Source organism: Acipenser ruthenus, chromosome 25 (genome assembly GCF_902713425.1).
Source record: "Acipenser ruthenus chromosome 25, fAciRut3.2 maternal haplotype, whole genome shotgun sequence".
Classification (NCBI taxonomy): domain Eukaryota; kingdom Metazoa; phylum Chordata; class Actinopteri; order Acipenseriformes; family Acipenseridae; genus Acipenser; species Acipenser ruthenus.
In genome coordinates, this window is record NC_081213.1 from 2,052,569 (window position 1) to 2,174,464 (window position 121,896).

The 121,896-nt window shown below is 41.4% G+C and overlaps 12 protein-coding genes across 14 annotated transcripts; 7 read left to right on the plus strand and 5 right to left on the minus strand.

Moving 5' to 3' along the window:
• Positions 1–12,462: 12,462 nt before the first annotated feature.
• LOC117964616 (hippocalcin-like protein 4) lies at positions 12,463–25,027 on the plus strand. The gene is made up of 4 exons (XM_034908701.2): positions 12,463–12,672; positions 22,957–23,130; positions 23,455–23,670; positions 24,466–25,027. The coding sequence occupies exons 2-4, from the start codon at positions 22,969–22,971 to the stop codon at positions 24,661–24,663; spliced, it is 576 nt and encodes a 191-aa protein (XP_034764592.1). The 5' UTR covers positions 12,463–12,672; positions 22,957–22,968; the 3' UTR covers positions 24,664–25,027.
• Positions 25,028–27,200: 2,173 nt separating this feature from the next.
• On the plus strand, positions 27,201–37,324 carry LOC117414032 (cytosolic 5'-nucleotidase 1A-like). The gene is made up of 7 exons (XM_034906288.2): positions 27,201–27,629; positions 28,861–28,991; positions 32,308–32,475; positions 33,146–33,275; positions 34,303–34,425; positions 35,176–35,360; positions 35,549–37,324. Exons 2-7 carry the CDS (start codon positions 28,866–28,868, stop codon positions 35,912–35,914), a joined length of 1,098 nt encoding a protein of 365 aa, XP_034762179.2. The 5' UTR covers positions 27,201–27,629; positions 28,861–28,865; the 3' UTR covers positions 35,915–37,324.
• Positions 37,325–38,068: 744 nt separating this feature from the next.
• Positions 38,069–40,281, minus strand: LOC117413877 (interferon alpha-inducible protein 27-like protein 2). Its single transcript, XM_058999405.1, has 5 exons — positions 40,186–40,281; positions 39,796–39,815; positions 38,818–38,847; positions 38,465–38,626; positions 38,069–38,359 (listed from the first exon to the last, which is right to left on the minus strand). The coding sequence occupies exons 2-5, from the start codon at positions 39,800–39,802 to the stop codon at positions 38,277–38,279; spliced, it is 282 nt and encodes a 93-aa protein (XP_058855388.1). The 5' UTR covers positions 39,803–39,815; positions 40,186–40,281; the 3' UTR covers positions 38,069–38,276.
• Positions 40,282–47,122: 6,841 nt separating this feature from the next.
• Positions 47,123–49,363, minus strand: LOC131701480 (interferon alpha-inducible protein 27-like protein 2). The gene is made up of 5 exons (XM_058999406.1): positions 49,275–49,363; positions 48,846–48,865; positions 47,868–47,897; positions 47,515–47,676; positions 47,123–47,409 (listed from the first exon to the last, which is right to left on the minus strand). Exons 2-5 carry the CDS (start codon positions 48,850–48,852, stop codon positions 47,327–47,329), a joined length of 282 nt encoding a protein of 93 aa, XP_058855389.1. The 5' UTR covers positions 48,853–48,865; positions 49,275–49,363; the 3' UTR covers positions 47,123–47,326.
• Positions 49,364–56,348: 6,985 nt separating this feature from the next.
• On the minus strand, positions 56,349–58,950 carry LOC117413878 (interferon alpha-inducible protein 27-like protein 2). Its single transcript, XM_058999407.1, has 5 exons — positions 58,823–58,950; positions 58,587–58,606; positions 56,981–57,010; positions 56,632–56,793; positions 56,349–56,526 (listed from the first exon to the last, which is right to left on the minus strand). Exons 2-5 carry the CDS (start codon positions 58,591–58,593, stop codon positions 56,444–56,446), a joined length of 282 nt encoding a protein of 93 aa, XP_058855390.1. The 5' UTR covers positions 58,594–58,606; positions 58,823–58,950; the 3' UTR covers positions 56,349–56,443.
• A 1,148-nt stretch (positions 58,951–60,098) lies between these two features.
• On the minus strand, positions 60,099–61,691 carry LOC117413683 (interferon alpha-inducible protein 27-like protein 2A). The gene is made up of 4 exons (XM_059000162.1): positions 61,346–61,691; positions 61,133–61,156; positions 60,707–60,868; positions 60,099–60,284 (listed from the first exon to the last, which is right to left on the minus strand). Exons 1-4 carry the CDS (start codon positions 61,359–61,361, stop codon positions 60,184–60,186), a joined length of 303 nt encoding a protein of 100 aa, XP_058856145.1. The 5' UTR covers positions 61,362–61,691; the 3' UTR covers positions 60,099–60,183.
• A 1,178-nt stretch (positions 61,692–62,869) lies between these two features.
• Positions 62,870–67,650, plus strand: LOC117964127 (ribonucleoside-diphosphate reductase subunit M2-like). Its single transcript, XM_034906647.2, has 10 exons — positions 62,870–63,225; positions 63,309–63,383; positions 63,514–63,546; positions 64,023–64,157; positions 64,702–64,818; positions 65,222–65,355; positions 65,724–65,818; positions 65,938–66,071; positions 66,442–66,660; positions 67,097–67,650. Exons 1-10 carry the CDS (start codon positions 63,145–63,147, stop codon positions 67,247–67,249), a joined length of 1,176 nt encoding a protein of 391 aa, XP_034762538.1. The 5' UTR covers positions 62,870–63,144; the 3' UTR covers positions 67,250–67,650.
• Positions 67,651–78,461: 10,811 nt separating this feature from the next.
• On the plus strand, positions 78,462–91,219 carry LOC131701571 (hippocalcin-like protein 1). Of its 2 annotated transcripts, XM_059000282.1 has the most exons (6): positions 78,462–78,790; positions 86,465–86,676; positions 87,164–87,445; positions 88,764–88,869; positions 89,866–90,007; positions 90,135–91,219. In XM_059000282.1, the coding sequence occupies exons 2-5, from the start codon at positions 86,581–86,583 to the stop codon at positions 89,961–89,963; spliced, it is 582 nt and encodes a 193-aa protein (XP_058856265.1). In that variant the 5' UTR covers positions 78,462–78,790; positions 86,465–86,580; the 3' UTR covers positions 89,964–90,007; positions 90,135–91,219. The 2 variants fall into 2 exon arrangements, with proteins under 2 accessions (XP_058856265.1, XP_058856264.1); XM_059000281.1 differs by having other exon boundaries at positions 78,590–78,790; positions 89,866–91,219.
• Positions 91,220–93,750: 2,531 nt separating this feature from the next.
• On the minus strand, positions 93,751–100,427 carry LOC117414008 (keratinocyte-associated protein 3-like). Its single transcript, XM_034023580.3, has 6 exons — positions 100,237–100,427; positions 97,474–97,658; positions 96,908–96,967; positions 95,365–95,556; positions 95,091–95,231; positions 93,751–94,908 (listed from the first exon to the last, which is right to left on the minus strand). Exons 1-6 carry the CDS (start codon positions 100,247–100,249, stop codon positions 94,828–94,830), a joined length of 672 nt encoding a protein of 223 aa, XP_033879471.2. The 5' UTR covers positions 100,250–100,427; the 3' UTR covers positions 93,751–94,827.
• Positions 100,428–101,046: 619 nt separating this feature from the next.
• Positions 101,047–105,159, plus strand: LOC117413653 (zona pellucida sperm-binding protein 3-like). Its single transcript, XM_058999621.1, has 9 exons — positions 101,047–101,680; positions 102,079–102,194; positions 102,429–102,532; positions 102,803–102,977; positions 103,401–103,515; positions 103,924–104,018; positions 104,243–104,322; positions 104,521–104,667; positions 105,075–105,159. Exons 1-9 carry the CDS (start codon positions 101,129–101,131, stop codon positions 105,089–105,091), a joined length of 1,401 nt encoding a protein of 466 aa, XP_058855604.1. The 5' UTR covers positions 101,047–101,128; the 3' UTR covers positions 105,092–105,159.
• A 1,810-nt stretch (positions 105,160–106,969) lies between these two features.
• Positions 106,970–116,764, plus strand: LOC131701560 (uncharacterized). 2 transcript variants are annotated; one of them, XM_059000238.1, is made up of 9 exons: positions 106,970–107,581; positions 108,088–108,203; positions 108,408–108,508; positions 113,175–113,349; positions 113,656–113,773; positions 114,535–114,623; positions 114,703–114,788; positions 115,238–116,303; positions 116,671–116,764. In XM_059000238.1, exons 1-8 carry the CDS (start codon positions 107,021–107,023, stop codon positions 116,266–116,268), a joined length of 2,277 nt encoding a protein of 758 aa, XP_058856221.1. In that variant the 5' UTR covers positions 106,970–107,020; the 3' UTR covers positions 116,269–116,303; positions 116,671–116,764. The 2 variants fall into 2 exon arrangements, with proteins under 2 accessions (XP_058856221.1, XP_058856222.1); XM_059000239.1 differs by having other exon boundaries at positions 116,675–116,764.
• A 1,331-nt stretch (positions 116,765–118,095) lies between these two features.
• Positions 118,096–121,195, plus strand: LOC117413952 (CD276 antigen-like). Its single transcript, XM_034023442.3, has 5 exons — positions 118,096–118,230; positions 118,839–118,940; positions 119,240–119,587; positions 119,850–120,131; positions 120,457–121,195. The coding sequence occupies exons 2-5, from the start codon at positions 118,871–118,873 to the stop codon at positions 120,627–120,629; spliced, it is 873 nt and encodes a 290-aa protein (XP_033879333.1). The 5' UTR covers positions 118,096–118,230; positions 118,839–118,870; the 3' UTR covers positions 120,630–121,195.
• The last annotated feature ends 701 nt before the right edge of the window (positions 121,196–121,896 follow it).

The window sequence follows — 121,896 nt, forward strand, 5'->3', positions numbered from 1 at the left end:
GAACCCCTCCATCTGTGCGCTGGCAGGCCCGTGCTCTGTGGATCACTGCCCTGGGCTGTAACACAGGAACTCTGCAATGGAGGGAATTAACAGCAGCTGCTGCTCCTCATAGACACACCATGCAAAGATTCAAAAGAAAGAAAGAAAAAACTTCAAACAAGCCATAATCTGGGATTCGTTTTTAAACTGGAGGTTCTTACAAAGAGCACAAAAGTCTCTTGTTTAGGTACAAAGAGAAGTCCTCTAACGATATCTCAGACTCCCTAGACAGCAACGTGCTGTAAGAAAGAAGCCGGGCTACGGTACATGCACAGCAGTCTTTGAACGGCAGGGGGCGCTCTGGCTCCTCTTTCCCAGGCAGGCTCACTCTCTGCTGGGCAATATGCTCTCTGCACACACCTTTCCTTTCGCATCTGGTCCAGTAAGTACACACAATTCCTGTGCACTGAAATAGCATGTGAAAAGCACTTTTGAAATGCTTTTCCGGTGTATTTCTTTATTTTGTTGGGATTTATTGAGCAAAAGTGGCAATTCAATTTATGCGCTGATCTGCCCACCTAGGAAATGGTTTAGCACCCAGTGCTCAAGGCTCTGAAGTGTGAGTGTAGCGCCCCCTCTAGTGGCCAGATTGGCTCACTGCTGTTTTGAAGTTTTATTTAGGGAGCGTCGCTGTAAAAAGCGCAGTCGAATTTAATCTCGTCCTGCGATACCATGATACAATGAGGGATTGACTTTCTGTGTCTCTGGGTTGTCAAGCAGTATACACCTTCACGTTTCAACCAATGCATTGGCCACAAACAGTTAAAATGGTAAACGTACTTCGCCTTTCCTTTCAGTACTTGACAGCACCATCAATTGCCATGACAACAAGGATAAGCTGCCTGTATGGCGTACACGTGCATTTAACCGGTAGATGGCAGGCTCCAAGTGTGTTAGTCTTGGAGCAGGAAAATGACTTGTTATTTTTCACTGTCTCCACAGGGCATGTGGGATAACAGGAACAAACAGCCCATTTCTCTCTCTGAGCAAAAACAGTATTGTAATTGCGCTGTTGTTATTGCAAAGGCATTGCAGTGTCTTACTCCCCGACACTGGTTGCGAATGGTATTTTGAATTTCATGGTACAGGTGTAAACGAATATTGTTTCTCCTGAATATTTGTTCCCACCAGCGAACATTTCTTCCCCCTTTACATGCATGCTTGTTATTAAACCTCTGTAAATTATGCAGGTATAATGCTAGTGAATGTGTTTGCAGGCTGTTGTTGTGTATTATTGTATGTGAGACTGTACCTGTTAGAGGGGACTAGGGTTAAGAAAAGTGGTTTTAAAATTAGGGTTTTAGTTTAAAATGCATGGATATATTCTATGCAAAGAAAATTTACTTTGTAACCAGCAAAAATGAGAGGGTATAAAAATGCGGAAGGGGAACCTATATTCCTGAATATTGGTTCCTAGAGGGACAAATATTCGTTCCTGGGGGAGCAGATATTTGGGGGGAATGTATATTCATTCAATGATACGGAATGCTGTGTTTCAGCATGCTAGACCGGACAGCCTGATGGCCACGGAAGCCCATTTGAATTTCAGATGAGCACAGTGAATGCAGGTCTCATGGCGTTGCCGTGGTAACCTGCGGCCACCGAAACTGAGAGATATTGGCAAAGGGTCTCCAGGCTTGATCGTGGAAACAAACCTTTAATTATGGATGCGTGGTCTCTTCAAACAAATAAATTAAAAAAACATTTCTCTCTGTCTGTTCTCACTGTCTCTGTGGCATTGTTTAAAAGGGCTGTTTATTAATAGCCTCCAGGATTACTCTAGCCCGTTGACCTAGTGCTCTGGGGTCTGCTTATCAGCACTGGACGCCTGGTCAAACTCGTCCTGTCGATTCACAGACACACACATGTGTATTCAGAGAGGTCGCAATTACAAATGTAGGTCGTAATTCTTATAATATTACCAGGGATGAAAGTAAAGTTTTACTTAAAAAAAATAAATAAAAAGAGGTCCCAAATTTGCTGTGGTTCACAGTCGCTGGAGTTTTCTTGTTTGAGTTTTTAGAAAGGAAATGTGAGGCTCAGATGGGTTCACCACAGTATTTTTGCAGTAAGATATAGAATTTAATCATGGTTGTAAATCCTTTCGAAAATTGGTGCTAAACTGTTTTTAAGAGAGCTTGCTGGTGCTAAATTATCAAACCCCATCCTAATAGTTTTGGCCAGTGTTTTCATCAGTGTAAGAGGAGAGTGTTTTCATTATTATTCAACTATGCCAGGGGTGGCCAGCCATGGTGCTGGAGAGCTTCAGGGTCTTCTGGTCTCAATTGCTAAATCGAACCAATGATTTTCTAACTAACTTTTATTTTCCAGGTCTTTAGCCATTGAGGATTTAAAGATACCCAGAAAAACCTGCAGGATTGTGGCTCTCCAGGACACCCATGAACTATGCATTACTACGCTTTTCTGTGCTTCTTCTGTGGTATACTACAGCAAGCTTTTAGAAACCGGGGTACTTTGTCACACTTCCTTCCATTGGTGGCTGTGGATGCTTTCATTTCTTTGAGGCTGGCTACTGACAGTCTCTCGCTTGGTGAGTTGCAGGTTGGCTAAAGTATCTATCATCCCTCATCGAGGACAGGCACCTGCTGCGGTCACATGATCAGAGATTTCCAGGAACGCAGCTGGTCACAGCCAGCGTGATGTAATTGGTCCAATCACCACGGCCGATTGCAGTAAATTGATTGTCTGCTTCATTCTAATAATAGGACAGCCCCCCCCCCCCCCCCCCCCCCCACTTGCACAGCTCTGTTTTGGATTTCAGTATCTATTAAATAGAACTAGTCTAAAAGAAAAAGAAAAAAATATCACTACGGCAACTGTAGAGAGGCGAGCAAAGTATAAGAGAGAGAACAAAACATTCCTTTACAGTGTTTTTAAGTCCTTTCAGAGGTAATGGTTAATGGGTTTTAAGAGAGGTGATTTCTTTTTAAGTGCAGTGAACTCAAGGTCATGTTTCAGAATTTGTAATGCTTAGCACCTGGTGCCCTACACTTGTATCACTCCGGTAAATAATTATGCAGACTATACTAAGAGCTCTAAATAGGTGCGCAGACAGACAGACAGGCAGGCAGGCCTCTGACACAGAGAGAGGTGATTAAACATTCATAGAGTTCATCACGGGCAGCGCTGGATCCTGTGGAGGAGCACAGCTTCACACAGAGAGATTAGGAGGAGATGGCTGGAGGAAGGGAGGAGGGAGGAGGTAGGGGGGCCTCTGCACACTCTAAGCACACCTGGCAAGAAAAAAAGGATAAAAAACAGAGTCACACAGACGCACAGTCAGTACACTTCATAATGAAAAAGCAGAGTGAAAGAATGTTTGAGGCATGTTCAAAGCATGTCCAAACAATCTTCAGATCCTGTTTAAAGAAGGTTCCATGCATGTACAAATTCTGTTCAAAACTTGTCGTAAGTACGTATGATAACTCGGAGGAAAATATGCCCAAGTGTGTGAAATGATGAACGTTGTTAAGATTGTAAATTTATAACGGTTAACATGCACTATATTTTAGTGGCTGTGTGGTGTGTGTGTGTGTGTGTGTGTGTGTGTGTGTGTGTGTGTGTGTGCGTGTGCGTGTGCGTGTGCGTGTGCGTGTGCGTGTGCGTGTGCGCGTGCGCGTGCGCGTGCGCGTGCGCGTGCGCGTGCGCGTGTGCGTGTGTGTGTGTGTGTGGTGTGTGTGTGTGTGTGTGTGTGTGTGTGTGTGTGTGTGTGTGTGTGTGTGTGTGTGTGTTTGTGGCATTTAGTCAAATTTGTTTTTTCAAACCGATCTAGTGAAAATGGCCTAGTTTCTCAGCCCAGTCTATTTCAACAATGAAAGGGCAACGCGTTGTCAGTAAAGCACCTGCCCTGGTTCTGCACACAACACCTGAGCTCCCTCTAAAATACAGAGACCCCAGCGCTGTGCACCACTGCAGGCCTCCTGACCACACACTGTAACTGCAGTGCTCAGTACAGCCACTCGAGACAGCTCCTGCAGGGTCTGTGTGTGTCTCAGTGTGTCTCTGTGCCTCTGTGTGTGTGTGTCTTTGTGTGTCCCTGTGTGCACGTCTGCGTGTAAGAAAATGGATTTCAAAGCATTGACTGACACTCGATGTAGTTCAAAATAAACAAATAATTAGGTGTCTCATAAGGACACTGTAATACTGTCACACAGTAGTTACAGTTCAATTGCAATTTGCAATTTGGATACTGAAAATTGCTAGCAGGAAAAATGCAGAAGAATTGCAGAAGTATTTACATATCTACTTCTTTGCAGTTAATCAACAACACAAGTGAATACAAAGCCTCCCAGTGTTGTGTGCCTTGTGTGCACATGCTAAGCAGACATACATTTTTATACTAGTATGTGTTCTTCTGCAGAATTAATTTGCATAGCATATGATGCCAACAGGATGTTATTACTGTGGCAAGGATTCTAAAACGCATGGAGCAGGTTAATGATGTTTGAATGGATAGCCAGCGGTACAATTTTACAGCAAAATCAAAGATGAAATGTGTTTGTTTGTTTTTTCTTGACCAGTTTAAAAACTGCACTAAAACACCAGCTCTCAAGGTCTGCAAATGAAACAGTATTTTTTATTTATGCTTCTTGCTCCATGGAAAACATTTGTTCTGTCGTTGTTTCTTATCTCTATAAATAAGAGATGTGAACGTGAATGACTGGACTTTTTCTCACTGTGCAGTCTATAGCTTTGTAGAAGCATAGTGAATTGGTGTGGTCACCTCGGCCCAATGCTTTCTCAAGTGGCATAGCTAGACAGGCATCTCTGAAGCCACTGGTCCAAACTTTACTCTTACTCAGAGAGTGAGACGGTCGTGTGATGCAAACAGCTGGGTGAACAAAAATAATAAGAAAAGCTCAACTCTGGTGGCAAGTCTCCGTTGGATTGACAGACAGTGGTGTGACTAGCGAGACTAGAAACTGCCCCTGCCATTCTGTGTTCTATAAAAATCCTAGCCACCTGCTGGACACTAAACACATTGCACCTGCATTCTATGTAAAGAATAAAAAGTTAGTGCAAACAGACGTCAATAGATCTAAAATAGAACACGACTGAGGGACACTGCACCATTACAAAAAAAAAACTACAAATAAATAAAGACAGAAAGAAGCCAACAAGCAGAGCCATGTGTGTCGCATCTCAATTCGTTTGATCAGCAGCATGCTTTCATCTCCAGCCTGTGTGCCTTTGATGTGTCAGTCCCTGCCCCCAGCCCTCAGAGTAAAGGGTTAAACCATTTCCTCAGCTTCTCAGACAGCCAGCTGCTCGCTGCTTCTCTCCGTGATCAGCAGACCTTCTGTACAGTTGCTGGTGGAGATCCCAAACTGAAGAAATATGTGCAGTGTGGCACCGTGGCTGTGCAAGGTGTGATTGTGGATTGTGTTTGTTTTGTGTGTTAAATACGGCAGGGCTGGGGTTAGAATCCCAGCCCTGCTGAAAAACGTGTGGAATGTGGCCAGGTGCTAACTGATCAATTGATGATCAATCGCAACCTGGGCACATGCTGTGAAAGGGGAGCTGGGAGACAGCGCCAAGGCTGGTTACTTTAGGGACAGGACTGGGAGAAGCAGGTTGTGCTTCCTGCAGATGCACTGGTAGCATTGTGTCTTTGTTTTGTATTTAGCTTATTTTGGTTGTGTAAATCTTTTGTTTGTTTTGTAAAATATTAAAAGTGCATGAAAAGCGAAAAGTGTTTTTGGTTCTTCCCACAAATAATTTATCATTTTTTGTTGTGGCATCATCGCTACAAGCTGGATATTGAAATATGAGACATTAAAAAAAAAAAATACAATGCCATTCACATTTCTATAGCGCCGTTCATCACAAGTATCCCAAAGCGCTTCACAGAAAAGAAAATGCAATTAATGCAAAATGTAATAAAACAGAAATTTAAAAAAGAGATTAAACAAATGTTGGTTTAATTGTACAATTAGAAAAACTAAGATAAAAGGCTAGTTTGTTAAAATAGAACAATTAAAAGAGCAAAAATGTAATACAATTGGAAGAAAAAAAAACAATAAAAAGAGTAATGAGAATTTAGATACGAGGTCAAAATGGAAGACGATATGGTGGAAAAACCATGACTGCTCATAGGGTACTGTATCGTTATTCCACAAATTGGAAGGCTAGCAGAATTACCCAGCAGCCCCGCAATGCTTTGTGATGCGGCCCACAGGCCTGTATTGGGGTCTCTGTTGTTAAGGCTGCTCTGAGAAGCTTTCCTGTGCTGCCTGCGGGTCCAATCTGGTCGCCATGGAAACTAGGTCTGGTATAAGCCATCAAGGAAGTCAGCCTGGATGATTCTAGATGACAGGTAGAAGGGGGGGGGGGGGGGGCAGACGGGGAGAGATGTGCTGCCACACACTCACACAGAGGAGAGAGAAGGAAGGGGAGGGAGGGAGAATAAAGAGATAAATAAGAAAGAAAGAACAATTGAGGGGAGAGAGTGAGTGAGGGATGGGTGGATGGAAGAAATGGGCTGTAACACACACACACACACAAAGGAGAAGAGAGAAGGAGGGGGGACGGAGGGAGAAGAAAAGAGAGATGAATAAGGGAGAAAGGGAGTAAAATGCGAAGGGGAGAGAAAGGGAGGGGTGGAGTAATAGAGGGAAATGAAAAGGCATCCGTTGGACAGCCCCAATATAAAGTGCCAATAGATGCCAGTCTAACAGTACAGACCTATCTAAGTGTATGGCTTGCTCAGCTCTGATGAGGTCCAAGTTCAGGGTGGCAGATAGCTAAAGACATTAGACTGACGTGCCCATCCTCTAGTCTATCTGTCTCATTCACTCAGTGCAGCCCAGAGCAGCACTCCATAATGGGGCTTGATTTTATTTAGACGACTGGCTATTAATCTCCAAGCCGGTGCAGGGAGGTTGTGCTGTAGAGCATGTCTGCCAGGACTGCAAACAAGACAAAGAGGAAGAGCAGAGCTGAGCTGTGTGTGTGTGTGTGTGTGTGTGTGTGCATGTGTGCGTGTGTGCGTGCGTGCGTGTGTTTGTGTGTGTGTGCGTTTGTGTGTGTTTTTGTGTTTGTGTTTGTGTGTGTTTGTGTGTGCGTGTGCGTGTGTGTCTGGGGTTATTGATTCTTCTTCATTCTCCTGCTTTCTTTTCATTCCAGGCAATTTCCATCAGGGTACAGAAAATGGCAGTCCGTCTCAATGATCCCCTACAAAATGGGTGCCTGTTTTTGTGCAACGACCTCCAGACAGATAAAGCAGTGGCAGTTGAGTGAATGCATAGGACAGGAGTACATTTACTGCTGCACGTGTTATAAGGGGCATTTCTCGCTGAATTCAGTTGAGATTTTAAAAGCTGATTGTAAGATCCCTGTTTGATTCTTGGTTTCGTTGTTTTTCGATTTGTTAAGCGCACCTTGGGTGGAATCCTGAAAGGTGTATATACGGGCAACGCTGCTGTTGTGATGATGATGATGACGATGATGTCTCCTGTTGACTACCCTTGCACTGTGTCAGGTCTGTGAGCCTGTGACTAGAATCTCATTAGCGATCCCTCTTACTACCTGCTGCACAAGCCCCCTTAATCAGGGATTTATTAGCAGGAGAGAGCCCCCCCCCCCCCTCCAACAGCAGACAGAGTCTTTAGAAATGAGGCGGCACTTCTGTCTAGGTGGCACATGCCAACTTGAACTTGAATTAATGTCGTTCTCAGAGTGCTGGTAGTGGCACAGAGGTTCAGACTTGGCATTCACCTGGTCATTGTGGTTCCAGTCCAGTCCATGTGCACTAGCCTTTCACCTGAGAGTTTCAAACCCAGCTTAAATAAGTTTGATGGCCTCACTGCACACCCTACAGCACGGCTGGGCCAAATGGCTTTAAGCCTGAACATCTCCCTCACACCGAAAGAGAAACGCTGGTCCCTACAGTCCAGTCCAGGGCAGATTCGATGCTCCGTCACAACAGTATTATATGCTCACAGCTTTCCTGTTCAGTTTATATATTTATCTCCAGCGGAAGCTTCAGAGTTGGAGAGATTGAGTCCAACAGTCTCAACTGAAACTGATTTCGATCTGCCAATCCCAATGGCAAATGGAAATGGTATCTTAACAGAAAACCAGTGGTGGTTTACCAGTCCAGGGCAGGGCTTAACAACCATTTCAGTTAGCCGTAATGTTTGAGATGTCCAGCAGGTGGTGCTGGTGTATATACCCCTGTTGAATTCTGCATGTAAGAAACAGGCTGGCTCTGCCAATCTCGAGTCACAGCTGGCTTCTCGGATTGACAATCAATTTCCAGGCTGCTGTTCTCCCAAGCCGGGGAGCAGGTGGGTGGTAGGGAAGTGAGCGAGGCAGAATGTTTTTTTACAAAACCTATTTACTCCAAATGGTTTCCATCTCTTTTAGAGTCTCCGAATCATCAGCAAACAGAAACACATTTACAAAGGCGAGCACTTAATCAGTGAGCATCAATACCAGTGGGGCAAGACGCACGGCACGCACAGCACAGCACAGCGCAGCGCCAATCACACAGGGCTGCTCTTTTGGTGGGCGCTGGATAAAAATCTATTCAGCGCTTCAAAGGAAGGTGAGAGGGAATAAAAAGTCATTTCCAGTCCACTCTTTGACAGGGGCAAATTATAACAAACCAATGTTTCAGTATGTTTAACATACCTTTGTCAAGGTAAGGTGTGTTTGAAAACAAACAGTGGAGGTACTTTTGATGCCATGGTAACTACACTCACTTCTATTTAAATCTATTAATGTGTTTGTGATGTAATTTACTACATACTGTGTATGTGTGTGTGTGTGTGTGTGTGTGTGTGTGTGTGTAGATATATAGATAGATAGATAAATAGATAGATAGATTGCTAGATATATACAAATATCTGTGTTTTGATAGATCCCTTGAACTTCCCTAACATTTATGCAAGCTGCTATTATCCTGGTGATGTTGGATGATGAGACTATGAAATAATTAACTTAGCCATGGAATATGACAAGAAGAAAAAAGAATAAACTGAACCAAAAGGCCATCTGTCTGCTGCAGTGACAAATTCTCCGGAGCGACTCTGTATGCCACTGTATTGATTATCCTTGATGGAGGTTTCTGAAACACATTCACATTTCCAATACTGGTCCTCGCACAGACCGGCGGGCCAATTATTAACGCTCAGAATTAGCCGCTAGGATAGATTCTGATCTCCAGACAACTAATTAATTTGTTTTCCTTACTCTGAGTGAGTCAGAGAGAGAGAGAGAGAGAGAGAGAGAGAGAGAGAGGGAGATAAATGATGTTTTTAAATTGTTGTTTTTTTAATGAATGGAATCTTCTTACTATTGATAATACAATCCTTGCCTGCCCACAAAATGAACAGGATCTTGTTTAAAGTCTTATAAGAACATTGACCTAATAATATACATGCAAATAAAGCCACTGCATCTCAATTGCCTGGATTACTCAGGATTGTGCCGTATTGTCACATCTAATCCAGGTGGTTTGTCATCTCTGCTACTGTGATCTGCGTTGTTTTTTTTTTTAATGTGAAAAGGTGGTAAACATTCCCTTCTTTCAGAACAAGCATGTGGATGAACTGTGCTTTCCTTCTAAAAGTTTATCACTGTATTCTTACAGTTGTCCCATGCTTTTCCCAAGGTTATACTGTGTGTTTATCATAGTTAACCCTCATTTGCCATGTTTATTAAGATGCTTTACCATGCCTCGCTATTCTTTACAATGCAGACCTATGCTTTACTATGCTTTCACTATGCTCTATTGCACATTTTTACTAGGGTAAACTTTTATAAGGGTCTGCCTATGCACAGAGACATCGAATGTTTTTTGTGGAAAGGACATGTTGTAAAGTCTCAATATCACGATCAAAGAGACAGCAGTTCCTAGGTGGCACTGTGAGTATCCAACACTCCCTGGTGGTGAGCAGGAACAGAGGTCAGCTTGGACTGCTGTGATTGCTTCCAATAAGAAGCTTGTTAGAAGGCACTAGCCCAACGTTTGTCTGTGTATGGTTTTGCCATGGGATTCTGATTGAGCATTTTGAAGCTCTGGGCGACAGAAGGTGTTTGCATTTTCTAGTTACGTCTGAGAATGTATTGCTGTTTGTTTTTCACTGCCGGGCAAAGGTCTGTTTGCAGGTATGGGGCCCGGTGTTTGCTCACTGTACAGGTATCTGGGTGTTTCTCTGTGGATTGCTCTGCACTGCAGTGAGCAAACAGGAGGGATGTGACTTGCGTGCAACAGGACAGGTTCAGAGCTATGCAGGACAGGCTAACTTACGTTGAGTGAATCTCTGTAATAAAGTTCTGTATAGTTAACATTTCAGCACTAAGAGGTTAGTCAACTTATACCCTGCCAGGATAAATCACTGCTGGATTAGAGCATTTTACAGCACTGGAGATTGTCTGACAATAAGATTCCTGTGTACTGTAAAATACAGGGTATAGGTATCAAATGATTAACTACAGAAAGACTACCCTAGCGGAACTGCTTTATTGTCTTATCCTGAAAATGTAAATGATTGAACATGAAGGTAGAGTCTGCAGTTTTAAATGGAGTGATCCTCCTACCTCTAGATTCAAAGGTTCGAAGTCTAAACAGAGTTTAACAACTGATTACAAGGTCACAGATTCATGTTAAAATACACACGGAAAGCAGAATCAGACTCTCGAATTTTCTTTTTTTTTTAAATATTAAAATCACTTTAGTTTTTGAAAATAAAACCCTTTGAATGCAAAACGATTTACTGCCCACCCTTATGAAATGCAATTGAAAAGCCGTATCAGGACAGAATTATTGCAGTGCTATTGCCCACATTGCAAATGAAGATCAGTTTGCAAGGGTAAAACTTTAACCATGCAAACTCCACTCCCCACAAGCCCAGACCGTGCTAGGAGACCGTGCTGGGGGACTTGAAAGCCTGTGGAACTCATTGCTTGTCTTGTTGGTGCAAAGACACACGTCTCATAAACACATTTACTTGCAAATTGTAGGGTACCAATCCAACCGTGCAGCAAGTCACAACAATGTGCTGTTACTAGACAGAGGGTGTTATAGGCAGTGGAAAGCTGTAGCCCACGCAATCTTAGGAATTTGCATACATTTGATACAGCAGAAAAAGAAGCAAATGCAAATTACACTAGCAACACAATGACAGTATGCACATGCTTTTAACCATGTCTGAATGGAAGCTTCCAAATGCCAGCAGGCATTACTTAGAGCTCACAAAATAATTCCACTAAATCCTATCTAATATCACCTAATTGCAATTCATCAGACATCTCTATGAAACGTTCATGCATTACAAATGAGATCAAGTTTGATGTCATTATAGCTCTCTTATCTGTTTATTACCCGCTAACACAGAATAACGGCGTTTATAATGGGTTAGTAAACTAGCTGTTAACAGTCAGCACACCCCAAACATCTTTATTCATGTGTTCAAATGAAAAAGGCTGTTTCTGTCTGTTCCATCATTTTCGCATTGACTTGGAGAACATACCCAAAAAGAAATCCAGTTAATATTGTTGCATACCGGGGTCATTTAGAATCGAAGTGGTCATCTTGAACAGGTAAAGTATACGCCTGCTGACTCTGTGTAAGATGGATCAATGCGCACACGACTGACCTGGGAGAATTTTTAACAATATATTATTATATATTATTGTGACGTCAGCGCTGGTGCAGTTAGAGTTAATGAAATCGGAATAATTTTGTATAAGTTCATATTTTGTGTAGGATTTCTGTTTTAGTATAAGATATACATTGTATATTCTTGTGCTGTGCTGTTATTGATTTCTATGTGATTTATAATTGAATACTGTAGGGAGTTTTAATCTCTGTGCTCATTGTATTATTACATTGCGTTATATACTACACTAGATGTAGAATACAGTATACACGTGGGGTGCACTGTTAAGATTATTATTATTATTATTATTATTATTATTATTATTATTATTATTATTTAAACTATGTGAAAGTTTCGCGGTCATCATCGTTTTTTAGTTTTTTTTTTTAGTTTTTTTTTAGTGTTGTCTTCATTCATTCTTAATTAATTGCTTTTCAAGGGAATAGAGTCCTGATCCAGAAAAAAATATAAATAGGAAATAATTAGCAGAACAAGTATCCAAAAGGAAACATTTTGGAAACATTTCACTCAATGTCCGCCCCGTCCAAATGCTACTGCCGTCCAATAACAACAACACGGGCCGTTGTAAACAGCTATGTTCTGGGCAGCCTTTGATTAGACCGCCTTCTGTAACAGAATTATTAGCAGGGGAGACCAACCAGTAGAAAGACACAAACCCGGAGAACTTATTTGCATAACCGTTCATTGCCTGACTATATCCAATCGCTGTTCGCGGGGGCGGTTCCCATGTAAATGAGCTGGCAAAGGAGAGGCAGTGAGCGCTCCATTCACATTGCAGAGCATAGGAGCGCACAGAGGTGACAGGCACGATAGTGATAATTGCAATTGGGAATACGTTTAACAAAGCGAGTCGCTTCAAAGTGCTTATTATATCCGCTATTCAGCAGCAAACTAGTGCTGTATTACTCAGCTACGAGTTGCTGTGTAAAAGGCTTGCCAAATCTAATTTGGAACTAAAAGTTTGACACAGATTGTGAATTCGTAGGTGAGTTGATTTTAATCTTCATTATTATTATTATTATTATTATTATTATTATTATTATTATTATTATTATTATTATTACTGTTGTTATTAAACAGTGCGTATTAATGAAAACGGATAGCGTGCGTAATGGTAGCTAAATAAAAAGGCTGTTTTACATTTTTTTGTAGTGCATTGTTACATAAATTATAATTGTGTGTAATTATTATTATTATTATTATTATTATTATTATTATTATTATTATACGCGGTGCTTTGTGTAAAATACGTCTATATCTTTATCAGTCTGTTCTGTCTAATAACTGTCAGTGTGGATACGAATTTGCATTTTATCCATCAGTCTGTCACTCTGTCTTGTCTGTGCAAAGGTAGGACATGTCTTTTCAACACACACATATGCTGTAGTGTGCTTGCGTGTGTGTGTGTGTGTGTGTGTGTGTGTGTGTGTACTATTTAGGCATAGCATTATACATGCATGTATGCATTTAGGTATGCATGTGTGTGTATGCATGTATGTATGTATGTATGTATGTATGTGGGTATTTGCCTTGAATTGATATAAAGATAGACAGATGTACAGTGGTCATTATGAAAACGTTTTTGGGGAAAAAAACAAAAACTACAAAAAGCTCCCAATATGATCATGTTTGCAAACCTTCATTTTGATTTTGATCGCAAAAATCTACTGAATCAATAAAGCAGTGTTTTTTGTGTTGGACAAACAGCAAAAGCGATGCAATTTTTAATTACAATATGCAATAGGATATTTCGTTCAGTGAAGCAGAAGTCACGTTAAGCGTCTCTCTCTATACTAAACACTGCAGTACTACAGTTTGTTGAACTGGGATCCAAAGAGCTGATCGTCCTGGTTGCCACACTGGAGGACTAATCAAGTGTGCAACAGGCAGTAATACATGGGGGGGGGGGGGGGGGGGGGGGCATTCCTTACCCCACCATCCTGTATGCATTCATAAACATTAGTGATGGGAATCAGGAATAAATGCAACATCTGTAATGAGGCATATTAAATGACATCTCGTTGAATCCATATACCCATAAGATTCAACGCCTGAAGATCCTGAGATTCCAGAAGCTTGCAACAACGATCCTTCATTTAAAAGGCTACAGTGTCACAGTGCAAGCAGGAAGGAACTGGAAAGACTAGAGGCTGTGTTTGTTTACAGTGAGATGCAGGCAACAAGGCAGGCAGAGCTGGAGAAGGGTGCTGGAATGAGGGGAGGCAAACGCAGCAACCGGCCTGATTTACATATGGAACTGATACAAGCTTAGCTGAAGGAGCTTCTCCATTAGCACTGCTGGTATAGCTCTAGCTGTGGCCCTTGATGTCTGCAAATTCATGTCTTGAGTAGTGCGGAGTGAACTACACACTAGCTACACCCTGTGGCTTCGCAATGTTACTGCACCTTCCTGGATCTGCGTGTTATACTATAAAGAGTGACGCATCAATATGACGGCTCGTAATGTTGGAATTGGCAGAAGGTAATTACACTTGGAGCAAACATGTGGCTACTGATCTGGTCCTAGCATATGAAACGCAACATCTAGACAGCAAGGTAGCTCCCAGTCATTGCATTTTCAGCAGGGTTTATGTTGTAGCTATAACAGCAGTAATACCCTCCCTATTGGTGATTATTGATTGTTTTGGACCGGGGGGGTGGAGGGGGGCGGGGTGGGGGGGGGGGGGGAGAGAGAGGCCATCTGTACACAGGATAAGATGTAATGGGATTTTGAGAAATGCTTCACTGTGATTGGTTGATTTCTGGTATGATTTTATAATACAAACCTAAATGAATGAATTAATAACCAGTCCCCTATATGAAGCCAAAATAGAGGCTGCCTCATGAACATGCATGGAGAGCATTCATGGTTATTCCATGAAGGAGCATGTCTGCAGCCGTCCTCATCTGTGAAATAAACAGCTCAGTGAATTCTGCTTAGCAGCGCAGCATCATTGGAAACATACAGATTCGCCACTGTTGTTCGATTTGAACGAATGCAAGATAGAGTCCAATAAAATTTAAAAAATCACTCCATTTCATATCATCTAACGCTACGTCCTTCAACGCTTGCTGCTTATGTAAGGATAGGACTTGTATCAGAGACCGGGTTAGTGCAGACAGCCTTTAAACAAAGGCGTGTTGTACTAGGAGTACAGCAAACACATAACAGAGACAATGCAACATGAAGCAGCCTTAGAGTGCATCTGGAATACACTGAAGAGATACATAAGAGAGCATACATTGTCAGCAAATCTCAACAGAGCAATCAGCAGTGCTATGCAGTAGCCTTTTGTTCCTCAGTCATTGCTGAGTTTCAGTGCTAAATGTCTTTTCCTCTTCTGGAAGGCGTGTGAGATTATGAGTCATGGTTCTGAAGGTGTCTGCATCGGGGAGCAGCAATGCCTGGGTCGTGATGTTCACAGGCTTGGTTTTCAGTTTGCTGGGTGTACGTAAAGGAATCTGAAACTGTATGACCCTGAATAAGATCCACTCAGCGCGTTTCTCCGTGTTTAAAAGGCTGCTGTATCGTTGAGAAGAAATGCCGGCAAAGCTTCTAAGTTTAATTCGTAACAAGGCAACTACATAGCAATGGCATTTAGGATGCATTCTGTACATACTGAGCCACAAAGCTAACATGAATTCATTATGACTCGTGTTCATTAGCAGATACAGGGGCAATAAGAGTGTGTGGCAGTGAAGTGGCCGTGTCGCATTAGCAGTGCAGCATGGACCTCCTAGGCTGGTATGAGGGGGTCTTGTTTGAAAAGTGAATCGACTGAAATATGCAAGCATTGATGGGCCTTCTATCCTTAGTTTCCTTACATCATTTTATTCCTCTTTCTGTATTACAGTCTGGTAGCTGCTCTTTGTCTTATAGACTGCCTCGTGATGTGGTTCCTAATAAAGTGGCCCGCCATGCTGTCTGTTCTGGTGTGGGGTCAGAGAGAGATGAAACAGTCCAGGGAATCATTGCTGGCTGTATTACAGCCATTGGGGAATACAAGACTGGTGTAAGAGGAGTTAACTAGAGCAATTAATAAGCCATGTGGAGTAATTATTGCCTAATTCATTAAACATCTCTGTATCCATATTAAACCCCTTACTATAAATAATGTATGTGCTGCACCAGCCATGCCCCACTGCAAGCACAGAGCTATCGGCCTGCCACAAAATCAACATCGGCCTGCTACAGAATCCCACTGTTAGATTAGAATGGGATTTGGACACGTTGTCAGTTTGGAACGCTAACTTTATTAAGATAGGCAGCTCACACAAATCATAACACAAGCAGTATTTATGTAGTTTTGGCTAAAAAAACTGCTGTGTCCTATTTTGAGGACAGTTAAGTTAGACGTGCACATAATCAGAGCAGTGAAATGTCATGCCGGTTATGAAGCTCAACACATAGAAAATGGAGCTTTATCATCACTGTGGGGACGAGAACACCAAGACGTTTATCATTTTTAGGCTTCCGTTTCTTATTTAATATTGAGGCATCATAAATGTATCTGAAGGGCTATATTTGCAGAATGAACAGCGACATTTAGACTTAACTTTTGCAGTTAACAGAATCAGAGGAAGATATCATAACAATGTAGTTAAAGAGAAAATTAAAATAACAGGTAGATGCTGCCAGTTAAAAATGCTCCACAAAATTACAAAGTAACCTGACTTCAAATGAGGCCAATGGCTAAATCGTTTTTCAATTCTGTTTATGCAGGATGTTTACAAATTTTGTTTTCTTCTGATGTATCTGTCCTGGGATTTAAACATCCATCCAGAGACACAAATAACAAATCCTGCACGAGACTCTCAGTGCTATTTTTTTCCAAATCATCATTAGCACATTTTTTTTTCTGAATGGAAAAAAAAAAGCAATTAAAAAATGTAATAAGAAACAACTTAATACTTAATTCAGGCACCTGGATCAAATGTCTTTATTGGGCTTCAGAGAAAATTGTGCTAATGAAATGACAAATTTGAGAAAATGTGTAGTATATTTAACTGGATCGTATTAAATGACTCAGCTTTTGATTCGTTTGCAGCTCATCTCAAGGTCTGCAGAGGAACATAGCAAGCTGATATGAGAAGCTTCACCTTGTAGCTCTCTCTCTCTCTCTCTCTCTCTCTCTCTCGCTGTCCTCCGAGCAGAATGAATGCATTGCTATAGAAACCGTTCTCGCTCCGGCACAGAGAGCTTCATTTACAATGTTGTAGCAAGGAGGGGCCCCTGCCTGTTCCTGCTCATGATGGGACTCAAAGGAGCGAGGGATTTGCAGCAGGAGACTGGAGTCAGGAAGATAAGGGCTCAGTCTGGCATTCCTGGATTCAGAGTGTCTTCTTATTAGTCCTGTATAACAATACACCATCACCTTTGCAAAGCGCACTTCACATGGTGGACTGCAGTACACTGCTCTCAAACACATATGAGCGCAGTATTAAATACTGTACGAGGTTCAGTGTAGCTTTTGTCACTGATCGTCAATTGTGTTTCTGTTGCTGGTGCAAGCTGTAGTCTGCTTCTCTAATTCTCTAGGTGTTTGATGGTATCCCGCAGTTTTTTTTCAAACTTTCTCTAAGGGCAGAGTGTTCTGTCTTTGGGGATTGCGCAGCTGTGAACCAGTTTTTGCTAAAACCAAGTTAATTGGGCTGCTGTGCACGCTGATGCATTGTTGAGATCAATTATTTAACAGTGGGACTTTACCCTCTAATGAGTGTTCAAAGTTTAGAAACGGTCTGTCTATGGAACCTACAGTATGAGTCACATTCAATATGATTCATCCTCTTCACTCGAAGGTAACGGGGGTCTGAATGGCTGAATCACAGCTTCACCTGTTTACAGAAATGCAATCCATGTTGTTACCCAGCAGGAAAACACGCTCCGTAGCCAGTCCATCTGTCGCCGTGGCAACGGCTTGCATTGGAAGGCTGGATAAAGAGCTTTGTGGGTGGAAATGTGTTTCATCACAAAAAGGGGTCCGCAGCGAGCACTGCAGAGGTTATGTGATGCTGCACGGGTCTGTGTGATAAAAACCGAATATTGTGTTTAAACAGACTTCTCTTCGATTCTTCTAGGGTTTCGTTTTAGTTAGCACATAGTAAAGCACCACCAGGTGAACTAATATTAATAAATATATATAAAAAAAATAATGCCGTCAACAGACCGATAAAATGTTTAGATTTAATAGGATGGCCTTACTACTGAAGGTAGAAAAAAATCTGTCAAAGATTTTAATTATCGTCTGTGCAAGCTGATTTTGAAATCACGTTGCATCCGTTTTTTTTTTTTTCGGAGCATCTATAAAAAGCACTGTACCAGCAGAAACATTCTGTGCTCATTTTGTATTCCTACCTAGCAGACCAGGCACAGTCTTTCTTGATCCTAAAAATACCCACAGCTGCACACCTTCTCAAATGTGCTCCCAGCAGACACTCTTGCTTTTCCCTTGTCTGATCCCTACAAGCCCTGAGTGATGCTCTGCTTTGCTCAACCATGCACTGCCTCCTCCATCGCAATCTCTGCCTCGGCTTCCACGTCCTTGAAGGAGTGCCAGTCGAGGTTTTAAAATCCTTACCTCTTATTAGCACTGGCAATATTAACGCTGCCCTCTGCCCTTGGCTTCAGTTTGCTGTGTCACATGACCCGAGTTTGGAATATGCAAGTTATTTCAAAGCTGTGCATGCAATGTTATTGCTGTTTCCTGCTAACCAATCACTCACAGTGGTCTACTGCAATCAGACACTGAGCGAGATTCTCCAAGCGTTTTACTCCAACATCGTCATTAACGCGTTTTTCTTTTTATCTGAAAGGAAGAAACACCCGTTCAAAATCTTAAACGAATAAGAGAATAACTGCCGACCAATCACAAGACCCTAAATTCAAAGAGTTATTTATTTCTGGTTTAGTAACTTTACGAAGTGCGTTATTTTTTCGCTTTCTGATAAAATTGTGCTGGTAACGATTTGGATTAAATAGACAGTAGCTTTGAGGTACTAACATGATGATCTGTGTGGTTGTTTTTTAATTATTGCAGATCCTGAATTGAGATTAACATTAGGATTTTCAGAACAGTCAAAAGAGGAGCATTGAGAATGCCAGCAAAACTAATAAGAGGCTGGATTAGAAAGCGCTGCTTGCATGTTCTGTAATCCTCAGTACCTCCTATGATTAACTCCTTTGGTACCTTTTCCATTTTATAATGATCATGTCTACGCTGATCTTGTGAAAGGAAGGCCGCATGGTTTCTATGCACTCGACTAAATTCGTTAACACTCTCTTTTTTTGTGACATTGATTGGACCCTATTCACGGAGCTGTTCAATTGCAAGTGCACATTGTAATTGCACATTACATAATTATATTAGATGAATGCTTTAATCAGATTACAGTGCAGGTTGAAATGAAGTTGAGCTGCATGAAAACTGCAGTGCTTAAAAACTGCAGTGTTTAAAATCAACATCGGATCATGCCCAAATGTACTCGGAGAGTATGATATACGCTTGAAAAAGATTGGTGCAAATTTAACCCTTTCATGGATATATAAAAACCTCTTCTGGTCTTTATATGAGGACATACGGAAGACGCAAATGCATGATGACATCATATGAGGATGCCATTTGTCCCCCCATATAAAGCAATGGAAAAAAAATTGAAAGAATTTTCAATGACGAATATATTTACTATTTGTCCAAAACTAGTTTGTTTTCAGCTCATTTGAATGTTTCCTGCATGAAAGGGTTAAGGAATCTTGAGGAAGCTGGCCCTGCTCTTGGGTATTTGATGGATTGCTCCTCCTTGGAGAGGAGTGTTTGTGTTGATATCGGCGGACAGAGCTGTGCAGAGCTCTGCGCTCTTCTTGCTAGTCGATGCTGTTTTGCATCAGTCTGCCTTGACAAGCTGGGTGTCAAAGAGGTGACAACACAATGGATTCGAATCAAACCCCTACCTCTCCTCAGCGTTCACAAGATTTCGCTACTCTAACAGCTGCAAAATGAAATGTCGGAGGCTTTCAGTCTTAACTGGGACCCTGGGACAATAAAGATGAGCAGTGATTGTCGTCTCCCTCCCTCCCTCCCTCCTGTCTCTCTGTCGCTTGCTCTCCCTCCCTCTCTCGCTCCATGCAGCGGAACTAATCTTCTGTGATATGGCTGCAGGGATTGGCAGCCCGCAGTCTTCTCAATGTTATTGCTGCACTGAAGGAACATTCCTTGAACCTCCTGGCCTGTGTTCTTTTATTTCTGGAGAGCAGGTGGCTGCAGAGGTACTGTAACTCGTGCACAGGACTTGCTCCTTCATTACTTTTCACTGGTCCTTAAGCACTGTCTATGTTTCAAGAAATGATGGTAAAACTACAAGGTTACCATTCACATTTGCCATGCATAACTGGAACAGAGGCTGTTCAAGTCCCATACTCACATTGTGCAGCTTCACACTTCCTCGAGCCAGGGAAAGAAATAGGCGTGTCCTCCTGTGATCATACATACTTCAACTGCATAATGATCAGCAGAGTAGCGAAATCTTGTGAACGCTGAGGAGAGGTAGGGGTTTGATTCGAATCCATTGTGTTGTCGTTGTTTGTGGTTTGCTAAAGTAATACAGGTATATTTACATTAGTGGTAAACTGCTATTAATATGGTATGGCAGTGCTATTTTAGGCTATTTATTTTAAATCAGTTGAAGATCTCTTTCATTGGAAATGCTTGATTTACAAATGCCGCAGTTTCACTGAAAGTAGGATGTTATAAAATTAGAACATTTGGAAATTAAAGCCTGATGAAACTGAATAGGTTCTACACGGAGGAAAGGGCAGTCATTTAGTCTTTTATAATTGAAGAAAATGTATTAATAATGAAAAGTTCAACTCTCCAATGATCAGGGGAGCAGTGTAAATGGCGCCGCAGCGAAAACAGGGCAGGAAAATTGATTTAAAAAGAAAAACCTGGAGGACCTCACCCTCGGCACCTTTCATTTAGCTTCAACAAGGGATGATAAACGGAGACGTGTTCGAGAGAACGGCAAGAAATGAAACGCAGCCTTGAGTTAACAGCCACGTCCCTCGTTGCTAAGCAGTTTATCTCACAAGGTTACATTTTCCTGTTTCGAATCCAGGAAAGAGCGAAAAAGAAAACAAGCACTGTGGCTGACCTCAATTAGGGAACAGATCCATTTGTGTTGCTAGGCACCACGGACCCAGCTGAACCACTTCCCCTTTTCCTAACAAATCTGTGATACTCAAAGGAAGGGGAGATCACTGGGAGCCACTGGATTGGATTTATTCTGCAATGATTGGCAGTCCACAGGCATACCAACTGCATCCTGACAGACAGACTGACAGACAGGCAGAGAGCAGCAACAACACACTAGGTTGACAGTCTGTGTGTCCTTAGTGTTTTTTTTCTCAGTTATAGATGAATGGAATAGAGGAAGTCCACAGACTGGTGCATTTTGCAACTTGGATTAGGCAGAAGGCGAACATATATATTGCACATTTAATGTAGATATTCACGCTGTGTCGCTTCTTGAAAGCGTGTCAAGGTTAAAAGACATGTCAAGTTGTTGGTTGGCAGATCTAAACCCTACTGTGTGCCAGTGTACTGGAATGGGTTTTTATTGTTGTTTTATTTCCATTGGGGAATGGTGATACAGTTTGACAGTTTGTGGAGTCTTGTGCCGGCGCTGGGAGAGTGCAGCCCGGGTAGTAAAGCTGCTGGAAGGTGAATCAGAAGTCTTGCCTCGTTACACATTTCACAGGAGGCTGTAGGGACTGTGAACTTCACTGCAGGCTTTCTTTAAAGGGGCAGAAGGGCAGGCAGGCAGGTCATCTTCAATACCGAGGGACACTCAACCCTCCCAGCATCCCTGGGAAAGGGGTTCCCTAAAAGCAATGTGGAAGAACAGGGGGAGACGGGGGGTATCCCTCTCTGGCTGCTTGCAAACCTATTTCCTATTGCATATCTTCACCACCTTATTTTAAGGATATGATTAATTGTGTCTTGGTGAGCAGCAGCTGTCTCATTGTGCCTTTTAACAAACTAGCACCAGTTCATCATGAATGATCATTTTATTTTATTACACATCATATTATTATTATTATTATTATTATTATTATTATTATTATTATTATTATTATTATTACCCTCTTTTCAGTATTTTATTTGCTTTTTTCCATCTCCCACTATGGTGTGCACAGCGCTATAACATGCCCTCATGCACTTACGCATTCCTCAAATAACGACTGTCCATTTACACCTCTCTTTCACAGGGAGGGGCTAAATACCCCATCCACTGTGTAAAAACACTTGTCACACCGATGAAGACTGCAGACGCAGCGCCTGTCTATATGTAGTTATAGATGAACCGGATTGGTAACTTCTGATACAAACATATGTGTTCTCCATCCCTAAATGATACCGTGTGGATCTCTCATGATGTTCCTGTTAAGAGGAATGAGCTGGCTATTGCATGTATTAGACAGTGGCCTTGTGCAGGTATGAACAGGTCGATTACAGTAAGGCAGTGCCTGTCACACAGGGAAGGATAAAGGAAATAGGGTTTTGTGAATGGATGCTTGAGCTTTGTATTTCACCAGCCCAACCAGCATGCAAACCCCTTCAATAGATTTCTTGTTCTCTTCAATACAATGGCAGAGGCACCTTGAACAGCCTTGTCTTAAGCATGCCACTAATGATTTAATTCAGCTTTCAGCGGTTGGGGGACAGCTAGTGTGTGCAGTGGCAGTGTCTGTACCTGCGGAGACTAAAGGCTTGGTGTCCTTCCCCCTTGTGTTCCCGACTATAATTCAGCAGCTCCGCAGGGCAACGTGCAGTCCTGTGATCCGCCACGGTGCCTTCCCTAAAGAAAACTATTAATAAACCACACTGCAGAGGAGACAGCAGCGGGAAGGGAACAGGGAGTGGCGGCTTGTTTTATTTTCAGATTGCTGAACAAGCGCAGGCAGCTCTTCTTAGTTCACATCACCAAACCAACACACTGTTCAGCACAGTCTCCGGTTGAGCCAGGGCTGAATAGCAGGTAGGGGTGGTCAGGTCAGGATTTGGGTACACTGGCTTTTAGAGCTGTGGGGGGAGGCGCTTAACGTATGGTGTGTATCTGACCGCCACTGTTCATGGAAAATGAAATAATAAAGTTCATACATTTCACTCTTAGTAATGTAAGCTTAACAATGCCAATTACATTGGCTGTGTTGTGCAGAAATGGCTGTGGTTAACTTTTGCTTTTCCCTTTTCGCCTGTGTGTCTGTGTGCAGTTGTGTTGCGCGATGGGGAAACACAACAGCAAGCTGGCTCCGGAGGTTCTGGACGACCTGTCGAAGAGTACAGAGTTCAACGAGAGCGAGCTGAAGCAGTGGTACAAGGGCTTTCTGAAGGACTGTCCCACCGGCATCCTCAACCTGGAGGAGTTCCAGCAGCTCTACGTCAAGGTCAGAGCCCAGGGGCGAGAGCATAGCGCACAGAACACAGATCACGAGCACAGAACACAGAACACAGAGCACAGAACACAGAGCACAGAGCACAGAGCACAGAACACAGAGCACAGAACACAGAGCACAGAACAGAGCACAGAACACAGAGCATAGAGCACAGAATACAGAGCACATAACACAGAACACCACAGAACACAGAACAAAATCGCTACTACTGTGAAGTGAGGTCCAGGGTGTGATGGGATATGCTTCTCAATATAAGGTCTGATACCGAGCGTTACCCGCTGTACAGAGTGTCTGTGGTTCTTGTTTCCTCTCCAGTTCTTCCCGTACGGAGATGCCTCCAAGTTCGCACAGCATGCCTTCCGGACGTTCGATAAGAACGGGGACGGGACCATCGACTTCCGGGAGTTCATCTGTGCCCTGTCCATAACATCCCGGGGCAGCTTTGAGCAGAAACTCAACTGGGCCTTCAACATGTACGACCTGGACGGAGACGGCAAGATCACACGCATGGAGATGCTGGAGATCATTGAGGTGAGAGGAGATCATTGAGGTGAGAGGAGATTATTGAGCTGAGAGGAGATCATTGAAGCTGAGAGGAGATCATTGAGGTGAGAGGAGATCATTGAGGTGAGAGGAGATCATTGAAGCTGAGAGGAGATCATTGAGGTGAGAGGAGATCATTGAGGTGAGAAGAGATCATTGAGCTGAGAGGAGATCATTGAGCTGAGAGGAGATCATTGAGGTGAGAAGAGATCAGTGAGCTGAGAGGAGATCATTGAGCTGAGAGGAGATCATTGAGCTGAGAGTAGATCATTGAGCTGAGAGGAAATCATTGAGGTGAGGAGATCATTGAGGTGAGAAGAGGTCATTGAGGTGAGAGATCATTGAGCTGAGAGGAGATCATTGAGCTGAGAGGAGATCATTGAGCTGAGAAGAGATCATTGAGCTGAGAGGAGATCATTGAGCTGAGAGGAGATCATTGAGCTGAGGAGATCATTGAGGTGAGAGGAGATCATTGAGGTGAGAAGAGATCATTGAGGTGAAAGATGATTGAGGTGAGAGGAGATCATTGAGGTGAGAGGAGATCTCTTTAATTATCTCCATGTCATGCCATGAAACCAAAGAATTAGGAAAAAAGAAAGTAAAAACAACAATTGAAAATGGTACACATGTGTTCTTTTGACTCAGAGGAGTTTGATACCTTGACACGCGACACATCAGGTCCATGTCTAGGACAGTATTTCCTCTCTATTCTGTCTCTGGTAAGTCTGGATGACGAGTTGCCAGCTGTAGCTGTCTGAAGGCAGTCCCTCTGTTTCTCTGCAGGCGATCTATAAGATGGTGGGCACGGTGATCATGATGCGCATGAATGAGGACGGGCTGACCCCGCAGCAGCGCGTCGACAAGATCTTCAGCAAGATGGACAGGGATCACAACGACGAGATCACGCTCGAGGAGTTCAAGGAGGCAGCCAAGAGCGACCCCTCCATCGTGCTGCTGCTGCAGTGCGACATGCAGAAATAGATGAGGGAGAGGGAAGAGAGGGAGAAGGGAGAGGGGGAGAGGGACTCCCACAGCATCTGGAGCTACCAGGGGTGTGCTGGGACCAGCTTATCTGTTTATGTTACTCGCCAGCTTCGGTACCGTAATGTTTTTACGGCTCCCCTCAGAGTTGTTTAGTTCACTTTTTAGTTCAGTTGGGATAGAGCCGTCCTCTCGCCCATGTTGGTCCACAGGTATTAGTGCCCCCACCCAATCTTCTCTGTGCTGAGCAGAGCGTCCTTTTTTAGAGGAAATATTGAATTTGGGTGCCACCTGTTTTTCCCTCTAACTGGAAAGGGATTAGCTGTCTAGCAAAGGATGAAAGAAAGAAAGAAAGAAAGAAAGATATGGTTCAACGTGTGGAACGGAGCTGCTCAGTAGCGTTGTACCCTCTGCTGGGACTTGTCCAATATATTTGAAATTAAAAGTTCTAATGCACAGTGATTAGGGAAGCAGTAAAAAAAGGTACTGAAGTTAATAAAGGGTGAAATCCAAGGGACTTTGCCTTTAATATCTTTTTAATGCAAAAAAATACAAAGAAATGGGGATTCCTACTCTTTGACCACTGTGTGTCAGTAACGTTCAATTTGAAGTGCCAATGAAGAGACTTTTTCCCGGGACAAATTGATTGTATATAAGGAAGTTTAGATCTGTCCATTTTAAAATTCCCTGCATGCCATAAATTAACTAACAGGCATTCGGGCTGTTGAAGCCTAAACTACTTTTAAACCTGAGATTTAAAATAACTGGTAGAAACACTCATTCAAAATCCCAAGCAGATTTCACAGATTTCACAAAATGTCATGTTAATTTTGTCTGCACATCCCTGCTCTTAGCCAGCTCCTCCTCTCCCAGCTCTTATTAAACTGAATCTCAAAGGCAGACCGAACAAAGCTTTTTAATCCTAGGGCAATTCCGATCAAAGTGCTCTAACCAGACGCACTGGAGTTCCTTTAGATCTGTGACTCTGGAAACAAGTTAAAGACTTCATACTTCTTACATGAGAAACAACCCAGGCAGAACTGCAGTAAATGAGCATTGCATTGCAGTTACAGGCTGCAGTTTAAAGCAACTGGCCACTATACATTTTTTTATATAAATAATGTGCTGTTTTTAAATATTTACAAAGGGGAAAAAATTCTTCTGCTGTATTTCGTTCTAGCATCCCCCTAGTGGTGACATGCCTACACTGCAGGTCCCCTGTATCTATACCTGAGCCCTGTGCTGACGTCACCAGCACCTGCACTGTGCTGTCTCCATGCAACCTATAGAAACCCCAAGTGACAGCCGAGCCTGCACTGAGAGTCACACCAGACTGAGAAAATGGCATGTTTAATGTATTTATTTATGTATCTATATATTTATGTATTTTTATATATTTTAAACAGAAACTATATTGATCAACAGTAATCATTGAGTATATAGTGAATATAGATAAAACACGCAGTGTGATCTTTCATGGTTTATAGAAGCAGTTTTGTCAATGCACTAGCAGTCAGTGGATGAGATGAAAAAAACAAACAGCTGTGGGTCTTTACCACCTAGTAAAAGCACTGTACTGTACTATTCATCCCAAACTTTTTTGCAGTCGGAAGTTTCTCAAATGTTGAATTAGGGTGCAGTAGAAATGAAACCTTATAAAAGTTTCTATTAGTAAAAGGAAAGTGTAATAAAGCATATTGATACCACGGCATAGTTGTAAAGTCCAGAGAGGTATGGCAAAGCATATTAGAAATGGTAACAAGGTATAAGCATGGTGGAAACAGCCGTTACTGTGCACTTAGTTACACCACGAAAACATTTTGTACAATAACTTTCTTAAGCAATACGTTTCCTTTTGGTAGTGCTGGATTGTGAATGACTATGGGGGACAATGCGTTGTTCTGCTGACAAGGGGAAGCTGGCGAGCAGCAAGTGAAGTGCAGTCCGACCGCTCTGCCCTGCAGCTGCGCCGCTGCTGCCTATTTCACTGGAATGCAATCCACTTTTACTGCAGTGAAGCCGCTGCAGTTCTTCATGTGTTCTGTCAATGTACATTTCTATACAGTATTTAACAGGGTGAATTACCAGGGAACCAGAGGGTGGGGCGGGGCGGGGCGGGGCGGGGAGGGGGGGGGGGGACCGGGCTCTTAACACTCCAGCTCCACACTCACCCCCCCACGAGAGAAAGCCTTGTGGTTCCATGTCTGTGCAATATTCAGTTCTGCATTGTATACCTGTGCTGTAGACGTACACTTTATTTTTATCGTTATTATTATTATTGAGTATCGTTTTTTCAATATTGTATGGCTCTTAATACTAAGAGATGTGTAATTATTTTTAATACATAGAGAATTAAATATATGGATGTCAAAAGCTGTATCTGAGTGTTTTTTTGTTTTATTTGTTGGAATATATATATATATATATATATATATATATATATATATATATATATATATATATATATGTGTGTGTGTGTGTTTAAAACACAAGCTTTCAATTGGTGGATAATGTAAACGAAGTGGACAGTCAACAATCTGTCGCTTTCTATGAATACCACTATAGAGGGCCGTGTTGCCTGTATTTGCACCTGGGTTTCAAACAATGAAGTCCAACTGCAGCCTTCCCAGCGCTGACAGGGAGATTCAGTGATGGTGCAATAACACTAGATTTTATGTGCGCAGTGCTTTAAGATACCACAAGAGGCCTCCCTTGCCATACAAATAAAATAATGCAACTTGGTATCTTGTGCAGCTTTGGGAGCCGCTGCTAAGCAACCAGCACTGCAGGATCACTCACAAACACTTTGAACTTGTTCAATGGCAATCCTATTAGCAGCACAGCTGGAGAGGGGAGCAGGAAAGAGGGGCTTGAGGAGAGGGACTCTTGAACAGTAATAAAAACATTCGGCTGATGTGGATGGCTTCCGCATTGGGAACTGTCAAAGATGTAAAAAGTGCTCGCAGGTAAGCTGTGTGATTAGCCTGACAAAAAAATGGAATTAACTTCTAATCCTCGCTCTCTAAAAAAAAAAAAAAAAAAGCTTTGCTAATAGGGGACTATACTGCAGTAAAGTTAAATGGGGAAATGCATTGAGATTTCATTGAAATGAGTCATCTGATGTCTTCAGAAACTGCATTGTGCAATATTGATCTGCTGCTAGAAAGGAATACTAATGAATTCCAAAGTGTCACACAGTACACCGGATGTAAAGGTGCACTCATCAAATCAACATGTCAAGTGCCAAACAAGCACGTGAAAGACAGCAGGCATTTCTGACCCCGTTACAGATCACAGCAGATGGTAAGAAAGACACTCATCTGTTGGCAAAGAGAGGAAAGTGACACTGAAGCCTGTGCTGACATCAGACCACTTTCACAGGGATCCCAATGCTGTTCTCTGTATCTAGAACAGTGCACTAATAATTATGTATTTATTTATTTTCATGGGAAACGACAGCAGAGCTGTAACCTGACAAGGGTAAACAGACTCCACATGGTCTTGCTCAAGATCACTGATAGTGCTTTCAAATGTCAGGGGTGGCAGATGCATTACAGATGCGTTGATCACGTGAGGGGTCAGATCGTTTTCACAGTAGTGTGCTACAGAGGGGACAGCGCATGTCAGATATGTGTGGAGCAGCCTGAGCTCTCTACAAGGGGTTAAAAAGGGGGCGGGGTCACAGCGCAGCAGGCTGTCAACAGAGAGACCCAGAGGATTGCAAGAGCTCCGTTTAAAGAGATTAGAATTGCATAGTGAGGGTGAGAGAGGGAGGGAGTAATAAAGGGGGAGAGGAGAGAGCGAGAGAGAGGGGGAGAGGAGAAAGAGAGAGGGAGGGGGAGTGAGAGAGAAGGGAGAGAGGGGGAGAAGAGAGAGCGAGAGAGAGGGGGAGAGGAGAAAAAGAGAGGGAGGGGGAGTGAGAGAGAGGGGAGAGAGTGGGGGGAGAGGAGAGAGTGAGGGAGAGAAGGAGAGGGAGAGGGAGAGGGAGCAACACACCACAACAAGCACTCAGGGTTGCCAGAGATAGACACTCACTCCTGATGATCATATGTATTTAGTTTGAAATCCACCTCTCTCCCCTGGTACTCCATCCTGTGTTGTCCATCTGACTGTCTTTCAATCTCAAGGATTTTATCCCTCAGTAGCTCTCGAGACCTGCATAGCGGTTAATTGAGGAATTTGTTCACTTGGGTGCAGCAACGATGAGTCAAAACTCCCCTCCTGCCCATGGCAGGCCAGGGACGGACGCGGCCAACGGAGAGGACCAGTCCACCTGGGATGCTAAGGGTTTCTACAACAAGCTGGCCCCCACCAAGAAACCTAAAACGGTAGGGCCTGTTGAATTATTCACTGCTTTCCCCTTGGGAGGTCTTTTCAAGGAAACCGCAGCATGTGTGAGTGAGGTTTCTCTGCTGCTGCCACTGCAGAATGTACTGCAATGCAATGACTATATGCATGAGGGATTTGGAAACTGACATAGACTAATTTTCCTTGAGAAATTCATGCTTTAATGTTTTTTTATGTACCAGTCATGTTACCAGACCTTTTTGCCAAGAAGGTTCTTTGGGGTCTGGTATTAACAGCAGAGGGGTTCCGGATATTACACTGATCACCTGACTATGACAGTGTGGTCAGCATTAATACAGGGTTAAACTGAACTGTATATATATATATATATATATATATATATATATATATATATATATATATATATATATATATATATATATAACAGGAACGCAGTCAGACAGTCAGGAAAGGAAAGCAGATTATATTCAGTAGCCATTTGGTGTCTCTGTGCCAGCTGTCCAAAAGTGATTCACTGTGACATTTTAAAATGTATTAGACGCATGCATCGTGCTATTAATAATAATAATAATAATAATAATAATAATAATAATACTTGCTATCTTACAGTACAGGCTGCAGTTCTCTGCTGTCAAACGGCATTAAACAGCTACTCAAGGCTTAGAACCCTTTTAAGTATTGAGGATCAAATGGATTTGAACCAGTCAGTACAAAAACACTTTCGATTACCACAAACTGGTTACCCCAAGACCTCGGTCCTATTGGCTCTGGTTATATGAGCCATGCATCAACACATTACAGAATCATTTAGTATTCTGATACACATTTGTTCCAAGGAGAAAAGGCAGTCTATAAATAGACCCTGCAGCCCTCCCCCTAGACTCTGTGCATACCCTGCTCTGTCAGTGTGCAGACGTGATACCCTGTGCCATGTTTGCGGTTTCCCTTGCTGTTCCCATGCTGGTTCTACGCAACTGTCATGCTGCAGACGATCTTCAGCAGCACTGCTGCAGTGCCACTACAGTGAAGCAGAGCTCTGCTGTTAACGGGAGAGATTTTGTATTGGCTGCTTAAGGGATTGGCAGCTACTGTCCTTCCTGGCTGGGTGTTTTGTTTCAGCCTTGTTCTTAATTGTGGTCCAATGAAACCTCCATCCTGGCCCTAAAGCAGCTGATTACTTTGTTAAACCTGTGAAGCCTGGTTGAAATAATGACCCAGCCAGGAAGGTCAATAATTGCCAAGCCCTTAAGCAGTCAATACAAAATCTCAATGTGTCAGTGTTCTAGTCGACTACTAGTATACAAAAAAAAACTTAAAAACTGCAAAATCTCAACAATCGTCATATTTTTTGTTAAGATGTTCTAGAGGGCAGCAGTGTGGAGTAGTGGTTAGGGCTCTGGACTCTTGACCGGAGGGTTGTGGGTTCAATCCCCGGTGGAAGACACTGCTGCTGTACCCTTGAGCAAGGTACTTTACCCAGATTGCTCCAGTAAAAACCCAGCTGTATAAATGGGTAATTGTATGTAAAAAATAATGTGTAAAAAATAATGTAATTGAATGTAAAAAATAATGTGATATCTTGTAACAATTGTAAGTCGCCCTGGATAAGGGCGTCTGTTAAGAAATAAATAATAATAATAATAATCAGTGGTGCACAACTCAGGTCATGGGGGGCCGGTGCCCCTCCCGGTTTTTGTTCTAACCATATCCTAAATGAGTTAATTGGACCAATTAAGATTCTAATAAGGTCCAATAAAGTGCTTTAGGGTGCAGTTGGAATAAAAACCTGCAGGGACAGCGGCCCTCCAGGACCGAGTTGTGCACCATTGTTCTAGAACCTGTCCTGGCAAGTTTGCACAAGAACAAAGTATTTTGATCTCCTGGAGAGTGACTCTAAACTATGCACGTGACACACAACACCAGAAAAGACTGCAATGCTCATTTTCATCCTGATTCTCGGAACTGGGGAGGGAGGGACTCAAACACTCATTGTATAACCCGTTATTTGGCCACACCTGTTGTATTCACAGTGAGAGATTCTCTGACCCGCTCACGAGGCTTGTGAGAATTCCCTTGAAACACGTCACATTTTTACTGTGGCTCTTCGGTAAAGATATTCATCAGCTGGAAATATTGAGTGTGCAATTGTTTCACTCCAGTGCCAGTAAGCTTGCCAAATAATCTGCAGTAGCAACACAGGGGTGGCCCCACAATAGCAATGCAATGGTTCTGAACAAACGAGGTGATGGTAGCACAAGGGCAGCTACAATGATTAAACGCTCTAGAAATCCTACAGTCATCCAGTAGGTAACATTGATAATACCACTATTATAGTACTGACAACCAATTCATATTGTACGTCTATTGCAGTAATATTGTCTTGATTTTTCTAACTTGTGCTCAATTTATGGGACTGGCATTGCAGTGTTGCTGTATAATCTGCATGAAAGTGGAAGTATAAGATTAAAAACCAGGATCTTTTTAGTGTCCCGGGAAGGCATATTGAAATCCCGGGACACCTTCCTCAAAACTGGGGCGATCCAGGGGAAATGGAGGCAGGTGGCAGCCCTGGTGTGCGTACGTGTCTCTGTGTTTGTTTATTTTGATCCCATCTCCTCAGCAGAGTTGCTGTGCTGGCAGGAGCTGCCAGTGTCTGGTTTCAGCACAGCTTATAAAATACCAGCACACAAATACAGAGGGACAAGGAAGCAGGGAGGCTACAGGACATGAACTAGAAACAGGAAGTTTGCTTTGATGCAATCCAGAACTTTGAAAACTTTGACCTTGAATCTGAAAACCTACAAAAATGTAGATGACCTGCTCAATGACTCACCCAAAAAAAGAATGCGGTTTCAACACATGTCGACCGTGCATTATTCTGACAGTGTGGGTGAGAGACTGAGTGCCAGATATTATTATGCACTCTGGAGCACTGAGTGCTCAGCCAGTTCACCGTGATTCCACATGCCGTAAATTCCCCTTTAGAAGTGCACTGGCTAAAATTAGTCCAAAGTTCGTTGAGGTGTCGAGTCAAATTTGTCTCATAAAGAATGCCTGCCCTTTTCCTGAAGAGAACCGGCTTGCAGCATACAGTACATCCTGTGTACAGATGTAATCCATTTCATAGAACATATGACAGAACTCAACAGCAATCCTCTTTGTATTTTCAGTACAGTCTTCGATTTCTAATAAGGTGTGTGTAGGGTGTGTCTCTTATTATAAGACACGGCTTCTTCGCACGTTTTGAACAGCCGTTTTCACCACGGTCCTCTCTTGTGTTTCAATCAGAGGCGCCCTGTGCTGTGTTCATGTTTCTGCGCTCGCTCTCTCTTTCAGCCGAACCCGCAGAATGCCATCACGATCGCTGTGTCGTCGCGGGCTCTCTTCCGGATGGAGGAGGAGCAGAAGATCTACGAGGAGCACGGGGTGGAGGAGTACGTCAAGTACCAGCTGGAGCATGAGGACGAGCCCTTCGAACCTGGGGCCGCCTTCCCCTTCGTCAAGGTCAGGACGCCCGCCGAGCCCATTCTCCCAGCCCTTTTCCAGTACATCCCCGGCACTCCAGCACAGAGCTGTCTAACCTCTTATTACCACACTGATTACCAGGGGCTTCCCATAGATCCGCCACAGCTACACCCCTCCTCGGGGTTCTTCTCAGTTAAGGTTGCTATGCATTGACACCAGTTTTGCTTCCTAAGACTACCTAAGTCTTTTCAAACCCGTTAAGAAAAACTTAAATGAGAAAAAGCAAGAGAGCCATATTGTGGCACACACTGAGCCACTCTGTAAGCAGATCAATGACAGAGCGCAGTGGTGTGTGTGTGTGCAGGACAATCCAGATTGCAATGCATTGGAAAATCTTATAAACCAGCTCACCCATTCCCGGATCACTCAGGGGTTTAAAGAGATCTGATTTTTAAAGTGTCTTGATTCAGCTCAGCCCGTGCAAGGAGTCCAGATCATGCACACAGAGCAGATGTGCTCTTATGAACTCTTATATACAGAGAGATAGTCTGAAGGCTGGGAAGCTGTGCTTATATACTGACAGTCACACACAATAATGATGTACGCAGGGGAAATCTGTTAACTCCCCCACCTCTCCCCCTCTCCCCCCTCTCGCTCTCCCCCTCTCCCCTCCCCTCTCTCTCCTCTCTCCCTGCCCCTGTGTCTTCAGGCTCTGGAGGCAGTGAATGCTCGTCTGAGGGAGCTCTACCCTGAAAGCGAGGAGCTCTTTGACGTCGTGCTGATGACGAACCACCACGCCCAGGTCGGAGTGAGGCTCATTAACACCATCAACCACTACAGTGAGTTACCGGCAGGCTGGTACAACACAAGCAGCACAGCCTGGAGCAGGGGCATTTCAAAACCATCAAACGAAATAATGCATTATTAACATTCTGGCATCAAGAGTTATAACACAGTCAAGTAAGACAGATGGGGTTTTTTTTGGTAGATTTAAATTTTTTATCAGGAGAACGCCAATCGAGTTACACCCATGTAAGTCATCTCTTGGCTCAAGCTGTGTGTAACAAGCTGCAGCTGAGCTCCCCTGACTTCAGAAGTAGTTACTTGAGCAATAAACCGACAGGACAATGGAAGAAACTCAAGCCAGTTTAGAGGGACAGAGATGAGTCAGATCAACAATAAATACATTCCAGGATTGATTCGACTGTAGTTCAGCAAATGAAGGGAGCACTGCGCTTACCTGGCTGCGATGGATTCCAAGCAGGGATAATGACAGTATTAGAGACATTTGGAGGAGGATCACTTTGGCAACACTTACAAGAAACATGCTTATTCAATTATCATGTGGTACAGGGCTTAGAAAAGGCATTAGCTACTTTGCAGCGTGAATCAGTTACCACTGAAGTTGCGAGGTCAAGGCTCAGCAATGGCTCACGCTCTGAAGCGCAGTTATACAGTCCCATTGGGAGGACCTCAACTTCCTACATCCTCGTCACTATACCACAATAAAGAAAAAAAAACTGCATGGACTAAAACACATTCCACTTTTCATTATGGTCCTGATTCTAATCTGATTGTGATTTTACTAATAGTACTAGTTATTACTGATAATATAGTTGACTGACTGCAGTGCCCTTGTCTCCTAGCCCTGTGCTGTGTGTCTCCCCCAGTCCTAGCCCTGTGCTGTGTGTCTCCCCCAGTCCTAGCCCTGTGCTGTGTGTTGTCTGCTTCCCCTGACTGCAGTGCCCTTGTCTCCTAGCCCTGTGCTGTGTGTTGTCTGCTTCCCCTGACTGCAGTGCCCTTGTCTCCTAGCCTTGTGCTGTGTGTTGTCTGCTCCCCCTGACTGCAGTGCTCTTGTCTCCACAGACCTGTTCATCGAGCGCTTCTGCATGACAGGGGGGAGGAGCCTCATCGGTTACCTGAAGGCGTATCATACCAACCTCTACCTGTCCTCTGACTCGGGGAAGGTGGGCGAGGCCCTGGGAGAGGGTAAGACAACGTCTCCATCGCTTCACTGAGCTGGAGCCCGCTGCGTACCACGCCGTCACTGCACCTGCTAACGATTGCGTGAAGGCATACAAAGAGATACAAAGGAATAGCCTAAAGCTATGGCCAAATGTTTTGCATCACCTAGAATTATTTTAGAATTGAGACATAATTTAAAAAGATATTTTATTTAACATCATGTTCTAGAGTTATTATACAGCAGATGTTTCTAAATATTGACACGTAAAATGTCCCCTTCTTGTGCTGCGCAGAGCGATCTTTAGCAGAAATATTTTCGATCTTTGATGCAGCTGCTGTCTGTAAAGGAATCATGCAGCTCTATGCAGTGTGTGTTCAATCATTTACCGGAAGCAAACTAAACCGGCTGCCAGGTTCCTAAATGCATTGGAACAGGTAGTGCGTCAATAAGGCAAACGTTTGCTGTATTTATTTTTAAGTGATACAAAAATATTTATATTTACACTATTCTTTCAGAAATGGGAATTTTCACAGGGAACTAGATATTACACGGTAATGGGTTTCACCGTGAAAAAAACACAGCCTTTGTCATAACGAATCGATTCATTTCTCAAATGAAGTTCTGACTATAAAATATTATAGAAACAACATAGGATAGTGCAGCAAAGCGTCCCTGGAAATCCCTCCCGATGACCCTTTACTGCTCTGCTGCCACCTGGTCAAAGTTGTGCTTGTCTTATCTCTCTCTCTCTCTACTCTGCCTGCCTCCCCCAGGCATCGCTGCAGCCACCATCTTCAGCCCTGACAAGGTGGTGGAGGTGTCGGACACTCAGCTGCGTGTGGCGTTCGATGGAGACGCAGTCCTCTTCTCGGACGAGTCGGAGCAGATCGTCAAAGCGCACGGCCTGGACAGGTTCTTCGAGCACGAGAAGGAGCATGTGAACAGCCCTCTGGCACACGTAGGTCACGCCTGGTATAAGAAGCACAGGGGAGGCGCCGTTCTGTTAAATGGCTCGCCGATGGGAGTCTTCTCTTGTGCATTAACCCAAAATGATTCGCTCAGCACAACAATTGACAGCAAAAACGCAGAGCGATTTCACAGTGGTCCTTCTCTCTCTCTCTCTCTCTCTCTCTCTCTCTCTCTCAGGGTCCTCTGAAGGGGTTCCTCGAGGCGCTGGGGAAGCTGCAGAAGAAGTTCTACGCCAAGGGGCAGCGGCTGGAGTGCCCGATTCGCACCTACCTGGTGACGGCCCGCAGTGCCGCCAGCTCGGGAGCCCGGGCCCTAAAGACCCTGCGGAGCTGGGGCCTGGAGACTGACGAGGCACTCTTCCTGGCGGGGGCCCCCAAGGGCCCGCTCCTAGAGAAGATCCGCCCGCACATCTTCTTCGACGACCAGATGTTCCACGTGGAAGGAGCCACGGAGATGGGCACCGTCTCTGCCCACGTGCCCTACGGAGTGGCACAGAGGTACAAGAAGTCTGCCACCAAAAAGGAGCCAGCTGGAGGCAAGTGAGGAAGCCACAGTAAAGGAGGAAAGGAGGTCTAAGAAGAGGCTGTGGCTCTGTGGATCCGGCTTCATCGATACAGCAACAGACAGCCAGAGCAGGGAAGAGCAAGGGTAGCAGAAGCACCACCTGGACTGGAGACTTTGTAATGTTATTTTCATAAAAAAGAGGTATATTTTAAAAAGGTACCTTTTTACAGATAATGCACTACACAACTAAACCAAATACAGTGTGTGTTTGGGTATTTATTATTATTATTATTATTATTATTATTATTATTATTATTATTATTATTATTATTAGTTCTTTCACTGAAGGGGCAACTCACCCACCTTTGCAATGGTGCTCCAGTTATTAAAATCATTTAAAAAGCATAGAGAGAGAGAATACTGTACAGCGCTGCTTTCTCAAGCAGTTCAGTCCATTTGCTTCAAATAATTATGATCCCAAAACGAAAGCTAACCCCTATTCTAAAGAAGGTCATGGGGTTCAGACTTTTTCTATGAATTGCTTTTCATCCGACAGGGATTCTCAATTCACACATGCTGCAAAAGAAACTAGGTAATCGCATAATTGGTGCGTTCACTGGGTAACGTGTTCATTTCCCAACTACTCGTTCTGAAACACACCGATTCTTTCAGGGGAGGGGCATCAACCGAACCGATTCACAAAACCGTTTTAAGAATGTCCCCCCCCCCCCGCCCCGTCCCGCTTATTAATGTAAGATGTGAACTGTGAGGTGTATGTAGCTTTTAAACTTACCCAGCAGCTTAGTGCTGTCCGTCTATCAGTCACAGCTATGTCCGAAACACACTGAATAACCCAGTTTCTAACCATTTTAACCTTTTACTTCCAAACATTTATGTTGCACCTTCTGATTGCCTATTCCTTAAAGGGAAGAGTTTGTAGCTGAAAATGACATATATGTTTGCAATAATTGAGCTATGTTGCCCACAATACACACACACTGGTAATGCACTGTATCAGGGTGTGCTTCACTATCAGGGTCACGGTGCAACGTTCTACATGTGCTCTATTATACTAAAGTCCGTGTAGTTCCATTTCTAGCCACAGGGTGTCACTAGAGCTTCATTTCAGAAACATTGCTCTGTTACAAATGCATTACTGTTTTGTAAACAGACTCAAAATATATCCGTTGTTTTTTGCTTGTTTGTTTGTTTGTTTGATTTACCAGCGCCACGTTCTTGAAATACACATCTGTATGTAGAAAGCACTGCTGTATTTTACGATGACGATTTTACAGCTCAATATTTTTGAAATGTTTACAATGAGAGTTATTATTTTATGAGCGCGTCTTGTCTGCACTTGTTATCTAGGTTGCAATGATCTGTACTGTGAGTATATGTATAAGCTGTTGGGGAATAGTGTTTGGGTATAAATTCAAAATCTGCACTTTATATTGTGTCTGTCTGAGTGTTCATGTGTCTTTCGTTGATATTTTGCCATGTATGTATAATCTAACATAGTAAAATATAAGGATAACACTTTATATTGTGTGTCTAATTACTGTGTATCTACATACTGCAATAGAATCTCAGAGTTTGGAACACCCTAACTTAGAACGGAGCGGTCAACTGAACACTCCACTTTCACACGGGAATATGCAATCATTCAGACATGGTTGCAATGCAATCAGCGAGGCGCTCCTATAAGCAACACATTTACCCAGACAAAGGGGAGGCACATTTCAAAGCAAGTGCGGGTAATTTTAATAGGAATATTTCAGTTTTAAACAAAGCATTTTTTTCCAAGCCGAAGGAGGTTGAATGAATGAGCAAGCTGTAGGAATGCATTTTGCTTTTTTAAAAAAAAAAAAAAAAAAAACAACGAGCACAACGTTAACCCACGTTTTCCTGGACGTTTTCATCTGTGTTTTTGCTAGTTACAATTTCAATGGTGACTTATGAGCATCCTTGTATTACTCTTCCGATTGTGGGTGTAGATGACAGATGTACACGTTTATTAAAACCATTAAAAACCTCCATTCCCAAGGGGTTGATAAATCTGAGGTTCTACTGTAGCTTCCTAGAGTGCTTACACAGCATTACAATGTTACTATGCATAGTTACAATGTACTTAACGCGTACATCTTTTTGCAATATGTAATTGCATGCTAGAATGAATTAATCACAGGTTCAAAATTGTCATTAATAATTTTCCTTTATTGACATACACTAAAAAGATAAAACTGACAAACATTTTGACTTTTGCTGCCTGAACAATATGCTGAAAAATAGACCAAAGACAGGCAAGGCAGGGTTTTTACTGTCGCTTTTATTTGGGATCAAGAAGGCATTGCAAGCTCTAGTATGGATTAACAGTTTTTAAATCACGAGCCTCGCTCTCCCTTTAGAACAGCGCAAACAGGGTCCCAGCGGCTGCTCCAATCGTGCCAGCCACCCCTGTGCCGGCCGCTCCCAAACCAGCAGCCCCTGGGAAGAGAAGAGACAACAGCGTGAGCGGTGTGGGGAAGGATCCAAAGTCAATTCCTTGAATTGAAATGTTAATAAAAGAGATTCTGCATAGGTTTATATTACCGATCGACTGCAATACTGCAACTGTACTGCCAGCGCCTACTGCCCCGCCACCTGCAACAGCGGCCGAGGACATGAGAGAGGCGGCCAAAGACCCCGCTGCAATGCCGGCTGCCGTAAAACCCAAGGCTCCCACGACCAAGGGGGCTGCAGCGATACCGGTGGCTGTGGGACCGAAGCAGAGAAAGAAGAGCTCAGGTTCCTGCTAATCGAGACCTGCGAACCCTTTTTAAACTGAAATTCCGTGTTTATCAAAACACACCTGGTTACGTTGTAGAGGAAGCCATATCGGCATCAGACATTGTGGAAACAAAAGTGAACCTAAATATAAGTAAGCTTGTCCTGCATAGACTCACCTGCACTGACTGCGCCTAGAATTAGAACTTCTGAAAAAGACAGAAAACGGGATTATTATTATTAATTATTTATTAGCAGACGCCCTTATCCAGGGCGACTTACAATCGTAAGCAAATACATTTCAAATGTTACAATAAGTGCAAGAAATACAATAACTTTTGTTCAAGCAAAGTACAAGTGTGACAAACCACGATTCAATAATACAGCAGATAATAGTGATAGTGACATCAGGATATGATTAAATAGTGATAGTTACATCAGGATATGATTAAATACAAAGTACTACAGGGATAACAGTCACTATACACCCAGCGTCCAAGGGCGCTGCTGCTCCCTTTCACGAGTGTTTAACACGTTCAGTGTGTAGGCTGTATGCAATGCAATACATTCTAAATCTGTATGCTACCATTCTGAAAGTGCTGAATCTTTAGAAAGTGTAACATGGCAGGTATAGCGTTCCATTTCGAGGACAGACAAGATAGACGTGCCAAGAAATTGTGTCGTTTTTAGGTTTCAGTTTCGTATTTTATATTGATGCGTCACACAAGCATCTGAAGGGCTTAACTTTTGCGGTTAACGAAGTAAGTTATCATAACAATATCATTAAAAAGAAAATGAAAATAACGGGTAGAGGATGCCAGTTAAAAATGCTCCAGAAATTATAGCCTGACCTCAAATGAGGACAATGGCACTTAATGGGTTAACAGATTAAGGAGTGGCTTTTTAAAGAACAATAAAAATATTAGCAATAAACTAATAAAACAGTTTTGAAATGTGTTCAAGAACTTGCCCCTTGATTTAATCAACCAATTGGGCTTTAAACACAGTCCTTAACAAACATACCCTGTCAATAGGGCGATAGGTTTCTTTTAGATAGTACCGTTAGATTGACAACTGGTTTCCAGCCAGATTTTCAAAAATAAAGCAACCTATCCGAATTTTCGATAGATTAATTTATAAACAAAAGTATAACTTACTTGCCATGTCTTTTTTTGTCCTGTAATAAAACAGAAAAAGAAAAATACAATTTAAAAACATCTTAAAATATGCATCGATAAATATAGTGTGTTCGCCTTTGAATAATCTTTGAGACGCGCTTGACCCTTCCCAAACAATTCTTATCATGGAAAAGCAAGGAGTATAATAATAATAATAATAATAATAATAATAATAATAATAATAATAATACCACTTCCATAACTATTAAATACTCATTTAGAAATTTAGAAATATAAAAAGAAACTTCATAACTTGTGAATAGAACCCATACGATTGAACCCGTTATGTCTTCATAATTATCATTTCCCGTGAATCGTTTGTTGCTAAATAATCCGTATGTGTGATTTCTAATTCTGCAATGTACATACCTGTGTAGTTGCTAGTGCACATTCTCATGGATTGAACGTGGCACCACGAATTTATATAGGGCTGGGTTTACGCCCCTCGTTCCCATGACAGCGTGAAATAATGGTAAAAACAAACGTACCCCCACCCAAAAAAAAAGGGTGTGTTAAATCTCGTTTCTGCAGAAATGCTTAGGTCACGCATGTCGGTGTACTATAAAATTTCAGTTTAGAGCAGTGTGCAAATGCGTTAGAACACCTCAAGATTTGTCATTTATTACTATTATTTGTTTATTTAGCAGATGCCTTTATCCAAGGCGACTTACAGAGACTAGGGTGTGTGAACTCTGCATCAGCTGCAGAGTCACTTACAACTACGTCTCATCCAAAAGACGGACCACAAGGAGGTTAAGTGACTTGCTCAGGGTCACACAATGAGTCAGTGGCTGAGGCTGGATTTGAACCGGGGACCTCCTGGTTACAAGCCCGTTTCTTTAACCACTGGACCACACATGACCACACAGTCATTTATTGTACTTTGCACACAGATTTATGATTTTACTCATCTTACATGAAACATTAAAAACTAAAAAAACAGCGATGTTTGAAAGTGTCTTTAAGCTAATATTTAGTCTGGCCACCTTGGCATCAATTACAGCTTGGCATCTCTTTGGCACTGTGCCTGTGTACTTTCTCAACATCTCTGGTGCAGTTTGATTCCATTTTTCTTGACGCTCTAACCAGAGACTTTCTTTTGTACAGTTGGTATACCCACATAAGAAAGGGTTCTTAAATGGTTCTTTCGATGTTGACAAGGTTCTTTAAAGAACATTTTGTGTGTGAAGAACCTTATACCTTATCAGATGGTTCTTTAGCAGGCTAAAATGCAGAAAACGGTTCTCGATCATTTTGCAAAAAGAATCCTCCCACAACCAACTTGCATGTTCTTCTAATGGGGGTCGTTTTTTTAATTATTATTTTTTTAACAACAATTCAGTTTCTTTTTTTTTAATTGTGTTATTTTTTCATGATTTATTTTTCAATCTCTTTTTTTCACGTTTATTTACATTGTAGCTGTGCTGTGTGTACTTTGCACTGTAAAACCAAAGAATGTGTAACGCGTTTATAAGCTAAATTGCGTGTGTTTATTGATGCAGAGGTGATCTATCCCTAAACAACATATGTGAAAACAGAACATCTCAACAGTTCAACTTTAAGTATAAATTGATTGAAACCACCCATTTTAGAGGTGAAAGACACACACACACATTATTATTATTAGTTTATTTAGCAGACGCCTTTATCCAAGGCGATTTACAGAGAGTGAACTATGAACATTTACAGGTGTGTGAACTATGCATCAACTGCAGAGTCACTTACAATTATGTCTCACCCGAAAGACAGATCACAAAGAAGGTTAAGTGACTTGCTCAGGGTCACACAATGAGTCAGTGGCTGAGGTGGGATTTGAACCGGGGACCTCCTGGTTACAAGCCCTTTTCTTTAACCACCCACACCCACAGAGAGAGAGATATTAAACTGTTAAATAAAACAAAGTAAACAAAATTGTCATACAAACTCGGATCTCTTAAATAATATTTAACTAAATACCAACTAAACACTGGCGTCGACGAGCGCCGTTTGGACAGCGGCTGGTCAGTGCTTGTCTCGCGCTCAGGCTCTGCTCGGCTCGCGCTCAGCTGTTTGAAGTTGCCAACGGTTATCTTATCTTTCCTGAGGTAAAGCATCTCTGGTCTGTCTGAGGTAAGCCATTCATCTTCTTAAGATAATGTTCAATACATTTTATTATATTTAATATAATTTTATATGTAAAAATAGGGTATAAAAAGACTCATTTAAGATGCTATTTATTTATTTATTTATTTGGGCAGAGTTTAGCTTGCTTTGGTTGTTACCCGCACAAGAAATACAATAGGCCTTTAGGGTAAGTTATTTACGCAGCTTGTTTCCTTTGTTGAAAGAGATTTGTCCCATTTTCATACGTGTTGTGTTACTGCGTGAAAAATAAAAACCTAGAGTTAATGCTATAACATAATGCGCTCCCCCCCTCACCCCCATCCCCGTTTTCATTTTATTATTCAATTCAAATGTAAGTTTATCTTTTTTAATTACATGGTTACACACCAATTCAAGTTTAATGTTCAAATGTATCATATTGAAAAAAGACGCGAACCAAGCTATAGGGTTATAAGGACTGTTTTCATAGTTTCAGTCATCACCGCTCTCTGTGTGGCTTCAGCCCGCAGCCCTGACAGCCTCAACTAAGGCATTATGGGCGTGGCCTATTTCCTGTCAGACTGCATTGTAACATTTCATTTATTATTATTATTTATTTCTTAGCAGACGCCCTTATCCAGGGCGACTTACAATTGTTACAAGATATCACATTATTTTTTACATACAATTACCCATTTATACAGTTGGGTTTTTACTGGAGCAATCTAGGAAAGTACCTTGCTCAAGGGTACAGCAGCAGTGTCCCCTACCAGGGATTGAACCCACGACCCTCCGGTCAAGAGTCCAGAGCCCTAACCACTACTCCACACTGCTGCCCATAATCAATTGCTGGTTTATACTGAGCAATGGATTTTCACTGTTGTTATGAACTTAACATCAACAGCGAGATTGTAGTTCACTGTATCGTTTGCCCAGCGTGAACATTATTACTATAAGAATAATATGATTTCTATGATTTGTGAGATCTCCTCTGGAAAATCTAAAAAACCCACAGGAAAATCTAATTGAAAAAAAAACCCTCCAAATGAAATGCAAACATGTGAGAGAGTGACAGAAACAGAAACTGTATTTATCACAGATAATTTTAAAATAATTGTCATGTAAAAACAATTGATTCATTGGTAGTTTTAAAAGCTTTAAAATAATAGGCATTACTAGTAATAAGCTATTTTTTCTAAAACTTTTTTTATTTTTTATCATTATGTCCTGAACTGTGGTGATCATTGCATTTTTTTGTAGGAGGCTGTGTGGTCCAGTGGTTAAAGAAAAGGGCTTGTAATCAAGAGGTCTCCGGGGCAAATCCCACCTCAGCCACTGACTCATTGTGTGACCCTGAGCAAGTCACTTAACCTCCTTGTGCTTCGTCTTTCAGGTGAGACGTAATTGTAAGTGACTCAGCAGCTGATGCATAGTTCACACACCCTAGTCTCTGTAAGTCACTTTGGATAAAGGCGTCTGCTAAATAAACAAATAAATAATATGTTTACAGGAGTCATCTAGGAGTTTTCTCCAGGTACTCCGGTTTCCTCCCACAGTCCAAAGACCTGCTGTTTAAATTACCCTCTGTGTGTGGTACCCTGCAATGGACTGGCGTCCCGTCCAGGGTGTAGTCCTGCCTTGCATTGCCCTGTGTCTGCCGGGTTAGGCTCTGGCTCACCGTGACCCTCTAGAGGAATAAGCTGTTATGATAATGGATGGGAGTCATCTAAACAGTTTCATTATTTTATTGTTGTGATTTTTTTACTTTATTTTATTCACAGGCCAAAGCATAAATATGAATGTTCCACTGCCTCCATTAAACAAGTATGTAAAAAGACATCTGAAGGAAAATAAATGTCATGGTATGGTCAAAAATGATTGAGGAAAGTGCATGCTACTACATGGGCCTATTTCCACACATTGGCTCTTCTCTTCACAGTGTTTTAATGTATTTCACAGTCTGTCTTCTGCAAATCCTTAAGTGCTCGCATTTAAGATGGAGTGAGAAAAGAAAGTCTTCTGGAGGTGAAACAGCACTAAAAAAACAAAGGAGTTTCACTGTTGCAATGGATCACTGCTCAAATACAATAGTGATAAACAGTAATGACTATGAGAAAAATGTGTCTGAGCTATCCAAGGAATGGGCTAAACCACAGCCCAATGAAAATCATATAAAAATGCTTTTAAAAGAGACACATGAAGGACGTTGAATGTGGTTGTCCACAGTCCCCGTGTTGACATGAAAACAGTCATGGACAAGTTTCCTTGTTTTGAACAGGGAAAGTATGTAAGTATTGCACACAAATAAGAAAACCTATTGCAGCAATGGGTGGTAAAAAGCAGTGTGATAAACTGACATAGAAACAATAGCTTGAGTTATCCATATTCATTTTGTGCATACTTCTTTCAGGTGATATATGCCTTCATTTTAAGAACTGGAAAGAAGGAACTGAATGAATTCTCAAAAAAAAACATACAGCTGCTTACTGCTGTGAAGGAGTTGATGAGGGAAGACTCCATTAATATGCAGGTAATCAATAATTTAACCTTTGGCAACTTATTTATTTGTCGCCTTGGATAAAGGTGTCTGCAGTAATAATATATAACCGTGATCAGCCTTGGAGGCTTTGTTTTTAAAGAGTTTAAATATTTTGTATCCTGTTTATATTATGCAATTGCTGACTAAGAAGAAGTTGTTATAAGGCATTGATGCAGACAAGATGGTGGTGACAAATCTTGGCAAGATGGCTTTCCAATTAATAGCACTAGCCCCGAAGACTCAATTAAAGCAGATGTGTGTAAACAAAATAAACAGCTGCTTGAATGACCTAGAGAAGAAAGGTAACAGACTTTGGTTTGAGTTTTGATTCAGTTCTGGAAAACATTGAGGTTGACATTACATTGTTTTCTTTGGATTTTAATATTGATAGCTATCAAAATAATTATTCAGGTATAGATATACTGTGTATATATACACACACACATACAGGTATTTCTTAAACTAGCTGACACCTGGATCTTTTTGGAATGCGATTTCTCTGGATACTGGTACTGATGTCAAGTAACAATCTATCGGTTATGGGTTTTTTTTCTAGGTTTGGAGTTGACTGCAGCAATATTACTTCTACCATCCCTGTTAAAAGAAGATCTGTCAACTTTATTTGTGACAGATCAGGTACATTTTGATTGATTGGTTGTTTCCATCTTTTACTGCTTGTAGGCTGAATGTAAGAGAATGTAAAAGAAACATTGCAACTAACAGATATATTTACATTTTGTATACATTTTGCATGTACTATATATTACTACTTGATCAAAACAAAAGTTTGTAAATGTTTCAGAATATTTTTTCTGATATTATGTAAACATAAGTGGCCTTTCCTTCCACCCCATGCGCATTTGTAATAGCTCTTATGTATATTCAGCCAGTGCAATTATCCTATCAGAAACATTTTGAATAACCTCCAAGTCCATAATGGTTTTTTGTTGTTGTTTTGTACTGTATTTTTTTTTTATTTGGACATGTATGGTTTTCTGAATTAAAAAAATATATATTTCAGGGCCCAGCCCTCCCAACCCCTGTGATTTGTTTTACATGACTGTACAGTGGGAACTCCTATGTCATACGAGAGAGTGACCGTCGTAATGGATGGCCAGTCCATGCTAACTGATTATTTGAATCTGGATGCGTCTCTTGCTTTGGGGGCTGTCTGTTTTTTCCTTATATTATATATTTGGTATTGAATATCCAAAGCAGACGAGGAAGACAATGAGCTTTTTGGAGGCATTTGTCTTCAAACTTAATACTTCAGACAGTGCCAATTTGTCTTAAAATACTATATAATGCTGTTTGTTTTTACTGGAGTTTACTGGAGGAAATGTGAAGGAAGTCTCTAACCCTTTCATTTTAATTAATTTACTTAATTTCAATTTAATTATGTACATATTTTATGATTGTATTTAATAAATTGAGCTGCTTTTCTCCAATTAGAGAAAAAAAAAGTTTTGCTGCATTTTTTTTTATTTTAATTCACCTTACACAGAAGTAGTTAGTAATCTGTGTGTTCTATTTATTACTGCTTTAACTAATAATGAAGATATTTCTATAGCTTACTTACAGAGGAGAATTGTAAAAGGGAATGGTCTATCTACATAGTTAAATGTTACAGTAACAAAAATACACTACATTAATCTTTAATTTCACACAATGATTTTGTAGTAGGAGCAATATAATAAAAATCAAGATGGGAGGGTCTGTATTGCCGACAAAATATGCATGGGTAAGGAAATGGTTTGAAAGAATCTTTTGGGTGGGGGGGTGAACCTAAAAAGGGTCTTTAAAGAACCATTTAAAAAAGACGATTTTACAGCTCAATATTTTTGAAATGTTTACAATAAGAGTTATTATTTTATGAGCGCGTCTTGTCTGCACTTGTTATCTTAGGTTCCAATGATCTGTACTGTGAGTATATGTGTGAGCTGTTGGGGGAATAGTCTGCACTTTATATTGTGTCTATCTGAGTGTTCATGTGTCTTTGGTTGTTATTTTGCCATGTACGTATAGTCTAACATAGTAAAATATAAGGGTAACACTTTATATTGTGTGTCTAATTACTGTGTATCTACATACTGCAATAGAATCTCAGAGTTTGGAACACCCTAACTTAGAACGGAGCGGTCAACTGAACACTCCACTTTCACATGGAAATATGCAATCATTCAGACATGGTTGCAATGCAACCAGCGAGGCGCTCCTATAAGCAACACATTTACCCAGACAAAGGGGAGGCACATTTCAAAGCAAGTGCGGGTAATTTTAATAGGAATATTTCAGTTTTAAACAAAGCATTTTTTTCCAAGCCGAAGGAGGTTGAATGACTGCATTTTGTTTAAAAAACAAAACAAAACAACGAGCACAACGTTAACCCACGTTTTCCTGGACGTTTTCATCTGTGTTTTTGCTAGTTACAATTTCAATGGTAACTTATGAGCATCCTTGTATTACTCTTCCGATTGTGGGTGTAGATGACAGATGTACACGTTTATTAAAACCATTAAAAACCTCCATTCCCAAGGGGTTGATAAATCTGAGGTTCTACAGTAGTTTCCTAGAGTGCTTACACAGCATTACAATGTTACTATGCATAGTTACAATGTACTTAACGCGTACATCTTTTTGCAATATGTAATTGCATGCTAGAATGAATTAATCACAGGTTCAAAATTGTCATTAATAATTTTCCTTTATTGACATACACTAAAAAGATAAAACTGACAAACATTTTGACTTTTGCTGCCTGAACAATATGCTGAAAAATAGACCAAAGACAGGCAAGGCAGGGTTTTGTCGCTTTTATTTGGGATCAAGAAGGCATTGCAAGCTCTAGTATGGATTAACAGTTTTTAAATCACGAGCCTCGCTCTCCCTTTAGAACAGCGCAAACAGGGTCCCAGCGGCGGCTCCAATCGTGCCAGCCACCCCTGTGCCGGCCGCTCCCAAACCAGCAGCCCCTGGGAAGAGAAGAGACAACAGCGTGAGCGGTGTGGGGAAGGATCCAAAGTCAATTCCTTGAATTGAAATGTTAATAAAAGAGATTCTTCATAGGTTTATATTACCGATCGACTGCAATACTGCAACTGTACTGCCAGCGGTTATTGCCCCGCCACCTGCAACAGCGGCCGAGGACATGAGAGAGGCGGCCACAGACCCCGCTGCAATGCCGCCTGCCGTAAAACCCAAGGCTCCCACGAGCAAGGGGGCTGCAGCGATCCCGGTGGCTGTGGGACCAAAGCAGAGAAAGAAGAGCTCAGATTCCTGCTAATCGAGACCTGCGAACCCTTTTTAAAGTGAAATTCCGTGTTTATCAAAACACACCTGGTTACGTTGTAGAGGAAGCCATATCGGCATCAGACATTGTGGAAACAAAAGTGAACCTAAATATAAGTCAGCTTGTCCTGCATAGACTCACCTGCACTGACTGCGCCTAGAATTAGAACTTCTGAAAAAGACAGAAAACGGGATTATTATTATTAATTATTTATTAGCAGACGCCCTTATCCAGGGCGACTTACAATCGTAAGCAAATACATTTCAAATGTTACAATAAGTGCAAGAAATACAATAACTTTTGTTCAAGCAAAGTACAAGTGTGACAAACCACGATTCAATAATACAGCAGATAATAGTGATAGTGACATCAGGATATGATTAAATAGTGATAGTTACATCAGGATATGATTAAATACAAAGTACTACAGGGATAACAGTCACTATACACCCAGCGTCCAAGGGCGCTGCTGCTCCCTTTCACGAGTGTTTAACACGTTCAGTGTGTAGGCTATATGCAATGCAATACATTCTAAATCTGTATGCTACCATTCTGAAAGTGCTGAATCTTTAGAAAGTGTAACATGGCAGGTATAGCGTTCCATTTCGAGGACAGACAAGATAGACGTGCCAAGAAATTGTGTCGTTTTTAGGTTTCAGTTTCGTATTTTATATTGATGCGTCACACAAGCATCTGAAGGGCTTAACTTTTGCGGTTAACGAAGTAAGTTATCATAACAATATCATTAAAAAGAAAATGAAAATAACGGGTAGAGGATGCCAGTTAAAAATGCTCCAGAAATTATAGCCTGACCTCAAATGAGGACAATGGCACTTAATGGGTTAACAGATTAAGGAGTGGCTTTTTAAAGAACAATAAAAGTATTAGCAATAAACTAATAAAACAGTTTTGAAATGTGTTCAAGAACTTGCCCCTTGATTTAATCAACCAACTGGGCTTTAAACACAGTCCTTAACAAACATACCCTGTCAATAGGGCGATAGGTTTCTTTTAGATAGTACCGTTAGATTGACAACTGGTTTCCAGCCAGATTTTCAAAAATAAAGCAACCTATCCGAATTTTCGATAGATTAATTTATAAACAAAAGTATAACTTACTTGCCATGTCTTTTTTTGTCCTGTAATAAAACAGAAAAAGAAAAATACAATTTAAAAACATCTTAAAATATGCATCGATAAATATAGTGTGCTCGCCTTTGAATAATCTTTGAGACGCGCTTGACCCTTCCCAAACAATTCTTATCATGGAAAAGCAAGGAGTATAATAATAATAATAATAATAATAATAAAAATAATAATAATAATAATAATAATAATAATAATAATAATAATAATAATAATAATAATACCACTTCCATAACTATTAAATACTCATTTAGAAATTTAGAAATATAAAAAGAAACTTCATAACTTGTGAATAGAACCCATACGATTGAACCCGTTATGTCTTCATAATTATCATTTCCCGTGAATCGTTTGTTGCTAAATAATCCGTATGTGTGATTTCTAATTCTGCAATGTACATACCTGTGTAGTTGCTAGTGCACATTCTCATGGATTGAACGTGGCACCACGAATTTATATAGGGCTGGGTTTACGCCCCTCGTTCCCATGACAGCGTGAAATAATGGTAAAAACAAACGTACCCCCACCCAAAAAAAAAGGGTGTGTTAAATCTCGTTTCTGCAGAAATGCTTAGGTCACGCATGTCGGTGTACTATAAAATTTCAGTTTAGAGCAGTGTGCAAATGCGTTAGAACACCTCAAGATTTGTCATTTATTACTATTATTTGTTTATTTAGCAGATGCCTTTATCCAAGGCGACTTACAGAGACTAGGGTGTGTGAACTCTGCATCAGCTGCAGAGTCACTTACAACTACGTCTCATCCAAAAGACGGACCACAAGGAGGTTAAGTGACTTGCTCAGGGTCACACAATGAGTCAGTGGCTGAGGCTGGATTTGAACCGGGGACCTCCTGGTTACAAGCCCGTTTCTTTAACCACTGGACCACACATGACCACACAGTCATTTATTGTACTTTGCACACAGATTTATGATTTTACTCATCTTACATGAAACATTAAAAACTAAAAAAACAGCGATGTTTGAAAGTGTCTTTAAGCTAATATTTAGTCTGGCCACCTTGGCATCAATTACAGCTTGGCATCTCTTTGGCACTGTGCCTGTGTACTTTCTCAACATCTCTGGTGCAGTTTGATTCCATTTTTCTTGACGCTCTAACCAGAGACTTTCTTTTGTACAGTTGGTATACCCACATAAGAAAGGGTTCTTAAATGGTTCTTTCGATGTTGTCAAGGTTCTTTAAAGAACATTTTGTGTGTGAAGAACCTTATACCTTATCAGATGGTTCTTTAGCAGGCTAAAATGCAGAAAACGGTTCTCGATCATTTTGCAAAAAGAATCCTCCCACAACCAACTTGCATGTTCTTCTAATGGGGGTCGTTTTTTTAATTATTATTTTTTTAACAACAATTCAGTTTCTTTTTTTTTAATTGTGTTATTTTTTCATGATTTATTTTTCAATCTCTTTTTTTCACGTTTATTTACATTGTAGCTGTGCTGTGTGTACTTTGCACTGTAAAACCAAAGAATGTGTAACGCGTTTATAAGCTAAATTGCGTGTGTTTATTGATGCAGAGGTGATCTATCCCTAAACAACATATGTGAAAACAGAACATCTCAACAGTTCAACTTTAAGTATAAATTGATTAAAACCACCCATTTTAGAGGTGAAAGACACACACACACATTATTATTATTAGTTTATTTAGCAGACGCCTTTATCCAAGGCGATTTACAGAGAGTGAACTATGAACATTTACAGGTGTGTGAACTATGCATCAACTGCAGAGTCACTTACAATTATGTCTCACCCGAAAGACAGATCACAAAGAAGGTTAAGTGACTTGCTCAGGGTCACACAATGAGTCAGTGGCTGAGGTGGGATTTGAACCGGGGACCTCCTGGTTACAAGCCCTTTTCTTTAACCACCCACACCCACAGAGAGAGAGATATTAAACTGTTAAATAAAACAAAGTAAACAAAATTGTCATACAAACTCGGATCTCTTAAATAATATTTAACTAAATACCAACTAAACACTGGCGTCGACGAGCGCCGTTTGGACAGCGGCTGGTCAGGGCTTGTCTCGCGCTCAGGCTCTGCTCGGCTCGCGCTCAGCTGTTTGAAGTTGCCAACGGTTATCTTATCTTTCCTGAGGTAAAGCATCTCTGGTCTGTCTGAGGTAAGCCATTCATCTTCTTAAGATAATGTTCAATACATTTTATTATATTTAATATAATTTTATATGTAAAAATAGGGTATAAAAAGACTCATTTAAGATGCTATTTATTTATTTATTTATTTATTTATTTATTTATTTGGGCATAGTTGAGTTTGTTTTGGTTGTTACCCGCACAAGAAATACAATAGGCCTTTAGGGTAAGTTATTTGCGCAGCTTGTTTCCTTTGTTGAAAGAGATTTGTCCCATTTTCATACGTGTTGTGTTACTGCGTGAAAAATAAAAACCTAGAGTTAATGCTATAACATAATGCGCTCCCCCCCTCACCCCCACCCCCGTTTTCATTTTATTATTCAATTCAAATGTAAGTTATTTATCTTTTTTAATTACATGGTTACACACCAATTCAAGTTTAATGTTCAAATGTATCATATTGAAAAAAAAAAGACAAGAACCAAGCTATAGGGTTATAAGGACTGTTTTCATAGTTTCAGTCATCACCGCTCTCTGTGTGGCTTCAGCCCGCAGCCCTGACAGCCTCAACTAAGGCATTATGGGCGTGGCCTATTTCCTGTCAGACTGCATTGTAACATTTCATTTATTATTTTTATTTATTTCTTAGCAGACGCCCTTATCCAGGGCGACTTACAATTGTTACAAGATATCACATTATTTTTTACATACAATTACCCATTTATACAGTTGGGTTTTTACTGGAGCAATCTAGGAAAGTACCTTGCTCAAGGGTACAGCAGCAGTGTCCCCTACCAGGGATTGAACCCACGACCCTCCGGTCAAGAGTCCAGAGCCCTAACCACTACTCCACACTGCTGCCCATAATCAATTGCTGGTTTATACTGAGCAATGGATTTTCACTGTTGTTATGAACTTAACATCAACAGCGAGATTGTAGTTCACTGTATCGTTTGCCCAGCGTGAACATTATTACTATAAGAATAATATGATTTCTATGATTTGTGAGATCTCCTCTGGAAAATCTAAAAAACCCACAGGAAAATCTAATTGAAAAAAAAACCCTCCAAATGAAATGCAAACATGTGAGAGAGTGACAGAAACAGAAACTGTATTTATCACAGATAATTTTAAAATAATTGTCATGTAAAAACAATTGATTCATTGGTAGTTTTAAAAGCTTTAAAATAATAGGCATTACTAGTAATAAGCTATTTTTTCTAAAACTTTTTTTATTTTTTATCATTATGTCCTGAACTGTGGTGATCATTGCATTTTTTTGTAGGAGGCTGTGTGGTCCAGTGGTTAAAGAAAAGGGCTTGTAATCAAGAGGTCTCCGGGTCAAATCCCACCTCAGCCACTGACTCATTGTGTGACCCTGAGCAAATCACTTAACCTCCTTGTGCTTCGTCTTTCAGGTGAGACGTAATTGTAAGTGACTCAGCAGCTGATGCATAGTTCACACACCCTAGTCTCTGTAAGTCACTTTGGATAAAGGCGTCTGCTAAATAAACAAATAAATAATATGTTTACAGGAGTCATCTAGGAGTTTTCTCCAGGTACTCCGGTTTCCTCCCACAGTCCAAAGACCTGCTGTTTAAATTACCCTCTGTGTGTGGTGCCCTGCAATGGACTGGCGTCCCGTCCAGGGTGTAGTCCTGCCTTGCATTGCCCTGTGTCTGCCGGGTTAGGCTCTGGCTCACCGTGACCCTCTAGAGGAATAAGCTGTTATGATAATGGATGGGAGTCATCTAAACAGTTTCATTATTTTATTGTTGTGATTTTTTTACTTTATTTTATTCACAGGCCAAAGCATAAATATGAATGTTCCACTGCCTCCATTAAACGAGTATGTAAAAAGACATCTGAAGGAAAATAAATGTCATGGTATGGTCAAAAATGATTGAGGAAAGTGCATGCTACTACATGGGCCTATTTCCACACATTGGCTCTTCTCTTCACAGTGTTTTAATGTATTTCACAGTCTGTCTTCTGCAAATCCTTAAGTGCTCGCATTTAAGATGGAGTGAGAAAAGAAAGTCTTCTGGAGGTGAAACAGCACTAAAAAAACAAAGGAGTTTCACTGTTGCAATGGATCACTGCTCAAATACAATAGTGATAAACAGTAATGACTATGAGAAAAATGTGTCTGAGCTATCCAAGGAATGGGCAAAACCACAGCCCAATGAAAATCATATAAAAATGCTTTTAAAAGAGACACATGAAGGACGTTGAATGTGGTTGTCCACAGTCCCCGTGTTGACATGAAAACAGTCATGGACAAGTTTCCTTGTTTTGAACAGGGAAAGTATGTAAGTATTGCACACAAATAAGAAAACCTATTGCAGCAATGGGTGGTAAAAAGCAGTGTGATAAACTGACATAGAAACAATAGCTTGAGTTATCCATATTCATTTTGTGCATACTTCTTTCAGGTGATATATGCCTTCATTTTAAGAACTGGAAAGAAGGAACTGAATGAATTCTCAAAAAAAAACATACAGCTGCTTACTGCTGTGAAGGAGTTGATGAGGGAAGACTCCATTAATATGCAGGTAATCAATAATTTAACCTTTGGCAACTTATTTATTTGTCGCCTTGGATAAAGGTGTCTGCAGTAATAATATATAACCGTGATCAGCCTTGGAGGCTTTGTTTTTAAAGAGTTTAAATATTTTGTATCCTGTTTATATTATGCAATTGCTGACTAAGAAGAAGTTGTTATAAGGCATTGATGCAGACAAGATGGTGGTGACAAATCTTGGCAAGATGGCTTTCCAATTAATAGCACTAGCCCCGAAGACTCAATTAAAGCAGATGTGTGTAAACAAAATAAACAGCTGCTTGAATGACCTAGAGAAGAAAGGTAACAGACTTTGGTTTGAGTTTTGATTCAGTTCTGGAAAACATTGAGGTTGACATTACATTGTTTTCTTTGGATTTTAATATTGATAGCTATCAAAATAATTATTCAGGTATAGATATACTGTGTATATATACACACACACATACAGGTATTTCTTAAACTAGCTGACACCTGGATCTTTTTGGAATGCGATTTCTCTGGATACTGGTACTGATGTCAAGTAACAATCTATCGGTTATGGGTTTTTTTTTCTAGGTTTGGAGTTGACTGCAGCAATATTACTTCTACCATCCCTGTTAAAAGAAGATTTGTCAACTTTATTTGTGACAGATCAGGTACATTTTGATTGATTGGTTGTTTCCATCTTTTACTGCTTGTAGGCTGAATGTAAGAGAATGTAAAAGAAACATTGCAACTAACAGATATATTTACATTTTGTATACATTTTGCATGTACTATATATTACTACTTGATCAAAACAAAAGTTTGTAAATGTTTCAGAATATTTTTTCTGATATTATGTAAACATAAGTGGCCTTTCCTTCCACCCCATGCGCATTTGTAATAGCTCTTATGTATATTCAGCCAGTGCAATTATCCTATCAGAAACATTTTGAATAACCTCCAAGTCCATAATGGTTTTTTGTTGTTGTTTTGTACTGTATTTTTTTTTTATTTGGACATGTATGGTTTTCTGAATTTAAAAAATATATATTTCAGGGCCCAGCCCTCCCAACCCCTGTGATTTGTTTTACATGACTGTACAGTGGGAACTCCTATGTCATACGAGAGAGTGACCGTCGTAATGGATGGCCAGTCCATGCTAACTGATTATTTGAATCTGGATGCGTCTCTTGCTTTGGGGGCTGTCTGTTTTTTCCTTATATTATATATTTGGTATTGAATATCCAAAGCAGACGAGGAAGACAATGAGCTTTTTGGAGGCATTTGTCTTCAAACTTAATACTTCAGACAGTGCCAATTTGTCTTAAAATACTATATAATGCTGTTTGTTTTTACTGGAGTTTACTGGAGGAAATGTGAAGGAAGTCTCTAACCCTTTCATTTTAATTAATTTACTTAATTTCAATTTAATTATGTACATATTTTATGATTGTATTTAATAAATTGAGCTGCTTTTCTCCAATTAGAGAAAAAAAAAGTTTTGCTGCATTTTTTTTTATTTTAATTCACCTTACACAGAAGTAGTTAGTAATCTGTGTGTTCTATTTATTACTGCTTTAACTAATAATGAAGATATTTCTATAGCTTACTTACAGAGGAGAATTGTAAAAGGGAATGGTCTATCTACATAGTTAAATGTTACAGTAACAAAAATACACTACATTAATCTTTAATTTCACACAATGATTTTGTAGTAGGAGCAATATAATAAAAATCAAGATGGGAGGGTCTGTATTGCCGACAAAATATGCATGGGTAAGGAAATGGTTTGAAAGAATCTTTTGGGTGGGGGGGTGAACCTAAAAAGGGTCTTTAAAGAACCATTTAAAAAAGACGATTTTACAGCTCAATATTTTTGAAATGTTTACAATAAGAGTTATTATTTTATGAGCGCGTCTTGTCTGCACTTGTTATCTTAGGTTCCAATGATCTGTACTGTGAGTATATGTGTGAGCTGTTGGGGGAATAGTCTGCACTTTATATTATGTCTATCTGAGTGTTCATGTGTCTTTGGTTGTTATTTTGCCATGTACGTATAGTCTAACATAGTAAAATATAAGGGTAACACTTTATATTGTGTGTCTAATTACTGTGTATCTACATACTGCAATAGAATCTCAGAGTTTGGAACACCCTAACTTAGAACGGAGCGGTCAACTGAACACTCCACTTTCACATGGAAATATGCAATCATTCAGACATGGTTGCAATGCAACCAGCGAGGCGCTCCTATAAGCAACACATTTACCCAGACAAAGGGGAGGCACATTTCAAAGCAAGTGCGGGTAATTTTAATAGGAATATTTCAGTTTTAAACAAAGCATTTTTTTCCAAGCCGAAGGAGGTTGAATGACTGCATTTTGTTTAAAAAACAAAACAAAACAACGAGCACAACGTTAACCCACGTTTTCCTGGACGTTTTCATCTGTGTTTTTGCTAGTTACAATTTCAATGGTAACTTATGAGCATCCTTGTATTACTCTTCCGATTGTGGGTGTAGATGACAGATGTACACGTTTATTAAAACCATTAAAAACCTCCATTCCCAAGGGGTTGATAAATCTGAGGTTCTACAGTAGTTTCCTAGAGTGCTTACACAGCATTACAATGTTACTATGCATAGTTACAATGTACTTAACGCGTACATCTTTTTGCAATATGTAATTGCATGCTAGAATGAATTAATCACAGGTTCAAAATTGTCATTAATAATTTTCCTTTATTGACATACACTAAAAAGATAAAACTGACAAACATTTTGACTTTTGCTGCCAGAACAATATGCTGAAAAATAGACCAAAGACAGGCAGGGCAGGGTTTTTACTGTCGCTTTTATTTGGGATCAAGAAGGCATTGCAAGCTCTAGTATGGATTAACAGTTTTTAAATCACGAGCCTCGCTCTCCCTTTAGAACAGCGCAAACAGGGTCCCAGCGGCGGCTCCAATCGTGCCAGCCACCCCTGTGCCGGCCGCTCCCAAACCAGCAGCCCCTGGGAAGAGAAGAGACAACAGCGTGAGTGGTGTGGGGAAGGATCCAAAGTCAATTCCTTGAATTGAAATGTTAATAAAAGAGATTCTTCATAGGTTTATATTACCGATCGACTGCAATACTGCAACTGTACTGCCAGCGCCCACTGCCCCTCCACTTGTAACAGCGGTCCAGGACATGAGAGAGGCGGCCAAAGACCCCGCTGCAATGCCGCCTGCCGTAAAACCCAAGGCTCCCACGACCAAGGGGGCTGCAGCGATACCGGTGGCTGTGGGACCAAAGCAGGGAAAGAAGAGCTCAGGTTCCTGCTAATCGAGACCTGCGAACCCTTTTTAAAGTGAAATTCCGTGTTTATCAAAACCTGGTTACGTTGTAGAGGAAGCCATATCGGAATCAGACATTGTGGAAACAAAAGTGAACCTAAATATAAGTCAGCTTGTCCTGCATAGACTCACCTGCACCGACTGTTCCTAGAATTAGAACTTCTGAAAAAGACAGAAAAAGGGATTATTATTATTATTATTTATTTATTAGCAGACGCCCTTATCCAGGGTGACTTACAATCGTAAGCAAATACATTTCAAGTGTTACAATAAGTGCAAGAAATACAATAACTTTTGTTCAAGCAAAGTACAAGTGTGACAAACCACAATTCAATTATTTTTTTATTTTTTTATTTTTTTATTTTTTTTAATTTAGTCGTCGCCAATTATTTTTACCCCGGTTTTCACCCCAATTTAGCATGCCCAATTATTATAGGGCAGCAGCGTGGAGTAGTGGTTAGGGCTCTGGACTCTTGACCGGAGGGTTGTGGGTTCAATCCCTGGTGGGTGACACTGCTGCTGTACCCTTGAGCAAGGTACTTTACCTAGATTGCTCCAGTAAAAACCCACCTGTATAAATGGGTAATTGTATGTAAAAATAATGTGATATCTTGTAACAATTGTAAGTCGCCCTGGATAAGGGCGTCTGCTAAGAAATAAATAATAATAATAATAATAATATCTGTATCCCCGGCTCACCGCTCGCACCCTCCCCCCCCCTCCTCCTCCCCCTCCCCTCCTCCTCCCCCTCCCCCCCGCCGACTCAGGAAACGGAGGCTGAAACACGCGTCCTCCGAAACGTGCTCCTTCCAAGCCGTCATTTTTCGCACTGCAGATCCACAGCAATGCTACCAGACCTATAGTGCCGGAGGACAACACAGATCTGGCGGCTCCGCTGCAGAGCCACAGGCGCCCTATCGGCCACAGGGGTCGCTGATGCAAACCACAATTCAATAATACAGCAGATAATAGTGATAGTGACATCAGGATATGATTAAATAGTGATAGTTACATCAGGATATGATTAAATACAAAGTACTACAGGGATAACAGTCACTATACACCCAGCGTCCAAGGGCGCTGCTGCTCCCTTTCACGAGTGTTTAACACGTTCAGTGTGTAGGCTGTATGCAATGCAATACATTCTAAATCTGTATGCTACCATTCTGAAAGTGCTGAATCTTTAGAAAGTGTAACATGGCAGGTATAGCGTTCCATTTCGAGGACAGACAAGATAGACGTGCCAAGAAATTGTGTCGTTTTTAGGTTTCAGTTTCGTATTTTATATTGATGCGTCACACAAGCATCTGAAGGGCTTAACTTTTGCGGTTAACGAAGTAAGTTATCATAACAATATAATTAAAAAGAAAATGAAAATAACGGGTAGAGGATGCCAGTTAAAAATGCTCCAGAAATTATAGCCTGACCTCAAATGAGGACAATGGCACTTAATGGGTTAACAGATTAAGGAGTGGCTTTTTAAAGAACAATAAAAGTATTAGCAATAAACTAATAAAACAGTTTTGAAATGTGTTCAAGAACTTGCCCCTTGATTTAATCAACCAATTGGGCTTTAAACACCTGAACAAGCATACCCTGTCAATAGGGCGATAGGTTTCTTTTAGATAGTACCGTTAGATTGACAACTGGTTTCCAGCCAGATTTTCAAAAATAAAGCAACCTATCCGAATTAAAATCATTTTCGATAGATTAATTTATAAACAAAAGTATAACTTACTTGCCATGTCTTTTTTTGTCCTGTAATAAAACAGAAAAAGAAAAATACAATTTAATAATAATAATAATAATAATAATAATAATAATAATAATAATAATACCACTTCCATAACTATTAAATACTCATTTAGAAATTTAGAAATATAAAAAAACCCGTTATGTCTTCATAATTATGTTGCTAAATAATCCCTATGTGTGATTTCTAATCCGGCACGTCTATTTCTGCAATGTACATACCTGTGTAGTTGCTAGTGCACATTCTCATGGATTGAACGTGGCACCACGAATTTATATAGGGCTGGGTTTACGCCCTTCGTTCCCATGACAGTGTGAAATAATGGTAAAAACAAACGTCAATCATTAAATAATTCAGTGCCACGGAAAAAGTACCCCCACCCAAAAAAAAGGGTGTGTTAAATCTCGTTTCTGCAGAAATGCTTAGGTCACGGATGTCGGTGTGCTATAAAATTTCAGTTTAGAGCAGTGTGCAAATGCGTTAGAACACCTCAAGATTTGTCATTTATTACTATTATTTGTTTATTTAGCAGATGCCTTTATCCAAGGCGACTTACAGAGACTAGGGTGTGTGAACTATGCATCAGCTGCAGAGTCACTTACAACTACGTCTCATCCAAAAGACGGACCACAAGGAGGTTAAGTGACTTGCTCAGGGTCACACAATGAGTCAGTGGCTGAGGCTGGATTTGAACCGGGGACCTCCTGGTTACAAGCCCGTTAATGAAAAGGGTTTTTTTTCTAGGTTTGGAGTTGACTGCAGCAATATTACTTCTACCATCCCTTTTTTTTCTTTAAAGAACCATTTAAAAAGGTTATTTGAAGAACCTTTTCAAAATGGTTCTTTGAAGAACCAAAAAAGGTTCCCCTATGACATCGGTGCAAAGAACCTTTAATGGTTCTAGATAGAACCTTTTTTTCTAAGTGTATACTGTTATGACCCATACAAAGATGTGGGTGTTTATTGACTGTTGAACCCCAACCAGAACCCCTTGACACTAAACTAACTGGCATCCATAAATGGATAAGGTGTAGGTTTATAAACTAACCCAATAGTTAAATAAAACTATTAGGTTCTAATAGCTTTCAGTAAAATAAAAATAACTATTGGGATGGTTAAATAGGCTTAATAAAACACAAAACGTTTTTACAAGGCGTCTCTGTCCACGTTATAACACAAAAGGCATTGTTACAGACTTCTAATCGAAATATTTAACATGTTTTTTTCATTTGCTCTTTCGCATATCAGCTGCTGACACAAAGAAAACACCTGCGATATTGTATTATATGCAGGCAAGTGAGGAGGCCACAAACAACAGTAATCCACAGCAGTACCACACAGCCATGGCATTATACGTGTGCTCCAGTCCCAGATTATGATTCCTGATGCAGGGAGATCCCTTGGAGATACTGGAAACAGACGGTTTCAGAGGTAAACTAAAGTAAAGGAAGAAGCCCCTTTGATTATTGTGCAACTAAGAGGACGGAAACCCAGAGATGCAAGGCAAAGACTTTTATTGGCTTTTACAGTAACCAGGAGTTAGAACAGCCCACGGCTGATTGTTAGTTTTCTCTGTTCTCTTCTATTTTCCAAACTTGCTGGCGATTGCGGATCCGATATACCCCACAGCCCCTCCAACCCCCGCAGTAACAGCAGTCCCTGCAGTTGACAGGCCCGCAGCACCTGGGCCGAAGGAAGTGGAAAGAGAAAAAAAACATGTGCTAAAGGATACCATGGTGTTTCTATACAGACTCACACTCGCCCTGCACCCAGTCCTTCAGCTGAGCATACTATTTCAATGACTGGGGGTGTCTTGTTAAATAAATTAGTTTATATATATTATATATATATATATATATATATATATATATATATATATATATATATATATATATATATATAGTTTGCTTACTATACCAGAATCTAAATCACGAATGTAGATTAGGAATAGCAGAGGACCTAATACTGATCCCTGTGGTACACCACTGGTTACCTCGCTCCATTTTGAGGTTTCTCCTCTAATCAGTACTTTCTGTTTTCTACATGTTAACCACTCCCTAATCCATGTGCATGCGTTTCCTTGAATCCGTACTGTTCACACATACCAACAGACTGAAGCACAGCCACCAGACTTCCTGCAGCGACCCCGCCACCGCTGGCTGCAGCTGCTGATGACATCATTCCTGCTGCAGTGGACCCTGCTATGATCCCGCCGGCAGTAAAGCCCATTGCCCCCAAGGCAGCAGGAGCAAGCACCACTGTGGAAACTGAAACAGAGCAAGAGGCAGGATCTGAGGGGCTGCATTCCGCACTGCACCGCATGTGCAATATGTTACCTACAACAAGAGGGCTGTTTGCTCTGCCGAGTTACTTGTGGGGGTATGTGCAGCCAAAAGAATATTTCTCATGATCTCTATTACAATTAAAATAAAAACATGACTCCACAGCAGGAAACTCTATCAAGACACAGTAGATAGAAAAGTATTTGAAGGAGATTGAGTTCAGTTAGCATGGACACAAGGTATACTCACCAGCTCCGCCTGCAATGGCGAGTACTGGAATACAATAAGAAAAAAAAACTGAGATTATGCACACGCACTGACACATTATCAGATGTCTCACTGTATTCATATTAGGAAGTGAAAGATCTCTGTACTTTATTTCTCAGCTCCCTAGCACACAGTGCCAAGAGATTAGTAACGCTGTAGTAATAATAATAATAATAATAATAATAATAATAATACCTGTACCGATTACCATATTTGTTGTACTGTCTTCTGTCTAGTACTCAGAATGAGAATAAGAAAGTGAACAAAGTCCAAAGCGTTATGTATTCGCAGTTTCACAGTACATTGTAGTTCAAAGTTATGTTTGAACTGCGCATGTGTGGATGTGCAAACTGAGGAGTGAAATGAAATGGGTTCTGATCACTCTTCTTGAAGCAACTTGATCATGAAAACAGAGAAGCGGACCGGGGGGCGGGGTCTGAGGCTGATAACTGCGCAGACGCGGAAGACTATTCTGCGCACTGAGACGAGGGAACCTACAGTTTTTATGTATGCATTGAGCACAAACGTTTGTTATGCTTTTTAACTTTTGATATAGGCGACCAGGAACAAAAAAACAAACAAAAAAAAACAAAACGAATATATGCTAAAAACGACGAAGGAAAATTGTAAGTCGCCCTGGATATAAGATATGTATATATAGGTATAACCTATATTAATAATACAGAAACAATTGCCTCATACTTTATTTAAAGCTGGTTAAAAAAATGTTTTTAAAAGCAGGATTCAACGTTAAACCAAAAACACAGACTAATTCTGAACAACAGCCTACACTTTTTAAAGAGAAATAGCATAAGCATTCCCCAAAAGAAAACAGTACTGTTGGTCGCCCGATCACATCGTGCTATGCAATATTGTAATTTGTAATAATATATCATGCAATCAGGTGTTGGAATGCATCTGGGGTATTTGGTTGCTTTCCTGCAACAATATAATGTATAACTATAAATTCGTTTAATGTAAAACAAAGAAACCGCGGCCAGAGTGCAACGTAAACCAAGGACATGTAAACAATAGCGCAATTGTTCGTGTTTTGCCGTTAGTAAAAATGCATTACTGCATCATTAATTAATACAGTCCTAGATTATCACAGCTACATACATACAACGTATAAAAACTACCGGTAAGTTACTTCCTTAAAACAGTACAATAATGAATTTAACCAAATAACCTCATTTATACTTCCGCTTTTTGATATTTTCATAAATATATTATAAAATAAACAGGAATCTGCATTTTTTTTAAAAGACTAGAAACGTACTGTTTTTTTTTAAATAATTAATAATAATACTAATTTCGGTCTCCCGCCTGATTTTTAAAATAATTAAAATGCAGTTTAAATCTCCTCCCACGTGTTCCAGACGCACTGTGTAAATAATTTAAGGTGACCCCGCAAACAACCCGTGTTTCTTGGGGTGTCTCCTTCTGATCGTGGTGAAATTGATGTTACATAAAGAGCACGATGGCTATAGGATTGCGATGTTCATGGAAAGCCTTTTTTTGTAAATTGTATCCTGTCCCAACCAAAAAAATAAAAAATAACAGATAAAAGATTTACATTTAAGATATTTGGTATAGTTCTACCTTAAAATGATGTAAGCCTCTCCTTGAATGGGGTCTTGTGTCAAAGCGCGGTGCCCTGTCATTGGCCGAAGAAAATCCGCGCGCTCTGCTTGAAAACTTTATAAAAGGCATCATTCCAGCAGCCAGTGTCAGTAGCGGCTTTGTAATTGTAGTGGCAGTTTCCTCTCTTGCTTTTTATTTTTTGCTTATTTTCCATTTATTTAGCGCCTTTTTTTATTCTTTTTATCAATAGAAGCTTAAGATTGTATTTTTCTGTTTACGATAGTCTACATTTCTTTCATAAGAAGTTTATTTTTGCCTAAGAGTTAAACGATACAGCTCCTTCATTTTTTTAAAACAACTATAGTTAAATATTTTAGTTTCTTTTAGTGTTTCTTAAAAAAAAAAAAAAAATGCTGTCTGCAACAACTAGAACTCCACTGGCCTCCAAGAATGAACAAAACGCACAAAACATGCTCTACGATGAAAATACTGTGAGTATATTGACTTTTTCATGTTGTAATTGCGTACTGTGTTTTTAATTGTATATTTATTGTATTGTGTTGTTTTTTTTCAGCCACCGTCACTTAGCGCAACAAGGGCGCTGGCTTCTAAAACCGCAAGAAAAATCCTGGCAGACGTTGACGAAATGGTAAGAGTAGTGTATTCAATTTTATATCGAAGTGTATTCGTTTACATTTAAGACCAATGTCTGTTAATGTTACATATTGTAAGTTAAGTCCTTTTGTGTTACATATTTTTTACTATCGCTTTTATTCCAGAAACCAAAATCCAGTTCTCAAGTTTCACAGGAGGTAAGTCACCGGTACACTTTCTCTTTTTAAAACAACTTTTTTTCCTTGTATCTTAAACCGAGTTGTGCATGTTATCGATCTTTTATTCAGATGTTTAAGCAGCAGCCGGCTAACAATTATTTCTTTTGTTGTGAATTTTTGGCGGGATGGGGGCGCTCATGAGCTACACAATTCTCTTCATGTGAAAGGAAGTACAATCGGTGTTCAGAACTTTGCATTCAACTATTATCTCTTCTACAGAATTAAAATTCTAATGCAAACTTAACATTAACTTGCTGTTGCCTAATTTAAACCTCCTGCAACTCGCTGAAGTACAGCAGCAGTTCTGTTCAAAACTTCAATTTAGGAGGGGGTAGAACAATATTCTAATCGTCTCGTATTAAAGTACGATGTGTGGCTGTATTTGAAGATGTGGACCAATCTACATCAGACTTTGATTGACGTATTGCGTTTTTTTTTTTGCTTTCTTGTTCCAGAAGCGGTGGGAGGCAGTGCAGGACGAGCCTCTGCTCAGGGAGAACCCGCGGCGCTTCGTTATCTTCCCTATTCAGTACCAGGACATCTGGCAGATGTACAAGAAAGCCGAGGCTTCCTTCTGGACAGCTGAAGAGGTGACTTGTTTATATACCGTGGTGCAGAGGGATTGCATTTGTGCCTGCCGCATTACATGTAGCAATTGTAATGTGGTGACAAACTGAAACCTTTCTTATTTGCACAGTGATTCTCCACCATCTAAAACTGGTGTGTGGACTGGAAAGCAATGCAAACTTAAGAATATTATTTAAGTCTGTAAATGCAACATGTAAGGTATTGGGTACAGTTATGGTGCCTGTTACTAAACAGCGTGGTTTTAGGAGTGTTGGTGCTATCATAGGATCATGTAAAGGCCTGTAAATAAGGTGACTTTATTTTTAGTACAGGCACCATTCTGTTTTACCAGGAATATGTTGATCCATTACTAGCCTTCAATGCAGTTCAGCTGTGGTGAATGAGACACCTGAGGGATGAAGCCACATAGTAATCAATCTGCTGAAATCAGTTTGCCATGCATATTGAGTGCATGTTTTGTGTGCCAAGCCTTAAGGGCGAATTCTTGCAAGTACAGTCCTTGCTTTCCTCTTCTGTATTCCTCACCTGCTCTCTCGCACTCCCCAGGTAGACCTGTCCAAGGATATGCAGCACTGGGAGGGCCTGAAAAAGGAGGAGAGATACTTCATCTCTCACGTCTTGGCGTTTTTTGCTGCCAGCGACGGCATAGTCAATGAGAACTTGGTATGTGCAGCTCCATCTCGTTCCTGTGGTTTTACATTGTAGGATTGCAGCTTGACAGTTTTCCCAGTTGATTGGGGCTCTGTGCATTAGTTATGAGGTTTCTGCATTTCATTTAGGATTTCTTCCTTTTCACTTGCATACCATAAGACATTGGGGAACCCTTGTATCCAAAATTCTCAGCTTTTATAGGGAGTCATCCAAGGAAGGTAACCATTGTTGGCTCTAGTGATATTTTACAACTTTCTCCTTGGGATCTCCTAATCAATTATTTTGTGTAGTCCTACGTTTTAGGAGGGTTGAACTTGTTTGACTGGGTTACAAGGAGGAGGTAGCTTTGAGTTTTAGGGAACATTGAGCTGTATGTTTTGCTCATACCAGCCCTCTGATTTTGTGCTGTGTTCAGGTGGAGCGCTTCAGCCAGGAGGTACAGGTTACAGAAGCACGCTGTTTCTACGGCTTCCAGATCGCCATGGAGAACATCCACTCGGAGATGTACAGCCTGCTCATTGACACCTACATCAAGGACTCCAGCGAGAGGTACGGCTGGAGCCCTGCTCTGCACACTCCCACATGCACACCCTCTCAACTACTCTGCAAACCTATCTGGGGGCGGGGGGACACGGGACACTTGTGGTGTTCAAATTAATATTCACTTGTGCTTTTTAATGGTACATTACAATAGATGAGTTATGTGTAGAATCTCTTTGCACGTGAACAAATAGACACTTGCTACCGACAGCACTCTGGTTTCTACTTGGCTTAAAATAACAGTGGGTGATGTGCTGTCTCCTACCTAGCCTCTTCAAAGGCCCTCCAGATTTGTATTGGAGCAAACTCTTTGCTGGTGGAGATTGTGCGAATTCCCAGGGGCATGTTGTAAAATAGCTTGTCAATCTTTTGTGCAGGGAGTTTCTCTTCAACGCTGTTGAGACGCTACCCTGTGTGCGCAAGAAGGCGGACTGGGCAATGCGCTGGATTGCAGACAAGGACGCTACTTTCGGTGAGTGGAATCCAAGTTTGTGTTAATGACTGATTCATGCCTAAAGGCCTGCACCTGGTGAAGGGGACTGGGCTTGTTTGATCCAGTTTGCTTGCGTCTCAATGACTGTCTTGTTGCAGGAGAGCGGATCGTGGCTTTCGCAGCGGTGGAGGGGATATTCTTCTCCGGGTCCTTCGCTGCAATCTTCTGGTTGAAGAAGCGGGGGCTGATGCCAGGCCTGACCTTCTCCAATGAGCTCATCAGCAGAGATGAGGTGAGCTGAGACTTCCACGCGCAGTATGTTTTGAACTGCTGCTGAAATCTAACCCCTTGCTGACCATTTCCTCTGAAATCTATCTCTCTCTCTATCTCTGCCGACTATTTGTATGTGCATATTCTACTTTATTGCATGCTTAAGACCTTGACGTGTAGATTTATGCATTTTGGGTTTGTGCAGCTTTCATCACCAGTGTATAAACTGACTTCGGTTACCATGTTCTGCAGCTATGGGGTCAAAGTATGGAAAAATTTGTCCAGCTACAGGCAATTCCCTGTACTGAATTCATTCATCTGTTCCCAGTCTTTGTTTGGTGTGGGGATTTATTTTATTACACCCCCCCACTCATTCCTCTTCTCTTATCCAGGGTCTGCACTGTGATTTCGCCTGTCTGATGTTCAAACACCTGGTGCACAAGCCCTCCGAGGCCAAAGTAAAGGGGGTGATTCTGGACGCTGTTAGAATTGAGCAGGAGTTTCTCACGGAGGCCCTCCCTGTCAACCTCATCGGGATGAACTGTGAGCTCATGAAGAGATACATAGAGTTTGTAGCAGACCGTCTGCTCCTGGAGCTTGGTTTCAGCAAGGTCAGTACCCCGGCTTACTTCTCTGGTTGTATCTTGACCGTAATTGAATTCTTAATTATCATAGCAAGAGCAAGGTCTGAGTGTACTATACAACTACTGTAGTCCCTCTGCTGCACCATGCATTGTTGGGTTGATGTCACTTACACAACATTGCAGACCATGGGCACAGTTATGATTACCGCTGCTGTAAGGGGGGGGGGGTTGCATTATGTGTTTGTCTGGTTTCACAAGTCGTGGACTTGCCGTGGTGCCAACCAGAGTCTGTGAAACCAGTTTAAGATCATGCACCTTCTGTTTTTACATTTCGTTTTATCCATGCTCCTGGAGTCCCTTCTCAGACTATATGTGCATTAATGCATAGTGTGTAAAGGTTTTGGCCCTGCTTCCTTCCATCTGCTGTGACTCTAAAGCCAGGTGTTGTGCTCCTCCCACACAGGTGTTCTGTGTGGAGAACCCTTTTGACTTCATGGAGAACATCTCTCTGGAGGGGAAGACTAACTTCTTCGAGAAGAGAGTTGGGGAGTACCAGAAGATGGGGGTCATGTCCAGGGCTATGGACAACACGTTCACCCTGGAAGCAGACTTTTAACTACTTACTCCTACATTCTTTCGCCTTTCCCTTTTTTTATTTTTTTTGTCTACTTTTTTAGATTTCTTAAGATCACACACAATGTAGGAATTAACGTAAGGCAGCTGTTTTTAGGCTGTCTTACTAAAAGGAAAATTAAATCCTAAGCCTGCATTGTATTTCTGCAACATTTACCAACCTTTCTTCTCGAAATGCAAAGCTTGCATCACTAACAGCAGAATTGAAATGTATGTGTCTGGTTTACTGCCCCATCTGGAGGGGAATTTGTTTTCTCATTTTACCTCAAATTTTGTTTACATGTGTCTGGTTTTGTTATAAATTGTAAATATTTTTTTTAGCTAAATAGATTATAAAATGTATTTATATAACTTTTTTTAAATTAAATTTGCCGTTTTCTTGTATTTTTAGCAGTGTTATTTCTACCATAACATCACACTTCTGAAACACAATGCCTATCTAGAAAGGTTAACTGCAACGCCTGAAGTTGAATACCTACTATTGTGTGTGGCCCAAATTGTCACCACAGTATGGTTTCTTTCTTGTTTCATTAATTTTCCTCTGTCTCCAGTATTAATTTGCTGGTTCCTATTGAGGTTCAGCGCCCCTCTAAAAGTTTAAGTGTTTCTGCTGCAGGGCTCCAGGACAGGTAGGCACATGGCATCCTGCTGCTTGTCTTGATGTCATTGCAATGACCTTGTGTGAGGAAAGGTGCCCTCAAGTGGTTTGGCACTGCCACCATGCAAGCCTGCTGCTCTAAAATTAGCCTCTGCTGCCCTCCAGCGCTTCTAAATGAGAGCAGTGACACATTGCTTCAGCGATATGCAATTATATATATATATATATATATATATATATATATATATATATATATATATATATATATATATATATATATATATATATATATATATATATATATATATATATATATATATATAAATTATAAAAACATTGATTTTGTATTTGTTAATATTTCTTGGCTTTTGCTTTCTATTAAGTCTTCCCCACCCCTGTGAGTCTTACAGGATTGTGTCATGATTAGTTAATGAATACCTAATATCCACTAGGGATTAGTTTATATTTGGTCGGAAGTGACTAATGCTGGAAGGTCTATTATGCTATGAGAACAGTAACTGACACAGTGAATGCAGTTGGTGAGTAAGAAGTTGTATCGACACAGCAGTTGGCAGTAATCTTGGACTACTAAGATATCATTAGATACTTTGTGCTAATCAGGGTCTTAAGAAACCAACCATGGTATTCACATGTGTCCTGTTTCCAGTTGAACAGCCAGTGGGTGTATTCTGCAGTGTGGCATTATAGCAGGTGGCTATAGCTATCATGTGTGTTTGATTGCACTGCACACATTGTATCTGCCTAATACAGAGTTTTGTTACCTGATACAGGGTTAATGACAATTTTATAAATCAAATATTAAAGGTTCTGGGGGAAAAGCTGTTTCTCATCTTAAATGGCTCCAACTAAAGCCAAGGGAAGGCTCACACTGAGAAAGTATATTGGAGAAGAAAATAATTGTTTCAATGACCAACCATTTTTGGGTAAATTAGGGTTTGTCAATATCAGTGCACTTAAGGACACCATACATAAATGCATTTATATATTTTTTTGTATAACTTGGTTTTTATATAGAAATACAACTGAACATAATTCAAATTTAATACAATAATGATAAATTCACTGCAGCTTTTTGCTCCAGTTTCAGATCAATAGTAGTTGGTGCCTCATTTAAAAGATGTTTGGCTTTTTTTTAATTTTTTTATTTATTTATTTTTATTTTTTAAATTGCATTAATGTTATGCTAGTTGCTTTGCCACGGTGGAATGGGGGAAGCAAAAATTGATACATTAGACCTGTCTGCGGTTTTGAATTGTTACAGAAAACAAGGCCTGTCTCCGCAGGTCCAGAGGATTTCACTGCAGTGCAAGCTGAGGGACCTAATTGAGATAAAACTGCCCTAAATCAGGCTAATTTCCATATATATTGCTCTTGGGAGACATTTAAAATGGCAAGCTGGCGCATACAGTCATTAGCAGGGCTGATGGCAGCACAGCCTGCTGTGGGCTCGAGTAACATTTTTAAGTTATCAGCCGCCGGTGAGCTAGATAGAGAATGTCGATCACCTCTCCCATATCAGATTCATCACTGGTGACATTTCATCTTATCAAAGCCAAAATGACAAACTTGACATTAAACATGTCTGATCAAACTCGCACCAACAGAGCTGGGTGTGTGTGTGTGTATATATAATAATTATATATATATATAATATATGATTTCCATTACATGAGAGTAGATGTTAAAACTTCATGCTGATTTGAACTTTGCACTCGCCAAGATAAGCACCAACTAAGACGTAGCTTCACAGTAAACTAATGTGATCCATATATGTTTCCATCCATTTGTGCTTCCTTTCATATGATGACGTAGATATCCTTCTGTCTGGTGTTGATGGCTGAAGTGTAATGCTGGCTCCAGGGATCAGCTTATTGCCTCCCTAGCGCATCAGCACACACAACAGCTGCGATGCTGGCTCCGGGGATCAACCATAGTGCGGTCTCCCCAGCGCATCAGCATTAATTCTATATATATATATATATATTAATTAATTTAATATAATACAATAAAAGTACTGAACAATATTTATTTGCAGCCCTTGAGGCTAGTCGTACTCTCTTCCTGATAAAATGAAGCAACGACAGGAGATGTGACATTCAGCGGATGTTGTTTTTGTCCTCGTAAAGGTTCATTAGTCAGATTCAATAAGCATGCACCCCTGTGCTTTGAGGACATTGAGAAAGTAGCTGAAAATAAGAATGTTTGTTTTTTTATTGTTTAATATTCTTTATGGGTGAGCAACCTTGGTTCATGGAGAGCCACAGGGTCTTCTGGGTTTCGTTCTGTATTCTCAATTACTTAAATTTTGTTATTTTCTTAATTGCACAACTGTAAGAACAATTCCAGGTCTTTGCCATTGATGACTTAAAGATACCCAGAAAACGTGCAGAGTTGTGGTTTTGTTATTTTTCCCCATTTAAAAGCTGGTATATAAGTACAAACGAGCCATAATTGGAATTTAATCCTGGGTTAATATAGTCATAAATGTAAATATTAAAGAATAATAGACTGCTGCAGTGAATTACAAGAGAACCATTCAACCTAAAAGTTGTGGTTTATGAAATTTGCCAGAACCCCAGAGATGAAATTGCAGGTGTTTTAATGTCATTTTGTTTCACAAAGAACTTTATGGTGTGACTGAACCACCAAACAGAATTATCTTGTAATTTTATTCCCCAACGAGAGTTATCGACGTCACCCCTCCTTTTGAAAAATGGCCTGAGCCAGCGGTAGAATGCACGTCAATTGATTGTTTTCCAAATTAATTTATTAAAAGATTAAGGGTTAACGCTGTAGAAAGGTTCAAATAAAATTGACTTTTTGTTGTCGTTTTAAGCAATAGTTCTCTCCATTCAGGGCTGAAATCTAACTCGGATTGTCCAGAGCCTCAGCAAGACTATCTCCATGGCAACCGGGCAGACACGAGTCTCCTGGGGGTGAAAATAATCTTTGCTCATTTTATTTATCAGATTGAAAACACCTTGACGTGGTTCCCATGACAACCAGATTCCGATAGGCCCCCAGGTGCACAATGCTGGAGATTTAATGGAATTTCTTGGAGAAATTCAGAGCAACACTAGTACTTGATCTTTAATTGTTTACTTTCTCCTGCACGGCTTAATTAGTTTGATTGTGCTTTAGATAAACCAGTATGAGATGTGGGGTGAGGGTTAGGAACAGACCTGTAAAACAAAAATCAATCAATTCAATCGATCGTCATTAGTAAATGGTGGATTTATAATCCACTTGCGCGTACAACAATACTGCCACTCCTTAACTAAATTGAGCATTACCCACTTAGAACCACGATTCACCCTCTCTGTAGGTCTGTTACACAGGGAATTGAAAACATTGAGAAATATTTCAGTGCAAAATGTACATCTTGCAACAAAATACAGTAAAACCTGCACCATGAACGGGGAAAGGAACACAAAATAAGCAGCAAGGCTTTGGTGCTCCTATAGTGCTTATAGGACAAACACCTGCTTCAGCTTTAGGGGGTGTTTCACCTGTGTTTACCTGTTAAAAACCTAAAACCGGAAAGCCTGTTTATAAGACATGAGGCAGTCGCGTGAAAAAGTGATTCAAGTCCGAGAGCCTCTGGTCTGCCTCCTGATTGAAAAATCGCAGCCTTCTCCCTTGAAATGAAAACCTGGTTTGCATTTCCATTGAAATCCTCCTCAACTAGGATTCATGCTTTGGAGGTGGGTGATTAGGCAGCGATTTATGAATGGAAAATGCATGTCCCAGCAATTGATTTTGAGTCAGACCTCTGTCACTCACCGACAGTCTAAAGATTAAATTAAACAGCCAGATTCAACCTTTCTCTTACAGGAGAGAAGCTCGAAAACGATCCTATTGGGATACCATTATAATTACTCTACGGAAATCCTAGCAGAACCATTAGCAGACCAGCGGCACTGCCAGCAATGGCAATACAATGGATTTGCAGCCCATATTGTACTGCCTGGTCCTGATGTAGTACCACTGCATTGTATTCCCAGTGTTAATACCAGTTTCTCTCTTTCTCACACACACACACAGAATCTGATTTTATGAATCAGATTCTGTTTACCCAGCTGGCAATCTTCCCCTCGCTATGGTAACAGCGTGATTGCCACGGAAGTTCCTGCAGAGCAAATTCCGTTCATTCATAAACACTGAACATCAGGCAGCAGATAGGCGTGTGTGTGTGTGCGTGCATGAGGATGCCACCCAGTGTGAGCATTTCAAAGGTGCAACTAGAATAAGATTTTTCATTAAAGTTTATTTTCACTTTATGATACAGACGATTGAAAAACAGGAGGAAATCTCATCAAAACAAGGCTGTGGAACTGGCATGTGTCCCCATCCCCCAGGACTATGCTGATACTGATTGCATGCAATGGAAAAGATTCTCAAAACCTGGTTGTTGTGCGTGTGTGTGACTCTCTCTGGGTCTGGTTCACTCAATCTGAGCTTTCACCTCTCAGTCCTAAAGACTCGGAGTGATACACATGGGGATCTGACAGTAATGGAACAGTTACAAGCAGCAAATTAGCCACAGCAGCCTCGTTATTCCTGCATATCCGAGGAGCATGCAGGATCTCGGTGCCGAGCGAGCTAGATGGAAAAGGTTAACCCTTTGCTGAACCGTGGTGAGGGACAACAATACCCAGTACACTGCACTATTGAATCCGGGGCTAAACTGCAGGGTTGTATACTGTACATGAGCTACTAACCATAGTCAAGCTTCCCTTATGAAAAGCTCCCCATTGTAAAAGAACAGCAAAGTGTAATGCATCATAGTGAAAGCATGGTAAAGCACAGGTAAGCGCTATGCACCTGAAAACTGCAAAATTACCATGCAAATTTACCATGTAGTAAATATTGGCAAACTACAATGTAGGCTCACAAATCCCCAGTTCTCTATACGATATTACAGCTACTGGGTGTCAGATCAGACCTGCAGTACCGATCTCTATAATATATCTCCCAGTCCCCGTAGTCATCTCTACTGTACTAAAGTTGTCTTTTCTGTACTTCTCCAATCCCCAGTTCTGTATACTGTGATGTATTAAGAAACCCAGAAAGTAAATCCTTGTGATCAATCACACTGATAATAATCGCGTTTTAAAACGTTACCGTACCTCCTGATTGATTTGTGTAAAAGGCAATTGTTTAAGAAATGGGATTGTGTTTTTCTGAGGATTTGCAAAGACGTCATTGCTGCTCATCTGTGTTCAGAATGACGTGGAGCTGGTTGGTATCCTAGTAACATCGCCTGCTTGGAAGTTTGCTGCTCTTGATTGCAATCACAGCGTTCGAACAGAACTATTTAAAGACGACTTAAGACTTAAGACAATCGTAAATCACACATTCTCTTTAGAAGATTTAAAAGCAAATTTATAGCATCAACCCCTTATTTTCCTGCTACCTTTGTTCCCATTTAAATTGTAGCTAAAATCTCTTCTTACCTACTGTAAGCTTCACCATTGCCTTTCCAATGGGGCCTGTGCATAGCACCACCCGGTGGCCAACCACTGTACCTGCGCTTGTTGTTTTTATTAAAGGGAATTTCGATGTTAAAGAATTTCAAGAATAAAAATAAGAAGTGTATCTCCAATGAAGACAAGGGGAGGCTAATTAGTGTTAATTAGCTTAATTAAGAACGTGTGCTTGTGAATTTAGTGTGTGTGTGTGTGTGTGATAAAAGGTGGCCGTGGAAGATGTCTGAAGTCTCTGTCATGCTTCTTAATCTCTTTGCAGATAATATTGGCACAGTGGAGGGGTGCTTTATTGCCATCAGGGTAAAAGTGCAGAATTGTCGAGTGGACTTGATCTGCAGTGATGCTTAAGTAAACTCGCATTCATTTGGTCTTCCAGAGTAATCAAGGGGCCCAGAGTATACCAGGAGAACATGCCCCACACCAGGGCGATGCCAAACGGCAAACGAATGCATTTCAGCGTGACCAGAGTGGTGTTGTAGAGGACAAAGGCTGTGGTTTTCGCCCCTCAGCTTCGCATACACATCAGGAAGGGCACACAGGGCTGAGTGGCATTTTAATAAAGAGAGTGGCGTCTCAGCACATTCGAGAGATTAAAGAGCTGTTTGCTGTTTTAAAGCTCCAAATGAAAAAGAAATGCGTGCCCATCTGCCACTGCCCATATGTGTAGAGAGAGGGAAATGAATTTTTCAGCTGTGTCTGTGAGCAAACAAGGGAGTCACAGAGGGAAAGGTGGAAAGGAGCATTTATTAAAAAGAGAGAGAGAGAGAGGAAAAGATTTTGGGTTAGAATCTCAAATCGCACGATTTTGTTCACAGGGGAACAAAGTAAATTTACCCACACCAGAAATAGACATTTAATTTAGAGGCTTGTAAGTGCACTGATGTCTCTGTTCTTTTAAGAAGTGCAAATTGTGTTACTGCCTTTCAGAAAAAAAATCAATCAATCTATCTATCTATCTATCTATCTATCTATCTATCTATCTATCTATCTAAATTTCCCCCTGATGCCAATTGCTAATTGCAGGAATGGTCTTTGCAGGAATGGTCACAGTGATTTGAGTCGGGATGATCCTGGAGCCTGCTGGGCTGTTAACTGTCAGGCAATCTCAGCTCATTCAGTAAGAAAACAGCAGTGGCACCAGAACCCAGCAGAAGCTATCACTTTCCATAACTGTGTGCAGCCGGGTGTTTTACTGAGTAAAGCCCACTGCACACCACAGATCCATTTCTATATCCAGATTTAACATGGAATATCGCATTGGATTTCCACCCGCTCGAGTGAGGTGCATAGCAGCTATAATGAAACAGTATAACCAGTCATGCTAGCCAATACAAACTATCTGACGCAAAGACATTCCAGGTCACATCGAGGTAAGGCTCTGCTATATATCATATGAAACTATAGTACAAATATACATTTTTAGTATCAGTGGCACCTTGTGCGCCAAGGGGTGTTTTCAAAAACGTTAGCGGATCTAAATGCATTAAAAATCAATTCAAATTTGACCTGGCGTTTTCCATATTTTAATGACCAGAAAGATATGCACCTGCTTCATTACACTTTAGATTTTCAGAACCTAGATACACAAAGTATTATTAATCCAAACTGTGGCGGGCGGTATTCAGATCTGAACTCTTTAGATCAGAAAAGCTATTCAAATTGCATAGGATTTGGTGAGCTCTGTTTATAAGGTTGCTAACACTAAAGAGATTTGTCTGCACTGTTGCCAATGTTGGTTTTTATTACCTGCGGTACACAAAGGGACCTGTGTAAAGATCAATTCAGACCTGTCTCTCCTTAAATCAATTGCAGAGAGCAGCCCCTGTCTTTCATTTTGAGCCGCCTTGTTGTCCTAATGCGCTGTATATTGTTCCTGAGTTAAATCTTTCCCTAGCGACCCTCCCAGCCCCCTGCACTCCCCCTGCAAACTGTTTGGTTCCTGTCTCAGTCACGACTCCAGCATACCTCTTTGTAAAGAGAGAAGCACGGATTTACAAAAGACTGTCCCCTGTGTGTGCCTCGTTAGCTGCAAGGCTACACCCACCCACAGGTCCAGTATAACGACTCTGGCTGCTGTTCTCTGCTGTGCTTTAATGGCAATTACTTTTTAAATTCAGTAATGGCAAACAACCTGCAATTACACCCGCCTCATGTTTTCCTTTCACTCCATAATTACTTGTAATATTGCATGTCCCTCACATTTTCCATGTCATTTTTCAAAGATCATTTTTCCTGCAAACCCTTAACCACACGTACTATATGGGCAATGCAATAGTGCTGTGGTAGCACAAGGGCAGCTAGAATGGTGTGAGCCACTGATAGGATGATACCACACACATTTCTTTCATGTTCTGAAATGTCAATGGGTATTACAATGTACTGAAAAATTAACAGGTCATTACCTGCTTCCTATCTATCTATCTATCTATCTGTCTATCTCTCTATCTCTCTATCTGTCAGGTCAGTAGTGACTGCAAACTGCCTAGCCCCCCTAAAGAATCCTTGACAAATGTAGCACTTTAGAAATATTGGCTAATAGTATTGCTATTGTTGTATTTTCAATAGCTTTGCAAAAAGCAGTGTCACTGCAATGTCACTGCAATAGTCGTGTACAATGAGGCAACCTAGTTATTCGGGTTAAAAAAACATACTGAGATCCAGCAAATCACATTCTCTGGTGTGGCCTGCAATGGCATGAAGGTTGGGGAGTTACAGTAGGGTTGGGGTTGGGGTTTCTGATCCCAGATTGAATGTACTGTGATACTGTCTTTTAGAGTGATGTTGTTTTTAATGATGTGAAATTACTGCTGTCTGTTTCTGGTCCTCTTGGTGGGGGGTGGGGGTGTTAACAGGTATTAGATGGTTCTCTAATTGGTTCAATTAAACAATTTAGAACAGGGCTGGAACAAAGACCAAGAGTGGACACCCTTGTACTAGTGTAAGGAACAGGCCGGTAACTCAAAAGTGTGTGCTACACATGGCAGGTGCCTCCGTTTCCTGTCAGAATCGATGAGAGCAGACTGTGTTTAGAGTGTCCGTGATGTCGGTTGTCTTTATTCCCTAATCGGCAGGTAAGTGCAGTGCAGAGCTTGTGTTATGTAACAGTTTGCAGGCAGCTGTCCTGTCCTGTTTGGCAGCATCCCAGACTGCAGTGTAATTTGATAATGTTATGTTATTATCTTGAGATGCTCTGTAAACAAGTTTGAAGGTTTTACAGTCATTACTGACTTTCATTATTGTAAATTGTTATTTAAACACTCCCACAAGGAAAGAAAATATTAAGTTAGCATATGTAAAAGATATATTTTGAAGTTATATACTGTATGTTTAAATATATGTGTTTCATATAATTATGATGTAGGTTCACTATATGTGGTCTGTGTATTTTAACCCATGTTGAGAATCTATTTTCTTTCTGTACGGGTATGCAAACAAATAAATACGAATCTGATGATGTTTCATTGAAATGTTAATTATTATTATATTTTTTTTAGGAATTTGAGATCTTGCACAGCAGTTTCACGCATTCCAGGTTTTAATACAGGTTTGATTATCCACTGTGTTTAATTAGCAAGCTCAGGTGTGTCTGATTAAACTCAAAAGTAAAACCAGGAATGGATCAAACTGCTATGCAATGGAATTCTTAGTAAAACTATACAATCCTCATACCAACCTGTGCTGTGAACAGTGGGAGCGAGAGACAATCTTGGGATGGTCTTTTGGTCCAGCCATTAAAATGGACCAGCAGGAAGCAGACAGGTCTATTCGGACACCCTGCTCTCGCCACCCCACCCCTCTCAATCCAGCGTGCTTGTCCACTGCCTTAGGATGGATTACTGGCAGATTGTCCTGTTTGCCTAAAATAGTTTATCTTGCTAATCCCATAACTGCACACAAGTAGACTTGCATCTGCGGAAGGATTACTTGAACTTGTAATCAAGCAGCCAGGCCAGAGCCAATCCCCTACCAGCAGCCCACAGCACCACACATGCATTCTTCTTTATTATAATACCATGCTGCATACAACCCTCTGGACCTCTGAGCCACTGCAAGCATTGCATAGACCAGTGGTGCTCATATGTGTATCCATATATATATATATGTGTGTGTGCATGTATTATTTTTAGATGTATAGTAATTGTTTGGAATTATTTGATTGTTGTATTGTTATTTGATTGTGATGTATGTCGACGTGCAATGTCATATAGATTGTTCATGCTATACAGCTTGGGGAATGACACTACTGGTCATGAAAACATGACAACAAAGATATCACAAGCTGTGGGGAAAGCCAGAACCCAAGGGAACCCAAGGGACCCCCCGCCACTCCTCCCCCCTCCCCCCTCCCCCTCCCCCCCCTCTGCTCTTTGTTTTCAGAGCCTTCCCACTGCTTGAGTGAAGTGTTGTAAAGAAGCACACGCAGGTTTCAAAATAGCATTGCAGTTTGATTCTCTCCTGGTTTTACTATGAGTTTAACAAGACACACCTCCTAGGCAATTGGTTAGTGAAAAAAAAATAATGTAAAAGTGCATTCAAAAAGTCTGTCTTCATTTTTCATAGCATGACACCTGCATTATGTAATTGCCCTAGCCACCTGCTGGGCAACAAACTCATTCCATTCCATATCACAGTCGTATTATTGTTTTTCAGGGTGATTTGTCCATTTGATTGAGGGGGTGTCTTCAAAGTTTATTGTGGTCGTCTTTCAATATAAACCCCTTTTATTAATGCCCCTGTACAGTACTCATTAAAAATAAATAAGGCAGAATTTCATTTATGAATCCTCCAAATAAGGAATGTGTGCATGTGGTATTACGCCTAGACATTAATATTACAAATAAATCCAAAACAAAACAAAAAACTAATTTTGTTATCAGCTTAGGTTTTAACCTGTCAATACAAAACACAATTCCCGTTCAATCATTCAAAAAACAATTCTGCGTCTTGCTGTTATCCAGGCTGAACTATGTGTGACTCGTGGGGGTGGAAAGCGGGAGGAGGGAGGATTTTAACCAGAGCCGAGCAATATTCATTAGTCCTGCACCGGCATAAAAAACAAATTAAACAGCAAAACAGACAACGCCCGGCTTTGAAAACGCTGTTAAAACAAAAAAAAAAAAAAAAAATTGAGATTTATTTTGTGTTATCAATTAATAAAACAATACCTGCTTTTAAAATCGCCACGTAATTGCAGTAGCAACCCCCCTCGCTACATCAGTTTAAATGCCTTGGCCCGGAGTATAAGCATCCTCACCTTGCTGAGAAGCGACTCCGTGCTCTGTATAGTCGGCTGTCGCTGCGTTGGAGGGTTGCATCCACTGTGCTCATACAGTAACATGGTTTACAGCACGCTGCACTTCTGAGGGACCCGCTAACACACACGCAGAGAAACGCCAAAAGCAACCTCGGCGACAAGGTACGTGCTGGGGCATTTTGGGAGTCTGATATTTTTGCTCTGTACTTTTTAATGATCCTTGATGCAATAGTATTATTATTTCGACAGTGCATAATGTGCTCGGTTATGCTTATCACAGCTGCCGCATTTCAAGTGAATGCCGTCTGCAACTGCGTGGAATGCCCGCTGTTTTGCAGAATTGCTGTTGCGGAGTATTTTTTAGCCGTGACATTACTTGACACTTGTGCCGGCACCCGCGGTTTCTTTGGGTGGAAAAGGGAGAGGAAATAAGGCAACAAGACAGACAATGATAGAAAAGTAAAACCGACCGAATGAAGGCGAATTCCTCAATAGGTTGTTTTATACTGGTGTTACTGCACTGTCTGTGTCCTATTCGTGCACTCAGTGCGTTTTACTGATAAGTAATTATTACGGATTTCCCTACCTTCCTTATTAATGCATAAATACAGCATTTTCAACAACAACAAAAGGCGAAAGTATGGTCTAATCCTATTGCGTTTATATATTTAGAAATGTATTTACTGTATAAAATACATATATTTCTAGAGGTATTAGTGTATATCTAAAACCATATTTATTATTATTATTATTATTATTATTATTATTATTATTATTATTATTATTATTATTATTTATTTGTTATTTGTATTTTATTTTTTAATGCTGTGTAAGATAATTTACTACAAACGCAGTGTTGTTCACTTTTAAAATCAGATTGAAAACCTATGGTAATGTACATGTTGGCGTTATTTCATGCATACATATAAGCAAAAATAAATAAATAAATAAATAAAATAAAATAAAAAGCCATAGTATAGTTCTTTAGTAAATCTAAGCAGCGCACACAGTTCTGTACCATTGGATCAATGACGCAAAATGGTTTTAACTTCAAATCAATGCAGTGTTCTGTATCCAGAACGCATATTTTGGAATTCCATATCTGAGCTATCATATTGACACATTTGGAGCCCTGTCAGAGTAACAATACTAATGAACTGCATCTTGCAAGCATGTGCTGGGCGGGGTACGTACAGTCCAGCAGTACAGTCCTCTCTTTACATCTAACTAAGGTCAGCAGTGAAACAGGCTGTGTGATGTTAGGTCAGCCCTTTATTAATTAATCTGCATTAGTGATCCACCAGCTAGATGCAGCCGCTAATCTGTACTCTCCCTCCAAAAGGGTTTCTGTTGTGTAAAGGAAGGTTAGCAGACCGAAGATTAAAGTCCCCTTCTGCAGTTACCCCCTTTGACTGCTAGAGGGCAACCTGCATCCCGAGTTCTAAACTTACAATATCATTAATTTGAGTCAGTTTTTGACATTCTTCCTTGGTTTAGCCCAGGGGTGTCCAATCACGGTCGTGGAGGTCGAGGTGTAACAGGTAAAATGATATCATTAACTACGTCAGGGTCTGGATGGAGGTTTAATTGGTTTATTTAAACAATTTTAGAACAGGGCTGGAACAAAGACCAGGAATCGAACAGCTAGCTTTGAACACCCCTGATTTAGCCTTCTGTGTGATCTTCTTTATTAACTAGGTGGCTGTGAAAGCTTAGGGCTGCTTGCAGGAGTAGAAGGTTAAATTCACACCATCTCTTAACAGAAAATAAAGAAAGAGAATTGCACTTTTTATATTCCACTCATGATATTTTACATTGATTTATTTTTTGTGGTGCAGGCATCCTTTTAACAATGTACCTGTTCAGCACAATGTGTGCAAACGTTGTGAGTAATTTCGAGCTTTGAACTTGGAATTGATTTCTCTCTCTATCTGTCTTTCAGCTAAATTTCATTTCAGATTTCTGCTGGCTTCTAACTACACTATAACCATGACCCTACTAATAGTAGTACAGTACGTTTTTGTATGGGATTGTGAGATGTTTATATATATATATATATATATATATATATATATATATATATATATATATATAGATATATATAATATTGTTTGTGAGGTGCAGGCGAAGCTGTTTATTGATTCATATACCTCGGACTCTCTTCAATCTATAGTATAGTCATTATTGTTCTATAGGGGTCATTTCAGCTCAAAGTGGGGCTTATTCGACTCCTGACATCAATCAATTCTGATATTAATTATTGCTGAAACAAGCTTTTAAAATGACAATGCCATTATTTGTCCAGGTTATTTGTACCAGTCTCTTACCCTGTGGAGGACACACAGCTCTTATTATGAATGCACTCACACTTGCGCTGGCACCTGTTTCTCAAACAGCTGTATTAGCATCCACATGCTGGATGGAGGAAACACCTTCCCAGAATTTGGGCCACCGTAGCTGAAGTGACCCATATAGTCGAAGGCTCTGTAACCCTGCCCGCTTTTGCTGCGTTCTTCAAACTGCACGATCGAACCTAGAGAAGATATAACACATTACAGAATAGTGTTTCTGTTCACGCTAATACAGCGTGGAATATGATGGGGTACCAGGTTCATTTTACTCCCAGTTATTTTTTTTAAATACTTTGGTTTTCTAGCTGATTGAAAGTACTGTATATTTATAAACTCGTTTTAAATTTTGAAAGAATGTTCGATTGTGTTAAACCCACGTTCGCCCCAGTAATTCCTGCCTGTAACGTGTTTTAGTTGAAATTGTGTCAGAGTCTGTATACTGGTGGTGCTTCTCTGCACACATTGCCATTCCAGGAATAATAACATCGCTTCTATATTTTCCAAGGACTCCCACTGCAGAACGACCACACTGCTGTAACAGCAGGCTGCTTTGTGTTAAGCCTGACCTTATGTTTGGAACGTATGTTAATGGTTTGAAAAACAGCGTGGGTAAAGTAAAGGTAGGCTTCGTCTTGGGGCTGTTCATTTTTACAGCTTGAACACACAGATGCATCGCAGCTCGGAGGCACTGTATTTGTCATCTCGTTCTTTCAATCCTGCAGCTTTTTATCTTCACCCTTCTCCTGCTGTATGGCTGGGCTCATGTGCAGTACTGTGCTGTGAAAGGAGTTTAACTACGTTAATCTGTGCTTGTACATCTCTAGGATAATCCACATATTATACCTCTCTTCAGTGTGAGCAGGGTTACGTAACATCTTCAGACAACCAGTCCCCAACAGTAAGGGAACGTCATTGAGTGCTACACATTACAGCTTGCTCATATTGGAGGAGAAAGCTTGCATTTAACCTGTAATGCTTCTTTATATTTATAACCCTCTAGTGCTGCAAGTACTCGCTGGAGCACAGCAGTTTGGCTTACAGGTTCACAGGGCTTGTGTCCCTCCAGCTGAATCAATCTTTGGGAAATGGAAACAAACAGGGTTTGCTTTCTGCTAAGGGACACTGGAGAGCACAGCGCAGGCTAAACTATGAAAACATTCAGTAAATGGAACGAATTTGAACTGCAGTAGTTATGATCACTTTGCCTAATTGAGTCGTGCGATTTATATTTGGTTTTGATCTGCACATGTTGTGCAATTTGAAATCATACACATAAGAAATGATAATGTGCACCGTACCCTACGGGAGCTGATCCATGTTCCCCCTTGTTTTGTTGTTTTTTTCTAACGTCGTTTGGGCTAAGTACATCATACATGCCTCTGGTTCCCCATCTGTCTTGCCTCTCGTTTGCAGCTGACACTTCATTTACCCAGACTGCAGTGCTGCTCGCTGTGTGTAACTCCTCTCCAGGGCTCTGCTTTCCTCCCCTTACAGTGCACCACATTCTCCTCTTGATGCGGTGCAGTATTTTATACCCTGTGATTTTCTACTTCTGTGTATTGTTATGAAACCATATACAGCTCCACAACCAGGCTGTTCTGAAGAGTATTGATGTTCTGTTTCAAACACGATTAACGACCAGAAAACTGCACAGTCATGTCGCATTTAACCATGCTTATACTGAGCTTTTGTTGTGCTTTCCCATGATTAACTGCACATTACTGTCGTTCCCAAGGGTTGCCTGTGCTTCACTTTGTTATCACTGTCCTTTGCTGTGCTTTTACCACTAAGGGTTGTATTTAAAAGAGGTTGCCGTGCCACAGTCTGATGCCGGAGAGAAGCAATTGATTTCATGACTTTTCGTGCTTTATCTAGAAAGATCGAAGCTAGCTTTAAGGCACAGGAGAGCACTCAAGGTTAAATGTGTTATTGGCAGTCTAGGGTCTAGGTCTAGGCACCTCAGCATCGCTCTGAACAAGAAAACCACATTAATGCATCAGAGTGGTCTGGGAACCCAGGTAAACGTGTCTTTAATCCGGGCTGCTTCTCTGCTACCAAACGCATCATAAGGTTCCATGAAGGTTGATCCCATATATGTGTGTGGGTGTTTGTATTAATCCATGCATGTCCACTCCTCTTGTCTGCAGAATCAGGCTGGCTTTGAAACATGGCTTTAAACATTAACATCACATCCTGGTGACTCTAAGTACAATCGGTACACCTGAGTGTTACTATTAACCTGTCCCCTGATAACACTCTGCCTTTAGTTTGTGTAAGAAATACTCTGAATAGTAAACCTACAGATTCAGGTCAGACTTATTCATGCGGAGAGCAGATTTATCAGGATCCTGATTGTTCAGACTCCAGGCACCCAGTCATTTCAATAATATACCTAAACAAAGGGAGGATTAAAGGACTAGTGTGGGATTCTAACTCTGTATTACTGTAAAGCTTGATTCAAAACTGGAAATAAACAGTGCATGGTGCTATTTAGAGCGCTACTACATTTTTTTAATTAGTTTGGAAAATCTATTTGATTTTATTCCATGTTCAAAAAGGGGAACAAACCTTGCAATGGAACAAAGGCTTATCACATCTTTATACAGTAGATCTTAGTACACCTGCATCCTTATATAAACAAGTTGCCACTAAGACTAAAATTAGCAGCGTTACTGAGACCTGTTCCACTTCGCACTAGGTTGGAAATGGAGAGTGAGCGGTCGTGCATCACGAATGCTTTTGTGTACGCAGCCAAGCCATACAGAAAGAGGAACGATGTAGGCTGAAGCCTGTGTCGATTTGAAGTGTGCATTAGCATGATCTCAGAAGTACCTTTCTATTAAAGTAGCTTTGTATCCGCAGAGCTGCGAGCAGCAGAGAGACCTGAAGTGATTCTGGGAAGCTGATGCCTGGTATCTAAGGGAACAAGTGGTTTTGAGCTGTGCATCTCAATGAGTCGGAGGCGAATGGTGACCTTTTTGATCGAGTTGTTTGTCTTCTCTTACGTTGTCTTTCGAAGCTGGTAGGCTGCACCACACTAAACGGCAGCGCTTTGCTTTCTCGGATAAGGACACCCGTTTTCAAGTTCAATCCAGGATCAAGAAGCAAGGTGTCCAGAATGGGAATTGGAGGAGAAACAGACATTCATCTTTTACTGTTTGTGAAGATGTACTGTAGGTGGATCCCAGTACTGAGCTACAAAGATTCAGTGCTTGGGTATCAGGACCCTGGAAAACCAGCTGTGTATATTAATAATACCCTTATGATTGCACAGATCTGCCTGTAGGACAGAAACCACTGCATAGGTGTGTGTGAATTGTCAAGTGTATTGTGTTCCAGTACACTGTGGGACATAAAACTTTAAATAAAATTGAGAATGTTACAGACTTTTTCATTAAAGCAAGTTTTTTCATAATACTCAATGCGGACGTTAATGCCATCGATTGGTAAAGCGAGGGAAGGACTGCTTTTTTATTTTGAAATCAACAGTATTAATGAATGGATTTATTGAATACCTCGTTTAAATACTTCTTAAAGGCAATTCCGAGTACGGGTTTCGGCACAGCCCTAGCTGCTATACTATATGTGATGTAGAGAGACCCGGAGACCTGGTACATCATGCGCATTCAGTGGACCTCTCTGGCGTGGAACACAGTGTTGTGGACTGCTCATGCATCTCCATTGTAGTGCCACTGAAACCTTCTCGATTTTCTTAATTCTGTTTTCCATTTCCCCTACTGCACCAGATCATGGCAGCAGCGCTCCCTGTGCATGGTACCGTTCTGAACACATAATGACGGCTTCCCTTCTCCAGTCACTGCACGCTCTCCTGTAGTTCATTCAGTCTGTAAAGATCTTTTGAGGTGCTTCAGCACATGAAACGATCTGTAGGAATGAAGAGCCGCGTCGGTCCCCCTCGTGCAAAGCCTGATGTCACGTTGGCTAATCCCGCTGAGCGCAATTTCCAATTATTCTCTTGCCCTGATTAGTTCATTCTTGTGTTACTCCAGAGACACCAACGTGATGGGTTTTCTGAAATAAGTTTTCTTGGATCTAGGGCAGGAAAGATCAGGAGGGTGTGTTTTAAAGCATGCCCTGTGTAGAGAAGAAAATTGAGTCTGGAAAAAAAAAAAGTTTTACTTTCTAAAATAAAACCTTTCAGACTTTAACTTTTAGTTAGCTGTCCCACTTTAACATACTTTCCCTGCAATTAAATCAAAATACATGTGGAGAGCCACATTGCAGATTGAAATAGCAATGGAGTAATTACAGATGTCAATTGCGTCAGCCGTATGAGTGGAAATGGGCTGACAATGGGCCGGGATCCCCATGTGGGTTCTGAATCACACCATGAAAGCTCAGTCGCAGCTCCTCCTGGCTTGTATTTTTGGTTATTTTTAGCCCTGTTTTTGATGCTATATCTGCTGGTTCGAATCCAAGCCCTTCATGAAGCTGCTAATACGGTGCATTACCCTCAATAACGCCACAGAGCTCACCCTGACAGGGGTTTGAGTCATTTCAAGACAGACAGAATCACAGCGGAATCCATTATGTGAAATGGCTTTTTGATAAAGGCCTGCCTTCCTGCTCCCTGGCCTGGATAGAGACATACAGGAAGAATCGTGGGTTTAACAAGGTTTACCACTCGGGGAGACTCCTGTGATCTTGGGATGGGGGTGGGATTCTGTTATTTAGTGAAGGTTTCAGCACAGTCTCTCCCTAATTCGCTTGAGTTTATATTCTCACTGCACTTTTAAAACAGGCTAAGCAGTTTAAATATTAGTAGCTAATTGCAGAAGCTGAAGAGTAATGTGATGAGATCCCTGAAGGAGAATAATTGCATCGCTGCTGTGCTGCTTTTGTGATGCTCTTGCATGGTATAGCATGCATCTGTTTGAATTTGCCATACATCATGCATGCATGCACGCACACACACACACACACACACACACACACAAGGCAGGAATGGGCTGGTTTCCATATCCGGCTGTCTGATTCCTAAGAGACTTCTCTTCTAACCTAGGGCAAAGTCATTTGTGTGCAAACTTGTTATGCCAACTAATTTCTGTCGCCTTACAGCCTTTGTGTAAACTGCACAGGCTTGCATGTATACTGCCTGGCCACTTTTATTAGGACCTGTGTCTGATCAGCCTTGACATGACTCTGGGACTCTGGGAGGCGTCTCGAAGAATTTCACACTCGGTCAAATGTGACATTTGCAAATTGTACTGTTGTAAACTGTAAGGGACTGGACAGCCACTCCAGAATTATGCATCAGTTATACTATTTGTTGCTCAATTAATCAAATGTATACTAATTAAATCAAGTCTAATCAAGCACCATCATAAATTAATTTAAAAATGCTATAGAGCTTAATGTTTCTGGATATTCTGCATCGTGTGTAACTGGACCTGCTTGTGATTTGCCTGTCGTCAGCATTTTGTCCTCCTACTGCAGCGTTGTTGTTGTTGTTCTGTCATTGCAGGTTCAAAGGCACCTGTCCTCTTCCTCCCCCAGCCTCCCCACACGCTCTCACTCACTGTCTGCTGCTCCTCCTCCTCACACACACACGCACGCACACACACACGCAGAGCCGGCGCTATGGGCAAGCAGAACAGCAAGTTAAGGCCAGAGATGCTGCAGGACCTGCGAGCGAACACGGACTTCTCCGAACACGAGCTGCAGGAGTGGTACAAGGTGGGTGTCCTTCCCTGGGAGTCAGCAGGCTGTGAGACGGGGGAGGTGGGTGGGGGTGGGGGTGGGGGTGGCGGTGGAGGGGGTGGGGGGGTGGGGTGCTCCTCAGGAAGATATCTGCTAGGGAATTGGAATAAAAACTTACCCGAGTACTGGAGGAGTAGAGTACTCCAGTAATAGCTTTCAGCAGACGCTTTTATCCAAAGCGACTCACAGAGACTGGGGGGTGAGCTGTGCATCAATAACTGCTGCTGCAGAGTCACTGACAATCTCGGTTTTACGTTACATCCGAAGGACGGAGCACAAGGAGGTTAAGTGACTTGCTCAGGGTCATACACAGGGAGTCAGTGGCTGAGCTGGGATTTGAACCCGGGAACCTCAAAGTTTTCCTCAAAATATTGGCAGGGCAACTTCTAGAACTCTAAAAATGTAATTAAGAATGACCGAAAAGGATATGGGTGTTGTGACTGTCCTGTGTTCTCCTGTCCAGGGCTTTCTGAAGGACTGTCCGAGCGGCACGCTGAACGTCGAGGAGTTCAAGAAGATCTACGCCAACTTCTTCCCGTACGGGGACGCCTCCAAGTTCGCCGAGCATGTCTTCCGCACCTTCGACACCAACAACGACGGCACCATCGACTTCCGGGAGTTCATTATCGCGCTGAGTGTCACCTCCCGTGGCAAGCTGGAGCAGAAACTCAAGTGGGCCTTCAGCATGTATGACCTGGACGGGAACGGGTACATCAGCAGGGACGAGATGCTGGAGATCGTACAGGTGGGGTGTCTGCGGGTCTGGCTGTGCGTGTTTTGTCTGTGTGTGTTTTGTCGGTGTTTGTCTGTCTCGGTGTGTTTGTGTTGTGGGTGTTTTGTCTGTGTCTGTGTTGTCGGTGTGTGTTTGTTTGTTTGTTTGTCTGTCTGTCTGCCCTTATGTGTTTGTCTGTGTGCCTGGATGGCTTTGTGTGTGAGTGTGTGTCTGGTCTCTGTCTGTCTTTGTGTGTGTCTGGTCTCTGTCTGTCTTTATGTGTTTTGTCTGTGTGTCTGTGTGCCTGTGTGTGTCTAACCTTGTTGAAGGGAAGCCTTGGCCCGGCACATGGAGTGAGCGTGGTGCTTTGTGGCCACCGTGGCTCCCTGCGAACGCTAACCCCAGCAGGATGAGTTGAAGGGGGCGATGATTAAGGATTAGAGAGTTAAATTTAACTGGGATTTGTCCTGAGTGAGCAGAAAGGGAGGATCATCCCAAGGCTATGCGAGGTAACAGCACACTCGCACTGCAGGTTTGACAAGCTTTTACATCACAGTGGAGTTTTAACCAGAGTGATTTTAATGACCGAAAATGCTTTCTTCTCTTAATTTTATTTGTTTGTCTGTTTATGCGTTTGTGTGTTTTTTTTATGTTATGTTAGCGTGACATCCACATGTATCTCCCCGTCGGTCGTGATTTTTTAATTACATTTTTTTAGGCATTTTAAAACAGTTTGTGTGAACTCTTATGTTTGAAAAATTGCCATAACTTTGAAAACAAAACATATATGCATTATAAATTAGATACATAGATGGGAAACGTAAAATGGTACAATTATACACACAGTGATATACACTTCAATCCACTCCTGCCTGACAAAGAAGCCTCTTCAGTTTTACTCAGTAATGTATGCACTGCCCTCCAAGCCCTGGGACAGCCTCTACATGTCTATGTAGGGTTTCTAAATCCCTCAGCACGTTAATGGCTTTTGTTCATTTCATTCTGTCACTGACCTCCTGAGGGGGGGGGGGTTGAAAAGATTGGGGAGCTAGGTGTTTAGGCTGCCGCAGTGCTCCACAATCATGTTCAATTTGACATTCTCCGCACACTTTAGGTCATGGGGCATGGATACCCATGGAATTACACTGTATATTTTGTCTACAGCTCCTGCTCTTGTATGGTCACTGCTGCGCAACTACAAGTTTCTTGTACAGTTTTCTTTTTTAAAATTTAAAAGCAGTCCTCAAAACAGTTTCAGAAATATATATTAAAAAAAAAAGTTTAAGAACGGCAGTGTGTTTGTGAATGGAGTGCTCTGTTTCACGGGTTCCTCATCTCCTCCTCTCCCCAGGCAATCTACAAGATGGTCTCCTCAGTGATGAAGATGCCGGAGGACGAGTCGACGCCAGAGAAACGGACCGACAAGATCTTCAGACAGATGGACCTGAACAACGACGGTAAGAGGGGAGCGAGTCGTCCGAGAGACTGAAGGGCTTGAGACCCCCATCTCAATCTTAATGTCAGAATGTAAACATTGTAAACTGGACTAGAATGAATTGCCTCGGCTCACTGCAAAGGGGATAGGATGAAGCTTAAACTGCAGTGAGAGTTTAATCAGTAGAGACAGCAGCACGGTGTAGCTCTTGTTCAGTTTCTGTTGACGTGATGTTGTATTAATAGTGAACTTCACACAATGAAGGGAACATTCTTTGTTCTAAAATATTTCACAGCATGAAGGGTTATTTTATTTTTTGGACTTTGTTGGAAAAAGGCAGAAATTAAATCAAGAAATGTGTTGAAAACTTCAGCGCAATGGCATCTAGGTTCAAATCTGGGACCAAACCACAAATTAAATACCTTCAGTTGTATCAGCTTAGTTCCCCCTGACTGTGGTCCACATAACCAGTTCATCAGAGTTCTGAACCTTTTGTCACAATTGCCTGCTTGAGAGGACCAAGGCTGAATGGAAGACAAGGGTGTTCAGCTCAGGTCTGAGGTTTGTCACTTTTCACAATACAATACAGTTTGCTTTTATAAAGCGTTCTTCATGAAGAGCGGCCCAGGGCGCTTTACAATAAACTCAAAAAAGGCCTTGGCCAATCAATCCATCCAGCTCAAAAATAAGATAAATCAAACAAAAATGTTCCAAAAGGCAGGGAGCAGGACAACTAAAGGCCTTTGCCCCTTCCTGATTTCAGATCTTCTAGGAACTACCCAAAGTTCAGTATCTACTGATCTCAAAAGGGTCTAATAAGTCGTAAGCAGAATTTTAAAACGAATCCTGAATTTAACAGGAAGCCAGCGCAGTGATTTAAGAACCGGAGTAATATGTTGTGAACGACGTGTGTGAGTACCAACGAGCACTACAGAACAAATAAATTAATCTTCAGAAATGTAAGGGTTTGTTCAGTACCTCTGTCTAAAGCTTATCTCTCCGCCTCCTCTTTCTGCAGGCAAGCTGTCTCTTGAGGAGTTCATCAAAGGTGCCAAAAGCGACCCCTCAATCGTGCGATTACTGCAGTGTGACCCCAGCAGCGCGTCGCAGTTCTGAGCTTCCCCTCCTGCCCCAGGGAAACGAAGACAAAACGCATGAAGGTTCCTGTCTTTTGTGTCACGGAGGGATGAGTTTTAGTTATTTTAAGAAAATTAATCAAAATAATACAAAAAAAAAAAAACACAACCTGCCTAGACTTTTAACCATCTCCTTCATCACGCTTCGCAGAAGGGAATTCCCAAAAAGCCACAGTGATGGGGGTGTGGAAACCAGGGACAACCTGTAGGAGCCTGGAATTGTTCTTTGCATTTGGAATAGAATGTTGGCCTTGGAAGACAGAAGGGACACAGAAGCGATATCTCGCCGTTGTGAACTGGTAACTACCCCACTGGCTTGTACTGGTTTTTGCGGTGGATTATCAGAATGTTCTGGAGCTGCTGAACTGTTTGCTCGGACGCTGCGTGTGTGTGCATGTGTGTGCGTGTACGTGTACGTGTAGGTTTGACGTACAATATTATCTTTTTATGTTACCTAAAATCTGTTAACATGTTACTTTCTTGTAATTGAGCTCATCAATACATTGTTATATTGGTTCTAAGTTTTGGTCTGTCTTTGCACTGCATGATATACTGAGAGTATTACTGTGTAAAGTGTAAACATGCTCCTTATCTGAACTTTAAGTTAGGGAATACAATTCAAACCATAATTTACAGGCATGCATTTTCCACGTGTTATAAAAAATATAACAAGTGAACTTTACACCTGAATAGAAACATACTAAACGATAGGCATTAATATTGGAGGGGGCTATCGGGGTCCCAAGAACCCCAAAATAAAACACAACATAGAGCATGTATACTATTGAGTAGGGTTAATCCAGACTGCAGGTATAATACTCAGAGTGCCCAGCATGTGGCAGTATTGGACGTGCAGTCAAAATGCGAATGAATTGATATTGTGTGAACACATGACACACGTCTAATGAGCCCGAACATACTGCATCCGTGTCTCCGTACAGTCCAGGTTAAACTTTGTCTCCTTATTTTTTTTATTTTTAAAATGTCTTTGCTAGAATTCAGTTCGCTGTTTTACTTTTAAGTAAATGTTAAAATCTTTCTTTGTTTTTCAATTTAGTGATACAAATATTTTTGTATGGCTCTTTGAAAACTCCCTGGTCATCAGTGTGGCTCTTTTTAACCAAAGTAGATGGACAATTCAGACCTTCTAGATTATTCTCGCTCCCCGATTTGAAACCCTGGGAGTGTGTAATATGTGGGAGATCTGTTAAGCACTCCCATCACAAATCAATACAAAAAGTATATATATATATATATATATATATATATATATATATATATATGTATATATATATATATATATATATATATATATATATATATATATATGTGCTAGACAAGAGCTCAGATCCACTCACTTTCATATTATGAATGCAAATTTCCATTTTATGCAACATTTACACACGTGTTTACAGCGACACGGGTACTATATGTAAATCTTTGTGTAACCACATGGCTAAGTTATACTGCAGTAAATGCCCATGTGAAATGAATCCACATGAACATATGACATTTTAGTCTGTATATTTATATAATGAACACATATCGCAACCCCAGACTGCCGTTTCACACACGTACACATAAATTTGTCTCGCTTTGGGGGTGCAATATAGGAGCATCGATTCAGGTGTGAATTTCTACATTTGGAAAGGTGTGAACAGGTGTCCGTGTGCACATGTCTGTATTGCTATATGTGTTCATTATATCAACATATAGAGCCCTATTAACGGTAAGGACTGTTTCAAGGACCGTTTATTTAAGGACTGTGTTTAGAAACATTCTCAGCGCTTCAAAGAATTTAAACAAACAGTTTAAATAGGTTTCATGAATTCTGAACTAAATTATATTATTTAAATTGACTTTAAAAAAGCAAAAAACAATCCTTAAATTCCTTAAGACAATCCTTAAAATTTTGTGTATAGGGCCCACAGTGGTTACAATTGAATGGTTAACAGCATATGAAAAATAATTAATTATATATATATATATATATATATATATATATATATATATATATATATATATATATATATATGTTTGTTTGTTTATAAACATGCATGGTTATTAATTAATGAAGTTTTTCCAAATGTTTTCCAAGTCGACTGCACTTCTGAACTGGAATTTGAGATTGAATGTATGTTTTATAACCATCTTTTCAGCCTTTAGCCTGGTGTTGTAAAGGATCCCTGTGTTGCTCTGCAGTTTAGTGAAGCTGTACTCCAAGAGCTGTTAATATCGTAATGTGTGTCTTCTGCGTGGTTCTCTATCTGCTTAACCCATTAGGTACCCCTGTCCTCATTTGAGGACTGGCTACTTTGTGGAGCATTTTGAACTGGCATCGTCTACCTGTTATTTAAAGGTTCTGTTTATCTATACTGTTCGGATAACTTACTCTAATTTTGTTAAGAATAAAAGTGTAAATGTAAATGTAACTCGACAACTATAGCCCTTCAGATGCTTTTACGACGCCTCAATATAATATAAGACACTGAACCTAAGAATGGTCCTTTGTTTGGTGTTTTCCTCCCCACAGTGATGATAAGACTCGCTTTTCTATGTGTTGAGCTTCCTAGCTCGCGTGAAATTTCACTGGTCAGATTATGAGCATGTCTAACTTGACTGTCCTCAAAAATAGGATGCTGGGAAGAGATGTTGTAAATATTTTACACTTCTGAAAGATTTGAAAACGTTTTGAATGGTAGGATACCGATTTAGAATGTGTCAAATTGCAGAAGTACAGCTTGTGTTTTTTTTCAAAGAATGTTATTTGGTACTTAATGGGTTAATAAAAAAATGTTTGTTTTGAATGGTTTGTACGTATGGCAAATCACAAGAAAGAATGGTACAGAACACACACTATGATATTGAACAGGAAGCAAAAAGAAAAGGACATAACGTTTCCCTTTGAATCTATGTTCATTTAAACAAATATATAATGTTCGATGCTTTAAGGGACAGATGTACACTTATTTACACAGATGATTAGAGGATTTGTTTCTATATACACAGTATATATATATATATATATATATATATATATATATATATATTTATCGCATGTGGGTTTACAGCATGTATTTACCTGGTGCACTTGACATTGCGTTTGGTGTACTGCATGTCAAAGTGTGGTGTGAAACTACGATAAACTGGAATTTCTTTACCTGTTGCATTTAAGCGTGTGTTTGGTTTGTAGTTACTAGAAGTAGCTCACACCATTGTAGATGTCCTTGTGTTCTCACTGCCTGGCAACTGGAGACCCTTCAATAAATGGGCATTGGTTGCCCTTGTTTTAAAGTTGCCTTTGAACTAGAAACGGGCAGTGCATTTTATGTTAAGTTTAAGCAAGTTAAACAACTCAAGACTACTTAAAAGCAAACGCACTTCCCAGCACACTAATGCTTTGTGGGCACAGCTCTAACATGCAAAAGCACCTGTAAATGCTGCTGTATATTTAATCAAAAACCCTCACAAAGCCTCTCTGTGTTAACAGATAGCAACCGTGCAGCTGTCTTATTTTAGTAAGATTGCATCACTCATGCCAAATGGGGCGTGTCTGCCTGATACGTTGCAAAGCCGGTTCTGAAACCTTCAGCTTAAACCAGCAGGTACAGGAGGAACCTGCAAAGTTACCATGGATACCAACCGCTACACTTCTAGTAACACAATGTTCCCTCCCACAAACAAGCGCAGCAAATAAAATCGCTTACCAGATCCACAAAATGGATTCTGGTCACAATTAACAGAGGCAGAAATTAGGAAATCTAAAGTACTGTTGTCAGTAATGCAGGACACCACATTATTTATTTTATTATTTTAACATACACACATTCTATTAAAAAAGATCCTTTGCAAAAACTCATTAACCCTCTCCTGAAATAGTTTTCACGCCCAACAAACTTGATTTAATTAATCACGAAGGTCTTTAAAATAAGCTCTCTTTAAAACAAAACATCCCTTAAGAACAGTCCTTAAAGTTCCAGTTCAAGATGAGTGCTACTCAAGGGTCTGGGGCTAGCCTTTAACTTTCTAAAAGTGCCGTATATTGCTTTCTAACTGGGGCATGACTTACAATAACATCTCAATTCTTACCTGTTTTAATATCTTTCTAATCGAGCGTGCCCGCAGGTGTTTGAATGGCTCTGGAGGAATGAGAGACCTTACCGATTACAACTCACTGCAGAACAGCACTCCAGGGATGGGAATAAGACTCTGATTGTTTTAAACATTCCAGGTTTTAATATGAGCTTGATCAGCCACAGTGCACAGGTAACAAGCTCAGGTGTGTCATACTAAACTCCTAGTAAAACCAGCTGAGTCAAACTGCTGTGCAATGAGAGTCTTATTTTATACAGACTATAGAAAAACCATTACAGTTCCAGGACAAAAGTTTCGACTAGAAGTCTTTTTCCAGCGTCAAATAATTGGACAAGTTTGTTTTTAGATATGCTACGTATATCGTACGATTGGGTTTTGTATTCTTATGCCTGAGCTTCAGAAACAGCGTGGCTCGTCACTTGCAGGCTCTTTGATGAGGATTGCTCCGAGTCCCACAAGCTGCACCGACTGGCTTTTCAATCAAGGGGTGTCCGTTTGAAATCCTGCTTCTCTGGGTAGAGAAGGATCAGTTAAGGCTCTTTTTGTAATCGTGTGTGTTTTGAGTAGGCAGTGCAGTCTGTTGGGTGACTTGGTTAAGGAGGCAGGTTGGCTGTAGCACAGTGCAGTGCCTCTCCATTAAATGTGTCTCCCTCCAGTTCTTTCTTTACATTTTTATTTTATCCCAGCATGGGGCTGAAGGGAGCTCCTGCTCCCAGGTATTCCTGCGGATCATCAGCAAACAGGGTTCCTCACATCCAGACACTCTGGGACATCAGATCTTGTCTCTCCGCTGGTTCCGTGGGAACCGCCTCGTTAAACCTCACTCTGACCTGCAACACGACACATACAACAACCTGTCTTCAAAAGAGAGATCATCTGCATATTTATATATAGTGTGCAGTATCCACGCCAGGAGAGGTCAGCATGGCATTACTGGCCATTCTGACCTTGAGGGTGAAAAGCAGCTGGTATATTACACAGCACTCTGCTTTATTACAGCTTATTTCCTTACCTGTCTCGCCCGCACCACCTTCCTCCTCTTGCAGAGCTGCATCCCCAGCAGACTGAGGGAAGCCAGGAAGCACCTGGTGGACACTACTGCCTCCGCCGCAGCAAGGAGGATCAGGGGCACCCACAGTGTGACCGTCGTCTCCTGAGAAACAGACGCAGGGCTCAAAAACAGCCCGTCATGAATGGACCATTCCATGCTATTGTGCGTCATACAGCTAGCCAATCGCACATAGCGTGATACGTATGGCAGCCTGAGAGGAGCGTATTGTACTCACGTAGATGCGGGTGGGGTCGAACGGGCACGTGTGTGAGCTGCGACTCAAGCCCGAGGAGTCGCTGGAGTTGCAGCGTGCGAGGAAGCTGTTCCCTCCGTCCACGATGGTGGTGACCAGCGAGAGGACCAGCCCCGCGACGCACACACCAGCCAGCAGGGCGCTGATCACACTCAGGCCCAGGACAATCCACTTCTGAGAGAGAGAGAGAGAGAGAGAGAGGGGGGGGGTGAGCACCGGGGATTCCAAAGTATCTTTTTAATGTAATAAAAACACAATTATCAAAACTAGGGGTGTGCTGATGCTCAGAACAACATAAGTCTATAGGTTTACCATACATACATACATATCCATTCTCACTTAAATCTATATCATTTGTTTCTTTTTTTGTTATATACCTAGCTAGAGTTTTTCTATATACAGAATGTAAGAATAATCATCTAGTAAAATATGGTAACATTTAAATATTGTGGTTATTTGGAGACTATCCCTGGCACCGGACATGTTGTGGTGGTGTTTGTAATTTGAAGACGCACCCTTAACAAGGTGCGGTTTACCCGATTTACATTTCTGGTTTGGGCGGATAATCTTTGTTTGATTCTTTCAATCCTGTACAATGGTAACTAAGTGTTGCGATGCTAAAGGAAACCCATAGATAATTCATTAATAGACGTGTTCTGAAGAAGTCAGACAAACTGTCTTAAATGCTCATACATTAAATCATTCTGCTGTGAGAAAAGCCATTCAAATGCTCATTATCTCTCTACACTGGTGTGCAGCACTGAAAGAGTTAAAAGGAAATTTGAGAAACCTGTGGGTTTTAAATACTGTATGATCAGTCAGTCACATGTTAAATGTGCTAGAAAAAGAGGCTTTCAATTGGCTATTGGGGGGGGCTTCTCTTCCACCCTAGTAGAAACAAAAAAACAAAACAAGTTCACCTTTCAGAAGAAAACAGGTAGAAATGTGTCTATCAGAGCGAGAGATCCGCCAGCCTAGACTGGCTTTCTTTTAAATATGTAGTTTCATGTTTGGGTCTTGTTTGGTTTTAGACACACACACAGCAAGTCATCCCAACCCCACATTTGCTCTGCAATCTAGGGGCAAGCCCGAGCAAAGATAACGAGTTTGCTGATAAGAACTACAGTTGTTCTGTTTGTTTAGATTCTCCAACGCTTGTTTTAGCTGAAGGGACACAGAGGCCTTTCCTTATCAAGTACTGTTTTTCTCTGGGCCCTCCTTTTATTATTTTTTAAATACCTCCCAGCAGATTCCAAGTGTTTTATCGCTTCTTGGTACCTAGTCACTTCCTGCGCTGTAGGTCAGATTTACTCAACCAGACCAGTGACTGCCAGGACAGGAAGTGATAAGGTTTGCCACCTGTCCCGGTTTCCCCTGGTTCTTCCTGGTTTTGAGGAAGGTGTCCCGGGAATTAATATGCCTGCCCGGGACACCAAATGCCAGGACCATAAATTGAGCACAAGTTAGATAAATCAGGATACAAGGGGGACACGGGACGGAGACATGGGACGGGGACGTGACTTACCAGCTTGTTGTTCCCGATGTCTCTGGAAAAGACAATAGCTGTAATCCCCGCAATGACGCACTGTGAACACACAACAATAGCAGGTCACACTCTCAGCTGGGAAGAGACTGACACAGGCATCAGCCTGCTTTTCCAGGCAATGTATTCATGTGGAGAAAAGCCATCAACATTCACGTGTGGTATGAAGTGCTTTCCCCATACTGCTCCTAGACGCTTTACTAGGAGTGTTATATAACCATTAGCTGAAGTTTAGTTACATGTTAATAAAGTCAATGGAAATGCATGGAACTAAACTTCAGCAAATGGTTAATTCCATATTAATTAAATACATATTTATGAAGCGGTACCATTTTGTAATATATTGTCAGTGACTCCTCTAAAGTTTATTTTTTGAAAAAACAACATCATGTCAATGTTACACAATGAAAAACAGACCCGTTGAGAGTGCTTAAGAGGACTCAGCTGTTTAAAGAGAATGTCACATTCTTATTAGGCTCTACAGCCGTCAGGGAAGCGGAGAGGTTATTACAGGAGCGTGCGTGCGTGTGTGCGCGTGTGTCTCTCACCACCAGCCCGGACGCCACGGCGATGATGTTCGCGATGGCATACTCGATGCTGTCTATGTCCTCTGGCCGGGTCACGTGACGCAGCACCGTGCCGTGAATGATGGCACCCAGGATGAAGACAGTGTGGCCGAGAATGATCATCCCCAGCCCCGTCTTCATCATGGCCTTTGCGTCGTCCAGCTTGCCTGAACACACAGCAAACAAACACAGCCACAGTTACAGCAAGAGAGCCCCGAGATGCCATTGCGGGTGAGTGTGCTAATGGATCTGCTAGGGCTTATTCAGGGTCACGCACTAGGGTTAGAACTGGGATTCTGATCGGTGCATGACTACACGATAACAAGTAACATGCACACAGCATTACGTTGCAGAAACCCCAGGATTGCAAGATGACAAGTAAGACTCCTATTGCTCAGCAGTTTCACCCATTCCAGGTTTTACTACAAGCTTCATTAACCACAGTGTGTACAGGTATTTCCAGCCCTGTAAATGGAGGTTTTGTGAGCACCACTTTCTATTTGTCTCACCCACTGTTGGAACTCTTAGGGATGGAAATATGTACTTTTTCTATGTACACACACAGCAAATTTTAAAAGTAATAATGTACTGGATCATAAACAATAATCACCTGGCCACAAAATAACAATCTATATAATTGTTAATCTTACAACTTTTTATGGACAAAAAAAAAAACTTTATTGACAATGCAAACATTATTGTTTTTAGTTATTATTGATAATTCCAAACCAAACATAGTGTTATGGATTCTGAGTTTAGTAATTTGTTACCTAAAACATTGTTCAAAAATTAGCTTAACAACAAACAATAAAACTAAAAAAATGACTCCCAAAAAAAAAATGATTCCCAGTTCAGACAGCGATATCCAGCCAACAGTTTTAAACATTAACTGATGTTTAAACAATGAAGGAATGTCTAGTTTTCTCCGATTCGGTTTTCAGATTGTTTGGTTACATATTAAAAACATGCCCCAGACACGCACAGAGTACACGTTCTATTTTCATACTTTTAGAAAATAAATAGGAATTACATCTCATCACTGCAGCTTACAGGTCTGGAACGATAACTTCAGACCTCATACAGGGATGGATAAACAAAAACAAAACTCTCTTCTTGTCTTTATATGGCAACATATGGAAGACGCAAATGCAAGATAGACTCATAGGAGGATGCCATTCCCCCAATACAGCAATTATCTTTTTTTCTTTTTAATTCAATGAAAAATATTTGTATCCAAAACTACTTTTTTCATCTATATTTAAAAAAAATATAACTCCAAACTGCAGACCAATAAACAAATCTAAAATAGTAACATGTAGCCTGTATGTACCATTTTTCAGGATAAAAAAAACACTTCCAAACTATTCCATTAGCTATCTGAGGGAAGTCTTTCTGTAAAGTTAATTATGGGGCAGAATGCCACAAAATAACAGAAAGCAAGGCAGCTGTGATAAAGACAAGTGCTTTTTGTCATTTCACGCTGCTTGTTGATATTAAACAACTGTGCCTGGTTATCAGTCATTTAAATGTATTCCTGGGGCTCGGCTGAAACTAAAGGGCGTTTCACTAAAGAACAATGAAGACGAGAGAGCCGGGTGGTGGTTTTTTAATCCCTGCAAACTGCAGCATGGCTTTTCAAACCTGTGATCGGACACAGGAGAATGGGGAAATGCTGCCTTTATTATGAGCTCGTCCACAGCTGTGCGCAGGTGTTCTGTTCACCATGCCTGGTTCAGAACTACAGCCAGGACAAAGAATCAGAACTCCAATTTACCTGAAGTTCCATTTCACTGCTCCCCTGATCACTGTGCAGTTGAACTTTTCATTTCCAATAGAAAGGCACTACATCATAGACAGGGGTTCTGAATACAGGGATTTTCTTCCTTACTGTTTTCTGGTTCAAAAATAAAGCCCCGAAAATGTATTTACTCAAGTCATGTTACTCTTAAAACAAATATGAAAGGCTTTGCATTTGAAAACATTTAATAGGCATTATAATTACCAGCATATTTTAAACTTGGCTTATTACCTCTTTAAAAATGCTGTTCATTTTTTTGTAAAAAAAAATATATGAACAAGTTCCCTCTATGGCACCTTTCTGCCCATGGCACCTCATACCACTGCAGCAGCCCTTGTGGCACCATTACAACTGCAATGCAGCTGCCATCAGCTGCAGGATTAGGCTGATGTCTTACTGTCCAAGTCTGCACTGCACTTCAAAGCGGGGAAGAGCTACCTTGGCGACTGTAAGCAGTTCTGGGTTTTGTAATTGATGAGGGCTGAGGGACAAGGGTGCTTGTTAAATACAAGTTCGAACAAGCTTTGATACAGCCCCTCTGACAGCAGTGTGCATATAACCCCAGAGATTCAGGTGTGTCTGTTCAGTCAATCAAAACACACGCCTGCATTTAAAATCAACCAAACAGGTTTCTGCCTGGCTCTTTACAGAGGGAATTACACAAAAGAAATGTCCATTTGTACACTTAACAGATCAAAGTCTCATGTCGGCTGCAGGCGGATAAACCAGTGAACTCCACATCTCGCCCATCTAGATTCACAATCTCTCAAAGGGGAAAGCAACTACCATGCTACTAAAAAGGTCTTGTACCGAAAGAAACTTCTAAAAACAGTGCACTGTGAGATCAACCCAGAAGGGTGTTTTTGTCAACCACTTTGCCACTGGATCAAAGACTCTGTATGTTATATTCCTTAATGAACACAAGAGAAAGAAGACGACAAACTTACCCAACTTGCACATTGTAGATGCTTCCGAGCTCAGCTCATTTTAAAGAGTTTATTCTGCTTGTTTGTTATTTGTAACCCCCTTGTCCTTACTCCTCTCTCTCTTTCTCATTTAGACTCCTCCCTGAAGCAGACACTCCAGGTGAATCATTCTGAGAGACAGAAAGAAGACCACACCCCTTACTCTCTTAAAGAGACAGGACTTTTTTTTTTTTTTTAAATTTATTTTATACAAGTGGCTTTCCATTTTCAGCTATACAGTTGTGTTTTCCATTTATTTCAGTGGTTCTCCTCCCTGGTCCTCGGGGACCCATGTGTCTTCTGGTTCAATAGCATATAATACATATATATATCAGAAGGAAATTACGTCACAATAAAAAAAAATAGCTATCTCGCTTAATTATTCTTATTTAATTACATATTATAAACATACAGGATTTTCACCAAAGTGGTTAGAAAGTTGGCTCGTGGTTTGAATCATACAGGTGCAGTGATACTCTAAACATTATCTACGCGCTGCAGTTAAAACAACGCAATACGACCCAAATAAATGCGTTTGTGCAAAGATTACTGGTTATATTTGAAACTCAAAACAAACAAATAAAAACACAAAAAGCAATTGTCAGAATAACCATAAAATAAGTCAATATCAATCGCTGTAAAGCACACGGGGGATAGCCAGACATTTGAACTGTGGTTTAACTGTAACGGGAGTCCATTAAGGTGCTAATTACATATATACTACAGAGTTCATTCTATGGCAGTGGTCACAGGTGATCTGTGTTAATGGACAGCTCTATAAAAGTGTGGTCTGGCAAAGCTAGGTTATCTTTTCGGTTCTTGCCGTGTGTATTGGAGTTGTTTACCTGGCGGGGGGTCCGATAGCGTCTCCATCATGCCATCTGCGATGGAGCTTTTTTCTTACGTTTTTGTTGTAGGTATTTTGCATTTTCAGAGATCTGAGGGATACGAGGCTGGTACAGACCTGTACCACGAGGAAAACCGGGATAATGCCTTCCCAGCATTCAAACAATTGGAAATTGGGGTGAGCGAGGGTACCTCCGTTAAACCTTCAATACAACCTAAATCTTACCCTGCAAAGTTTGTTCCACCTCGCGGCATCCCAGTGCCTGTCACTCCCTTCCCTTTCAAGCTGCTTAGTCCTCGGGTGGTCCCCGTCAATGCGCCCGTGCCGCCTGCGCTCCAAAGGGTCATGAATCCTCTGCCTATCATTCCCATGCCCCGGCCGCTACCTACTAGCCTTGCTGCAGCGGTCCGTGTGTCGTGCACACCAAACAAAATGCATGTGTGGGTTAGGACAGACATGTACGGGTTCAGGTGTAAATCAGGTACGTTAACTTTGGGGACCCGCTGCAGAAGCAATGGCGTCTCTGGTGTGTATCTCCTCTTTACCTACGACCTCAAAGAGTGTGGAAGCAAGGAGTTTGTGAGTATCCCATGCTCTGAAGCGTTTTGACGTTAACATTTCTGTCTTAAAAATAAATGCATAAAGTAAATGCTACAAGCAATAGATGGGTCTTCAGAGTGTGACATTATACTTTTAAATATGTAGCTATTCCTCCAGTCACTGCGTGCATATTTGTATGGCGTTACGTTTCGTGTGTGTGTTCTGGCAGAGCAGTTTCCATCTTCTAAAATAGTCGTCACGGAAGGGATTTTGGCTGGCATAATTTGCAGTGATAAGACGTGTCACTGAATGTTAGTTTATTCAATTAGGCGCTATTGAGGGTTTTTTTTAAATGTTGGTCAAACGCTAACTCGTGATATATTGGCTTTTCAATGTTCCAAATATCAATCTAACTTTTTTAACCCCACCTTTTTAAGATGGAAGATGGACAGCTGGTCTACAAGAACGTTCTACATTATGTCCCATCTGCTCAAAACGGTACAATTCGAAGATCCATGCCATTCACTGTACCCATTGAGTGTCATTACTATAGGTAAGGTCGTTCTTGTGACTCTACATAGTTGGTGTAACTATGCAGCATTGATCAAGCTGACTAATGCATTTAAATGAGCCGCATCAATAGGCTGCTCAAATCAAGTACAATGAAAACTGTTCTTCCTCAATTTCTGTATTAAAATAGCCCTGGTTACAAGCTGCTCTTAAAGAAGCTAATGTCCAAAAGTCGTGCTGCATTGAAAACGTGTCGCCTTGATGCTTCATGTTGTAGGTATCACCACGTCTACAGGCATGGCATTCGTCCACTTTGGAGGAATCAAGCTCACTTCAAGAATCTCAAGACCTCATATGGCTTTGCCTTAAGAACAGTGAATGGTAAGCAGAACTGAGCGAAATCTGGGTTACAAATAAGTAAAAGCAATTGGTCTTAAGTATAGTACATGCTTAGGTGTTAACTTTAAATGTGCCACATTGAGGAATACATGATTTGAATAGGAAGATGACATACTTTGCAGAAGTTATGTAGCAGGAGGTGCTACACTGCAGTGGTTTGATTGACTCCATGTAAAGTAGTGTCATGTGTTTTCATGCTACTCCTAAACTGCATGCTTCTCTGCTGTCCTCACCCCTTCCTTCTACTCCTAGGTGACTGGGTTCCTGATCCCATGATGAATACATTCTACCTTGGACAGCCCATACACTTCCAAGCTACTACAAATCTTACTGTTCCTGGGACGAAGCTTTTCATCCACCGCTGTTATGCAACGGCTTCGCCAGCTTTAAATTCAACCCCCAGATACACAGTGATTGAGAATTATGGGTAAGACTTGGTTATACCAAAACCTGGCTGCTGCTCTCCTGGCTTTCTGTGAAGATCAGCTGTTCTGAAACCACTGCTTCATGGGGATGCTCCAACCCTGCTACTCTGAACTACTGTTTCAGACGGAGGCAAATGTACAACTTCAAAAAAAAATGTGGAGTAAAATGACTGTTGCAGGGTAATGACTTGGGAGTGATTTTTATTGACTCTGGCATTGCCTCAACACAGCAATTCCATCATCCTTTTTAAATATACCAGGGCTTACAAATTGAGTTTTTTTTTTTTTTTTGGGGAAGTCCTGTTCTGTACTTTTTTTTTTTTTTTTTTTTTTTTTTTTTTTTAAATCTGCACCCCCTTTCTAGATTAGATTAACGATCAAACATCACATGCTCTTATTTAATTGCACTTGCCCCCCCTTTCCAGGTGCATGGTGGACAGCAGGCATGAAACCTGTAGCTCCCATTTTGTGACTCCCAGAACCGACAATACAATCAATTTCATTGTAGATGCCTTCCAGTTCAACGCACTGTCCCCTCTGGTAGGCTTCCCTTTTTATATCTGCTAATCTATACTGGGTTTTGGCACACCTCTGGCACCTGGTCATGTTTATTTCATGGCTGCCTGGATCCCTTCCAATGCAATCAATTAAGGTTTCTTCCATAATTCAGACACCAATGCCATGTTCATACAACCTAGAACTATATTAACAGCATGTGTTGGCAATGTGACTTTGCATGAAGTGAATGGCAACCCAAGGCTTTGATGCAGTCATCCTGCTGTATCGAGGTAGTGTGGCCTGACTCTCATTCAATATAGTTCAGATGCCTGTGAAGAGCGCTGCTTGCATGCATGGACACAGATGGTTAGCTGTAGAAGTGGACCAAGTTGCTCCCAGTAATCTGGTGTATAGTTTGTCTTGGAAATAATTCTCCATTCTGTTCTCAAGGTGAACAAGTACTATATGCACTGCACAATGGTGGTAACCAGCAGCATGGTAACGCAGAGTACCAAGTCCTGCCACTATGAGAAGAACACAAAAAGGTAGGGTCCATTTCAGAATTCATTGCATGTCTTGGGTAGCTCAAGATGAAGGCAGTTACTGATGTGTTTCTTTTCTAGAAGTAAAGATATATATATATATATATATATATAATTTTTTTTGTGTGTGGGAGGGTGGCATTCCAATGAGGTGCCATCCTTTTTCTAGCAGCATGCAACATTCTTGGGTAGTTTTCATGCGAGTAACTACTAATGTTTCTGTTCAGGTGGGTGGAACTTGAAGGTAACCACAGTGTCTGTTCCTGCTGTGACTCTGTGTGCATCGAAGATGTGACTTTGCCCACTGGTATGTATACGACCCCAGAAGCAAGAGGCAGGGTATAACAATTACAGATATGTAACTTCTGCATGGGTTGTTGGGGGGGGGGGTTTGTAGCATTAAGATGGTGGTTTCAGTTTCTGGATGAGACGTACAGGTCTAATGGTGGATCTGTACAACCTTGACTTATACCCTAAAGTTATCTAAATAAAATGTCTCCCACAGGTAGTGTAAGCAGTGATACCCTGCTGGTCCTTGGAAAGCGGGGAGATCATGATGCTCCTATCCAGCATTCAGGGGAGACCTATAATGAGGCCAAGGTGCCAGAGCACAGTGACGACGCTGAGAATGATGAGGGGGCTGTGGAGGCGGGTGAGTGGAGGGCTTGGTCTGCAGAGGGAACTGAAGAGGATTGGTGGTAGATATTTTGGAACAGTTTTTATAAACCAAATCTATGGCTTGGTTTTAACTGGATATTGAGTATTTTGCATGAGGACTATGGGGGAACAAGCAAAGTGTATCAATTGTCTCTGTGGCAAGTATACTGACCAAGTCCTGAGGCTTTTGTCTGATGCCCTGAAGTTTGATCAGGTTTCTTTTTTTTTTTTTTTTTTTTTTTTTTTTTTTTTTTGTAAGCACTCAATAGCTGTGGTGTGTTTTTATATATATATATATATATATATATATATATATATAATTTAAATGACTTGTTTTACAAGGGTTTTGCTTGTAATTCTAATACTGATTGACTTAAATTTTTTTGGTTTTTTGTTTCTCAGATGGTGATGGAAGATAAGAGTAGGCTGCATCTCTCTGTAGTTCTTGGATTATCATGACTGTTTAAAAATAAAATGTTTTAACATTTACTTTGTACTCCAGTTATTTCTGCCTGATTCTGACTTCTAAAGAAGTGAAGTAAACACCTGGACTGGATTAATTCAGAGTTTTGAGATCAATCGCCTGTTCCCTTGCATTGGTCGGAAAGGTTTTATTTGTCTCGGAAAGAGACGGTCTCATAACCCCCTTGGCCTGGTGGGGATATACAGCCTTAGCGCAGGGAAAGAAAGCCCACCATGCACAAACATATTGCTGTAATCAGACCACCAGATAGTGCCAAATAACCACAACCTAAAGCTTTGGACACACTGAACAAAAGTTGAATATGCTTCTGGTGCCTATAAAGCAAGACCAGGGAAGGAAATAAGACTCCATTTGATAGCTTTAATACAAGCTTGATTAGCCACAGTTTAAGTGAACAAATGGTCTGGATTAAATCCGGTTTTAGATCAGTTAGAACTGAGCAAGAGTAGATGGGCTGAATGACCTCTAATCATTTTATAAAAATGATAGTGTCATCATGAACTACAGCTATGTTGATACCACAGACTTTGATTTCGTTCAGAAAAGAGTCAAGATTCATGGAAACCTACCCCTTTAGTGGAAGAACAGCCATCCAATCAAGAACAGGTGGAGGGCCATGAAAAGGTTTAAAGTTTAAAAAAAAATAAAAATAGTATGTTTCTGTATTTGTACCTGAAATTATTGCTTGGTTATTTAGAATAAATAGAGTAAGTATATTAGTGCATGTTGCCAGTTATGTGTATATATGCCTTTTAGGGCTTGTTATTTATGTCAAACAGATATTCAAAGAAATAGAAAATGTGTTTAATAATTTATATAGTTATTAGTATTTGTTGAAAAAGGGTTTATCACGTGGTTTGTCTTACCAAACATATACAAGGTTCCAATCCAAACTACTGAATATTCGGGGAATATTTAGCATTATTGTACAATGGTGCCCCTAGTGGTCAGGATCTTAGGCTGTTAAATCCCTTGCTCAGGGGACCTGGTGCTGCTGATAAACAGGAATGTTTTTATTCTTAACCACCAGTTCTTTTGGTGGTCTATGCATAAACCAAGTGTTCATAACCAGCTTGATCCATGCAATCTGGGGTATGACCCATTTAATATATATAATATTCAAACCACCCAATTCAAATGAGGTCGAACTAGATTCCACAAAGCAGCACAGTTTCTGAACTAACAGTCACTTAGACACAAAGCTTTTGCCTCAGTGCACATCTGAATGAAATCAAAGTCTATGGCATCAACATAGCTGGAGTTCATGATGCCACGATCATTCTTATAAAACAAACGGAGGCCATTCAGTCCACCTACTCTCGTTCGGTTCTGACTAGCTAACTGATCTAAACAATGATTTAATCCAGACCATTTGTTTAAATTGTAAAGGAGGAGGGGGAGGGGGAGGGGGAGGGGGGGGCGACAAAGAAATAACTGAAAAGAACAAGGTATTGTTAAAACATTTATTTTCACCAAATCCAAGAACTGTGCAGAGCAGAGATGTAGCCAACTGAGTCATCATCCAGGATTAGCTGTTTCGCCCCTTTCAGTTTTATTCGTACATATATTATACCGTCTGAAATTAATAAAATTCACACACACACAAACCCTTCTGGCCAACAAATATCACGATTCACTTTGCACCAATGAATCGGAGCCCCGATTAACATAACTAATGGTCGTTCTCTTTTTTTAATTCTATTTATTACACGTGAGAATTTATGAATGTACTGGATGAGACACCTGTTATCAGGCGATAACTCATTAACGACCATTTAAAAAATGCAGTGGGATTGGAAAACGTTCAATCCTGACTCTTGTTCTTGTCTTTTGGGTACGGGACACAGTTTGTGGCTGTCAAGCAATGAAGCTCGCGTGTTTGTTACTTTTTTGCAGCGTATGGAGCGGGACTGTTCTTCCTCTGAGCATTGCACAAAAGTTTGATTCAAACTGGATCATCCAGAAAAGGCATCGTAGCGCTTCTTCGGGATACGAGGGTGACGAGACGTGGCACAAAGATTCGGGCTCCTTCGATCGATCGAACGACGAAACGAAGGCAAAAAAACAGGTGGTGTTACCTGAAGTAGGCATTCCTTTCTACGTTACCCCGTTCCCGCACAAAATGCTTAGCCCCCGGGTAAACGATGGAGACCAACACGCAACCCTGCCGCCCGAGATAAAGCAAATCATAAATCTGGTTAGCGAAGACAAGCCGGTTACACCCCCGACCGTCTCTGATGTTGAGGTTCTGTGCGGCGAAAGTGACATGGTGGTGAAAGTTAAGAAGAGGTTCTTTGGGTTTGGCTGCACGGCATCGCAATTGACCTTGGGGTACAGTTACGAATGCCAAAGCAACGGAGTAGACCGAGAAACCGGGGATCTTGTGTTCACCTACAGCTACTCTGAATGTGGAAGCAAGCGTTCGGTAAGTCTCTGATCAAGTTCAGAATATTGATATAGTCTCAAAGGTGTTTTAATACACAGTATTGTGTGTGTTTACGTGGATTGACTGCCGGTGTGTGATTTATTATACAGCAGGGAAGCTACTTAATTGATATCACCCAAGTGACCGGCAAATTTACATTTAAAAACAAACCGCAGAGCAGCGACATAAGAATTGTGTATAAAATCACTGTTTGGGTTATGTAAAAAACAAAACAAAAAGTTTATCATTTTAACATACTGATGTATGTACACCATTTTATTGATGGATTCTTAGTTTAAGTTGCGAATTGTAGCCTTTTTAAATTAAGCAATGTTTTATTGATTCAAACTGTTTAACTTAATCCTTGTCCAATTTTGTAAAAAGGGGCTTACCCTTTAACTAGCAAAGCTCCTACTTGGGTTGTTCAGTCCTGAAGTTCAGTGTTGCTGATGGTGGTAGCTACACACCATTTCATATTAATTATGTAACTATTTTTAAATCCTTAGATGCCCGATGGATTGGTAGTCTACCAGAATGTCCTTCGCTATGTTCCCAATAGAAAGAGAGGCTCAATTCGAAGGGCCCATCCGGTCAATATAGGAATTGAGTGCCGTTATCCAAGGTAGGCAGTAGGTTGTGTGTTTTTTTTTTTTTCTGCAACCAATTTGCTATACACTCTCAATGACTTCGAGGGATTTGCCCACCTGCATTTGTTGCACGATTACCCCCTTGTGTGAAATTGCATATCACCATGCAGAAATGCACTCTCAAACCCACAGGCTCCCTTTTGGTTAAACTATTGTGTATCTTTTGTCTGGTATTACAGGTACCACCATCTCTACAAGCTTGTGTTTCGCCCCACCTGGTATCCTCCTGCTGGTATCAGGACTCTGAAGCAGTTTGGCTTTGACCTGATCCCAATGAACAGCAAGTATCTTCCCACCATGCCTGAGCTCGCTTCACTCTGATCCCTTGTGTTACAAACCCACCATGCCTGAGCTCGCTTCACTCTGATCCCTTGTGTTACAAACCCACCATGCCTGAGCTCGCTTCACTCTGATCCCTTGTGTTACAAACCCACCATGCCTGAGCTCGCTTCTCTCTCATCCCTTGTTACAAACCCACCATGCCTGAGCTCGCTTCTCTCTCATCCCTTGTGTTACAAACCCACCATGCCTGAGCTCGCTTCACTCTGATCCCTTGTTACAAACCCACCATGCCTGAGCTCGCTTCACTCTGATCCCTTGTGTTACAAACCCACCATGCCTGAGCTCGCTTCTCTCTCATCCCTTGTTACAAACCCACCATGCCTGAGCTCGCTTCACTCTGATCCCTTGTGTTACAAACCCACCATGCCTGAGCTCGCTTCACTCTGATCCCTTGTGTTACAAACCCACCATGCCTGAGCTCGCTTCTCTCTCATCCCTTGTGTTACAAACCCACCATGCCTGAGCTCGCTTCACTCTGATCCCTTGTGTTACAAACCCACCATGCCTGAGCTCGCTTCACTCTGATCCCTTGTTACAAACCCACCATGCCTGAGCTCGCTTCTCTCTCATCCCTTGTGTTACAAACCCACCATGCCTGAGCTCGCTTCACTCTGATCCCTTGTTACAAACCCACCATGCCTGAGCTCGCTTCTCTCTCATCCCTTGTGTTACAAACCCACCATGCCTGAGCTCGCTTCTCTCTCATCCCTTGTTACAAACCCACCATGCCTGAGCTCGCTTCTCTCTCATCCCTTGTGTTACAAACCCACCATGCCTGAGCTCGCTTCACTCTGATCCCTTGTTACAAACCCACCATGCCTGAGCTCGCTTCACTCTGATCCCTTGTGTTACAAACCCACCATGCCTGAGCTCGCTTCTCTCTCATCCCTTGTTACAAACCCACCATGCCTGAGCTCGCTTCACTCTGATCCCTTGTGTTACAAACCCACCATGCCTGAGCTCGCTTCACTCTGATCCCTTGTGTTACAAACCCACCATGCCTGAGCTCGCTTCTCTCTCATCCCTTGTGTTACAAACCCACCATGCCTGAGCTCGCTTCACTCTGATCCCTTGTGTTACAAACCCACCATGCCTGAGCTCGCTTCACTCTGATCCCTTGTTACAAACCCACCATGCCTGAGCTCGCTTCACTCTGATCCCTTGTGTTACAAACCCACCATGCCTGAGCTCGCTTCTCTCTCATCCCTTGTTACAAACCCACCATGCCTGAGCTCGCTTCACTCTGATCCCTTGTGTTACAAACCCACCATGCCTGAGCTCGCTTCACTCTGATCCCTTGTGTTACAAACCCACCATGCCTGAGCTCGCTTCTCTCTCATCCCTTGTGTTACAAACCCACCATGCCTGAGCTCGCTTCACTCTGATCCCTTGTGTTACAAACCCACCATGCCTGAGCTCGCTTCACTCTGATCCCTTGTTACAAACCCACCATGCCTGAGCTCGCTTCTCTCTCATCCCTTGTGTTACAAACCCACCATGCCTGAGCTCGCTTCACTCTGATCCCTTGTTACAAACCCACCATGCCTGAGCTCGCTTCACTCTGATCCCTTGTGTTACAAACCCACCATGCCTGAGCTCGCTTCACTCTGATCCCTTGTTACAAACCCACCATGCCTGAGCTCGCTTCACTCTGATCCCTTGTTACAAACCCACCATGCCTGAGCTCGCTTCTCTCTCATCCCTTGTGTTACAAACCCACCATGCCTGAGCTCGCTTCTCTCTCATCCCTTGTTACAAACCCACCATGCCTGAGCTCGCTTCTCTCTCATCCCTTGTGTTACAAACCCACCATGCCTGAGCTCGCTTCACTCTGATCCCTTGTTACAAACCCACCATGCCTGAGCTCGCTTCACTCTGATCCCTTGTGTTACAAACCCACCATGCCTGAGCTCGCTTCTCTCTCATCCCTTGTTACAAACCCACCATGCCTGAGCTCGCTTCACTCTGATCCCTTGTGTTACAAACCCACCATGCCTGAGCTCGCTTCACTCTGATCCCTTGTGTTACAAACCCACCATGCCTGAGCTCGCTTCTCTCTCATCCCTTGTGTTACAAACCCACCATGCCTGAGCTCGCTTCACTCTGATCCCTTGTGTTACAAACCCACCATGCCTGAGCTCGCTTCACTCTGATCCCTTGTTACAAACCCACCATGCCTGAGCTCGCTTCACTCTGATCCCTTGTGTTACAAACCCACCATGCCTGAGCTCGCTTCTCTCTCATCCCTTGTTACAAACCCACCATGCCTGAGCTCGCTTCACTCTGATCCCTTGTGTTACAAACCCACCATGCCTGAGCTCGCTTCACTCTGATCCCTTGTGTTACAAACCCACCATGCCTGAGCTCGCTTCTCTCTCATCCCTTGTGTTACAAACCCACCATGCCTGAGCTCGCTTCACTCTGATCCCTTGTGTTACAAACCCACCATGCCTGAGCTCGCTTCACTCTGATCCCTTGTTACAAACCCACCATGCCTGAGCTCGCTTCTCTCTCATCCCTTGTGTTACAAACCCACCATGCCTGAGCTCGCTTCACTCTGATCCCTTGTTACAAACCCACCATGCCTGAGCTCGCTTCACTCTGATCCCTTGTGTTACAAACCCACCATGCCTGAGCTCGCTTCACTCTGATCCCTTGTGTTACAAACCCACCATGCCTGAGCTCGCTTCACTCTGATCCCTTGTTACAAACCCACCATGCCTGAGCTCGCTTCTCTCTCATCCCTTGTGTTACAAACCCACCATGCCTGAGCTCGCTTCTCTCTCATCCCTTGTTACAAACCCACCATGCCTGAGCTCGCTTCTCTCTCATCCCTTGTGTTACAAACCCACCATGCCTGAGCTCGCTTCACTCTGATCCCTTGTTACAAACCCACCATGCCTGAGCTCGCTTCACTCTGATCCCTTGTGTTACAAACCCACCATGCCTGAGCTCGCTTCACTCTGATCCCTTGTGTTACAAACCCACCATGCCTGAGCTCGCTTCACTCTGATCCCTTGTTACAAACCCACCATGCCTGAGCTCGCTTCACTCTGATCCCTTGTGTTACAAACCCACCATGCCTGAGCTCGCTTCACTCTGATCCCTTGTGTTACAAACCCACCATGCCTGAGCTCGCTTCACTCTGATCCCTTGTTACAAACCCACCATGCCTGAGCTCGCTTCACTCTGATCCCTTGTTACAAACCCACCATGCCTGAGCTCGCTTCACTCTGATCCCTTGTGTTACAAACCCACCATGCCTGAGCTCGCTTCACTCTGATCCCTTGTTACAAACCCACCATGCCTGAGCTCGCTTCACTCTGATCCCTTGTTACAAACCCACCATGCCTGAGCTCGCTTCACTCTGATCCCTTGTTACAAACCCACCATGCCTGAGCTCGCTTCACTCTGATCCCTTGTGTTACAAACCCACCATGCCTGAGCTCGCTTCACTCTGATCCCTTGTTACAAACCCACCATGCCTGAGCTCGCTTCACTCTGATCCCTTGTTACAAACCCACCATGCCTGAGCTCGCTTCACTCTGATCCCTTGTTACAAACCCACCATGCCTGAGCTCGCTTCTCTCTCATCCCTTGTGTTACAAACCCACCATGCCTGAGCTCGCTTCACTCTGATCCCTTGTTACAAACCCACCATGCCTGAGCTCGCTTCACTCTGATCCCTTGTGTTACAAACCCACCATGCCTGAGCTCGCTTCACTCTGATCCCTTGTTACAAACCCACCATGCCTGAGCTCGCTTCTCTCTCATCCCTTGTTACAAACCCACCATGCCTGAGCTCGCTTCACTCTGATCCCTTGTGTTACAAACCCACCATGCCTGAGCTCGCTTCTCTCTCATCCCTTGTTACAAACCCACCATGCCTGAGCTCGCTTCTCTCTCATCCCTTGTTACAAACCCACCATGCCTGAGCTCGCTTCACTCTGATCCCTTGTGTTACAAACCCACCATGCCTGAGCTCGCTTCACTCTGATCCCTTGTTACAAACCCACCATGCCTGAGCTCGCTTCTCTCTCATCCCTTGTTACAAACCCACCATGCCTGAGCTCGCTTCTCTCTCATCCCTTGTGTTACAAACCCACCATGCCTGAGCTCGCTTCACTCTGATCCCTTGTTACAAACCCACCATGCCTGAGCTCGCTTCTCTCTCATCCCTTGTGTTACAAACCCACCATGCCTGAGCTCGCTTCACTCTGATCCCTTGTTACAAACCCACCATGCCTGAGCTCGCTTCACTCTGATCCCTTGTTACAAACCCACCATGCCTGAGCTCGCTTCTCTCTCATCCCTTGTTAGTTCCAATGGAATGCTTTTCTGTGTACTATACTTTAGTTTTTGAAGGTACAATAGAAGAACATGTCTTGGTTTAAGATTACTTCCATGTAGATCTACCTTCGTTGTCATGTTTGTCAAACAGCCAGAGTAATTCATTAATCAATAACCCACCCCCATGTGTTCCTTGCAAACAATTGGGTAACAGATCATGGGAACCACTTTCAACATCTACAGTTATGTCCTTGTATCTTTTTGAGGACACATACTCCCAGATATGCCAGTAAGTTGTGCTCCTCTTCCTTTAGGTGCCTGGACTAAAGGTTCTTTGAGCAACGTGTACCAACTTGGCCAGGCCATCCCCTTCCAGGTGAGGGGATATCTTCGTAATCCGGGGCAGAAGCTTTTCATCCACTCCTGTCATGCAACTGCTTCTCCAGATCCTAAGTCAACCCCCCAATACAATGTGATTGACAACTATGGGTAAGACTTCTTTAAAATAATGCTATCCTGTGCCGGCTTTTTTTGTAAAAAGACCATTGTATTTTTGCATTCTGTATAAAGGTGAAAAGTATCATAGTTCTGATTCTGAATTGTGAATGACATTATTTTGGAATGTGCTCACTGCCCTGTTCCAATGTTAAGTTATTGGACTAACTAATAAATGCTACTGCATTTACTCCTATGTGCTTTTGGGTTCTGAGCTCTGTTCTGTTAGGTAGGGTCTGTTATTGGACTAACAATTGCCTTTCAGTTGGCTGAAGATTGCATTGTTAACCTCCTTTTCAGGTGCATGGTGGACAGCAAAACTGAAGCCTGCAACTCCTCGTTTGTCCCACCAAGAACTCGCGATACAATCAACTTTGTCATTGATGCTTTCCAGTTTAATGTGAAGCCCTCTTCCAAGGTATTAATTTTGTTATCTGTACCAACCCTGCTTTTTTGAATGTTCTGGGGAACTGTTGTCAAGTCTTAATTTCAAAGACTGGTGCAACATGAAACCCTGAGCCATTAGTGAAATTAGACACCTAGACTAATTAGCTATTTGGCAGTTTGCTCTCATTACTTCTGAGAGCTGCTACAAAGTATTGAGTATAGGAAACCTAATTGTGCTGCACTTGTTTTGAACAATCCTTTTAATTTTGCAGAAATTCTATTTTATATAGTAGCATTCATATATCCAATATTGAATTCCTGTCTGCCATTAATGAATCTGCAGGAGTGTCTGGCTGTGGGCATGCTTGGAGCAGCTCTGGAGCCCTCTGTCTCTCTTCCACCTGTAACCTCATTCCATGTCTTAATTGTGTAGCTTTCAATCCATCTACATAAAACCTAGAGGACTCTGGACCTTAATGACCAGATTTGTGCACCCCTGCTTTTAATGCTAACATATTTAACCAGGAAATGTACCCATTGAGACTGAGGCCACGTTTACAAGGGGTCCTGGAAAACTAAGACAAGCAGCACAAACGTGTGTGGTTCAAACTTCATCGGTAGCATAGAGATCAAAGAGTAAATGGGACACATCTGTTTGTTCAAGTGGACTGAAGGAGATGCATTGGCTTCTAAGCAATTCCAAAACACAATCTCTTCTAACCAGAGCATTATAATTTTAAAATAACTGTGGAAGAACCTGCCCCATGTGAATATTTCCTCTTCTATTTTCAGATCTACCTTCACTGTGTCTTATTTATTGCAAACAGCCCGCTAGTGACACCAGGTGCCAAGTCCTGCACCTACAACAGAATCAAAAAAAGGTAAGCATTTGGCTGCAGGTGTGTAGTTTGTCACACCCAATGGATTATTTGTTTTAAGTGGTGCATTTTTTGTATTTAGGTGGGAGGAACTTGAAGGTTTCAACAGCGTCTGTACCTGCTGCAATTCAAAGTGTACGGGTGGAGCACTTGAGTTGCTGTCTGAAGGTATGTCATTGTCCCTTCACAAACCATGAAGGAGGGATACCCTTTGACAACTGGGTGTCAGGGCATTGGTATGCATGTAACAGGAATGTAATGAAGGGAGGGAAACTCCCAGGCTAATGCGATTTTGTATGATGACCTGGCTAAGGCTTTTAAACCAGAATACCTTGAGCTCGGATTTTGGATCCCTTGTGTAGGATATCCAGTGGAAGTTGGATTAATTATTGAATAAGCTGTATGTTCACACCACTAACATCTGAGGCACTTGTTACCTTGTGTGATTTTTTTTTTTTTTTTTTTATTTTTTACTAGTTATTCATTTTGAAGAATAAGCTGGATGGCATAAAGGTTTTATGTGTTATGCCCCCAGAAGGAGGTGCTGACCTGTGTGGTGGTTCTGCTTCATTGTGTAGTCTAATGAGCCTCCAGAGACATGGTGTATTCTCTTTCAGATCTTAAAAGTAGCGGCCCATTACTGTTCGTGGACAATAAGGTTAAAGAGCAGTCCAGCGTCAGCCAAAGTTCTGATCTACTGGATGACAATGAAGAGACAAGCTCATCTTCATCAGATCGGGATGATCAGATTGCCTGGCTTAATGCAGTGGAGACTGCAGAAAACATGACGGAGCAGGGCAAGTCTAGCCATATTGATGCAGAGAAGCAAGAGGTTGAGATGTATAGCCAAGATCATTCTGTCCCAGCTAACAAACATGGTGCACCTGAAGAGCCTTCAGAGGGTGCGGCTGACCCCTATGATGAGTGGGATGAGTATGAAGAGGTTCCACAGGAGGAGAAGTATGAAGATGTTCCACAGGAGGAGGAGCACAATGGAACTGGCCAGTGGGAAAATCTGAAGTGGCACTTTGACGAAGGGACACGAAGACCTGGATGGGTGAAGGGTTCAGGTGCTGATCAGAGTGAGGGAGCAGCCCAGTCTGAGGAAGCGGAACAACACAAATGGCTTGAGGGTGAGGGAGCTGATGATCGGAGGTGGGACGATGCGGAAGGAACCGACTCGGACTATGTAGACTCTGAGGATTACCATGACGCAATGGATGAGGGTGATCTCCAATCGGACGGTATGGACCCCATTGAATGGTCTGAACACACAGACCAACTTGATTGGGATGGAGATGAAGGGTATAGCCCCTCTGACTGGGATGAGGATGAAGGAAAAGTAGTGTCTGAAGGGGGTCTAGAAAATGGAAAGGCTGACGAGAATCAAAGTAACGAGACAATCCTATCTGAAGAGTTTCAAGGTAATAGAACTTCACTGTCTGAGGCCCATACCGAGGGAGCCAACTACTCTGAATGGGGTGCGTCTGTGGGAACTGTCCAGGATGCTGAGAGAGCTGGTGGGTTTGGGGTCCCCCCTGGCCACACTACGGAACGTCAGGATACCCCTGACGAGCTGAATGCCAGGATGAGGAGGAACCCTGCCCAAAGCACCTGGGGGAAGATGTTGACTGATAACCAGGAGTAAAGACCCCTGGAAGAATAACTTGGCACCTCATTTGGGTAAGTGCATGACTTTAGTTCCTCTGGCACACTTATGTTTTTGCATCTCTGTGAAACTGCCTACCCAATGGTCATGAAACTTGTTATTGGAGTATCTGATTGTGGAGATATGGACGTTTCATATGTCCCACTTGCATTCCATGTCTTTGGAACACATGTTACTCTGCATACCTAAGATAAGTAATAGTATAGGTGAAATGTGTTAATTACCTCGCATTCTTCCCTCTTGATATCTAGGTCCTAAAATATTAACCACTTTTAAACTAACATTGATTTTACAGCCAGGGCACCTCACAGGGTTACATTGCTTAATAAAAGTAGTGGTACAACTTATTAATCCCTTGCTTTTTATATATTTCTTTTTCAGATAGCTGAAGGAACTATTGGCTGCACAAGCTTGAAATTTATTGAACTGTGCGTAACCGGAGGAATTTGTAAATAAACGTGTTTTGAAAACAGAATTGCCTTCTGTGTGGTTTTTATAACTAATCCATTGGAGGTTTTTTTTTTTTTTTTTTGGGGGGGGGGGGTGGATTGCCATATGTAATGCTGAAGAAGTGTCTGGTAAAATGCCAGTACTCTACCGGCCATTGACTTCCCAAATAACTGGGGTCTAATTTTGAGGTGTTCTTATTTATGAAATTTATCACATGACCAAATCTCTGCTGTGTTTTGTAATGTCAATGGTTTCAGTCATGTGTGAAACTGAAATTAAATTGGCAGGCTAGGTGCGGTCATGGAGCCTTTCATGCTACTATGACAACCTTAGCTTGTTTATACACAGCTGCCTAAGCTAAGATTTTAATCAAACAAATCACTAAATAACTTGTGCCGTCATACCTGCCAGCACTATAAACTTGTTTCTTGCCTGATCCCATTTTATGTACCAACATTTTACAACCTGCTCCAGGTGTGTGTTTTTTTTTTTTTTTACATAAATTGCCACCCCCCCCCCCCCCCAGTGTGTTCTCCATGTTGGTGGCATATTCAGGGGTGCAAATCTGGCATATGGCACTAGATTCTAGCGTGTATATATATACACATTACTCGGGCTGTACACTTTTAACGATACAGAGAGCTGCAGTGCGAGGACCACTGTTCCAATCCATTGTGCAGTCATAGCTGGCAATGCCTGCTTAAATAACTTATATATGTAGTTATCTATATTTTAAATTAACTATTTCTGCCAGGATTTCTTCAGGTCTATGAAATGCAGCCACCTAGGATTCGCATAAATACTGTACAGCACTTCCTTGAGTTGGTCTATTTTTTTTTTTTTTTTTCTCTCTCAGACTTGATGTGACTAACACCTGGTGATCTAATGAAAATGTACAAGTTTGATTTTAGCTTGATACATTTAAAGCAGCTTTGGCATAAGATATTCTCACCACAGTGCAGTTCTATTTGACCTACTGCTGAGTGCTCAAAGATGGATTACAGAGCTGGTGTCACTCACTCCCATGTAAATGCAGGTGAAGATATCATATGGGGTCTCCTCTCCTCACACAGTGCGTTTTTCTCCCTGTCCACAATCCTTGCTAAACGTGCAAAGCTAGCACTGCTGTTCACGTGTCAACATGTCTTCGCATTTACAACCACTCGGGCGTTGGTGACCAAATACTTTCCTGGCTTTGCTTGAATGAAGTGATCTCTATTCTTTCCTTTTCTAGTTTTAGTATTCATTATCTAACAATTGAGGTACAGTAAAAACACACCTACCCTTATCTAAAGTGACGCATGTAATACGTCAGTACGTCCTAGGGTGTGGTATCGGAACACAAGCAACGTATATAGCACGTCTACGTGTTCACCTCATTCGTACATTTCTGCGTTACAGAATAATTGGACTGCAAGGGAAAGAAACGGTTGAGAGTGTCGGTGCTTAAGTTTTACGGTTTACTACGAGAACGTAATTTATTCGACAGAGGTAAGCTAACATATTAAAATAAACGCGTTTAAGTTTTGTCATTCATGGTACTACAACATTATTTTGTAAAAAGATACTTTTTTGTTTTGCTGTGTTGATCAAGGTAATCGACAGACTGAATAGTTCAAAGTTAATTAACGCAAGTAGCTCATACGGCAGAATGCGTCTCAATACTAGTAGCATTATTAAACATTTTCAAAGTTGGACAAAGATTTATTGGAATCGACACTAAATGTAGGATGTGTTTGACTTGAACAAACTTCGAAGCAAATTCCATAATCAAAATATGTTGTGTTGTTGGCGATTTTGGAATGAGTATACTTGATCACATATTTTGGAATAATCTAATACATTATGTAGTGCAATTTACTTAAATATTTTTTTTATAACATAAAAACAAAACAAAATAATAATAAAAAAAAACACTGTAGCCATAATTGTATTTGACAGATATCTTGGATTGTGGATAATAGTGTATATATTACATACACGCTGAACGCTGGAAACTCAGACCTTTTCTACAAACACCAATGTTGTTGTAAACCTACTTTTCAGCTGAATTTGTAAAACGTTTTCAATGCAATTGTTTCTTTTGTTGTCATTTACAGTTTCTTGAGTTAAGAACCGGCAGTACGCGGGTATGAAGGGCAGTTTGAGATTCACACACATGATCTATGTTTCCCTGCTAGTCTTGAAGTCATCCTCTTCCAGTAAGTCCAAAAAAATAACACAGTGCCATATTTCCAAAGCATTTCCGACTGTGCCAAGAGAAAGTACGTTATAAATCTTCAGATAAATAAGTCTCATTTAAGAGCTCCTACATGTTTTTGCAGTGTAACAGGGCAGAGGCTGGGTGTAAACTCCACACACCACAAGTGAGCACCTTAACCACAATGCAGAAGAGCTGGGCTCCTCTGCATTCATGGATTTAGAGCTCCTCACCCTGTCTCCACAAGTGGGAAGTCTAGTCCTGCTAACTTGCAGCAATACCACATCTTCTTCTTTTCAGTTGAATTTGAGGTGAGAGTCCCCAGCACCCCTCAAGTTGCCCTGCACGGTCGGTACGCAGTGCTGGAGTGCAGATTCACTGTGGAGGGGGACCTGAATCTGGATAAAAGCGTGCTGACGTGGCAGAGGGGGAGCGAGGTTGTGCACAGCTTCTACTATGCGCAGGACCAGCTGGAGAAGCAGAGCCCACGCTACTGGAACAGGACCAGCCTCTACCTGTCTGAGCTGAAACGGGGGAACGCTTCCCTCAAACTGGAAGGGGTGGGACCAGAGGATGCTGGGGAGTACACCTGCTCTGTGAGCACCTTGCTGGGAAGCCAGAGGAAAACATTATCCTTGATATTTGCAGGTACTTTTAGCTTTGTTTGGCGTCCTTGCTTTACAGTGACTTTTATTTCTGTTGTTATTTTTAAGTGCAACATTATATCAATATGGTCTCTCGCTGCCTGTTTGTGTGAGAAGTATGAAGGAATTGGAATTGATTTAAAAGAAAAATGAGTTCATTTGACTGGAATGTGATGATGATGATGATGATGATGATGTGCTTGGATTAATTAATGCCAGTGCGACTGTAGGTTTGTCTGTTAACATCATGTCTTGGTTGTGTCCAGCTTTGTACACAGAACCCCTCCTGAGGATTAAAGTGAACCCCTACAACGTGACCGCTTCCCTGCAGTCTGAAGGCTATCCGGACTCCACAGTCCAGTGGCTGGATGGAGAGGGGCAGGACGTGTCCATCCTGTCCCAGACTGTCTCCCAGAGGAACGCGGAGGGACTGTACACGGTAACCAGCACCCTGTCCACTGTGAGGAGCTCCAACACCACCCTCACCTTCATCCTGAAGAACAGGGAACTGAACCAGCACATCACCAGGACCTTCAGCCTCCTTCCAGGTACCTGCAGCAGCACAGAGGAACATGCCGTTGAATTGCACCTGCTGCTTTTACTGTTACGACTTTTATTTCTTCTCTGCTCCCATCCAAGTGAAATGTCTAACATAAGAACCCCCGCCTGCTATTTGTATAGAGTAGTGAAATGGAGTTTTTGCTGACCAGATGTATTAGCCTGCATACAAACTGGCAATGCAAAACTACATCTTCTCAAGATTAGCTTCGAGGTGCTATGTAATAGCTGGTTTGTGTGATGGTCACGTGGTATTGAAGTATTGAGTTACGTGTGTACTGACGATTATTTTACCATCACTCCTTTCCTCTGCAGAAGATGTTCCTGTGGATGATAATCCTGCTGGAATGAGATGGGCTCCTGTCTTGTCTGTTATTGTCCTAGCTGTGCTGTGTGTCCTGGCACTGACCATTTACTTTAAGACCTGTAAAAAAACAACAGCAAAGAGCATTGAACATCTGGAGAACGGGAAGCTAATGAGTAGCTGAGAAGAAACTCTGGATAGGACCAAGATATTATCCACCCATGGGCTGCTAATCTGTAAAATGGGAGAGAGTCTGTGCAGCTGAGAAGATTCACCTGGACAGTGTCTCTCGATTGTTTATTAAGAGACCTTTTCAGCGCTTGTGGGAGAAAACAAATGGTTTTAAACTCAGACATACTGTTACAATATGTAATGGTTTTAATAAACAGGAATACCTTGTCTATAAATAGCAGGAAAAAGAGACGTTTTATATCATGATAATACTTCATTATTATATGGTATAGCCACAACTGTTTATACCACAGTTACCTTTTTTAAATGTAATTTATCAAAAACTTTCTGTTGTATTGTAAAACCACTGCTGATCATATAGTGTTCTTGTTAGTACAATATTTTTTATACTAGAGAAATGCCTATTTTTGTACTGGGTGAAGAACTTTTTTGTTTCCTGTTAAACTGTTTAGTGTTGTATTTATTTAAATAATGAACTCTTAACACAATTCTTGACCTCTATAAATGTATCTTGTATTAAATGACCAATGGAACATATCTGCCATTCACTTTCAGTGAGATTCTGAATCTTGTTTTTCTGTTCAATAAGCAGATGTCACAAAGGCTCCCATTCACAGCACAACACAGCATGCTGAATTCTGTTTTTTTTTATATATAAAGATGATTCGGATGCACTTGTCACAGAATTGTTAGAACTAGACGTTGTATTAATATAGCTGGAGACGGCCACCTCACTTGCCAGTCCGTTCTTGTGTTTCAACTCAAATACTTTTTATTTTTTAGTTTTACCCTTTTTTTTACTGCAGATGTCACTGTGAGCTGTGGTGTGGCAATGAACTTTAAACAATGCAAACCATGGACTAAATATAGCAGCAGGACTGGTAATGATGTATTAACAGTATTGAGAGTTGGTTGTTTTTACCCACAAGGGTGTATTGCGTTATTACAATTACAGTATTACATGTTATACCTAAGTAGTGTTTAAAAAAAAAAAAGTACACACTGAAGTTTGTTCATTTATGTATGCATTTTTACTATATTAAAAAATAATACTAATAAGCAACACTTTTCATTGTTTTGTATTGTACAGTTATGTATTAAACTACCTTTCAGTTTCAGGTTTCATAACTTAATCCACACTGTTGGTCTTGCTGGCTCCAGAAACAGTGTGCCAATGTATAGGAAAATATATTTTAATATAATTAAATATAGATAAATATAATATCTATATTTTTCCATAGAATGCACTACAGTATATT

Coding starts and splice junctions, on each gene's coding strand:
- LOC117413878 (XM_058999407.1), bottom strand. Junction 56,794..56,980: donor TCTAGGAACAGTCGGTGCAG/GTGAGTCTATGC, acceptor TTGGTCCCACAG/CCACCGGTATCGCTGCAGCC. Junction 56,527..56,631: donor TGCAGTATTGCAGTCGATCG/GTAATATAAACC, acceptor TTCTCTTCCCAG/GGGCTGCTGGTTTGGGAGCG.
- LOC117414008 (XM_034023580.3), bottom strand. Junction 95,557..96,907: donor ACATCGGGAACAACAAGCTG/GTAAGTCACGTC, acceptor TCTCTCTCTCAG/AAGTGGATTGTCCTGGGCCT. Junction 94,909..95,090: donor AGGTGGTGCGGGCGAGACAG/GTAAGGAAATAA, acceptor GTCGTGTTGCAG/GTCAGAGTGAGGTTTAACGA.
- LOC117413877 (XM_058999405.1), bottom strand. Junction 38,627..38,817: donor TCTAGGCGCAGTCAGTGCAG/GTGAGTCTATGC, acceptor TCGGTCCCACAG/CCACCGGTATCGCTGCAGCC. Junction 38,360..38,464: donor TGCAGTATTGCAGTCGATCG/GTAATATAAACC, acceptor TTCTCTTCCCAG/GGGCTGCTGGTTTGGGAGCG.
- LOC131701480 (XM_058999406.1), bottom strand. Junction 47,677..47,867: donor TCTAGGCGCAGTCAGTGCAG/GTGAGTCTATGC, acceptor TTGGTCCCACAG/CCACCGGGATCGCTGCAGCC. Junction 47,410..47,514: donor TGCAGTATTGCAGTCGATCG/GTAATATAAACC, acceptor TTCTCTTCCCAG/GGGCTGCTGGTTTGGGAGCG.
- LOC117413653 (XM_058999621.1), top strand. CDS start 101,129: ATGCCATCTGCGATGGAGCTTTTTTCTTACGTTTTTGTTGTAGGTATT. Junction 102,533..102,802: donor TGCCTTAAGAACAGTGAATG/GTAAGCAGAACT, acceptor TTCTACTCCTAG/GTGACTGGGTTCCTGATCCC. Junction 102,978..103,400: donor ACAGTGATTGAGAATTATGG/GTAAGACTTGGT, acceptor CCCCCTTTCCAG/GTGCATGGTGGACAGCAGGC.
- LOC131701560 (XM_059000238.1), top strand. CDS start 107,021: ATGAAGCTCGCGTGTTTGTTACTTTTTTGCAGCGTATGGAGCGGGACT. Junction 108,509..113,174: donor TGACCTGATCCCAATGAACA/GCAAGTATCTTC, acceptor CTCTTCCTTTAG/GTGCCTGGACTAAAGGTTCT. Junction 114,624..114,702: donor TACAACAGAATCAAAAAAAG/GTAAGCATTTGG, acceptor TTTTGTATTTAG/GTGGGAGGAACTTGAAGGTT.
- LOC117964616 (XM_034908701.2), top strand. CDS start 22,969: ATGGGGAAACACAACAGCAAGCTGGCTCCGGAGGTTCTGGACGACCTG. Junction 23,131..23,454: donor TCCAGCAGCTCTACGTCAAG/GTCAGAGCCCAG, acceptor TTTCCTCTCCAG/TTCTTCCCGTACGGAGATGC. Junction 23,671..24,465: donor AGATGCTGGAGATCATTGAG/GTGAGAGGAGAT, acceptor GTTTCTCTGCAG/GCGATCTATAAGATGGTGGG.
- LOC117413683 (XM_059000162.1), bottom strand. Junction 60,869..61,132: donor CGCCATTGCAGGCGGAGCTG/GTGAGTATACCT, acceptor GCTCTGTTTCAG/TTTCCACAGTGGTGCTTGCT. Junction 60,285..60,706: donor GGCTGTGCTTCAGTCTGTTG/GTATGTGTGAAC, acceptor CCTTCGGCCCAG/GTGCTGCGGGCCTGTCAACT.
- LOC117413952 (XM_034023442.3), top strand. CDS start 118,871: ATGAAGGGCAGTTTGAGATTCACACACATGATCTATGTTTCCCTGCTA. Junction 119,588..119,849: donor ATTATCCTTGATATTTGCAG/GTACTTTTAGCT, acceptor GGTTGTGTCCAG/CTTTGTACACAGAACCCCTC. Junction 120,132..120,456: donor GACCTTCAGCCTCCTTCCAG/GTACCTGCAGCA, acceptor TTTCCTCTGCAG/AAGATGTTCCTGTGGATGAT.
- LOC131701571 (XM_059000282.1), top strand. CDS start 86,581: ATGGGCAAGCAGAACAGCAAGTTAAGGCCAGAGATGCTGCAGGACCTG. Junction 87,446..88,763: donor AGATGCTGGAGATCGTACAG/GTGGGGTGTCTG, acceptor TCCTCTCCCCAG/GCAATCTACAAGATGGTCTC. Junction 88,870..89,865: donor GATGGACCTGAACAACGACG/GTAAGAGGGGAG, acceptor CTCTTTCTGCAG/GCAAGCTGTCTCTTGAGGAG.
- LOC117964127 (XM_034906647.2), top strand. CDS start 63,145: ATGCTGTCTGCAACAACTAGAACTCCACTGGCCTCCAAGAATGAACAA. Junction 63,547..64,022: donor GTTCTCAAGTTTCACAGGAG/GTAAGTCACCGG, acceptor TTCTTGTTCCAG/AAGCGGTGGGAGGCAGTGCA. Junction 66,661..67,096: donor TGGAGCTTGGTTTCAGCAAG/GTCAGTACCCCG, acceptor CCTCCCACACAG/GTGTTCTGTGTGGAGAACCC.
- LOC117414032 (XM_034906288.2), top strand. CDS start 28,866: ATGAGTCAAAACTCCCCTCCTGCCCATGGCAGGCCAGGGACGGACGCG. Junction 28,992..32,307: donor CCACCAAGAAACCTAAAACG/GTAGGGCCTGTT, acceptor TCTCTCTTTCAG/CCGAACCCGCAGAATGCCAT. Junction 34,426..35,175: donor GGGCGAGGCCCTGGGAGAGG/GTAAGACAACGT, acceptor TGCCTCCCCCAG/GCATCGCTGCAGCCACCATC.